The 142092-nt window shown below is 32.6% G+C and overlaps 15 protein-coding genes, 1 non-coding gene and 1 pseudogene across 26 annotated transcripts; 10 read left to right on the forward strand and 7 right to left on the reverse strand.

Moving 5' to 3' along the window:
* Positions 1–14861: 14861 nt before the first annotated feature.
* Positions 14862–21067, forward strand: LOC105170704 (MLO-like protein 6). The gene is made up of 15 exons (XM_011091585.3): positions 14862–15164; positions 15271–15328; positions 15457–15707; positions 15849–15965; positions 16069–16129; positions 16434–16522; positions 17838–17912; positions 18071–18165; positions 18405–18454; positions 18532–18572; positions 18686–18859; positions 18984–19019; positions 19692–19759; positions 19882–19942; positions 20306–21067. The coding sequence occupies exons 1-15, from the start codon at positions 15042–15044 to the stop codon at positions 20768–20770; spliced, it is 1764 nt and encodes a 587-aa protein (XP_011089887.1). The 5' UTR covers positions 14862–15041; the 3' UTR covers positions 20771–21067.
* Positions 21068–31920: 10853 nt separating this feature from the next.
* Positions 31921–34705, forward strand: LOC105170705 (zinc finger protein JACKDAW). 2 transcript variants are annotated; one of them, XM_011091586.3, is made up of 3 exons: positions 31921–32661; positions 32795–33194; positions 33374–34705. In XM_011091586.3, the coding sequence occupies exons 1-3, from the start codon at positions 32514–32516 to the stop codon at positions 34302–34304; spliced, it is 1479 nt and encodes a 492-aa protein (XP_011089888.1). In that variant the 5' UTR covers positions 31921–32513; the 3' UTR covers positions 34305–34705. The 2 variants fall into 2 exon arrangements, with proteins under 2 accessions (XP_011089888.1, XP_088740467.1); XM_088884341.1 differs by having other exon boundaries at positions 32549–32683.
* Positions 34706–39572: 4867 nt separating this feature from the next.
* On the reverse strand, positions 39573–44222 carry NF-YC10 (nuclear factor Y, subunit C10). Of its 2 annotated transcripts, XM_020696604.2 has the most exons (5): positions 43635–44222; positions 41990–42074; positions 41111–41139; positions 40065–40106; positions 39573–39946 (listed from the first exon to the last, which is right to left on the reverse strand). In XM_020696604.2, the coding sequence occupies exons 1-3, from the start codon at positions 44136–44138 to the stop codon at positions 41117–41119; spliced, it is 612 nt and encodes a 203-aa protein (XP_020552263.1). In that variant the 5' UTR covers positions 44139–44222; the 3' UTR covers positions 39573–39946; positions 40065–40106; positions 41111–41116. The 2 variants fall into 2 exon arrangements, with proteins under 2 accessions (XP_020552263.1, XP_011089889.1); XM_011091587.3 differs by lacking the exon at positions 41111–41139 and having other exon boundaries at positions 43635–44220.
* Positions 44223–44906: 684 nt separating this feature from the next.
* LOC105170707 (beta-galactosidase 8) lies at positions 44907–50832 on the forward strand. Of its 2 annotated transcripts, XM_011091589.3 has the most exons (19): positions 44907–45222; positions 45348–45443; positions 45589–45701; positions 45856–45922; positions 46011–46103; positions 46253–46396; positions 46534–46622; positions 46741–46846; positions 46937–47024; positions 47296–47414; positions 47515–47679; positions 48121–48323; positions 48397–48506; positions 49051–49160; positions 49246–49359; positions 49565–49666; positions 49770–49981; positions 50055–50391; positions 50476–50832. In XM_011091589.3, exons 1-19 carry the CDS (start codon positions 45043–45045, stop codon positions 50581–50583), a joined length of 2556 nt encoding a protein of 851 aa, XP_011089891.1. In that variant the 5' UTR covers positions 44907–45042; the 3' UTR covers positions 50584–50832. The 2 variants fall into 2 exon arrangements, with proteins under 2 accessions (XP_011089891.1, XP_011089892.1); XM_011091590.3 differs by lacking the exon at positions 50476–50832 and having other exon boundaries at positions 49770–49947; positions 50055–50251.
* A 1437-nt stretch (positions 50833–52269) lies between these two features.
* On the reverse strand, positions 52270–54476 carry LOC105170708 (uncharacterized). Its single transcript, XM_020696787.2, has 2 exons — positions 54102–54476; positions 52270–53991 (listed from the first exon to the last, which is right to left on the reverse strand). The coding sequence occupies exon 2, from the start codon at positions 53912–53914 to the stop codon at positions 52511–52513; it is 1404 nt and encodes a 467-aa protein (XP_020552446.1). The 5' UTR covers positions 53915–53991; positions 54102–54476; the 3' UTR covers positions 52270–52510.
* Positions 54477–61005: 6529 nt separating this feature from the next.
* LOC105170709 (RING/U-box superfamily protein) lies at positions 61006–66263 on the forward strand. Of its 4 annotated transcripts, none has more exons than XM_020697000.2 (8): positions 61006–61389; positions 63126–63623; positions 63884–64043; positions 64295–64592; positions 64778–64850; positions 64925–65015; positions 65328–65407; positions 65523–65719. In XM_020697000.2, the coding sequence occupies exons 1-8, from the start codon at positions 61300–61302 to the stop codon at positions 65607–65609; spliced, it is 1377 nt and encodes a 458-aa protein (XP_020552659.1). In that variant the 5' UTR covers positions 61006–61299; the 3' UTR covers positions 65610–65719. The 4 variants fall into 4 exon arrangements, with proteins under 4 accessions (XP_020552659.1, XP_011089894.1, XP_088740469.1 ...); XM_011091592.3 differs by lacking the exon at positions 65523–65719 and adding an exon at positions 65729–66263 and having other exon boundaries at positions 61007–61389; XM_088884343.1 differs by lacking the exons at positions 61006–61389; positions 65523–65719 and adding exons at positions 62124–62461; positions 65729–66263.
* Positions 66264–67425: 1162 nt separating this feature from the next.
* LOC105170710 (DHBP synthase RibB-like alpha/beta domain-containing protein) lies at positions 67426–70197 on the forward strand. Of its 2 annotated transcripts, none has more exons than XM_011091593.3 (5): positions 67426–67589; positions 67759–67999; positions 68474–68649; positions 68880–69171; positions 69847–70197. In XM_011091593.3, exons 1-5 carry the CDS (start codon positions 67508–67510, stop codon positions 69911–69913), a joined length of 858 nt encoding a protein of 285 aa, XP_011089895.1. In that variant the 5' UTR covers positions 67426–67507; the 3' UTR covers positions 69914–70197. The 2 variants fall into 2 exon arrangements, with proteins under 2 accessions (XP_011089895.1, XP_011089896.1); XM_011091594.3 differs by having other exon boundaries at positions 67435–67589; positions 67769–67999.
* Positions 70198–76631: 6434 nt separating this feature from the next.
* Positions 76632–83907, forward strand: HDS (4-hydroxy-3-methylbut-2-enyl diphosphate synthase). 4 transcript variants are annotated; one of them, XM_020696672.2, is made up of 20 exons: positions 76632–76787; positions 77441–77683; positions 78136–78293; positions 78997–79103; positions 79189–79289; positions 79390–79466; positions 80158–80277; positions 80372–80602; positions 80817–80933; positions 81027–81101; positions 81195–81272; positions 81455–81514; positions 81606–81668; positions 81776–81920; positions 82013–82151; positions 82303–82380; positions 82460–82619; positions 82708–82806; positions 82905–83009; positions 83534–83907. In XM_020696672.2, exons 2-20 carry the CDS (start codon positions 77470–77472, stop codon positions 83633–83635), a joined length of 2229 nt encoding a protein of 742 aa, XP_020552331.1. In that variant the 5' UTR covers positions 76632–76787; positions 77441–77469; the 3' UTR covers positions 83636–83907. The 4 variants fall into 4 exon arrangements, with proteins under 4 accessions (XP_020552331.1, XP_011089899.1, XP_011089900.1 ...); XM_011091597.3 differs by having other exon boundaries at positions 76636–76787; positions 77438–77683; XM_011091598.3 differs by lacking the exon at positions 76632–76787 and adding an exon at positions 76828–76988 and having other exon boundaries at positions 77438–77683.
* Positions 83908–84352: 445 nt separating this feature from the next.
* Positions 84353–86445, forward strand: LOC105170712 (B3 domain-containing protein REM20). The gene is given in 5 exon segments (XM_011091599.3): positions 84353–84618; positions 85125–85499; positions 85501–85672; positions 85766–85920; positions 86042–86445. Coding segments are annotated over 5 exon segments (1020 nt in total). The 5' UTR covers positions 84353–84558; the 3' UTR covers positions 86300–86445.
* Positions 86446–88319: 1874 nt separating this feature from the next.
* On the forward strand, positions 88320–90939 carry LOC105170713 (zinc finger, C3HC4 type family protein). The gene is made up of 3 exons (XM_011091600.3): positions 88320–88477; positions 88592–88693; positions 90545–90939. The coding sequence occupies exons 1-3, from the start codon at positions 88457–88459 to the stop codon at positions 90659–90661; spliced, it is 240 nt and encodes a 79-aa protein (XP_011089902.1). The 5' UTR covers positions 88320–88456; the 3' UTR covers positions 90662–90939.
* Positions 90940–91769: 830 nt separating this feature from the next.
* On the reverse strand, positions 91770–92553 carry LOC105170714 (uncharacterized). The gene has a single exon (XM_011091601.3). It carries the CDS (start codon positions 92409–92411, stop codon positions 92022–92024), a length of 390 nt encoding a protein of 129 aa, XP_011089903.1. The 5' UTR covers positions 92412–92553; the 3' UTR covers positions 91770–92021.
* A 4639-nt stretch (positions 92554–97192) lies between these two features.
* Positions 97193–99567, reverse strand: PIP2;4 (plasma membrane intrinsic protein 2;4). Its single transcript, XM_011091602.3, has 4 exons — positions 99172–99567; positions 98355–98650; positions 97740–97880; positions 97193–97562 (listed from the first exon to the last, which is right to left on the reverse strand). The coding sequence occupies exons 1-4, from the start codon at positions 99479–99481 to the stop codon at positions 97449–97451; spliced, it is 861 nt and encodes a 286-aa protein (XP_011089904.3). The 5' UTR covers positions 99482–99567; the 3' UTR covers positions 97193–97448.
* An 8106-nt stretch (positions 99568–107673) lies between these two features.
* Positions 107674–108456, reverse strand: LOC105170716 (Ribosomal protein L11 family protein). Its single transcript, XM_011091603.3, has one exon. It carries the CDS (start codon positions 108404–108406, stop codon positions 107906–107908), a length of 501 nt encoding a protein of 166 aa, XP_011089905.1. The 5' UTR covers positions 108407–108456; the 3' UTR covers positions 107674–107905.
* An 887-nt stretch (positions 108457–109343) lies between these two features.
* On the reverse strand, positions 109344–112354 carry LOC105170717 (Tetratricopeptide repeat (TPR)-like superfamily protein). Its single transcript, XM_011091605.3, has 2 exons — positions 112161–112354; positions 109344–111516 (listed from the first exon to the last, which is right to left on the reverse strand). Exon 2 carries the CDS (start codon positions 111371–111373, stop codon positions 109499–109501), a length of 1875 nt encoding a protein of 624 aa, XP_011089907.1. The 5' UTR covers positions 111374–111516; positions 112161–112354; the 3' UTR covers positions 109344–109498.
* Positions 112355–114719: 2365 nt separating this feature from the next.
* LOC105170718 (protein S40-4) lies at positions 114720–115671 on the forward strand. Its single transcript, XR_016067258.1, has one exon. It is a non-coding gene; the product is annotated as a protein S40-4 (transcript).
* Positions 115672–117113: 1442 nt separating this feature from the next.
* On the reverse strand, positions 117114–118030 carry LOC105170719 (protein S40-4 pseudogene; annotated as a pseudogene).
* An 8558-nt stretch (positions 118031–126588) lies between these two features.
* Positions 126589–130540, forward strand: DRB2 (dsRNA-binding protein 2). The gene is made up of 3 exons (XM_011091608.3): positions 126589–127256; positions 129145–129364; positions 129583–130540. Exons 1-3 carry the CDS (start codon positions 127011–127013, stop codon positions 130287–130289), a joined length of 1173 nt encoding a protein of 390 aa, XP_011089910.1. The 5' UTR covers positions 126589–127010; the 3' UTR covers positions 130290–130540.
* Positions 130541–142092: the final 11552 nt, after the last annotated feature.

Here is a 142092-nt window from a genome sequence, read left to right on the forward strand (position 1 = left end):
GACCTAAGTAAGAAGTCATCACTATTGAAAATTTTGTTTTAGAGTTATGGAGTGGGACTGCTGCTGACTTGGTAGAGGTCAGGATCTTTGGGGTTTTCTTACAAAGAACAGAGAGATGCCGACAAGTTGTGGATCGATTGGCCCCAACTTTCCATTAAATGTTACATCATTCATTTGTGTAGCTTAGTTTAGAAATTTTTTATTCAAATTAAATTAATCACATAATAAGCATGATATATTTGTCATGATTTTTTAATTCAATTATATACTAATTACAAAATAAATATATTAAATCATAAAATTAATATTAGTTTAATCAAATTCGATTTGAATTAAAATTAATTTTTCCTTAAGTTAACGCTCACAACGCCCAACAACAAGTCATTATAAAAAAAAAAGAATGAGCATTCATGTTGTATAAGTTTGTTAATTGTGAATCTTAAGACCATCAATATCAATAATATATAAACCGCGTTATAAGTGTTTATTGAATAAACTCGAACCAGATTGAACTAAAAATTTTAGTAAATCGTAAATTTGGTACATTAAAATGTTGTGTTGAATACTGAATTGAATTAATTGATTCAATTGGATAATTATCCAAATCTTTTTGAGTATTTCGGTTGGATGTAACTTTTTATTAAACGTCAAGTACAAAAAAATAATTATTACAATTTTATTGGATTTTTCTAATTTTTAATAAGTACAATAAAATAAAACATAAAGCTAATTAATATATATAAATATGTGTGTAAAATTTGAATATAATGATAAATTTTCAATATTTTTTATGGTTTGATAAGTTGATCCTACGAAATGAAACCCAATTGAATATCGAATTTTCAAATGAAAAAAAAAAACAGAAAAAATTGAAAGTGGAACAGAATGTTTTAATTTGATTTTGCTGTGTACTGAATTCAGATCAATTGATTATCGAACTGTAAACACCTCTACCGATGGTGATGAAACCACAAAATAAAAATATCTATTATTTATTTGAGGTATTTGTGAATTTATATGTTACATCAATGTCATTTCAAATATGGAAACAAATTACTACCAATGAGTACACATCCGAGCAAAAGATTTTACGCGCCTAGATGATTGATGAAAATCAGTGATAATTAATTGACCAAACTAATTAATATTTTCTAAAATATTTTATCTTTTTTACACTTACGCATTCAATACACAAGTAAAGTTTAAACAAAAAATTTAAAAAAAAAAAAAAAGTTTTGCATCTGAATCATTGGGTTGTCTCCTTTGAAAATTTTGAAACATTTCGTGTGGAGTGTGGACAAATGCGATTTTGACTTTTGAGGGATAGTATGACATGTTTGCAATCGTTTAAAATAAATGCTGATTAGCTTGTTGCTGAAAATAAGTTGAAAATGATGTATTTGTTTTACCATTTTTATTTTTAAATTATTTAGATTAAGGTTGTTTAAACAAAAAAATATAGGCAACCACCTATTAACTTTTATAATTTATTGATAAAATTATAAATATTAAGTTGTTTTTTTAAACACGCCAATCTTAAATTTTTTTCCATTTTTACCCCTAATTTACAGCTTATTTTTACTATAAAAAATAAAAGTACTTTCTTGCTAATTTACAACTTATTTTTATTATTAAAAATAAAAATTATTGCGAACAAGTACCGATATGAACGCTCTAAACTACGTCTGGGCCAGGTTATGGCAGCCTTCAAAGACCTCGACAGAAGACTTTGTTTACAGACGCTATGCAATATAAATGAAATAGTAGAAAAAGGATACTGCAGAGGGTAGAGGTAATTTGATATGTCATATGTGGTTATAAAATTGTTATTTTCTAGTTGTTGAATTATATTGTCTTTTGTAATTTTGATGTATTACTGATTGATTAATTACATTTTACGATGATTAATTGATTACTATCAAATAAATAATTTAGGCAAATGAGATCGAATTAAGTTACAAAATCAATATCTGAAATTATTGAACTTGAGGCCCCGTAACTAAGAAATTATTGTTAAAGCCACTTGTTGTAGCGGGCCGGGGATTCTATAATTTAAAATTTCGGAGATTCAAAATTTTCATTAGGTCAAAGAAGGGGCGATCAAAAGGTGTATTACTAACATTTTATTCCTGCGAAAGATAAGTGTTGAGATTGCCCAACAGAAGCTTGCCATTGCTACAGAACTTCAGTCAGCAGTGGAGGAAGTTGATGCTGAAGCCAATGATGAGGTCTTTGTCTTTGAAGCTGGATAGAAGACGCAACAAACAAAGTCGCATTCTAGAGTGATGTTGTTGTTTTTTTTTTTTTTTTTTCCTGTTTTTAAATTACTGACTCATTTATTCTTAATTTGATTGGTCCATGTCACACAATCCGTCCGATATTCTACATTCTCTCTGTGTTTCTTCCTTGTTCATCTTCAATTTCGTTTGCAAGTTTTAACAATAAGTCACAATTTCAAATCCCTTGAGAGAGTTGGGGAACCAACTATTACTTACACTATGGAAAAAAAAATATTTACAAAAAAATTAAATATAATTTTAATATTGTCACTAATTCAATATGTAGTGAAAAATAATTTTTATAGTCTCAATATTGATTATTATTAAATTTGTCATTACCCGACAAAAAAATGCCCAGAATTAGTGACAAGAAAGTGTAAAATGTTATCAGAAAATAAAACGAGCCACACACATACAATGACAATAAATTATTATTATCACTATTTTATATTGTCATTAGGAGTGGCAATATGGTAGAAAATTCATGGTTCCAACCCAATCCAACTAGTTTTGGGTTTAAAATTTTTTATTATGTGTTCAATATGATTTTGTTTAAATAAATTTAAATGAATTATAAAAAAATAATTTTAGTAATATAATAGTACAATAAAAGATATTAGTATACATTATAATTCAACATAAGATGTTACATAACAATTGAGACCTTGACCTTCCATGATCCTGTGACATAATTGGGATCTTCACCACTTGGGATATATTACAAACCCAAAATATTATATACGTTTCTGCTGCTTCATCTGGTGGCATATACATACATTTTCTACTATTCTACTTTTCAGCTATATGATTAGGACCTTTTGGATGGTAATAATTAAATTATAAAATTTAATTAATATGTATTAATTATTAATATCAAATATGTGTGATTAATCAATAATTATTATAGTACACCAACAAAAAATATTAAAATATTAGTGAAATTTGAACACATAATCTCTTAATTATGATGTCTCAACTTCGACTAAAATTATTTTAAGTCTTAAATTAGTCTTTTTTTCTTGGATAAATGTAAATTTTATTAACTAAAAACAATAGTAGTACAACACAATGTTCATGAGTTGGTTTCTCCCGTGATAGACCACGGGATATGCCATAATCTGTATAATGCACATGTGCTAATCGAGCAAGTAAGATTAATACTAAGAATCCTCTGCTTAACATCATTAATAATCAAGAAAGCCAAAGTTGTAGCTGTTCTTTCTTCATGCTCGAATCGCCTCAGATTCCTCTCCCTCCAAATATGGTAAACACAGGAAGCCAACAATGCTCTATAAGCAAGGTTGACAATGTGCTTCCCCCTTCATTTTCGTGCTGCCCAGTCGATGTCATTTGCCCAATCTCGGTTGGGCCATGAGAAACGAACCAATCTGCGAATGTCGAAAAAGCACCGTCTACTATATCGACATTAGAAGAAGAGGTGAGTATGAGTCTTCATTACCCCATCACACAAGACACAATCACCGAGATGAGAGAGACTAAGTCTATAAGTTAGAATTTAAGGTGAGTCCAATTAACAATACATAATTTCTTTATTTTTTCGATTCTCTAATTTTATGACCATTCAAGATAGTGAACCTAAATAATAGAAGATAAAAATTCTAATTCTAGGGTTTATATAGAGTAGTTGTTTACTCTTTACTATCCTTGTTGCCTGTGTGACAATTTTGAAAGGTTCTTATATAATTGTACAATTTTCAATAAGTGTCTCTAAACCCTCAAATTTAAATAAACTTGATATAGAGTACTTGATATTAACACAATTTCGTATCAATTATAAATGAAGAGCTTGTGATAGTTTGAAACTCCAAAGTCTCATTTTTAATGGATTTATTTTTAAAGGCAAAACGGTAGAATTAAAAAATTAGAGTAAATAATGTGTCGCACAATGGAATTTTGATCCTGTTTGTGTCAAAAATCTGTGGTTCGTAATAGGGTATTATTGAAAATTTTCAAAACAGTATATATGTACTTGGATTTTCATGTTTGGTACTGTTGATTCCACATGGATAGTATTGCAATTTAACATTAGATATAGGCACAAGGTATGTGCAGATTAATAATACTATCTTAGACTAAATTATTGTAAATTGATGATTCATTAGCTAGAAATTCAATGAGTGTTAGTTAGGACTAATAATTCACGTTTAGTATTCACATAAAGTAATCAACTCTATTGGTACAAAAATAAAAAATATATTTTTTTATTTCAGAAGCCCAAGACGAAAAAATGGGCCCTTTAGGTTCAAACTCTGTTGGCGATTCCAGAACAAGAAGTTAAGGTCTTCTCTTACCAACTAATAACATGACAGAATTCATAAATAAGGTTCAATCAGCACACCCAAACACTAGACAGCGAGGTTGCCACGACATCTTGATTCCCCAAGTCACAGGCCACATTGCCTTAAATGATGTTCAACTAACAGTTACTGTATCAATGGGACCGATTGGACAAAACGGCAAGAAACAACTTCCTTACAAAGTTTTATTTTTGCTCCTCTTGTCAATTTCTAAAACGAAATATATGTAAGTTATGTGATGGTTATGTTTTTAAAATGAAGGGTAACAACAACGTGGTTTGTACTTTTTTTTTTTTTTACAAAATCTAAATTATGGAATGAAGATTGCAATTTTTCTGTGATCAGAAAATCTTCTTGAAAATTCCTCTCAAAATTAAAAAACCTTTTACCAGATTTCCTTGTAAATTTAGGGATTAGTATCCCAATTCCAACATTCTGGGCCACAGTTTATTTCATTTGGGCTTGGTCACATTCTGCGCCACGTATTATTTCATTAAATCAACTTTATGCACAATATTACTTGTCACTAATAGCCATATGGTAACTCGACAAGAGGATATTGAGTTTTTTATTCTAAATTTTCTTGATTTTTCATTTCATTTAACATGTACACGACACATAGTTAATGATAATCTTATGGACATTTTTTTGTCATTATTAATAATTATATGGTAACAAGATAAGAATTATTGTCACTCAATGTATATATTTAATAACAATTTTAAAAAATTACAAACTTATATTTTATTCTTAATATTATATGTTAATATAGTGTAATTAAATGTTATATAATTACAAAACTATAGCTAGACGAAGAATATACTAGTTATTTTGGTTACAAGTAGTCAACTATAAGAACATTCTCCAATTTCTATGATGCAACAGATTTTGTAAGGGCTATAGCATATTCCAGCAGTAGTAAGCATTTATTTATAATTTTATAAACTCCAGACAATTCTGGTTATGACTAATGTTTTTTCATTTAATTTTTCCATGTGGACTGGAAATCTAGGGGAATATCTTTCTTAGGACAAAATCAAATGTACCCATCAAAACAAAGTTGTTTATGGTGCTAAGACACTTCCTCTGCTAACTGTTAATCGTAGTTGGGGACTTTTGTAGTGTCTTCATCTAGGAGTTTCGGACCAATAAGTTGGTCTTGTTAGTTTACTTAGTAAACGAGTTGGATCTAAGACCGATTTTTGTCCATCAATAATGATTCGTAACTTTAATTAAAATTACATTTGTTGGGAGAGATTTGTAACTTCAAACTCATGAATTACTCATGGATTTTTATTTGGTAATAATTCGTCATTTTTTTATTGTAAAAAAATTATTTATTAAATGTTTATTTGGAATTAAACCAATTTGTATTATTTATAAAAGCGTTTTAAATTTTTTAAAAATAAAATATGTCAAGAAATAACAACTTATTTAATTTTAATGGTATCATGTCTGTTTTAATCGTTTTATCAGTTAAAGAACTTGTTATACCAAACACCCTAACATCTCATAAGATGCGAAAACATCTTATCAGTCTTAACATCTTATTATATACAAACACTTTAAAAACTTATTTTAAAATAAGATCCGAAATCTTATAAACTTCTAAAACATTTTATAAAATATAGAAGCTTATAGCATATTTTAAAAAAACTTAGCCAAACAGCCACTTAATCTCTAGGCTCGTGTAAATTTCAAAGTAAGCATTGCTTCCTCTAGTAGACAACATATAGCACGCTTGGAATTCTTTTCATTGTTTCATGTAAATGTTGTCTTTATTAATATATTTTATTAAAATTTAATATCTGATTGTAATATAGCGATACAGTGAACTATATCTAACATATATACATATTGAACATGGTCGGAATTTTTTTCTTAAGTAGGGTGGTGATGAATTTCAAATTATATTTCATTTAAAAATGTAATCAGTTAAAAAAAATATTTTAATACATAATATCTCGATTGGATTTTGACGAGAAAAAATGTATAGAGGAATGGTATAAATGAGGGGTTTTCCAGCTTTTAAGGTGACATTAACTAGAGTAGACAAATGAGCTAATACTTCGCTATCAATCAATTTTGATGCTTGATTGGGTTTTCTTCAATTCTTTATTGATAGCGATAAATAAATTACAATAGCTCAATTTGATATATCGAGCAAAAATTTAATTTAATTAATATATTAATATAATTAATAATAATAATAAATAAATTATAATAACTTATAACAAATGAGATATATAATCATATGTATAATAGAATTTGAATTCGTAACTTCAAATTTATTTATAAATTTGAATTCGTAACTTCAAATTTATTTATAAAATATTAATTTTAATAACAACCACTATTTTAAAAAATCGTTGGTGGTCCGTAGGTACTCTCCGGTCAAGGCAGCAATACAGTGGAGGTCTCTTCAAATTGGACCAATGAATTAATGAAAAGGAACAGAAGAAAGTTCCACAAGCAATCAATTGCTTCAAAACAATGCAATATTGACATCAGACGATTTACCTGCAAAGAAAGGAGAAGCTAACATCTCTGCATGTTTCTTATTTTTGGATGGAGGGAAAGAGACCCGAAACATCCTCTCAATTTCAGGGAATTTTGTTGCCAAAACGAATTCCTGCAAAATAAAAAGTATCATATTATAATATAAGTTATATGATTAAAATTTTAAATTAATAGGCATTACCTGCAAGTCATATATAAATTTTTTAGCCAAATTGACCAAATAAGGATTAAAATTGTTAAATTTTAAAATTACATAATTAAATTGAGAAAATCAATTCGTAAAAGATAAAAAATATCACTTCGACTTTAATTGTATTTTTCCCTTATTAAAAGCTATGAACTCAATATTGTTAAAATAAGTGCGAAAGTTCTTGTAATTTATTTAAGGGTAAATTACAATAACCCCTGAGATTTGACATAATTAAGAATACTTTCTCGTTGTTTGAAAAATTATTAATACCCTCTTGATTTTAACGTTCGTCTAACAATTAGCCCTATCCGTTAGGTATTCATCCATTTTTTGTGGTGAACTAACCAAAATGTCCTTATGGATTAAGAATTTTAAATTTATTTTTTTTAATTTTTGTAAAAAATCTAAATGGATAATTTTTTTAATTTTTTAAAACTTTTTCTATCTATCCGGTTCAATTGTTTTTACAAACTTTAAATTAAAAAAAAATAGAAAACTACAGTAAGTTCAAAATTGACAATTTTATATTTTCATTTAACGAAAAATATTTGTGATTATACTAAATTTTAAAAAAAATCGTTATAATACCCTTTATTTAATATACCCATTTGGGAAGTAAAAGAGAAACAGAAAGAAAAAAATCTTGAATTTGATTCAGCATCTCCCACAAAAGTTGATCCGACCCTTTTTGAAAAATGTTCGTCAAGAACTAACAAAGGGGGATTCCACGCGCTTAAAAGACATCTTTAAGGAGCCCAGGTCCCAGACCCGGTTTTGTATCCAAAACCCAAATCCGCTTTCAAAACCCACTTAATTTTCATTTTGTAGAAAGCGCATTTCTTGTGTTTGATATGAGATTTGAGATATTAGAAAATACAAATAAATTGCCGAAAACTCTGATTTCACTTTTCTTTAATAGAAAAGCAGACTGTCGCGTTAAATGTAGACTTGAAAACCCACCTACAACAACACGCTTTATACCCAATCATCTTTGATAGTGTTGTATTATATGTTCTAGGAAGGCTGCTCATACAAGGTTGAGGCTAAGTTTTTATGAATAAGTTCGATATTATGAGTTTAATTTTTTCTAAATAGATAAATATTTATCTGATTTTTTGTGAATGTATTATAATTTATTTTTATAATTTTTTGTTATGATGTATGGTTCAATTTATTGATATATTAATATAATATATAATTATCAAAGAAATTTGATAAGGATGTATCACACCTATGGAAGAAAAGATAGAAATTACTCTTTTGGAACGACAATATGCCATAAAAGTCCCAAGATCCGTGTACTTTTAACGATTCGTCGACTCCAATGATCCGAGATCTGAACGTAGATCTCCCGACAACTCATGGTTTGAGATGGTGCCACTTGGACCAGGTACATATGGCCATATGGTCTTATAAATACACTCATTCCACCGAATCTATGGTAAGACACGTTTCATCGATTTCTATCGCATTTAATACTCTGATCACTTTATACCATCTTGACTTAAAGCTGACTATTGGAGGGTATTAACCCAACGAGCTTCTCTTCATTTCGGGACTATACATTTATTTGGTGACATACATTAAGCTCGAGTCACCAGACTTCAAGGGGATCGTCACTTTCGACCTGGATCATAATTAATCAAAAGACATGAGGTATATATATATATATATATATATATATATCATTAATTCTAGTTTGTGGAAGCTGAAGCTGTTGTATATTGAACCTTCGACATAGTAACAACAAATTAAAACCATAATCCTATTCAATTTCTTGCCCATAGTATTTGCAATAATGCAATTTGACATAGTCATTTACATTAATCAATAAGAAGCAGTGGCTGACGAGGAACAAGCCTCAATACAAGACCGTGGTTAATGTATGAACTCTAACAATACGATCCCTCATGACATGGAGCAAGCCTCAATACAAGACCTCAAGTGGGAAATATTCGAGCTCTCAAAACAGACACTTGTAAATTATTAAACGACTCGAAACACATGTAAGAAAAAAACCTTTGTGAAATTTAGGTACGAATGATGGAATTGTTAGGATATTAAAAGGAGGTGATGTGAGGCATGTCTCTAAAGCCACTTGCTTGACAATAAAAAGACCTCTGACTAATTATCCCTCTAAATTTCTTATGACTTGTGGCTGTCATTATATGATCTTATGTCAAGGCTAATTATTAGGATAAAAACTAAAAATAAAACTTTCATAATAAATATTAATTAATAACAATTCACAACAACTATTGGTTGTTATTTCAACAAGTAGAGGTCAAAAACATTAATTGTACTTCACATTAATCATGACAAATATTGTTAAAACTGCTTGGTAAAAAATTTAAGTTTCCATCTCAATTAATTTGATCCTCGTTGATTTAATCGTGTGCTCACAAAAACTCACCACTCTCTTATTCTCCATTTCGATCTTGTATATATACATACACACATTTTTTTTTTTTTTGGCACACGCATCTCTCACTAACCTATTTATCCAGATTTGAACTCAAAACCTGTAGTTAACGTAAGCCCAATTTACTGTGCTTACTCCTACGGGACATCCACATACATATTTACATTAAAAAAAAGTTGAGATTTTTCGCTACACTATAAATGATAATAATTTAAAAATTATGATAAATTAATACTATTAACCACGTTAAACAAAAAATGCGAAAACATAAATATTTACCACTGTTAATCAATATTTACTATATATGGTTTTAGCTACGGTTAATATTTAATTTTACTTGCGAAAACAACAGTTAATGTGGGTTTTATTAATTTGTATTAACCATAATTTTTTCTTTTTGATCGTAACGATCAGCTGTAGGGAAAACATATTTCTTCTAGTGTTATATATTATATTTATATACAATGACGTTTAACTTTCCCTGCCATATAGACGATCATCGAAGTTGTCTCAATCAGGCAAAGATTTGCAGGTGGATCGAATATGGAGTAATTCTAGAAATTTTCGTCGTTGTACAAAGTAGAACCAGCAACATGCAGTTACAAACACATGGTTAGCGTACGTACGATATTTCGTATTTTCATTGTGATGGTTGAAAAATTAACGTGACGACTGACGACCAACAAATAAGAAAAATTCAGTCATAATGTGACCTAAAAATCTTGATGAAGACAAGAACATGATTTTTTGTCAATACTAAAATCAATACACTTCAATGCGTTTCCATTTCAAAGGGAGGTAGTAACTGAAAAATGTTATTTCAGGAAGCTAATATTTGGTTACAAAAGTCTCTGGCTTTGGGAGGTTTTTCTAATTATCAACTTGTTAAATATTTTAACCATTGGGAAGCTTTATCTAATTAGATTCTTTTGTTAGTATTTAACTCGAGTATATAAATAATCGAATGTGAATATATGACTTTTTTTTATTAGGGAAAGAAGTAAAAATAATAATTTTCTGTTGTGGTTAATTGTTATAGCTAATTAAAGAAGAAAATCATGGTAAATATGGACAGTCTCCCACCCTACCACTATAAATAGGGACATTTTTCAAAAATTCAAAACACACACAGAATTGAAGAAACAATTGAAGACAAAAGCAAGAGAGCATTCGAGAATTCCTAAATCCTCTCAAGCAAAAATCAAGAGAAATTCACGATGTTCAAAGCAAACTCAAGGCGTTCGTTGCGGAAATAACTCAAAGTCAATATTTGATTCCTAAAGAAGTCGAAAGACCCACGAATTAACATTGTCAAAAATACAAATCCAGTTTAGTAGAAGATCAAAGAGTCAAATCTATCCATAAATATTCAAATTCAAGTCAAATATTCTCAAATTCTAACTTCAATTCGAGAACAAGTCAAAACGCTCATAGATTAACATTACTGAAGATCCAAACCGACATTGAAGGAGATCAAACTATCAAGTTCTACTTTTGAAGAGAAGAATTAGTGGGTTACTTTGAATTCAGATATTGTAAACCACTCATATTTCAATTAATAAATCTCATATGCATATTATTTCTTGTCTTGTAATCCATTGTTGCAGACATGAAATTTGTGTGAACACAAATCAATCACGATTCCGCAACGGCCATTAGTCGTTTCTGCAAGTGTGACATTATGAATACATCCATCCGTCGGTCTTGGATTTTGACAAATCTAATTCTAAATACAAAGGAGGTTTGGATTCTACATCCATCCGTCGAGTCCTCAATATTCATACTATAATTTTTATTACCAAAAAGAAAATATTTTTGCACTATAAATAATTATAATTTAAAAATAAAGATAAATTCAATATTATTGATCATGGATGAATAATTGATGTAAAAATTTAAGTTTTGATCACGATTCAATATTTGTCATAATTTAAACTATGATAAAAAATTTTGTTATAATTTTTAGTTAATTATAACTAATATTTTAGTCTCGTTAGTTGGCAAAAATAAAAGTTAATATCCATTGCAAAGCTATGATTAATTAATATTTACTATATTTTCTTAATTATGATAATTAATTATAATAAAAAAGATTATATATTTACATAATTTTGCGCCGCAGTCGTCCCTTAACAAAGCGGAAGCTTCTAAAGCTTTGAAGAACAAATTACTATCTACGACAAACTGGAATAATGGGAGAAAATATTTAAATATATAGTGAAATGAACGTCCCATGCACATTAATAGATGTGCAAAATGTAATCGATTTTCATGGTAGCAGACAATCTTGTTTTCCAATTTGGAGGCCGTGACAACAATAACTTTAACCCAATAATTATAGGCTGAATGGGAACATTAAGAAGTTTGATTATTGAAAAAATAAATACATCACAAATTAATAGCTTGCCACATTTTAAATGGATTAATTATTACGTATGATGTTCTCAAATTTTAGTAATTGAATGATGATTCAATCAAACTTAAATTAATTATTTTATCCTTAAAAAAAGTCAAAATTCAACCATATTTTACTAAAAAATGGTCATATATATGAACCAATATAAAACTAAAACTAAAGTATATGGATGGCAATGTTAAGAAACGAATGTGAAGAACTAAAATGGTTTTAGACGTAAATTTGAGGACCTATTATAATACATATATATATATATATATATATATAAGGAAAAATACAAGTAACTCTCTTGTGATATCGCAAATAAGTAAATTACCCCCTTATGAAAAAATAAATAGCGATTTACCTCCCTGTATATTTAAAAATACAACATTTTACCTCCCTATAATTTTTAAAATGAAACAATTTAGCTCTCTGTATAAGGAGGTAAATTATTTCATTTTGAAAGGTATAGGGAGATAAATTGCTATTTCTTTTCAATAAGGAGATAATGTGCTAATTTTCAATATCATAGAAGATAAAATTACTATTCACCGTGTGTGTATATATATATATTGGTTGGTATATATGCATGACATATATAGGAATGTCTGAAAGACACCTCAAACAAGGGCATGGGCAGTTTCTTTCTACTGGAGTACTGTATGCAAATCTAATTTTCTATCAGTCATATATAGTTAATACATAAAAATCATACACTATTGCTCAAAATCCAAATCAAAATGAATTAATTTCATGGAAATTCAAGAACTTATCACTTCAAATTACTACGCAGTTTCCATATATTAATTATTAATATATATAACTTAGCTAATCACTTATAGAGTTGAACTACTGAATATATAACATCATCAATTTAGCTAATTTTGATGAAAGGGGCACCAATTGAAGAACAAATATTGCTAAAATTGATTAGGGGTACATTAATAAAAGAACATTAGTCAATGATATGTGCAATGGATAATAATATGAACGCATAATTATCATATAATCAGCATCATAATTGGATAATGGAACAATATTCCCGTCAATAACAAGCAAAAGAAGAAATTTCAATACTTCAATAATTATATAATAAAATAGCCAGTCAAGAATATATACTTAAACAATATATATATATACATAATTGTGGAGGGAGTATCTTTTATTTTATTATATATGTACGTATATTTTATTCGTCTTCATTTTTTTAATGAAATTTATATACAAACTTGTCAACTTATATAGAAAAGATAATTATAAAAAAAAAAAGAGAGATAGAAATAGTTAGTCAATAATTACTTGGTCAATATTTCAGTACTCTCTCATGCCTTAAAATTGCGGTTAGGGATGTTTTGATTTGTGTGCCATACCTTAAACTTAGAATATTGGTTTAGAAATGAGCTGTCCTAAACCGGTAGGTCACATATATACAAATATGCTTTGTTTATTCAACAGAAAAAAAACATATAAATTCAGAGTCAATTTCTGACCCGTGGCGATGGTCCTAATTGGGGCATAGTCCTAGAAATCTACTACATGCGTATTTTCTCATTACCTGTCTGCATGGATATAGCTCGCAGAATTTAGGGTTTTAAATTAAAGATTAATAAAACATGATTGCTTCCGAAAAAAAATAGTTTTACTCTTTATATATATATATATATATCATATGTATATTAAAGTGCTGAGGTTGTTAATTATGGAGTTACAGTGTGAAATTCTTGAATCTGTGGATTGCTAAGTGATTAAAGTAAGTAGCGGTCGGCTCTAAAATAGACCCTCTTTATGATTAATCAAATAATTAATTAATAGTTATGAATTTGGTGAAAGTGGTAGCCCCCCTCCTATAATCCCATCTTTAATGATCATTTATTCAATTATATATGCATTTCCATATATGGATGGTTGAGATATTCATATCTAATACTTTAAATTTTTAATTGAGATGATTGTTTATCATCGTATTAGGATCATATATTTATAAAATAAAGGTTGAAACATATAGAATTAGCACGTGAAAGGAGCATGCTAAGATATTAACATTAAACGATTCTTTTGTCTAACAATTTAAACTTTTATATGACGTGGTTATTTAACTATGATCAGATCGTATTGCTGTCATTTGTTTTGTTTCCTTCTTTTGTTGTTCCCTCAATTGGGTGGGAATAATATGTTTATTTGTGCAAGTTGTATTTTTTCACGTGTAATTTTAAATTATATAATAAATTTATGAAAAAATGCATCGATATTATTAAATGAAATGATGAAAATAGAATTTAAGATTTTAAATTATGGAAACCCAATTCTATTAAATAGTAGAAAAATTAAATGGAGTAGTGTTGTTTTTGGAGATCATCAAACATACAACTCTACACATATTTATGGTGTAATATATAATTTATAAAATTGACAAATCTAACGGCTGGCGTCATTCCATGAAGACAGTGATACCACACTCGGGTTTGACTCGAGGGAGTAACCAACGGTAAACGATCAAATTTTTAACAATGTAAAAAATCAGACACCAAATAGTCAAAGAAATCGGTGTATTTTAGGAATTGTTTGATCAAGTCAATGAAATTCCCATATCCTTTTTTTATTTCTTTTTTAACGCGTCCAACGGTCAAAGTCTTCATATCCACTTTCCCCATTTTACCCCTATTTCTTTCATTTTCTTCCAAATTTCTCCCTGCCCGCTCTCTCTCTCTGTCTATATATATATATAGGACACTTATTTATAGCTTGTTCTGGTTCAAAACCTTAACTCACTGTTTTTTCAGCTTTCATCTGCTTCAAAATTCCGCAAGCAGCCGAAGGTTTTTGATACATCTTTGAAGAGTAACGAAGTGAGCTTATTCAGGGCAGGTGATCAGTGAAACTCTGGGAGTTGCAGAGGCGGCGGAGGACAGAGAAAATGGCCGGAGCCAGCGGAGGAAGGTCGCTGGAGCAAACGCCGACGTGGGCTGTCGCCGTCGTCTGTTTTGTTCTGGTGGCGATTTCTATCGTCATCGAGCACATCATCCATTTAATCGGAAAGGTAAGAACATCCCGAAAACCTGGAATTATTATTATTATTTTTTTACCAAAATCCCCTTTTTTTACAACTACTTTTTTTATTGTTGATTTTATTTTTGAATTTGCAGTGGTTAAAGTCGAAACACAAAAGAGCTCTATATGAAGCTCTTGAAAAGCTGAAATCAGGTATATATGTGTGTGTGTGTGTGTGTTTATGAAATTCATGATTCCAAGTGAAATAAATATTAATTACTAATTAATTTCTAACAATTCATATTTTCTTCTTTTTTGGAATTTCCGTGGGATTGATAAAGAGTTGATGCTGCTGGGATTCATATCCTTGCTGCTGACAGTAGGGCAGGGTCCAATCTCGGACATATGTATATCGAAAGCAGTCGGCGCCACGTGGCACCCATGCAGCAAGAAGCAAGAGGGAAAGAAGTATCCGGCGGAAGAGGATCTTGGAGAGGACAACCGCCGGAAACTTCTCATGGTGGAGGAGGATGGCGGCGGCAGCTTTCGGCGAATCTTGGCGGCTGGCGGAACTGACAAATGCGCAGCCAAGGCATGAATGATGATGACTATTCTTTAGTTGCCCTTTTAAGACTTTTGAGCTGGAAAAAAAAAGGAAAAACACATGCACATATACGTTTATATGCATGAAATAACGTGGGAATTAATTGATATGTACTTACAACATTCGCAGGGTAAAGTTCCGTTTGTGTCCTCGGACGGCATCCATCAGCTCCATATTTTCATCTTCGTGTTGGCTGTTTTTCATGTCCTATATTGTATTCTCACCATGGCCTTGGGAGGAGCTAAGGTACCCTTATAAATTATATATTTTTCTAAATTAATTACTGCATAATCCACACACAGTTTGGCCCTTGACAAGACTTGAATCTTGATTTGTTTCTGGGTTTTAGATGAGAAAATGGAAAGCGTGGGAAAAAGAAACAAGAACAGCTGAGTACCAATTTTCACACGGTACGTGCAATCAAATTTAATCAAGAATTAATGTTTCTAATCATATATATAATTATAGTGTGTGTGTGTGTGTGTGTATGCATTTTGTGCTATGTGTTGTACCCTTAATTACTATCTCATTTGAGGCATCTCTTCACAAGAAACTTGTTCAACTCCGTCCAGAAACAGACAATGACTCGCAAAACATTTTTCATGTAATAATTATATATAGATATATATATCATCGTGATACTTTAAATTTGTGTTCAAATACAAATAAAAAAAACATGATTTTACAGTTATTGTGGTAATGACAACATTGCAGATCCGGAGAGATTTAGGTTTGCGAGAGAAACATCGTTCGGGAGAAGGCACTTGAGCTTCTGGAGCAAAACGCCTCTTCTACTTTGGATTGTAAGTTTTCACACACATTTACATACATATGTGACTATGGATGCAAACAAATACGATGCTCATCGATAATTTTATGTTTAGTGTACAAATATTTTAGGGAGAAAAAAATATTAAGTATGAATACTTTAATGTGTATGTAATTGAGTTAGGGTATATATATATTTATACATGTGAACACAAAGAGTATTGATAGCATCACTGGAAACTATATAGCTTTCTAGAAAGTATTTACTATATTTAGAAATTACAGAGTTTAAATTGGAAAATCATCACTTCAAAGTCCAAAATAACATTTAATTGGCAACACACGTAAAATTGTCCCGGTCGTGGTCGATTTTCGACCACCTCTACCATAGAATTAATCCTTTACATTAGTTTTATTAGTTGAGGGTGACAATAAATTTATTTATTTATTTGTTGAATATACAATAATAGCGTAGAGGGTCGACTTTTTATTTTTAAGTTGGAAATAGAATAAAAATAAATAATATTAGTGTAATTTTCATCATGTCAAACATGATGACATTTCCATAATTAAATTAATAGTATTTTATTTATTTATATGTATTTTTATACATATGAGATTTCAATAATTAAGGATTGATCAAGTTGTAGGGTCCCATATAATTGTATTTTTCGTATGTGATCAAAATTCAAGGAATGAAGAACGATTTATCAAATGTATGATCGTCATCATCACCTGCCAATCAGGGACAAAATTAGAAGGCAATTGCCCTTTCATATTGGTTTGACTTTTTCAATTGCCAAATTGCTGACTTTTTCTCTTGAGACTGATCATTATCATATCTACAAACACTAATTAAGTTTTGTTGTCTTAACTAATCAATTCCTAGAATTCTGTAAATTATAGACAAGTATTTTGAACTAATCTTTTTTCCTAGTAAGTACTTTATACACTTAATTGCAATTTCCGTGTTGTATATATGGATGCGTAGTGTTTCTGGTCCGTAAAAAGTTGATTTGGCAATTTAGTTTATTAATTTATCAAGTTTCGCAGACTAAGGACTTCTTTTGCTGAAATTATGGGTGAATCCAGATTTTCAGTAAGAGAAGTCCTCAATCTACAAAATTGATAGTTTGATGAAAAATTGTCAAATCAATTTTTTACAAGACCACAATATGAAATTTTTATATATACAAAATGAAAAATATAAAACCTACTTGGAAAATTGTTGTTCAATCTCTCTTATTGCACATGGGATTCCCTTAATTCAATGTTTGGTGGCATGTAATTTCAGAATTTAATGTTGTTGTAACGTTTCTTTTCTCATTTCCTTGTTTGTCTTCCTTGCAGGTCTGTTTCTTTAGACAATTCGTGAGATCTGTTCCTAAAGTCGATTATTTGACTCTACGGCATGGATTTATTATGGTATATTGCTATTTATTTTATTTTTTTTTTAATTTTTTGAGCTTGAGTATATATATCATATCGTATATATATAGATCACTTCGGTATAATTAAATTTAATTTTGACAATATATATATTTGCATGTCAAATCATTAATTAATTATTGTGAATTAATCAGGCACACCTCGCGCCCCAAAGCCATGCGAGCTTTGATTTTCAGAAGTACATCAGAAGATCACTCGAAGAGGACTTCAAAGTGGTTGTTGGTATTAGGTTGGTCCTTCATTTTCATACTTATTTTTTAAAATATCTTGAAAAATTTATAAACTCAGCCAAATGCCCTCCCAGACATCTTATAAGACACGACAAATTTTATTTTATAGCATTGGAAAATCACTTATAAACTCACCTAAGCACCGTCGTAATCAAGTTTAGCCTAAAATTCAATATATTCGCTGTAAAATTAGTCCTCTATCCGTAACTAATCGTTTCTAATTTGTTGCGTTTTTCAGTCCACCAATTTGGTTTTTCGCCGTGTTGTTCCTGCTCTTCAATACTCACGGTGAGTTGCGTTGCTAAAACTATTAAAAATAAGATCATTTAATATTATTATCTTAACACATTCGTTTTTGTGGACAGGATGGTATTCCTATCTTTGGCTACCATTCGTCCCGTTGATTGTAAGTGGTCAATTCTCTGCCCCCATACCCATAATTAAGTTGACTTTTTTTTTTTTTTTTCAATAATAACAAATAATAGATGGGTAGAAATTGAAATTTGGAAATGTGGACAGATAATATTGCTGGTAGGGACGAAACTGCAAGTAATAATTACAAAAATGGGTCTGAGGATTCAAGAGCGAGGAGAGGTCGTTAAAGGCGTGCCGGTGGTTCAGCCCGGCGACGATCTTTTCTGGTTCAATCGTCCGCGACTCATTCTCTACCTCATTAATTTTGTGCTTTTCCAGGTACTATTATTTCTTTATTTTTCTCATCTTTTTAATCATTAAAAAATTATATAATTACTTTTCTCTTTTATTATGATTTTTTACTTTTTTTTCTTAATTTTTTCCTAAATTTTGATTTTTGCAGAATGCTTTTCAACTGGCCTTCTTTGCCTGGACTTGGGTAAGTTTCATGCATATATTAATTATTAGATATTTTATTAATGTTGTTACCGAGTATATATATATATATTGTGATAAGACATTTTATTTTTCTCGGAGTAATGAATTTTAAATTTTTAATATTGATAGTTATTTAGCATAAAGTTGTTACTGAAAATAATTAGTAACATTTGACAATTAATAATTATCATTATTGATTATTAATAGTGGCAACTTTATTTACAATTCTTATGTATTGCTAAAAATAATAATAGAAAGATAATATCTAAATGAACGTCATTTAATATATAATTTGCTTTATACCATAAATATTTAATAAATAAGTTTGACCATATAATATTCACATATTTTGAATAATATCTATATATTGACTAGTTGGATAAGGATCCACTCATGTTACATGTGAGAAATTATTTATTACTACCTCTGCAGAATAATATTATTTCATCTTATATATGAATGATTTTAATTTAATTATGCCAACCCCAATTAAGGATATTCAAAGGAGTTTTTCAGCATTCATATATATATATATATATATATAAAATATGTATGTGTTAATTATTTAATTATTAAATATTCTATGCACGGTAGCTATATCTATTTTCCTCATCTACTATTTTAATTTAATTCAGTCAACTTATACATTAAATTATTTTTGTATTTTAAACAGTACGAGTTCGGGTTGAAATCTTGCTTCCATGAACATGTGGAGGATATCGTGATCAGAATCACAATGGGGTGAGCCTCACTACATGCATCAAATTGTTGCTCTCTTAATTGTTAATTTTGACTAAAATTAATTATTGAAGAATTTTCAGTCGCTAACAATTATTGGCATAATTATTATTATTTATGAGCAGGGTTCTCATACAAATACTCTGCAGCTATGTCACTCTCCCTCTTTATGCCCTTGTCACTCAGGTACATATAATTTCACCAAAATTGTTTAAATTAATTCGCGGGCAATCTCAATTGCATGTTGGTCCTCATATTTTATATACTGATTTTGTGTTTTGTTCTTAGTCAAGATGTTTTTAAAGATTATAGGATGATAAATTTAATTTAAATAATATTTTTTTAAAATATTTGTATGAAGCTTATGACATGTGTTATTCATTATAATTTTGTAATTAATATAATAACAAATTAAAAGAGTTTGTTAGAATTTTAAAATATAAATTGATAACTCCTCACTCTCTAAATTAATAACATCTGCAAAACACTTTTTCAATATGTTACAAGTTTTTAAACATTTGCTCACAATCATCTATCCTGTTGTCACAGATGGGATCGACCATGAAACCAACCATATTCAACGAACGAGTGGCGACCGCCCTAAGAAACTGGCACCACACAGCCAAGAAGCACATCAAACAAAACAAGCATTCCGCCCCAACAACACCTATGTCCAGCCATCCGGCCACCCCATCCCACGGCATGTCGCCTATCCATCTCCTACGCCACTACAAGAGTGAAATGACCGATAGTCTCCAAACCTCTCCAAGAAAGTCCAACTACGACATGGACAATTGGGAGTCGGAGTCCCCCTCTCCCACCCGGTTCCATGGCCAGGGCGACGCCTTTCACCATAACCTCGAGCTAGGCTACATGGAGCACAGGGTGGAGCTTGGCCAGCACGAGCCGAGCTCCTCCCAAGTCGTGCCGATGCCACAACCACCACGTGACCAACACGAGATCAATATTGGTATGCCGAAGGACTTCTCGTTTGACAAGAGAGCCAGTATATAACTAAAATTTGAAATTTGTGTCCAGTTCTAACAAAGTGATGGTTGAAGGTGGAGAAATCGGTACATGTTCTTACCGATTTTCTTGAGAAAAATCTGCCGGAAAATTGAGGTGTAGGAGAGGTTTTTGTTTCGTTTTAATTTCTTCATCAAACTTCAATTATATATGTGCATGCCTGTGAAAAGGAATCGGTCAGTGTAATGACAAACTATGACTTTCCTATCATGGGAAGATGAATTGTAATATTGTGTATATATATATATACATCGATCAAATGAAGGAATTGGATTTTTCACGCAAGTAATATATATACTACAAGAAGTTTAATATTTCATCATAATTAATTATTATAGTTAAAAATAAATAATTGTAATAAATAGTTATTGATCTCGTTATGCAACGATTCGCAAGTGGTCACAAATGTTATGCCTAAAAACTATCGTGAAATAATTTTCATGGTGGATAATTTAAGTTTTTATATCGATTTTTTATTTAATCATGGATAATAATAATTATTTACCATAATTTTTATTTAACCATGGGAAATATATTTTTTATGTGAATAAAATTAATATTTTTTTATTTTTTGTTGTTACCAGTGTGTTATCAAATTGTCAGTAATCTCATACCAATCTATTATAAAAAAAAATCAATTCTAATATAAAAGAAAAAGAAAAATCCTCTATACTTATAAACGACAGTTAATGACACTGTTGTACCAATTTTTAAATATAATAATTATATTTTTCATTAGATAATTTTTTTATTTATATATTTTATTTTTATTTATAATATATTTTAAAATATAAAAAAATATTTATTATATATACGTAGGAACAACGTGTTGTGATAGCTAATTTATTCAAACTACCAGTTGTGGCACGTCATTCCTACATGCATATAATAAGTAATCTTTTACACTTTAAAGTAAACTACAAATAAAATAAATATATAAGTCAGTACATTACATTAATAAAAAGAATGAAAGAAAAAAAAATAATTTATAAATTAATGTAAACTTTTGAAAAGTTGAATACATTAGTTATTTTATTATGAAGAGGCATTTTTTTACTTCACAAAATATTAATGAGACGATATCATTAACCATCATTTGTAAATATAAAAAAAAAATTATATTAATATAGATATTGCATATGTATGTACATACCCAAAACACAAAAAAAAAAATTAATAAATAAAAAAATAAAAAAAAATCACTACTTTCTCCTTATCATGCATGAGAGACGGTCAGATCATGTTGGGGCTTGAGATCATTCTCGGACCTTTGCAAGCCGACTGCAAATGGGCCTTCCACCATACGGGTTGGTCAGTCCAGGACCGGCCCGTCAATATCGCTGCTCTTAGGCCATCATGGAACAACAATATGACATTATGACACGAGCCGCGTTCAAAATATATAGTAAGTGTAATATATTTATTATGTGATTAATCAATTTTTTTAAATTATATATTAATTATATGATAAATTTATTATATTTATTATATAATTATTTTAAATTTATTTCAAACTCGATTTGAACTATAAGTTGAAGAAATGAGATCAATAGCCCAATTTAAATTTCTGACTTATTGCTATTGAGTAATAGAAGAAAACATGCTATAATTCTCCAAACACTTTTTTGAAGAAAAAATTAAAAGATTCAAGTATTGCAAATTGAAACTTAGATATATAGCTCAAATTATAAAGTATATTATTAACCTTGAAAATTTAAGCTAAGTATCTAATAATTTAATTTATTTTTCAACTCTACCTCCATACTGACTTTTATTTTTATTTTTATTTCAAACTTGGTTGAAAAAATAGATGATTTTTTTAACTGAAAGCGATGAAATATTAATATTTTTTAATAAGTTAATTATAATTATTAATATCAAATTTCTATCTAACTACTATAGATGATTATAATAATATATAAATTATTAATTAAATGAACTACTATTATTAAAATAAAACAAGGCGTATTATTAAATTGAATGAAATTGGGAAGAAGCAAAAGATTTTCTCCCGACATGAGAGTGGTAGCTGCCATAAAAGTAAGTTGAAATTATTGAAGCACATACCAAGAATAGTATAACAGCAGCAATCCCCACAGCCTTAGGGATAATGCAGTTTTATTTGCAACTACAAGACAAACTTAGGGAATCAAACCCACACAGTCTTCTCTTCTCTGGCCCCTTTCTATTTTTAATAGTTGTAAACTTCATTTTGGTCCCCCAACTATTTTTAATGTCATTAAGCCCCCTTATATCATGAAAACATACCCTTTTAGCTCCTCCAACTAAACTAATCATATCCTTAAGGGCTAATTACATTAAACCAGTTTAAAAATATAATATATTTTTTTTTTCAAGAAAGTTTAAAAGTTTCACTTACACTCTCTGAAAATTCTTCCTTTACACTTTACGTTTTTCTGTTAAGATTTGGCAAAAATACTAACGCTAACAAAAAATTATATATATTTTTTTAATTTTATCCCTCATTTAATATTTTTATATATATTTGGAGTGATGTTAACATCATTACAGTAATTTCCTTATAAGTATAAAATTATTACATGAGAATATTAAATGAGGGGTAAAAAGAAAAAATTATGTAAGTGTTTTTTTTTTTCCCTAACTTCAGCATTTTTCATTCAAATCCTAACAAAAGGGGGTCAGGTTTAAATAGTGAATTTTTAAAGGGCGTGTAAGTGTAATTTTAAAACTTCTTTGAGGGAAAGTGTAATTTCGCATTCTCATATGGGACCTAAGGATAATTAACTCTATTCTTAGAATATTGTAATTATCTAACAGCAGTGACATATTCGATGTGTGCGCTTAAATGTACTGCATGTATAATTTAACATATTTATGTACTTTATGTGATAATTTTTTTCATTATTAAAATATTCTTTTGGTTAATTTATAAAAAGACATGGTTGAAGAAGTTTGAATGTTGAAGGGGGAGAGAACGAAGAGACGGAACTAAATGTTAAAAGAAAAGATGACAAAAAAGTAGCACACTCGGTCGATATAGCAGAAGAAAAAAAAGATGGCAAAAACTCCAGATTCTGGCACGGTCCCGGTCCAATTCAAATTCAGTACGTATAGACTCATCATTTATCTAATATTTTCTAAATATATGGTTCACGTGAAATTGTAAAACTAAAAAAATTTATAAATATTCGCCTTCTTGTCTCTTGTATAATTTTTGCTATCTTAATATTTCTACGACCTCAAGCATTTCTTCTATACTACTTGTTTATTTTAGGAATAAAAAAATTATAATCAAAGTCTTCCCGTCGTAGTTTTCTGATTTTCTGTCTTGTAGGTCCATTATTGAGAAGAGTTTAGGCATATTTAATCCATTTGGGAAGAACATTCTTTACTGTGGTGTAAATACAATATCAAACAAATTTACATGCATCACACACCTGTTTTAAGTCCTTCATGCTTAAATATTATGGGTTATTAAATATCTGTTTTAATAATGTACCGGACCATTTTGTAAAATTTGTTAGAGAAGAGAATATTTTGCATTTTATAAATTTTTTTCTAATTACTGCATGAATAGGCACAAGTAACTTAATTTGATTTTAAAGTGTTTTCAGATATTATCGTAATTTGTAGCTATTAATTATTTAACAAAGATCTATATTGATTGAGAAACACATTAATATATTAAACAAAAACTAAGCAGAAATTAAATGCAATTATATAATTTTTCAAATTTCCCTAAATACATAGAAATAGAAGAGGTAAAGCTATTGTATTTTCTTAGCTAGACGGGGCAGAATGTATATTTTTTATAATATAGAGAGGCAAAATATAAGAAAGATATATTTGAATGGGGCAAAACTGAAATTCAACATTTTTAATTAGCAAAATCGTTGCTGCCTGTTTGCCGCCCCGCCCTCCTTGTCCATTGCTGCCCCTTGTTTACTGCTGCCCATTTCAGATTGAATGATTGTCCCCTCATTTATACATATACTTTTTATTTTTCTCATAAAGAATTTGTGCGGCTTCATTCTCTGGATACGGCAATAATCTTCAAAGTATAAATCATTCACAAAATTATTTATGGAGAAAATTGAACTCAACTCCAAGTGCCTCATATCATATGCCCTTCAAATTATAAATTACTAACGTAGTACAATATTTTTCTGTATATATAATAAATAATATTTTATATTTTAAAATAATAATAATAAAACTAATTTAAGCATAGACAATTAATAAATTAGTGCAATAATGTTATAGCGTCGTTTTACAGCTATAAAGGAAACTAAATGGACAATATCTGTTTGGGAGTCACTGGGTCTCTCAGTTACCCAATATATAGGGTAAATTATCATTGTTTTTTTAAAAAAAAATATAGAAAAATAAATAATATTTTATTTATTACAAGAACTTATGTGAAAATTTCGAACATCACGAAAGATAATTTTAATTTATCCTATATGTGTATATATATATATATGTATGCCGACACCTAACCACTATATATATAGAGAGAGAGAGAGCATAATAGTGACTTATGAGAAAAGGGTTTTACAAGTAAAATCAGTTTGTGAGTGGTAGGAGAAGAGAGGAATCAATTAATGGAGATGGCTATTTTGGGAGGGGTAGTGGGGAAGATGAGCAGGCAATTCTACGCTTTGTTTTGTTTAGGTGTGCTTCTCATATCTGTTGCCATAGCTCAACGCTACTCCTCCGTCTGTGCTGACGACCAGGAACTACTCCCCGGTGACGGCCGACGTGAGCCCGCCAACCGCCGCCTCCGGTCCCTGCCTGGCTCTCCTCTTCACCGCCGCCCCCTCCACAGTCATTAGAGGCTTGATTTGGTCATGACCAGGGCGGAGCAACGCCGCTCCTGAACACATCAGCTACCCCTTGATTGATTAATCAACGTAACTGCTCTTTAGATTTCCCTTGTTTTTTTCCCTGCAAATTGTTGCAGCTAATCAATTAATCTGTTGTTTATCTGTCCCAATTTCTCTGAGTTATGATGATAATAAATAAAATATATCTGTCAGCATAGCAGAATGATTGCACTTTAATCCGTGTCCCAAAATTATTGTCCACTTATAATGTATAGTATGATGATGTGCAAATAAGTGTGAAATTATCAAATTATTTTATTCTTGCATAGTGTTTTCTTTTTATAATCTTACTATGATTGCTAAATGTTAAAATAGTAATATTTGTTATAATTACAATTGTATTGATATTATGTTAATTAATTTGTGAAGAAATATTAAGAGTATATTATTATACTTTAATAGTTAAATTAATTTTATAAATCACTAGCAGCACCCTCGTGATGAGAAATCTATAAGGTCTAAAATACGAAAAAAAATATAGTTTTAGTCGTGTATGTTTGGATAAGTGGCGACCACCATCCTCTAAGCAACACTTTGATAGTTTTTTCAATAATTTAGTCTCGTGACTTTAGAATTTTTATAATTTCAGTTTTTTTTAATTAATTGGACTAAAAAATTGCATATGACTTGTGTTTTACCCAATTATATTGACTATATATGCTGCCAAAAAGAGAACAAAATTGCTAGAATTTCAAATTTACATGACTAAATAACTTGAACTTAAATCCACATATTGTCGATTTTTATTTAAATATTTGAAGAGTTAATAAAATATTGTTGTCAAGATATTAAATTTTCCACATATTGTTTGTGGACTTTTATTTAAAACAAATACAGGAAAATTCAAATAAGTTTATATAATAACCTTTGTGTACGAGTTTTATAAGTACTGCTGTATTAGTTTATTTGAAACATTTTATAAGTTTTATATTTATTATAAGATGTTTTAAGGGTTTAAAAATATTAAATCTTATCTCAAAATTAAGTTCTTAAAGTGTTTGAATAAATAAGATATTGAAACTTATAAAATATTAGATTTTTTAGCATAATAAGCTCTTCATTTTATAATAATCAACAACCAAGCCATCACATTATTAGGATTCAAATTCATATAAATAATTTTTTATTTTTTGCTTTGAGGAAAAAAAGTAAATTATATGAAAATTAAAATTAAAATTGTGAGAGTGTTAGCTTTGTCTCTTGGAAGTTAGAATTAAAAAACCTCAGAGAAGATCTTATAAAAAAAGATGTGCACTTACTCTTCTTTAAAGAACTTAGAAAATTATTTTGGAAAAAATCATATATACAAACTATTAAGAAAATTTATTAAATAATTTTGTTAAAGTTATATTTTTAAATATTTTAAAAAATTTATATCTTATAAAATATTTTAAAAACTCTATCAACTCGGAGTGTGTGCGCTAAAACTAGTTTAGTGTAAATGAGTAGGCAAGAGGGCTGTATACGTTCCATAAGTGGGCTAACGATGTATTGGGCTATCGATTCTCAAATTTTCTGTCTTAAAATCAGCAGCCCCATAAATTGAATTGTCCCTCCGCACACTACTCATGAATTTCGAAAGAAACTCGGTTGAATGCATTACAAACAGTCAAAACATTCAACAAAGTACTAACAATGCTAAAAACAAACTGCACAACTTAACTCAACTAAACCAATTTACCCCCTTCATTGCATAAGAAAGGTCCTAGTATCCTCAATGAACCGTCTAGCCTGCAAATTTATGTCCTGGGCGGATTTCTACCCTAGAATAGCCTTTGATTTCGTGCCCGCCAAATCGTCCAGCAGATAGTGAGAAAGAGATCCCGATCCCACCGTCCCACCTTTCGGTGGACCTCTCGGAACCAGCCTTCCGTGCTAGCAAGGACACAGTCAACAGACTTCCAAGGCAGCCCGAAAATGGCCCGAACCAGTCGTGTGAGGCTGCAGAAGAAGAGAACATTCACCACATCCTCCGTCGTCGCGCCACAGCACCCGTAGCCATCAACTAACCTAATTCCACGACGCCTTAATTGCACAGTGGTCGGCAGCGCTTCGTGCACACTCCTCCACGTAAACAATACTGCCTTTGGCGGGGCTTTGGAGCTCCAAATGAAACCTCAACGTTGATCACAGTCCAAGCATTCTGCGTCCCCCGTATCGCGCGAAGTTTTATTATAACTTAATTTCAATCTATAATTTATTTATATAAATTTAAATTCTTTAATAATTATCAATTAAATTCTAGGAACGTCACAAAATTGAGGTTTTTTTAATATTATTCTCATGGGTTCTTTTTATAGGGCTAATTGAATTTCTAGCTTACCTAAATACTTTTAAAAATATTTTTTCCATCCTTAAATATATTTTCAAAATTTGAACACGCAACAAATTCATAATATATTCCTACGTCCAAAGGCCAATCTTCCTGAACAAGGGGGCCCCATGAAAAGCATAAGATTCCCCCCCCTCCTCCCAACTTTTAGAGGGACGTGAGTGTCTCGTGGGCTAGAGCGACATCTCGGGGAAGAGGTACAATCATCTCTTGTCTTGCATACCTCCAGTTGGATTCTTCAAACAGCTAAATATTTTAGATCGAATATAAGTGATTGATTTTTATCAATAATCTGCAAAATGCATATTGAATCTCTCAGTTGAAAAACCTACAAAATAAGTCGATGTTAAAATTATATTGAAAAAGTTTTCATTTCAGTGATTAAGTCAGGTGGAATGTAAAAGATAAATATAAAGGCCGTAAATGGTTAAGGAGTAAAAGTTATATCTGGTTTATGAAGGGTGATATTTTATATGTGCCGTCCAACTGTACGATTTCACGTGAACAACATATACCAAAATAATTGAATGACCGTGGTGAATCCATACATATTAGGGATTTGAAGGCACCATGACCGGCTCATAAAAAAATCTAATTTTATAAAATAGATCCAACATTTGTCACCAGAAGAAGATTGGATACGACCTTTGTAAGATTATTCCTGCATCACAAACATATGTATCCTACTTTTATATCTATATTCAGAACTCTTAGGGTACAGAAAATCAATTTATGAAATATTGGCATCATATTAGTTGTCATTATTAATAATTACTGACATATTTATATCGAAAAGATGAGTTTTATATGCCCACAAAATATAAGTATTTTCACTAAGTTGTCACTAATTATCATTATACATGTTACTAATTATTTATAATAATTTTATAATCATTGTTTTATCATTAATTACCACCAATAATTCTTATATAATCGTTGTCGCTATTAAAATTATAAAAATAATTGTAGTTAGAAAAAATCTCCCACTTAATACATATAATTAATGATAATTAGGTATGTTTAATTTGAAATGAAAGTAAAAATAACAAAATAATGTACGTCCAGAGTTTTACAACAGCATTTTTCATTAGATATCTTTATATAATGTTTCGTTTTCGGTAAATTAACATCTTTGTACTTACGTTAGTTATTACCATTGACTTTTTTTTTTCTTATAAAAAATTATAATTGTATTATCAGATGATACACGGTCATATTTCTCAATAACAATCAATTTATAAGGAACAATTTGACGGTAGGTGAAATTATATTTTTAGTCTTATATGATAGATAGTTCAACATTTTTAATTATTTGCTTTATGAAATTTTAAAATGATTCAAAAATTAAGATAACTCGACATATATATTTAGTCTTACGAGATTTTCAAAAGGATCTCAAAATTGAGAACTCGACACATTTAGTCCAGTAAATTCCGTAAAACAGAGGGCCAAATGTGTTGAATTTTCTCAATTTGAAAATATTTTGAAAATTTCGTAAAGTAAGTACTAAATGCATCGAGTTTTTTCAATTTTGGACTATTTTGAAAAACTCATAAAATAGAGGATCGACTATAAGTCTTGAACCCCAATCCTATGGAACTAAAAGTGTAATTTTAGTGTAGCTAGACAAGTCTAATGATTCTTATACTATAGACAACATTAAGTACTAAAAGGGAGAAAGCCAACCCCCTCTTGCTCAACTCATAATTAGACTCATACCAGAAAGAAAAAAAGACTTTCAAATGACTTTATATTTTTCTCTCTTATTTTTTCGTTTCTATTTAAGTGGACATATTGGCGGTCTAGCTTAATTAATAAAATTGAGATCTTATGACTCTAAAATTATGTGCTCGAATCTCATCAATATATGGAATATTTCTATTTTAATAACAAGTGTAGTTTTATATTTGTGTGTGTGGGGGGGGGGGGGGGGGAGAAATGGTCCAAAAACAATAATGAGATAATTATTTTTGAGTGTATATATAGGAGGGTGGCTGTAAAGCCTATCCACTTTTCTTTCTCTAACCTTTTTGTGATCTTATGTTTGATTCTATCTTTTACTATAACTTTTACTTTTTTACATTTGTGTACTCAAATGTCTTTCTTTGAGTCATCTTTTATGGGTAAAATATTCAGTTCATAATTATAAACTATCAGGTAATTAAAATGATATTTGAATTTGAGCAATTAAGTCTTATAATCTTATAAAAATTTTATAAAATTAAGTAGCCATGAAACATTGAAAAAATTAATACATTGATGAATTAGTAAGTGGACATACACATAAACGAGATTTGTCTTGTAACTGAAATTGACCAAAAGTAGAAGCTTGGAGTTTCAAAGTAGTCTACCATTTTAGTAAGTTAAATTTGTCCCATCATTTTACTTTGAGTCAAAATTTTCGAATTTTGCTAGTTATATATATTTTTCTAATTTTTTTATAACTATATTTGAGCAGTTCCCAGATTTAAAAATATTTAGGCTTCATTGTAACTTTCATCCTACATATACTGAGGATTTGAGGGAGCTTTATAGGTTGGTGTAAAGTTGATTTGATAATTTAGTCAATTACTTATCAATTAACGTGAATTGGAAACTCTTTTTGCTAGAATTTTCAAAACTCTGTCGCATTTTTTCACATGCATATCACGTGAGGACATAAAATTGGAAATTCTAAAATTTTGATGAAAAAAAGACCTCATCAATCCATCAAAATTGACAACTTTGGTGGACTATATATATATATATATATATATATATAATCAAATCAATTTTTTACGAAATCAAAACTGCCACACCTCTACATATATATAACAAAAGTTGCAATTAAGCCAAATTTTTTATACTATTAAAAAAAATGGTGTTATCATTGAAACTTAATCATAATAAATATAAGATATTCAGAATGTACAACCAAAAAAACATATTTTTATCTTGAACTTAATTTATAAATGGAAAAAGTGCAATTTTAGTCCTATAATTTATAGGGTGGCATTTTTAATCCTGCAGGAATTAATTTTTTATATTTTGTCATATAACTTTAAAATTTTGGTAATTTTAGTTATCATTCGACAAATTTATCCAAAAATTACATGTAACCTACACATGACCAAATTAAAATGCAAATTTAATCCTGTAACTTAAGAAGATCTAGTTGTCATTTTTAATTTGTCTTGCACGAATTAATTTATATAAGGCTAAAATTACAACTTAATTGGGTTATGTGCAAATCATATGAAACTAAATATTGTCAAAATTTTAAAGTTACAAGACTAAATTAAAAAAAATAATCCGCATAGGACCAATAATGCCACCCCCATAACTTACAGGAATAAAATTATATTTTTTTCCTTTATAAATTTCCATGGACTTGATTATTCAACTATAATATTCTATTTGCACTAGAAGAAATATGATTTTTCGTATTCTATAATTTTTCTGAACTACATGGGACTTATTTATTAGACGAAAGAAAATATCAAGGGTGCTAGATGTCATTTTCAAACCATAGGGGATCTACGTATAATTATGTCAAACCTCATGGGAATGGATTGTAATTGTCCCTACAATTAATTACTATATCTATACTAATATAAAAGAGAAACGCCCCCCACACTCATAAATGACAATTAATGATATTGCCGCACTAATTTTTTGTAAAGTCAAAATTTTTCTTCAATTGATAATTAATTTATTCTATTTTTTTAAAATTTTATATTAATTGATAATTAGTTTTTATTTAATTATTTATTTCTTTTTCCTTTATATAATTGTATTAAGTTTGTTTGACCTTAGTTAATATTATTAATTTACTACAATATTAAGTTGTGGTCATTTACCGTGCATGAAAAAGTCAATGTTTTTATAATGTTGACAGCTGCTTGTACTATGTCGACACATTCTCCACAAATACTTAATTCCTCGAGAAAATCATTAATTCATCCTACAATCTCAATTCCCTCTTACAAATGAGACTGAATTATTCTGGTGGTAAGCGAAGAATGTTAAAGTTGGAGTATAAGGTGCAGGCTGATGAGTCTATAGCTGAGAGATTTTCAGAGTATAGGACTCAGCAGCCGTACGTGTGAGAGATAAGGAGAGAGAAAGAGAAGAGAGAGAAACATTAACTCTCCCCCACTGAGCTGCTACCTGCGGCTGCTAGCTAGGAGGTTTCATCGTATATGGAGTTCTTTTCTTTTTGTTTATCGGCAAATTAAAGAAAAAAAACATGCAAGGAAAGAAAAATCTCAGCGAAACAAACTCCACTGACGTACCCCAGTTAGGTTCTTTGTAGTACTTCTCCTTTTTTTTTTTTTAAAAAAAAAAAATTTGAGGGAAAAGAAACCACTCTACAACTCTTCATCAGGGCATTATCTATTTTCAGCAAATTCCTTGTTTTTTTCTGCCTGAATACCACCTAACTGCATCAGCTTTTGAGCTTTTAATCTCCTCTTCTACTCTCTTGATTCTTGGTTTCTCCTTACTGTTTATGGTTCAAGTTTCCGGAGATTTTTAGCTTAGCCCGACAAAGATGATGTCTGCAGGTGATGGGCTTCCCTCAGTTCATCCTGCTGCTTCCATGAGAGGCTTCGTTCAAGCTCCCAACCCCAACCCTAGTACTAATCCAAACCCTAATTCAAATCCATCCAAGAGGAAAAGGAATCTTCCAGGAACACCAGGCAAGCACACATACACATACATGTATATATGTGTCAGGTGGCTTTGTGTGTGTGTGTTTTGTAGCTATCTTGTATCTTCTTTTGAGATGGAAGCATAAAGGAGATTGATTTTGTTAATTCTGTGTGCATGCAGATCCAGATGCAGAAGTGATAGCGCTATCTCCAAAGTCCCTGATGGCAACAAACAGGTTCGTCTGTGAAATCTGCAACAAGGGTTTTCAGAGGGACCAGAACCTGCAGCTACACAGGAGAGGCCACAATCTTCCATGGAAGCTCAAGCAAAGAACCAACAAAGAAGTAGTGAGGAAGAAAGTCTATATTTGCCCTGAAAAAACATGTGTTCATCATGACCCTTCAAGGGCACTCGGGGATTTGACAGGAATCAAGAAACATTACAGCAGAAAACATGGCGAGAAGAAATGGAAGTGTGAGAAATGCTCCAAGAAGTACGCTGTCCAGTCTGATTGGAAAGCTCATAGTAAAATCTGTGGGACTAGAGAATACAAGTGCGACTGCGGAACTATCTTCTCCAGGTCCTACATACACTTCTCCCTCTCATTTTGTATAATACTTAATTATTAAAGAATTAATATTCATATATATCAAGAATTGAATGAGACTGGAGTATGATATAATTAACAAATAACTGATTAAGAGTAGTATTTTTGGTGGAACTGAGTTTTGTTAATTTGTGTTAATTTTTATCAAACAGAAAGGATAGCTTTATCACACATAGAGCCTTCTGTGATGCATTAGCCCAAGAAAATGCAGGATTAACTACTCCATTTCCATCTGCAAATTTGAACGTGAGAAGTCATGATGAATTGATGAGTGGGGGGCCAAACAATCTTCAAAATGCTGGAAGCTCCCGTTTTTCTGGGGTGTTTAGGACAGAAATTAGGGGATTCGAATCAGAAAATCAGCTCAATCTTGATTTGCAGAAATCCAGGCTCCCAATGTGGCTAGACCATGCAAATTCTCATCATCTCAACCCCATTGGAAATCCAAGTTGCAGTTCCAATGCTAGTTTCTTGGTATCATCAACTCCAGCCAGCTGCTTGCCTGCAGAACTGGTTCAAATGGCTTCTTCACAGACTCAGTGGTTGAGTAGAGGACAACAGGAATCACTTGCAGGTGGGAACAACATTAATGCTTCATCGTCATCTGCATGGCCTGGATCAGTACCAAGAGAGGAAGAAGAAAACAAAGGAAATTTGTCTGAAGCCATAAGTTCACTTTATTACAGTAACAACCAGAGTCAGCATGCAACCAACCCCCCACCAGCTCCCATGTCTGCTACTGCATTACTACAGAAAGCAGCTCAAATAGGGTCAACCAGGAGCACCAGTTCTGCAATCTTTGCCACTGGTTTTGGGCTCATGAGCTCTCCTCTTCCCAGTCTCGGCAGCTTCAGCTCTTTCAACCAAACCAGAAACGAAATTCATCGGAATCTTGGGAAAGGAGAGAACGACAATAATTTAAGTGGATTCATGGCTTCCAAATCTGAAGCTGAAAACAGTCTCACCAGGGATTTTCTTGGAATGGGAGAAAACGAAAACGAAAACGAAAACCAAAGCCGGCGTTTCTTGCAAGAAAATTTTGATCAGTTTGCTTCCATGGGCCATTACAGCAGAAATCACTGAGCTATCCAAGTGGTAAAATTTAGAGTTACAGGGGGGACATTAAAAGGGAGGTTAATTAAGGTTAAATTACAAGACAAAAAGCTTCCATAAGAGTACTGGACAGCTGCTGCAAGAGTCGGAAACAGAAGAGATCTTGTGAACTGTCAGAGGGGGTGGAGTGGGGGGAGCTGAGGGTCCACTGCACGTCCGAAGACATGACAAAAAGTGAGAAGGGAATCACAAGGCAGAAATTGGGGTTACTGCATGTAGAAAGTTTTGGTGCATTAATTGTTGTTTCTAGGGTTTTTTTATATCTGGACCACAAAACTTTGTGAGCCTGTGAATAATGTGCTCATTCAGGGTAGTGGTGTAATACTGTTGTGCATCTCCATTTCCGTTTAAGGGATTATTCCTTCCGCAGACCTCCTTTATTTACATTTACCGCTCTTCAACTATAGCTATAAATTTGAATATACAAGTGACTTGCACCTTATATGTACATTACAAAAAGAGCCCGTATTAGCGACGGAAGTTACGAGGACATTGCCAACAGTATGATGTTTTTTTTTTTTTTTTGTTTGGACAGAATTAGCGATGACTTACTGAGTGAAGAGTATCCGCCTCTAAAAGCAATGTCGGAAAACAATCCCGATGCTAGAAGACGTCCGTCGGAAAGTTTTTAATGGAATTCAGATGGTTCCATCTAAGTTGTCCGAATGTCCGTCAAGGGAATGGAAAATCAAATGTTGGTTTTCCGATGGAAAATTCGTAACAAAAAAAGGTCGCCATTACTTTTTAACGTGGTTTTCCAATGGCACAATCGTCGGAAAATGCATCAAAAAATTTGAGATAGTGTTCCGTGGGTAACGTCGTCTGAGACATTCTCTAAAGGTGAGATTCATTTTGAAACTACATGTGTCGCAAAGTCCATTTCTAAAATAATTTATTAATTATTTAGACATGACAACGGTATAGGTTTGCAGCAGATTTGCCAAAACTTGAGATCTATCCACCAAAGAAAATCCAGAACCCGAGACCAGATCCAAATTTAGAACCCATCGGGTTGGACCCTGTAGTCCCAGTTAATATTTTCAAAATATTAAAAAATATATATTTTTTAAAAATAGTACTACCAAAGCTTTATGCATATAAGATAATAATACTATTAAAAGGTTAATGTTTTTTTAATAAATTTATATTTGCATATTTCAGACATTAAAATATTAAAAATTATATAATATGTGTTACTTATATAAATATTAACTTTTATAAACTATTTATATCATTATTTTAATTTATGAAAATATTAAGTTTATTTACTATATATATATAAGTATAAATAAATTACACATACTTTTTATATATGTATAAATATATATAAAATTTAAAAACATATTTGTGGGGTTGGTCTGGGATAGGTCAAGGTCCAGATCACTAAGATTTGGACCCGTCCAAAGACTTGTTTAAAGCTTCAAAACCTGCTCCAATCGGGGTGAGTTCGGGCTTGGTTTTAGGACTGGTTCGGGTCCAGCCACTAAGACTCAAACCCATCTTAAGACCTATTTAAAGCTTTAAAATCTACCCCATTCGAGATAGGTCCGAACCCCAGTTCGAGTTGGACAGATTTTACAATCGCTGTTACTTACGGGTGGTTTACCATCCATGTTACTTATTGGTGGTTTATCATCTTTATTACTTATCAGTGGTTCACCATTACAAAATTTGTCCCAAATAAATTCATGTATTTAAAATAAATTTGTTCTTATTTTTATTTTTTAATATTTTATTAAAAATATTTTTGAAAAGAAAATTAATTAATTAATAAACCTAAAAAATGTTGTAGATTTTACAAATCTGAATAATCTAAAAAAATTGCAATAAAATCCTAATCTAATGGCCCGCAGTATTGCTCGTTGATGGGCGGGTATTGCGTCGGTCCATCGACTAGGCTGATGACTGGAGGCGTCGGCTGCACGTCAAGGAAGAAATCGGAGAAACTGTGTATTGAACCTGTAAGAATAGGGAATGACATATACCAGGACAATCAATTATACTGAGCATAGTAATTTTAAGCTTGTAATTTTTAAATTCTATGCAATTGGCTAAATTGTATTTACTGGCATGTATGTTTAGGATTGTCATTTTACGACTCGTAGTTCCATAATTTATTGACACTTTTGGTCTTATTGGTTATGATATTCTTATTTTTGATTCCCCAACTTCTAAAAAGTAATACTTTTGGTCTCATGACACCTTTCTATTAAAATATATTAATGAAAAATGCCATATGCTTAGCTCGTGACTGTTAGGGCTTTTACATTTTTAGTCCGATTGGTTATGAGAATCTCACTTTTAATCCCATAACTTTAAAAAAGTAAGAATAACGTGAACAATGAGACCAAAAGTAAAGCCTTTCGTTACATAACAACAAATGCTATTTTTCCCTAAGACTAGCAATAAACTAATCCGTAATTTAGTAATTTTGTACAATTTTAGGACCCAAGCCACCAAATTTCTATAACTCGCCGGAGGTTATTGACGTAGACGAAATTAGAGCTTTTTAAATTTGGATTTTGCTGACCAAGCATCCAATCAAAATTGTTTGGAACAAAACTAATATATAAATAATGTTCACATTCTGATTTTATGAAAAAGAGACCAAAATATTGTTCACAAACTTATGCCGATTTTTGTTTACTCAAAACATATAACTTATTATTTTATATATACTTTAGGCATTCATTTATCTATTAATACAATTTATATAAGCATTTTTATTTTAAATAATTTTGCATACACATAAGGTGTACAACAATTTTCTATTAGTTTGATAAACTACAACGACCTTATCTGTATATCGTCCCAATTTTGGAGGAAATTTGTAATGATAATTTTTATTAACAAAAAGCCTTTAATCTAAGAGGCGTCAAGGTTTTACATATCAATCAATAAACGTCAGTTGGATGAAAAATGTCAAAAACCTTAAGAAAACGCATGGGGAAAAACCTATCCAACGTTGATGGGTTTGGACCAAGAAACGGAAGCATATGATCCGCTTAATGTTTCATATACCTTAATTTCCCCATTATGATTCCATATACTTATAATCATATGGTAACAAATCTGACTGTCTTTTGAGTTCAAAACGTAATCAGTTACATCTCCGTTTCATCAAATAATATACTAAGATTTTCCACAAATTTTTTGTTCAATTTTGTAATTGATTAAATAAATAAAAATGAAGTTTTGTTCAAAAACTAAACTTTATTGGAACTATCGTCTATATCTAATATTTATCCTTATCACATTTTGAATCTAATGAAATAATTTTAAATGCATATTTTTTTAAAATTATAAAATATCCATATTTTGTAGGAGACTTAAATTCAAGAGCCAAGACCTCTTATATAAAATCTTGAGAACTCGACTTTATTACAGAACATAAAAGATAAGTGGCATAGTAACAAGCAAAAAGTTGGAAAAATACTAATAATTAAGACTATGGTTTGATTTGATGAGAAGGGCCGAAAGTGGAAAGGAAAAAAGGGGAGGGAAAGTAAATTTTGTCGTATAGAGGAAAAGTGATACTTTAATTGAGTTTTTAAATTGTTTGGCATGATTCAAATCAAAGAAAATTTTTAATACTTTTCTTTCTTTGATACAATAAAAATAAAGGTAATTACATTGATCTTTTGAAATTTAATAGAATTATGAATACTTCGTCGATATTTAAAAAATTTGATAAAATTTTTGGGAAAAATGCAAGCAACCCCTTGTGATATCGCAAATGAGCAAATTATCTCCTTATGAAAAAATAAATAGCAATTTACATCCTTGTATTTTTAATTTAAAATGAACCAATTTACCTCCTTATTACCTCCCTGTATAAGGAGGTAAATTGATTCATTTTAAAAAGTACAGGGAGGTAAATTGTTATATTTTCATAGGTATCATCGAAAAGTAAATTGCTATTTACCCTAAAATTATATAATCTTTGAATAAAAATATGAAATTATCAATTTTTTTATTGTAGTTATTTTTAAAAAAATTAAAAATTGCAAAAAAAAAAAAACTGATGAGGTGGATGAAATTTTTTAAAAAATATATAAAAAAGTATTCACTTAGTTCATAAAAAAGTTAACAAAAATAGAGGTATAATTCTTAATCCACATCGACATTTTCATTAGTCAATCACAAAAAATGAATAAAAACCTAACGAAGATCAACCGATTGAGGTAACTGTTGGACAACCTTTAAAATTAAGGGATGTTTGATAATTTCCAAACAATGAGATTTATGTGTAATTATACCAAAAACTCAAGGGAGCCATTGTAATTTATCCTAAAAATAAATTCAAACTCAAAAAATTATTATTTTTCAATAATATCATCAATTAACTCTTTTATTTTTAACTTTTTAGACTAGGACCTTGAGTAAATTACTATCACACAATAGAATAAACTCGTGCATTAATTTAATTTATAGCTCTTTAGCATACTAAGGAAAGAAACAAAAAAAAAACATATTATTTATTGTTTTTGCTGGGGATATCAGCCTGAAGAAAAATAATATATAATATATATATACACCATCTTAAACGGAAGAAAGGTTATACGAAAAAGGGATGACAAATAGGATAAAATAAAGTTAGAGAGAAAGTATACTTATAAATAATATGATATATCAAAATCAGAATTATTATTTTCAATTTTCCTTTTTAGCCTGATACTTTCACTACACTTTCGATTTTCCTTTTTAGCCTGATACTTTCAGTCTGCGTCCTGTTTTACTTTCTCTCCATTTATTTGTTCAAACAAAATATATGAATTCCACGAGTAGTAAATCTATTTGAATCAAATGATTGATGACAAAGTAAATAGTGATGTCCAAAGCATAAGTCAACAATACAAAATTCAGATAAAAGATTTGATCATCATCAAGAGAGAAGCTTTATGAAAGAGAAATTCGAAATGCATCTCTTCAATTCAATAGTATCTTAGAATCTAAGCAAGCATTGGAACAATCAATGAGTTTCTTTTGATTCTCTGTTATGAAAATCATAAATGTACCTGAAACTTGTGAACTTCATGTAAACCAGCCCTGGAAACATCATTCGTTTGTTAGTCAGACGGCTATCTCTTTCTCCAGTGATCTTTCAGTCAGAACACCAGATTGAATCTGATCTTTACATAAGAAAATTGCATGTCCACAAGAGATACAGATATAAATCATAAACCCAAAGCTGCTGGCGGACCAAAACCCAACTTCAAAGCAGAGCACACAGTAAAGTACACTGGAAAATTTTTCTATTTTTGATGAATTTCAGTCTTCTACAAGTGAGCATTCCTGGGGATGTTTAAGACTAGAGATACAGGTAATTTCTCTTCAGGATGCTTGCTACTCTTCCTAGATTAGTACCCACAACAGAGCATGAAGCTCATAAAGAAAAATGAAACACTAATCAGAATATATCTTTTAGAATTCTGCAACAAACGGCCACCGGCAAATGCAGAATTACCCCCTAGAAAGACAACACTGAGTCAGTTCCTGCAAAACAATTGTTGGAGTGTACTCTCAACTCCTGAAAATAAATATGGGTCATTTCTCAGCCTCTGGGTTTTCTGCTAAAGCATCCTCAGCCTTCAGCTTCTCAGGAATAAAATCTACGTGCACGCAATGTCAACATAAGCAACACAAATTTGACAAATAATGGCCTGATAAAAAATGTTGAATTGAGATGTTCAAATTGAAAAAGGTTCTTGATAGGCAAAAGGAAACTACCTGAGAGGAAATCAAACCGCTTTCTCTTAGAGACTACTGATGCTGCATACAGAATTAAAAACCAAATCAACGGGACCTTTTGCTACAAGTAATATATCAACTTGAAGGTGTTATAACATTTAAAACACAGGCATCATACATTTCATATACAGATTCTGGTTAACTGCACTAAAAGTTTTTGGAAACTTTGTCGAAGAACTCCATGCACATGAATGATAGAATTCAGCCAAACAACCATAATCACCCACCAACTACATAATAGTTGTAAAATTCCCAACGTGGTACCTGATGCTTACCCACAAGTCAGAAACTCTACTTATGAAAGGTAGGCGTAAAATTGCATGTTTTAGTAGGTATTATAATATCAACAATTCATGATATAGATTCAAACACATGAATTCCATGCATTTCAGCACTTAACAAAACTTCTAACTGGTTTCTTCAAGACCTAGTGACCAGAAAGAGAATAAATAAATAAATAACTTGTAACTTGCGGAAATGTACAATGTACTTCATAAATTATCAGCAAGCAATAATTAGTTTTAGAAAATCCCATTCATTTCAGAACTTAATTACAGAAATATCATAGATTTAATCACTCAAATGGAGATTGTTTTGTAAATTTCAGCACATTTATTTGCATGTTAATGTAGTATTCAACAAATAACACTCCAGTTCAACAAAATTTTCAAACTATCTTCTGAACTAAAGAACAATATGACAGTACTAACTTATATGACAGTACTAACTTTCAACCACTACTTCTTAGAGCAATAATATGAGATACAAACACTTTCATCTGTTCAAACTTATCTAAGACTCTGATCAGTAATTGCTTTCAGCAAAAGAAACAAAAGCAAGTACAACACAAAATAAGAAGACAAGGAGGAGGAGGAGGAGAAGGAATGATCTGCACTTTAATTCTTGAAAAAGAAGAAAATGAAATGAGAAGATAATGAAGAAAAAAGACAAGGAATAGGGAAGCACAGAAAAGGAAGACAAAAGGAAAAGTAAGAAAGGAGACAATTCCAGAAATAGTGCTAGACCTGCCATTATTCAGACACGCACCTTGAGCCTGTACAAAAGACACAATGCAAGACCAAGGTGAGTGCCTTACTTAAGGCTGGCACCTGGCCAAGAAAAGGTGCCCTTGACAAAAGGCTCTATCGCCAATAATGACTATGATTAATTCCTTTTCATACTAAAGAATTCTAGCTATTTTCTAGTAAGACAATTAAGAAAGAGATACAACAGCAGATAAAGAGCACAATCTTTTGCCATGTTGTATAATACATAAAATAGCATCATTAAATTAGAGACACTTATAAAGTTTATGGAAAGCAAAGATTGGTCTGTAAATCTCGGAACTCCTAACATTTGCTTGCTAATGTTATGAAAAAAACCGTAAGTGCATGTGGGTGCGGGGCTGCCTTTGCAAATAGTTTGACTCCATATATTGCAAGAGAAATTGCAGAGAAATTTCTTATAAATTTGATTGTAGATGAATTTTATGAACGTCATGCTCCAGGGTTGAAATTTGAAAATGTTTATATCTAATTGCTACATCCTTTGCAGAAAAATAAAATATTTTTAGACAGTTTTATTTGGTGTATTTTAGCTATCCTTGTCTAAGAAAATAAAATAGAATTAACTTTACAACTGTGGCAAAAAGTTGTTCAAATTTTTTCGCCTACTATCCACCCCAGCCCACCCTCACCCTCGCCCTCCCAAACTTTCGATCCTGGGTTTATCTTCACAGCAGATAATATAAGAAAGGACAGAGCAAGCAGCAGAATTCAATGAACCTAGACTTATGTACTACTGCACGAACGGACACCTATAATAATTAGAAATATGTCTGGTCAATGGCATGCATTGCTTCAAAATTGATCCAATAAAGTAATAGAAAGGAGAAGATGCAGTACACAAATGGTTGTACGCAGTATAGTTTTTGCGATCAAGAAATGTGCAAGCATAAGCCTCCCTGCAGAACAGTTGAAGAAACTTCTCCTGGAACCAGCAAAAACAATTTTCCGAACAACATTAATCCAAACAGTTAAATATCAAATCCACAGTAACTTTGGGTTGTTATCACGCATTACAACTAGTTGAAAGGTTACATGTACCCAATCCAATTGTTAAAAATAAATCAATCAGGATCAAACAGCTATAATTTCATTGCACTTATAAGTCTCATGAAAAAGGTACAAAATTCATTCACATGGTATTACAAAATTCATTTATATGCTATTTATAATTGCCCCGCATGCAGAAACAGGTTAAGAACAAGATAAACAGAGAAAGAAAGGACTGAAGCAGTCCAACTGGAACGGAAAAAAAGAATCTAATACAGACAATTCAACATCATTCTGTATTCATTTCCAGGACGGAAGAAATTTACACTTTGAGACTATGATCCACCAGGACGGCTTGGAAAGAGACACATGGATAGAGTTACTGAATAAGGGGTCCTAGGCAATCTACATCTTGTGCGGTTTGGTGGGCCCTATCATAAAGTTGTCACTACCTCAAGGTTTGAAGTTCTAAGTGGTATCAGTGTAAAGGTATTCCAGCTTAGTTTCATCATCTATGCTACTATTTAATTTCCTAAATCCTCTATTAGAATGAAACAATAGCACATACTGAGGAATTTTAAATGTCAATGGACAGAAAAATATTAGGAGATTCTAGCAGCGTCAGTTTCTACTTGAATTCAATGCGCACATCTCTCTAAGCAACACATAAGTCGCTCCATCTCAACCATATTTGCCAACAACGAAAAGCATATATTGTCTTTGTCAACACATGTGAAAAGAACTCGAAATCACCTAAACGAAGTAGTTTTTTTTTTCTTTTCAGTGAGAACACTCTAGCACTGCTAAAATCATTTAACATGTATCTAAGATCAAAAGGACCAGATCATATCAAATGAAATTCTAAAGACTCTTTGTAGCATGACATTAGACACAACAAGGATAGTATCATTTATTTCCTCACCCCAACTTCTCACCACCTTGTCACATTTACACTGCCTGCACCAGTCAAACACCAAAGTGCATCAGAAACCTAGCGAAGCACTATACCTCCAACATTCAGCCAAGCAGCTTCACCGCATTCAAATTCTGGGTGCATTAACCTTGTATGGCAAACCAAGTACATCTCACGTGATTGGCAGCAACTATTTCCTTCACCTCATATCCAGACTACACATATTGGTTCTGGAGACAGAACACACTCTTCCACATCATCGTGCCCTCAGTAAAAACATCAAATTCAAGAAAGAACGAAAGGTTGGCAATCAATTCGTCTCACAATTAGCATTTCTTTTTTGTCATTAACCAAACATGTTATTCCAGCTTCTTTCACTACTATATGAGTCTGCTTCTTCAATTCAAATTCTTCAGCCTAAAATCACTAGAATATGAATAAAGCGAAAACCAGACACGCATTGCACGATTACATATGAATGTTGTACAATGCTCTAGATGAACATCATACCCGCACAAAAAACAGTAACATGCCCGCAGAGAAACCCTAATGCTCGAAATTAGGAGTGATATTAAGGCATACCGAAGCTCTATTGATGAGGAAAACGGCCTCCTGCGAAATTCGCAGATCCGAATTCTCGCTCTTGATAATTCGACTGACCCGATTCATCGGGAACCTATATAGCGCATTCTCCCTCTTCTCCTCTTCTTCTGCTGCTTTTCTACTTCTCCTTTTTCCCTTATTTTTAACATCCTTCCTTTTACCTTTCTTTTTAATGCTTTTGGGCTTCTTCTTTTCTTCCTTCTCATCTTCATCACTCGGGCTTCTTTCGCTTACGTCGTCCTCCTCCGCCTCTTCGCTGGATCCAACAACTTCGTCATTTTGAGATTCTGTGCTCGATGACGGCACGACGAGGACTTCTGTCTCCTCACTGGAAGCATCATCATTGGCTGTTTTCCTGATCTTGTTTCTGCTTTTGTTTTGGGTGGTGAAATTTCTGCTTTTGTTTTTACTCTTGCTTTTGATATGGATTTTGGAGTTGTTCTTCTTCCTGGTTCTCTCTGCTGGCACTTGCTTCTTCGCCATTGTTGTCAAGAATCGTTGCAGAATTCTACCTGACTATTTATTTATACAGAATGGATCAATGCTCGCTGCCTAGCACTATTTTCCCGGGCCATGAGATTTGGGCTAATTTATATTCACACTTTATTGGGCTGCTTCCACTTCGTTTATATATTTTAATGTAAAGAAAGGATTTATTCAGTGTTCGTTAGCTTAGTCCTTGGGAGTTATTTTTCGTGCATTACTAATTAAGCTCTTACATAAAATTTTGGCTCACATTAAATTAATTAAAATCACAAATACTACTACTATTATTATTATTATCATTTGTTAGAAAAAAAATTAAATAATATTGACTTCGATCACCTTCACGAATCAAAACATACTTATAAAATTGTAGATCATAAATTACCCATCAATATATCAATAAAGAGAATTAGACCCACAATCATTTGTCCGAAAGTTAACATTTCTTACCAGTTGAACTAACAAGTATTCGGTTATAAATATTAGTCTACTTATGTATATTGTAATTAACTATATACAAACAAGAAGATAAATATAAATTGAGTGAGTGTCTAAATTTGCGGGAATCTAAGTAAAATATCTAAAAGTTGGGCTGAAATGAGATGAGCGAAAGGTACGTATCAAAGTTGATTGTGCGGCCACTGCCAAGTGCTACGATTGTCGTAACGGTGACAGTTGAGCTTAGTCCACGAAAACAAAAGGCCAACAATGTCACCCTCGCGCAGTACAGCTTAAGAGAAGGACGAAGATAATTGTCAGGTGAGTAAAGTGGTTTCCTTTCCTTACCCCTCCAACGTAGATATCTCTCTCTTCTTTAGTCTCAGACAGAGAGAGTGTTTTCTCTCTCAAGACAGGCGCAACAGATAGGAGAATAAGTTGATTACTTTACAGGTAGCCTGTGATGAGAGGCGGAGGAGCAGTGGCGGCGACGATGGTGTTTCTTCAGTTCTTGTTTTGGGCCCTCATGTTGCCGTCTTGTTTTGGCGGCAACGTGACGTACGACCACCGGGGGCTGGTGATTGGCGGCAAGAGAAGAGTTCTGGTCTCGGGCTCCATGCATTACATGCGTAGCACCCCTCAAGTCAGTATATATGCACTTTCACACACACACACACACACACAACACGCAGTGATGTGGATATGGTTTATTGTTTCTAATCTAAATGTGTGTGTGTGTGTTTTCTATGTATATGGATGTGAATGCAGATGTGGCCAGATTTGATACAAAAATCGAAGGACGGAGGGCTTGATGTGATTCAAACTTTTGTTTTCTGGAATTTGCATGAACCAGTGCGTGGCCAGGTGAAATTCTTCAAGTTTTTAGCTTTTTTCTCTTTTGGACTACTTTACACATACAATATTGCTAAGGAGCTAAGAATGAGCAGAGGAAAATTAGAGAAAAGATAGTTAAAAGTTGAAAAATGCTGATGGGCTGAGAATTTTGCAGTACGATTTTGAAGGGAGAAAAGATTTGGTGAAGTTTGTGAAATTGGCTGGGGAGGCTGGCCTCTTTGTTCATCTTCGAATAGGCCCTTATGCTTGTGCTGAGTGGAATTACGGGTAAACATGATTTTTTGAGAGAATTTCGTGGAAGTAGAGCATGGACATTGTCTCCCCCCCCCCCCATCCCTCTCTCTTTTCTTGCAATCAATAAAAAATAATATGATCAGATATTTTATTGCTAATACGAGTGTTTACTCAATTTTTTGAACAGCGGATTTCCTCTGTGGTTGCATTTTATACCCGGAATTGTTTTTCGAACTGATAATGAGCCTTTCAAGGTTACTCCTCTTGCTACTTTCACTACTTTTTGCTTTATTCTAGTCATCGTTGTTATAGATTTGACCGGACGAGATCTTACTGTTCTAGGCTGAAATGAGGCGGTTTACGGCCAAGATTGTAAACATGATGAAGCAAGAAAACCTATATGCATCCCAAGGTGGACCCATTATTTTATCTCAGGTAATATCTGCTTAAGACTGATCATCATTGTAGCAGCAAACTAACATTCTTGATAAGGTGTTCTGAATCAGCTCAAAAGAGATTGTCAAGTGTAGCTCTATAGTTGTATAAATTATGACAGAACAATTTGTTGCCCTGTTTCATTCTAGATTGAAAATGAGTATGGGAATATTGATTCTGCGTATGGTGAAAGTGCCAAAACTTACATAAGTTGGGCTGCGGCAATGGCTACATCATTGGATACAGGGGTGCCCTGGGTGATGTGCCAGCAAAGTGATGCTCCTAATCCTATTGTGAGTTTACTGTCCCAATCTTTTCAGTTTTAGGCAAAAATTTAAAGTGTTTCAGATGATTAGCCGACTTCAGGTGGAGGTATTGGTGATTCGATCAGAACCAATGTACTTATATTTTGTCTTTATGAATTATACAGATCAACACTTGCAACGGGTTTTATTGTGATCAATTTACCCCAAATTCTAATAACAAGCCAAAAATGTGGACAGAGAACTGGAGTGGATGGTAGGTGATCTACTTTCTTACTTCCAGTGATATGCTTATCTGGTTTAACTTTGGTTTGTGCATAGAATTTCTGATGCGAAACTGATTTGGCATTCTCTAACTGTTGGCGAAAAATCAGGTTCTCTTCGTTTGGTGATCCTGTGCCCTACAGACCTGTGGAAGACATTGCTTTCTCCACTGCACGCTTTTACCAGCTTGGTGGAATGTTTCTAAACTATTACATGGTACTTCCTACATCCAATGCCAGTCTTTTACAATATATGAAACTGGATCCTGAAGAACTTCTTATGTTAACTTCATGGCATTTTTAACAGTATCATGGTGGCACTAACTTTGGCCGCACTTCTGGTGGACCTTTCATTACAACAAGCTATGATTATGATGCTCCAATTGACGAGTACGGTATGCATTCCTCTGTTATTATGCATTCTTCCGCTACCATAGTTCTATTTTGTACCCAAAAACCAGTTAGCAGAGGTCATTGGTAATTGCCTAACCATACGTACGTCTTCTGCAGCCAAGAACATCGGACTAACAGATCTAAAACTGTATAGCGTTGAAAATGTTTCACAATGAATTAAGAAACCATGGGGAAACGTATTTTGTTATTTGAGTGATCCTTCCTAGTTTAGATTTTTATGGGATTAGACTTTCTCAGTCTGTTATGTTGTAGGCCTTCTGAGGCAACCAAAATGGGGTCACTTGAAGGATGTGCACAAGGCTATAAAGCTTTGTGAGGGGGCACTAGTGGCAACAGATCCAGAAACTACTTCTCTTGGTTCCAATTTGGAGGTATAATGACATCCCCATACCACTCCTCCCGTTCCGTCTGATCCGCAGAACAGTACAAAATATTCTAAGCATTGACTAATGATCCTTTTTTCTGATTCAGGCCACTGTTTATAAAACTGAATCAGGAGTATGTGCCGCTTTTCTTGCAAATGTTGACTCACAGTCTGAAGCAACTGTAAATTTCAACGGCAACTCCTATCACTTGCCTGCTTGGTCTGTCAGCATCTTACCCGACTGCAAGACTGTAGTACTCAACACTGCAAAAGTATGCCAATTATTGTTTTTGTTGCATTTCTCCTTTCCTTAGAAAATGCTGGCTTCCACTCTATTTTATGAAGAACCCACACCATTCTTGCTTTCGCCAACTTGGCAGGGTTTATCATGTTGACTTCACTGTCTTTACTTTTTAATCCTATCAGCATATATAATCACTTAATGATCAAAGCCTTTGGTTTATATAAGAAATTATGTATCATGTTAAGTCTTTACATAAATATTTGCAAAAAATTAAGCTAATACAAGTTCAGAAGCGAGTCAAGTTTTTTCTGATTAGTTGTCAAATTCTTATGGTATTAATCATATGTATTATCCAAGCAAGGTAAAAGAGAATCAGCTACTCAACTCAACTTCACGAGGCCTTACTGCTATGGAAGTCGATAAGAAATTCTAGCAGCAAGGGCTAATGCACCTTTCCTTCAACTGACAGATTAACTCTTTGGCCACCATCTCAGAATTTGTTCATCAATCTTCAATAGACGATAGTACTGCTACAGACACATTCCTCTCAGGGTGGAGTTGGATCCATGAACCTATAGGTATATCTACTGATAGTTCATTCATGAAACTCGGGTTGCTGGAACAAATAAACACCACTGCTGATCAAAGTGACTATCTGTGGTATTCTCTGAGGTATAAAAACTTAAAAGAATTGCGATAAATTTTTATGTAGACATCAGGTTTTAATATTTCTTGATGGTTTCAGCATAGAGACTAAAGGCGACGAGCCTTTCATGCAAGATGGATCTCAGACAGTTCTTCATGTGGATTCCCTTGGTCATGCACTATATGTTTTTCTCAACAAAGAACTTGCAGGTAGGTAAACAGATCTTGTTTTGAGGACCTTTGCCTTAGATATATATATCCCTAGTTTAAATTGAACCCACCTTATTAACTGGTTTCTCGCACCTGCATTTGGTCTTATAGCCTCTTGCTCTGTACATATGTACTTCTCTACTGTGACAGGCTTCTATTTAACATCTACTTGTCAATGAGATGTTCACTCGGTGTTACAATACGACATGTATGTGTGAATGCAATCATCATTAACTAAATAAATCAAGGTTTTGGCACAGAAATATAAGTGAGCAATGAGAATATTTTACTGTTCTATGATGCAGGATAAAGATGTTGGATTGCAGAACTCACAAGCGTACTAATCATATGAAGCTAATTAGTAGCTCTATATAGTGTTGCACTATATTCTATCTAGTTTGAGATACTGGTGCAACGTAAAATTTGAGTATTATTGTAGCTGGTTTTCCTTATCGTATGCACACATTTTACAGTCTTTCTTCCAATTTCCTAACAAAAAGCAATAAGAATATGTTGATTTGCCTCTGCTGTTCCCTGCTCACAGGAAGCGCAAAAGGAAGAAACAGTGAACCCAAAGTGTCCGTGGATGTTCCCATCAGCCTCATACATGGAAGAAACAAGATAGATCTCTTGAGTTTGACAGTGGGATTACAGGTATAGCTCAGACCTCTTTGAGCAAATTCTCATTGTAATTGTTCCTGGCAAAGTGTTGTCTAACACAGAAACTATGTCAATCCAGAACTATGGAGCATACTTCGATAAAAAGGGCGCAGGAGTTACTGGTCCTGTGCAGTTGAAAGGTTTACGGAACGGGTCTACAGTTGATCTATCTTCGCAGCAGTGGACGTATCAGGTCATTTCCTTATATTTCCTCTTTGCAAGAGTAAAATAGTTTCTTGAAATGATATATATACTGAATTATGCATCCATAGGCTACTAGTTCTGTTTCAGATCAGCTAATGAATATCAGATGACTTATATCCTTCAAACAAAAAATTCCATGTTCACCAAACATCTGACATGCCATTTCATCAAAATTTTTGGCTCTGCAAAATCAGATTGGTTTGAGAGGAGAAGAGTTAGCCCTGTCCAGTGGAACTTCCTCTCTTTGGGTATCACAGCCTACTTTGCCTAAGGATCAGCCGTTGGTGTGGTACAAGGTAAAAGTCAACACGTCATTTCGGTTGTTATTTACTCTGTGACTTGAAAAATTCTATCCTAAAATTTTCATGCTAAATGGTAAAAGCAACATCTTTGATCTAGACAACTTTCGATGCCCCCACTGGAATCAGCCCCGTCGCATTAGACTTTTCAGGAATGGGCAAAGGTCAGGCATGGATAAACGGACAAAGCATTGGCCGTTACTGGCCCAAATATACTGCTCCGGATAGCGGTTGCACCGACTCTTGCAATTACAGAGGATCTTTCAGCCCAAGCAAATGTATGAAGAACTGTGGACAACCAACTCAGAAATTGTAATCAATGTTACTTGAAGTTCTTACCTGTATGTTATTTTCATTTACGAGTACTTATCAGTATATTTTGTAGCTATCATGTTCCCCGTTCGTGGCTGCAAGCAAGTGAAAACGTCCTAGTGTTATTTGAAGAAATGGGAGGTGATCCTGAACAGATATCTTTAGCAACGAGAGAAACAGGGAGTATATGCTCTCAGATTTTAGAGACTCACCCAATGGAAGTTGATATGTGGACTACAGATCAAAAATCAAGATCACGAACCGGACCTACTCTGTCGCTCAATTGTCCTTTTCCAAATCAGGTCATGTCTGAGATCAAATTTGCCAGCTTTGGAACTCCTCATGGGACATGTGGAAGCTTTAGCCATGGTCGATGCAGCAGCGAAAAGGCTCTTTCTATTGTGCAGAAGGTTATTGTTCTTTCTGATTCTGTTGACATGATAGTTTGACTGCTAAGATATTGCTTCCTTGCTCACTATGCATCATCTCTGCAGACTTGCATAGGATCAAGAAGTTGCAGAATTGGAGTCTCGGTTGATACATTTGGTGATCCATGCAGAGGAATGATTAAAAGTTTAGCTGTTGAAGCTTCCTGTTCATAGATGATTAGATCATGGGACAGAAACAATTAGCCGTTCATCTCTAAGTGAGTTCGACCCACGTACCAAAACTGGTCATAAAATATTTACAAAAGTCGGTATATATTCACTTGTGTACACTATTAAAATAGGTCCTTAGTAGCTAAAACAAGCCAATCAGCACCAGAGTTTGTATTGGCATACTCAAATGAAGTATCCAAGAAAACAGTGTACTGGGCATTTCCAGGTGAAAGTTTCTTCATCCCTTATTAATGATTTCTGATTCTACAACTTAATTTAGAGAGCAACAGCTGACTGAACATAGAAGAAATATAAACTTGTTAATCAACCATCACGCTAAAATGAATATTCAGACCACAGAAACACAGCCATGATCTTTCGAATATGCAAACTTTGCATGAGGCTGAATAGATAGACGGTATTTGGCACCATTTGTCCCCACTCATCACAGGCATCGACACTCCTCTCTTGACTCTACTTACATATTCTGGCCTGTAAGTCGTCCCCAGAACTGCATCTCTTCAGAAGGTAACCGATATCCAATAGGCATCCTCTTATGCCCGGCTCCACCAGCCTAGATACCGTGACTCTAACCGTGTTAATATCGCTCTATCACCTTCTCTTTCTACACCGGCCGTCCAGTCCGCCTATCCATCTATGGGAACATTAATAGATTCACAGTCCCTCTTCACTGTAAAGCATCCAAAGGTTCTCTTGGCTGCTAGGTAATGATCAAAATTCTACGCATTCTCTATAATCTGAGGTTTCTTGTGATTACAGACAAATGCATGCATGCTGCATAATATTAGCAAGATATGTGATTTGTCTAAATGTTCCAAATTCCCTGTGTCACAAGTCACAACCTTCTCTATCAACTTTCTTATGTTTCAAGATTGGATTTTAACAAGAAAATAAATAATAATAACAACAACAACAACAACAATAATAATAATAAAGAAATAAAGCACAAATTTACTATCATCTGAAACTAGAAAAATAGTTTCCTTTGGCCTTGTTGAAATGTTGGATCTTAGTGAGTCTCAAATATTAAATGCAAAGTTACATCATTTAAAGGATGAGTTAATTTTCCTTGGTTTGATATTAATGGTTAATACAACATGTTACCTTCAAATTTGACATAATTATAAATATTTTACTATTTGGAAAATAACCAACGTCCCTGATTTTAACGAATATTCTAACAATTAGTCTGATGAGTTAGTCTATATTATGTTATATTTATTTTTTGTAGTAAACTAATTAAAATGCTCTAATGAACTATGAATTATTATTTTATTGATTTTTAAAATATTCCTAAATTGTTTTATGGATCAAATGGGTAATTTTTCAAAAAAAATTCACCCACCTTGTTAATCTTTTTATATTTTTTTAGAAAATAGAAAAAATACAGCAAGAACAATGTCGACAATTTCAGACTCAGGTTGTCTTCTTATTCTTCAAGTTAAAGTGTTTGTCGATAGGAGAGTCTAATGAACTCAACATATCTGATATTATTACAAAACCAAAGAAATAATATTAAATCCTTATTTTAATTTAATAGAGAACATATACCACGAGAGTCGCAGTTCAATTATTCTCCATATTATCATTCTATGAGCCATAATTTGATTGGTCGAAACACTTCAACTTAACATGAGGTACTATTCTATATGTTAATGAAAACAAATATTAAAATAAAATTTAATTAAGCATAGGTTAACTGTTATAACAGCATAACTTCCCTCCACAACCCAGAAGAGCAAACTACACATCCATAATAACATACATATGATAAAAACTCATTACACAGTTCAGACATAGAGGAGAGTGGTAGATTATGTGCTCAATTCACCACTTCTCATTTTATTCTCCAACACAACATAAGTAAACCACATACTAATCAAGAAACCAACTTGGCTCGATGCAGTTCTCAATCTCCATTCCACCGGTGGACATACACGCCGCTCCTTCTGAGACTTTTGAAGACGTTCATGCAGTTCCAGCACATGTTTGTTTTGCAGTCTGCAGCATCCGAGCAGCGGAGGAAGAGTTCGTCCACATGGCATATTGATCCAGTTTTAAACAGTTCGGCAAGAATGTTTAGCTCCACCAACTTTGCGTTCATCATAAGGATAACAAAATCTTCACCAGATACAGTTTCATTGAACCAACTAACAAATTCGAATCCTTCGTCATCCATTGGTGCTGTGAAATGCTCATTGGAGCTGATTTCTGGACCAGCAGTATCTCCAGCAAGATCTGGATGATAGACAAAGTTGATACCAGGATCCGTCACATAGGATGAGAGGACTGAGGTTTTATGATCAATAACAAACACACTGAATGCTGCTCGGTGGTTGGCACAATAGAGCTTCGACATTTTTGCAACGCTTGTCTTTGCAAATTCCCCTGCACCGATGTTGATATAAACCAATTTGTTTCTTGAGGAAATATTCATGAACTTAGGGAGATAAGAAAGTTCCGGCTCAAACCACCCCGACGATTTTTCTGTGAGAGGCTCAATGTACTTCATGAATGGCTTATTCTTTGCAATTGATGGGCAATTAGCCGGAAGTTGAAAATGCTCAAAGGAAGCGAAAGTTTCAAGTCTCTTCTTAAATATAACAAGAGAGAAAGATCCAACACCGCATAAATGAATAACGTCAGAGCTCTTCAAGAATGATGCAACAGGAGTGGCTGACTTAACCAAGCCGTCCGAGTAAAACCTACAGGTTCCCACGAGCATAACACCGGTCCCACCTGGACGAAGCACACGCTCAATTTCCAGCACCAGGAGAGCTGGAACTGAGACCCTATCAAGATCTTCTGAGAACACAAAATCAAAATGATTATCCTCAAAGTTAAGCTCATACACGAACCTCCTCTTGAGAAGGGAGAAATATGGGTGCTTGTCAACACCAAACGGATCAAGCAATCCCAAATTGCGCAATGCTAAAACAGCGGAGGAAGATCCCTCCCCGACATACAGCGCTCTTGCATTCGAATGCAACAAGTTCTTGGCCATCAACTCTTTAAACACAGCTTTAGTCAAGTTCTCACTTTCCTTGCACGCCATGTCAGAAGCTCCGAAAAACGGAAACGGGAAACTCGGGGCCGAATTCAAGAAACTAGTGAGATTTAGATCCGGGTTCGAGTCCAAATTCAAAGGGCATTGATCAATGTTGGACATAATTGGCCCGATTACTTGAACCTCACGGCCCATTTGCATCAAAGAAAGAACAATCACAGCCAGTACAAGCATAACTGCCCTCAACACCACACGCCTCATCAGTGGCCCACGAAGCAGTTGCCATTTCAAGAACTTCAAGTCCATTTTTCTGAGAACTTTAAGTTAATTCTCTCCTTCCAACCCAATTTCCCCGATCTTTCAAGTAATTCAAAGAAGCAGATCTATGACAGAGCAGTGATGAACTCAAAATCTATTGAAGTTCAGATTGTGGTAAAATTCAAGAGAAAAACCAATCAAAGCAAGGAAAAACACAGCTTAGCGAGTGCAAAACCTGGAGGAGGTGTGATTCCCACCCACCAGTAATCCCATTGACATTTGGAATCCTAACCAGACCCTTCTTGGAACCCTTCTCGCCGCCGGAGCAAACCACTTGTAACCCATTCTTGATCTCAAACCAACCCTCAATTCATCATTGAGCTCAAAGTTTACATGGTTGGTATAGAAGCTCAACTACTCAACTTCTACTCGTAATGTGTTTTCAGATTCTTGATTTGGAATTTGATAATGGAGCAGAGTGCAGGAGTGAAGTTGGATATTATGTGTAGATCTGAAAAAGGGTGGTGGGAAGTGGGTAAAGTCAGAAGTGAGCAAGCCTGCATTTATGTGTGTATGTGTGTGTGTGTTTTCAATTCTTTTTTATCACTTTTTCTAACTATAACATAGCTTGCGTTATGGCGATGAAAAGGCTCATAAGGGTGTTGGTTGGCGGGTAGGCACGTGTCAAGTTGAGTTTTGGGCCGGATCGTATTTGATCCAACTGACCCGTTAATTTTGGAGGGCCAGTCCGTTCCAGTATCCTTCTAACAATCACCCAGCCTAGACCATCTATCCAATAGGCTTTGGGTTGTACTAAAAATAATTAAAAACACTTGTTGAAGAATAGTGAGAAAATCTTGCAACGGACCTGTCTTGTTTGTTGTGGGTCTCGTCCCCATTTCATCAGGACTGTGTGGCAACGGCGATGACGACAGCATTAATTTGCAGTTTTCATCCGACATAATATTTTTGTCCCAATATTTGATGCAAATTTGCAACAAAAACTGGTTCTAGTAAATCTGTGACATCCTGTTTGGTGTTTCTTGTCCATTTACAATGAAACACCAAATTCATGCCAAATTTATTAACGAAATCTGTAACGAACGCTTTGTCACAAACTTCCGTAATTTTGAGACTGAATCTGCAATAAATGTGAATAATGGGGTTATGCCGCAAATCTGTCGAAATTTCGTCGCAAATTGCAAGAATCAGTATCCATGGCAAACTTCACGTTTATTGGTAGTGATAAACATGAATTCATCTCCAAATTTTAATTATGTTCATAGTTATTCATTGTACTGGTGGTAGCCAAAATTTGTACATGCTTATTGCTCGACCAGTCGATAGATGTGTAAGGACCAGCCTGGATAAGTATGGCATTACATTTTATCTTTTTCACAAAAACACTAATAAACACAAAATTCTCCTTGAAAATTAATAAAATATATTTGTCCATGACCCTTTAAAAGAAAAATTCACTATATCCTACATCAAAAGTGGCAATGCCCTTTTTTTCAGAAACATTCTTTGCGTACTAATATTTTATGTGAAGATCTATTGTGCGTTACGTGAATAGTTCTTAATGAGTATGTCACAGCAAGCACTTTTATTTATTCTTTTTTATTTTAATCACGAATGTCCTCATTTCATATTGAGAATGAAAGCAATGTTGTTTTGAATGAGAATGAAAGAGTTAAATTCTTTTAAAAAGTATGATTCTAAAATTTCAAACACAACTCATTAATACACAAGAATTCGTCTTAAAATTCAACTCACTCACTATTAGAGCAACCAGTAGTGGGTAAAAGAATTCAATTATTGATGTAAAAAAAAATAAAAAAAAGAACCAGTGTGCCTAACTCACTTGCAAATTAAGTGAAGAGGTTAAAAAGAGGCCAGAGACAGAGAGGGACACTGCCAGGTTGAGTATGCCCTGTACTAATCCCTACCTACTTAATTTAAAACTTTTGCCCTTAACCTAATCTTGCTTTTTACCTAATATTGCATGTTATTACATCTTGAAGCAGTCTTCTTGGACTCTTTACTTTCTTCCAAGAATCACATTTTATAAACACATACATATATATATATATGTGTGTGTTTTAAATGTGGGTTTTACTGATATATACGTTCTTGGGAACCGTGATCAAAATCTTGAAGAGTTGAACTCTAAAATGCGCTCCTCTCCAATTGTTTATGTGACTGGTTTAGATTTTTTATTTCGAATTTTATTGTAAATTTTATTTTATTTAAGAAATACACATCACCTATATAAGAATGATGTAATCTATTTTATTTAAGTAAAAGTATAAATAGAATATGTGTATTAAATGAATCGGAATATGTTTTGAAATTAGAAATATCTTATTTGTTTATTACAGTAAAAACTCTATAACATATCAAAATGTGGAGCCTAATCGCAACTCTACTCATCCATGTGGAGCCTAATTCACAAAAAAAATTATTTGGGATAAAATTATAATTTTGCAATGCTTTATAAATGTCATAGTATAAGCGACCTTTTATTGTAATTCATTAAACACAATTTTAGTTGAAATCGATTTTGAGCAATCATTAACTTAAACAAAAAAAAAAATTGATTTTGAAACTCATATTAATTTTTCAAGTCAAGTTTGAACTTTGAGTAAAAGTGCACTATATTAGAAGAAATTTAATATTTAATTATAGTTAATTATCATGATTAAAAATAAATAGACGTAGTAAATAGTCACTAATCATTGCCACGTAATGCTTGTTGATCGTAATTTTTAAGAACATATGTCATGGCTAAAAGTCATGACAAAAGTATTTGCTATAACTCATAACCATGATAAAATAGTGTTTATGGTAGATAAAATAATTAGTTTTTACATCGATTTTTATTTAATCGTAGTTAATAATAATTACCTACCACCGTTTTAGTCCATAACTAATAAAATTATAATTAATAATATTTTTTTTTATTACAAAGACATTCAAATCTTGAAAAAAAAAATAAATAGAAATTGTGGAATATCAAGCTAAGCATGAATGTATGCTTACTCAGCTTAATTGAAACCCTAATTTTAGGAGTTGCGATTTTCTATTCCAAGTTAGTAACCCTAATGGTTACATTGAAAGCGCCTTTAATATTTCTTCCATTGTATTTACCGCTTTCGGAAAATCAAAATGCATGACGCATTGTAGCATCCTTTAATCGTCATCATATATTCGGATTCTGTATGTGTCATCCTATAATATTTCAAAACGTTTTTTTTTTAAGTAAAAGTGACAATTATATAATTATGTTAATATATATTTTAATAAATGGAATAATATATTAATTCAATTAATACATCATATAAGAAAAAGTTGTAAAATAAATTATAATAAATTCATATATAATATAAAATATCCACAAATTCAATGTATTTTAAATTCATGATCTAAAATTTATTTATAAAATTAGACTTCATCATTAGACTAAAACATCATTGACATAATATTTTAGTACTCAAGTAATGAATTACATCATACCAATCTCACAAATAAGTACTTTGTCAAATGTACAAATTATTCATTAAATTGATTTGTGAGTAATGTTGCTAATGAGTTTGTATGCATGACATGGCCGTGACATGTAATAGGTCAAAGTAATTACTAAGCTGAATGCGCTAGAGATGGCAACGTCAGATTAATTGGGTTATGTTTTTCTAGATTTTAGACTCACCCACTATTAGTTGGACCATAGAACTTTTGATTCGGGTCATACCCGACTCGCAAAATCAAATCAAGTAATTAATTCATCAATATATTTAAAAAATTAAAAGTATTATTTATAAATATCTAATAAGGTATATTATTATGTTAAAAATATAATTTTTTTATAAATTAATATAGATATATATATATATATATATAAGATTTAATCAAGATGAAATGTTTCTTTCATAGAAACACGTTGAGACTCAGGCGCCCCATTTGCTAGCAATTACATGACCTATTTGTTCACAAAGAATTATATATAGTAAGTGATAGTAATGTTATGAAACAAAAGAGAGACCAAAAAGGGTGGAAATTTGAAAGAGAGTTGGGGTGAGCAAGAGATGCTTCCACAAACTGGAAAGTGGAGTTGGAAGACATGACTTTGATGAAATGTGGGTGTGTGTGTGTGGTAAGCATCTCAAAGGAGAAAAGATAAAGTAGTGGTCCAAATCAAAAATCTTGCATGATCATCACCAGACATCAAACATATATATTGTTGTCTGGAATACAGAGTTTGGTTAGAAAATATATATATATATATATATATATATATGATATTGTGGGCTTTCGAACCACTTTGTCTTTATGGAGTTGGAATATTAATTTTTATTGAAACAACTCACAAAAACCCTCCTCCATCTCAAAAACCCTTTTCAGAATCTTGTCTCTCCCTTTTATCTATGCTATGATTATTTGCAAATCAAAAATTGTGTGTGTGTGTGAGAGAGAGAGAGAGAGAGTTCAATTTCTTTAAATTTTGTGATTATTCAGACATATAACTATACTTACTTTTAGTCAAAGAACACGAGTTTGTAAATAATTAGATTTTAGGAAGAGATGGTATTATATATATAGGGCTTAATGTAATTTATCCTTCTGTGCTATTAAGAATAAATAAATTATTTCTCTATGAAAAATAAAATAGCAATTTATCCCTTATATTTTAAAAAATGAAGCAATTTGCCTCATATATATATATATATATATATATATATTCAAAATTTTATGTGTAAAAAAGAAAAAAGAAGAAATCAAGGTAAGTGGGGCTTTTGTATATTTCTCGTAAGTTTAGAATTTCATAATTCAATGAAATATTAACGAGGGTAACATATGAAACTTATATTCTTTTGGCGTGAATATTTATATTTATAAAATACAGATATCAATTTTTATTATGATTGATAGTTGAAGTACACTCGACTCCTACCCATAATCAAATTTATAATTAGTAGTCTTGTCCATGATTTCAAAGCAACGTGGCGTATGTTTCTTCCTATTGATGACACTAATGTAGTAATCATACTGCATAATTAGTAAAATGATGAGAACCATAGTACAAATCATAATAATAATGTGATTTGATATCATGATAATTATCATCTTTTTCCCCACCATTATCCCCCGAACTTGTAATTAATTAAAAGAATCTTCATCCATTCTGCCCACTTTGCTTTCTACTTTCCTCTAAAGATGTATGATGAAATGCTTGAGAGGGAATTGGCAGTTACCCCCCTCAACTCAACTTCTCTTCAGCTCAATCAAGCCATCAAAATTAAAGCTTTACAATATCAATTATGAATTACTTAAGATGACGTCACAATGATGCTAGGTTTAGAAGATAGACGTAACGAGTGTTTGGCGGGATTTATTTTAAAAATCTTATAACTTTATATATTTTTTAAAATATTTTTAAAATTTATAAAAATATTAAATTTTATTTCAAAAATAAGTTTTTGAAGTGTTTAATAATGACAATTCTGTATTGATTAATTTAATGGGAGTTTGTTAAAATCTTACTATTTAATTTGAACTGCTTATTTATTCAAAAGCGTCTATAAATTTTTGATATTTTATTTTTAAATTTTATAAGCCTTTTTTTTTTCAAAAAAAATTACTTTATAACATCTTATAAGCTCTGATGACATAATTAGTATTAAGTTTGAGAATCGTGTGGATAAAATAAATTGAGTTTGGTCAGAGTCAGAACCGGAGTTTAACTTATTCCGAATTCCATAAAGTGAATTAGGTTTAGGTATCATTTGGACGTAAACCTAACAACAGAATGCTTTAAAATTTATTAGAAAATACAATACTAATTTAGATTGAAATTTTAAAACTAAGTTATAAGAAAAACTTTCTTCAATTTATCAAAATAATCCAATGATGACATTATTATTTATATTTGTTCGTTTTGAATTTTTTTTATAAAAAAAAAAAAAACTTAATGTGCAGTGAGAATATCGTAATTAAAAAGTGATGCGATCGATACAATTCATTTTTCCCGAATGCTTTTTAAAATTAAAATCTGAAAATATCAAATCCTATAACTAAAATTGCTTAATTTAAAAGTTGAAATTTCTTTTGTTTATAGAATAAGCATATTTTATTCTTGATTTGATGTTTGTGGTAGGCATAAGAAGGTATGATATTTACTTTGCTAACATTTAATAAACTAATTAAAGATTAAAAAAATAAACGCTCAAATGGGCCAACTGTTGACCAAAGTCAACCATAGTAGAAAAAAGTGTTTTGACACATCAGAACTCTTGGACCGATCCACCTTTTGGTCTAGAAATTCAGATGAGATTTTTTATTTCAAATTTTATTATATTTTGTATTTTATTTAAAATATACATCTATATATATCAAGATTATATTATTTATTTTATTTAAATATTTATATATATAATACATAAATAAAATATAAGATTCGATAATATTTGAAATGAAAAATGTTCAATTCGTATTTGTACTGAGGTTTTTAAATACCAATGATATCCTTAAATATTTATGCTTAATAGAATTACTAATCTATTTAATTTTTTCTTATCACCAAAATGCTATCCTATTTATCTTCTAATTTCATTCATGTTCACTTGATCCAATTTTAGTCGTATATTAATTTTTGTTTTAAAATATGTTTCGTATCTATTTGATTATACGCGTATAAATATTGCATCTTACGGTGGTCAGTATTTCATGGTTTATTAAAGAACCAAATTGTGAAATACTAGTAATATTTTTAAATATTTGTATTAATATAATTACTATTTAATTTAAATGGTTCATATAATTTTTTAACGGCTAATATTCAATTATATTTATTATCTATTTTCATTCATGTTCGTTTGATCCATTTTAATTATATATTAATTTTTAATTTAAAAATTTGTATCATATCTATTGGATTTAAAGCGAGCAAATACTATGCTTGACGGTGGCTAATATTTCATACTTCTTAGTTATATTAATATATTTATTGAACTGATAAATTGTTCAATTACTTAATTTATTGAAATAGTAATGTAATCATATAATGATTGCTTCTACCTAAAAAAATTTAAATAAAAAATAAAAAAATATATTTGTATATATATACGTATGTATGTATGCACACACATGAAGTGCCCATCACGTACCCGCCCACCCCGCCACTTTGGGAAAGGAATGGAACAGGTAGCTTACTTCGTTGCTAGCTTTCTTACATTTGCATGCCATTAATGTGAGATGTCGTACCAACCACTGCTCTCTCTCAGAGGTTACATCTTTTCATCTCACCCTTCTCGAGAAAACCCAGCTTTTCTTCTCCATAGATCACCCCCTGCCACAAGAAAGTGTGAAGTCTGACAATACAGCATAGTGATCGACGGAAAGTAGCATTTTCTAGTTAGTTTTTGAGTGATTGGGTGATGAGTGCCGAAGAGGAGAACAGGGCTATTGATGAGCTTCGTGATGGAAGTTCTGCAGCAGAAGCACGAGTCGTTGTCCCAATTCAGAAGGTAAAGCCTGTTTTTCTTCTTCTTTGCTTCTTCCCTCTATCAGTTCTTTGATCGAGAGATGATGTAAGAGAAGGAAAGATGAGTTTTTTAGCTACTTCAAGCTGGATTTCATGTCGTGTTGGCTGTCTTGATCATAAGTTGAGGTTGTTGATGTATATGTTTGCGGGTCGTGTTTCCGTGGACTGTAATTTGCTTTTAATTTCAGCAATTGAATTGAAAGTACATAGTTTGCCTTTACTACTTTAGTTTGTCTCTGTACTCCTTTCCTTTTTCTTCTTTCTCTGTTTGTAAAATCTAAGCGCCTACGATCAATTGAATGTAGCACCATTGTTTTGAGTGCATGATTCAGCTGTAGCTGCCTCTACGATTATTAAGACTGAAATTTGATGCTAAATTGTTGATCAAAGAGTTATTTTCATGTTGTCTTCCGATGTTGATCAAAGAGTTATTTTCATGTTGTCTTGTGATGTTGATCAAAGATTAATGTTGTCTTTCTGATGTTGAATTTGTAAGCTCAATTAAGTTCTCTAGCTTTTAATTTGGGGACCTCTGGCCCAAGCATTCAGCTTTTATCTTTATCTTTTGGCTGTGGGCACATCCAACTTTATTCGAAGAGAATCATATGGTGGGACTGCCATCAATAGGCTTGTATGGGTTTGGGTCGAAAGCATATAGTTCACTCGTCTACTGGTAGGATTTGTTTTAGTCTCTGTTCTTTAAACACCAAAGTTCATATATTTGAAACAGACCGAGAATGTGGGTGTTAGAAGAACAAACCTAAGTTCATGGTATGTTTTGAATATATGAACTTTAAAGAACAAACTGGGCTTGTAAAGCTTATGGTCCTGTCTAGTTTCTAGCATCATAAAGGAGAAAGAATTCTTCCAGGAGGACCGATTGGAGAATCAGTTTATGTGCCAGAATAATAGGACATGTCTTCCCGTGCTGATAATTGATATTTGTCGCTAATTCAAACATTCAGTCACTTGGGAACTTGGTGAACCTTGATTGCTTGGAGCATTATTTACTTGGATTTCTAGGCATCAGATATGACAAATCTAACAGTCAAGACGTAGAGCTCTATTTTCATGGATTATTTGATTTCTTGGGAGTTCATTATATATATGTTTTCTCACATGCTTGTGGATATCTACTCCATGTTGTGTGGAGTCGAGTTGTGATGGTTAATATGGATTGACCTGATAAATGTTTTCCTCAGACCTAATCTCTATTTATGCTACTTAAGATTAACTATTTCCATCCTGAGTTTGTTTTTATTTCAAGTACTATGTCTACAAATGAAAAGTTGCTTACATTGTAAAACCAGTATCTAAACTGTACCTGAAACTCTCTTATATCTGTTACATATGATACTCTATTGAGTTTAGAAGCTTCTTATATGCTTGTTTTTGTTTCACATGATACAGACTTGATCAATAGTTCTCTCTTTTATATTATCTCGACAGTTGTTTAAGTTTTCAGCAGTATTGATCAAGCCATCTGCAGATAAAACTGTGAGTTTCAAGTGATGTTGGTACTTAGATCCACTTTCAATGCTCACTGTGAATTATTAGTTCGTCTGACCAATTGAGAGAAACCTCTCTCTTTCTGCTTTCTGAATCTTCATTTTCTGTAACCAAGTTATTTTGTATTAATTTGTGAAGTCATTTGGTGCCAATTTGATTTAGTGATGGCAACTTTAGAATAAGTAATCAAATTTCTGGTCCTCTTTTCAGCTCGAAAAATCCTCTGGGATGGCTGCAGAAACACCAAACAGCAAACATTGGAGAAAATCAAACCTTTTCCTGGAGATACCCACCAGAACATTGGAGGTATCTCGTCAAGAATTTGTTCAAATAAAGATGCCCCCAACACCAACTCCCACCCCCAAAAGGGTGAACTTTCTTGTAACACCCAGTCCTTCTGATTCAAGATTGAATGGATCTCCCCTACCCTCATCAACCAGAGGAAAATCATCCATCAGGAATATCCTGCCAAAGTTAAACTTCAAGCACCGTGCTTCTAGTTCAGATGTAGAGAAGGCTGGCAGTATTGACTCATCTTCTTTAACAACAGTTACGCAAGATAAGCCATCAATGTCACGGTCGTGGTCTTTCTCAAAAATTTTTACACCTCGGATGAAGAGGACATCATCCTTGCCAGTAACCCCAGTTGCACATTCAAATCCAGACTCTGCTCATGGTGGAAGTATAAACTGCCATCTGACACTTGATGTAAGCTCTAAAAAATTGATTTTCATCAATTCAAATATTCCTAGTCATTTGGAAAAAAGCTTTATTGCTTTGAAGCATTACAAATTATATTGTAGAGTGTTTTTTCTAGTGACTTGACTAGTAAGTAAACAGATGCCGACCATATAAACCTCTTTGTATCATTTATAATTTGGGTTGTTGGTTCAATTAGCTAGTACTTTCTGATGGAGTGAAAATAGAAATTCACCTAACAGTTTCTGTTGGTGCTATATTTCTCCTAGACAAAAGGAGCTCGACGTATATCCAGGTCGCTTTCTGTCCCAGTCATCAACAAAGAAAAAAACATACGGAAAATGGATTCCTTCTATCGTGTTATTCCATCCACTCCAAGAGTGAAGAATGGAGACGCTGAAGTGTCAAAGGCTACAACAGGAGATGATGGTAATTGAAACTTAAATAAGTTGATTAGTATTTACCTGCTTTTGCTTTTGCATAGCTTGGGTTGCAGACATTTACAGGTTTTGTTATGGTTCGTTTGACGGTAATGCGTTGATGAAGAAATATACTGTAGTTATGGTATCATTTCAACTCAAAATAGGAAAATGTGGAATTTGTATTTGTAGCATATCTGTAGTTGTGATATGTTATTATTTACTTTATACTGTATGTCCTGAAGTTGCCTGGATTAGCAGAAAATGATGAAGCCAATGGTGAAGATATACCTGAAGAGGAAGCTGTTTGTCGAATATGCTTGGTTGAACTATGTGAAGGCGGAGAGACCCTCAAGATGGAATGTAGCTGCAAAGGTGAACTTGCTCTGGCTCATCAGGAATGTGCCATAAAATGGTTTGCCATTAAAGGTAACAAGACATGTGACATTTGCAAGCAAGAGGTTGAAAATCTACCTGTCACACTTCTGCGTATCCAAAGTTCTATAAATCGCAACACAAGTGGAAGTAATTTTGGACAGATGGAGATCAATGGATACAGGCAAGTTCACATCAGAAATGGAGTTATAATCATAAATTACATCCTGAAATCTCCATTAACTCTTCCCGTGATTTATTTCCTATATCTGAGTTATGAGAAAGATTTTTCATGGATTCTTCCAAGTTGTGGGATGAATTGAATCTTTTATCCTCTTTTATCCTGAAGCTTTGATTCCTTCAATACAGGGTCTGGCAGGAAGTGCCGATTCTTGTCATTGTCAGTATGCTGGCTTACTTTTGTTTTCTTGAGCAGCTTTTGGTAAGATTAGTTGCCATTTATTTAATTTGAGATCTACCAGATGATTCTCAACTCATATTCTAGCTTCTGTGCAGGTTGGGAAAATGGGTAGCAGTGCAATTGCCATATCACTTCCATTTTCTTGTGTGCTAGGCCTCCTTGCATCTATGACCTCTTCAACAATGGGTATGTTGTAATGTTAGTTCCACAAACATCATTAATATAGCCATTCTTTCAAAAAGTGCTACGGATTACCCTTATATATTCCCTGTTATAATACTCAATTGGAAATAAATTCAACTGATATTTGGAACGATTATATATCCTCAGACAAATGTTATCTTGGAACACATCGATTCTTTATTTTAATTAAATTTAGGATGCTTTGTTTAACTAGTGATTGTGGCCTGAAAAGACAAAAGGTTGCTATTTGTCTCTTTTTTGCACACCGTCTTGTGATAATCTCTAACAAAGGCTAATACCGATTTCATTTTTCAGTGAAGAGAAGATTTGTTTGGGTGTATGCATCAGTTCAGTTCGCCCTCGTGGTTCTTTTTGCTCATATCTTTTACAACTTGGTAAGGAATTCTTTTCATGTCTCTTATTTTCTCTCCTTAACTTGAGAGAAAACAGACTTCACTAGTCCAAGGGTCTTTCAAATTTAATAAAGATAGATTGTGTTGAGCAACGCAGTTGGACTTGGCGTTTGCTCCTCACTTTGTCCGATCTCACTGTCCACGTATAGAGTACATGGAAATCCCAAAACTTGCACCCCTTTAAGTTCAAAACTTACTCTTCCATATGAGCTAAAACATCGAACTCATCCTCCAAAACTAAGAATTCAACCCTCCTAAGGTACTATGTTGGTTACTGAATATAACAATGAGAGCGTTTCTTAGGTTCATGTGCAACCAGTTCTGTCAATCCTTATTTCTACGTTTGCGGGGTTTGGTGTGGCGATGAGTGGGAGTTCTGTTGTTGTGGAGGTACTGAGATGGAGAAGACGGAGGGAGGCTCTCAGAAATCAGAACGAGATAAGTAACCAGATAATGCTGAATCCCAGTCGACGCCCTCCACCAAGTCAAGTAGCAACACTATCATCATACAGCAGCCCTCGACATCATAGGAGTGAAGTCGGAAATCCAGAAACTTTTAGTGGAAGCTGAGTAGAAGCAAGTTGCCAATTGCAACCTGCAAACTTAAAATAGATGGTTTTGTATCTGTTTGAAGAAATAGCAGATCATTACAGCATATTTGCTTGTTGAGTTATGTTATACTAGATGAAACAAGAATTTGAGGAGAATCTAGATTACAAGTTGTCAAAAAGGTTAAGGTTTTTATGTATGTTGAAGAACTACATGTGTAAAGAGAAAATTTCATCATGCGGTTGTTCAATTGTCTCTTCTAGTACATTGATTTGGTGCATGGTTTCAAGCGTTCTTGCCAGCTTTCCTATATACAGTTCAAGGAGCTTTTCTTTCTTTGGTTTGTGTGTGTGTGTGATGTATGGTCGACTGTGAAATCAAATGGAAATTTTACGCATCTATAGATTTAAAAATGACAGTTTGAGGGCCCAAAGATTATTAAAGTAATTTATATATATATAAAGATTCGGTTTGTTCTAATTAACTAACGTGTGTCACACACTAAAACGGGTGTTCATAATTAAATAAAGATTTAAAAATTAAATTTTATTTTTTAAATTGTATACTAATTAAGAAATTAAAAATATTAAAAAAATAATATAAGGAAGTTATGAGAAGTTAAAGCCAGTGAAGTTGGGAAGAGTAGACAACCATTTATCAAATTAGGAAGAAAATTTTAAAAAGATGATGAAATAATGTTAAAAATAGAAACTTAATCCAACAAAAAAGCAAATAAAAAATATGAGATATTCTCCCTTAATAATAAAATATAGATTATGTTCTTTTCATAATTCATTTGGTTTTATTTATTTAGGCCAATGTTTATAAATAATCCACTTTAATATTTAATTGACAATATTTGGTCACAAGACAATTATTTTGCATGAGATTAAAAAGTACTTGCAGATATGGTCCCATGCACGGATTATGTGCGACCAAATTGTGAAGCTCTGTAACCACCTCTATAACATTCTCTTCAATCCTATAGACAAAACAATATTAATTTTATAAAGTACAGTTTTAAAAATACAATATCCATTACGGGACATTTGCAATTTTAACTTCAACGGGGTGGGGGGATGGGGGTTTGTGGTTGGCCGAAATCAATCCCTAATTTTACCTTAAAATAGAGGCAGTTTGATTAAGCTCTTATAAGTTTTTCAAAATATTTTATAAGGTATTTGAAAGTTTATCAAATAAAATATTTGATTTTCTTTTAGATAAAAAAAGTTGCTTATAACTTCTTTTCTTTAAAAAAAAAAAAAACGAGTTGACAACTTATTTTTAAATTTTAGCAAATTCCTTCTTAGTGGATGATATCAACAAAATTTTAGGGCTTCAGAAAGCATTATGTGATATATTTGAAACTTTGAGGACCAAATTGAGATTTTCTGCAACATTTTTTCTTTCTTTCCTGTTTCTTTTTTCTGTGTGTGTGTTTTCGTCTAACTCGAAAACAATAATATATCTTCCGAAGAAATAGGGTTTCCGCACAATGAGTGTAAGATAAGTGGCAGCAGAGGCAGAAGTCTGATGAAAACAATCATTCCGACAAAACTCACCCAGCCGCAAACTCTGCCCCTTCTTTTCACATCCCTCTTTCAGCAATCCACAGGTGCTCTTCCTATCTATACGTGCACTCTACTGAGCTGGTGGTTTTGTTGAACTAATAGGATACCTGTCCTTTGTTTCTTTTAACCTCCAAGATCAAATTTTATTTGCCTCTCTTAGATATGCGTTGCATGTGTTTGATTAAGTGCTCCTGTGAATCTCTTTACTTGAAGGGGTGCGTAGGCTGCAGTCTGTGAACGCATTCCGAACTAGGAGGGATATTGGTGGTGTGTGTGCGAGGAGGATGGCTTGGAGTTCGGAGAAATATAATGGGACCACTGTGGAGAATCCTAAATTGGGATTGGTGCGGCCAGCGACGAATGAGTACGCTGAAGAGGCGATTGAAGCCGTGAGGGCTGGGCAAGTGATAGCTGTGCCCACTGATACGCTCTATGGCTTTGCTTGTGACGCTTGGTATGTCGTTATCATTGAATTCTTTCTTTGGTTTTTTGAGTGTTACCGTTTTTATGCCATCAATTGTGTGATATTGAACATTCAAGTGCCTTGGTAGGTTTAAGCATTTTTTTTTATTTAAGCTTGAAGAGGAATGAATTTGGGAACTTTTCGCATTATTTATGTGCCGGAAAATCACTGCACGAAGTTGATTAATAAGCCAACATTTATGTTATTCCCTCATTACTTTTTTCACATTTTGTTTCTTATTTATACCAGTAGTTTGATGCACATGGAAGCATACTTGGTTTATTTCTTTCAAAAGTTTGACAGCTAGGCATGATATCAAAAGATAATCTCTGCTCCGACATGTGATTGCAAAATAGAAAGACAACAGGGCATGTTTTTGATCGCTTGTTATGATGAAATTTCAGCTATGTTATAGTTCTAGTTGTGGTGGCTCAAGGTTTTTCTTTGATTGCTAACCTGGTGCAGCTCAATAGAAGCAGTTCATCGGATATATGAGATCAAAGGCCGTAAATATACTAGTCCTCTTGCAATTTGTGTTGCGGATGTTCAAGATATACAACGTTTTGCTACTACTGACAATTTGCCTCATGGGTTGCTTGATTCTCTTCTCCCAGGACCAGTAACGGTGGTTCTAAAAAGAGGTCAGTTAAGCACATTACAGTATGTTTTCCTAATAACTATGGGGGAAGATTTTCACTAAATCTTTTAGGTCACTGAACCTCCTTTGTTATGATCTTTTTTCACTTTTCTTGATGCCCTTTCCACCTTATCACCTGCCTCCAGTTATTGAGGTGAAGTGCAAACAAAATTTATTCAATATCTTTTTTTTCTGGATACAATGTATTCTGAGCTTTGTTGTTAATGTGTTCAGGGGAGACAAGTATCCTTGAGAAGTCCTTAAATCCTGGATTGGATAGCATAGGTGTACGAGTGCCTGACTGTAATTTCATTAGAGTAATTGCCCGTGGTTCCAGAAGTGCCCTGGCCCTCACTAGTGCGAACCTTAGTGGGCAGCCTAGTAGTGTAGATATCAAAGATTTTGAGAACCTCTGGGAGCACTGTGCATACATCTACAATGGTGGTGTACTTCCATCAGGGCGAGCAGGATCAACGGTTGTGGATCTCACTAAGCTAGGACAGTACAAGATTCTAAGGCCTGGGAGGTAACCATCAAAAGTTCTTGTGCTCTTTCTGCCTCTATGTTTCTAGAGTTTTTAGATGAATAAATAAATTAAAAAGTTTGGTGGAATATGTTAAGCATTTGCTAGGAATTGTAGTTCATACACCTTCAAAATTTGTCCAAACAGACGCTTAGAGCTCTCAAAATATTTTAACTTTTCCCCATATCTTAGGCAAACACTTAGCATGGGAACACTAGAAAAGAGTGAAAGATATATATATATATATACGTATATATTTTGAAACTTCCGCTTTTCTTTTTCTTTATTGCTGAATCTTTAGTTGTGAATTGAGAGAATGACCAAATTGTTGAAAACTACGGCATATTTCTTTCTGACAATGCTGGACCTTGTTTCTTTTATGGCTGGACAAAAGACTGTTCTGGACCTTTGTTTGCCTTCAATTAGTTGCTGCTTCATGAAGCAGAACATGAGTTTGAGACTATGGTTGGAGTATAGATGCACTCTTAATATTTATGGGACAACTACCAGCCTTACTGATAATTGAGAAAACCAACTCATTTTCTAAGTATTTGCCCTGAGTGATCTCATGACCAAAAAAAGATGACATGCATACTTAATATTGCTTTGCTGAAGATCTAGCCTGTATACCATATGAAGTTGCCATGCAGTTATTCAGCATGTCTTTTGTATTTGCAGTGCCAAAGACGAGACAGTGGCAATTCTTGAGAGATATGCTCTAGTAGAAGATAGCAGCGCCTCTTGACAAGATTTCTGTTCCACTAAATGTTTCTCTCAGCTTATCAAGTTCTTCTGCAACATGTACAGGCTGCACCATAGACAGTTTATGTTCTGCATCCTGCTGAACAAACATACTAATTTATTCGTGAGAAACTGTTTCTTTTCAACTGAAAAATCCGCTCTATTTTACCCCTGCGCCTCCACGAGGAAACGCAAAGATTATGAGAGGGAGGGAGGGCGGGCTTTTCCGTTGTATTCTTCACCCAAAAATTGGTGGTATGTGAATTTAAAGCATACTATTTCATGTTATTTTGCAGCTTGATGCGAGATATATTTGTCAGTCCTAATAAACTCGGTTATATCTATGATTTTTACAGAAATTAGAAAATATTACATGCATTTTACATGTGTTGAGAGAAGCGTGTATCCCTAGGACGGACTTAATATTCAACCATTATAGCATTTAACTAAATGTTAGAAAAAAGTATCCTCCTACTCTTATATACGACTATGGAGCATTTGAACTATTTTCTAAGTTTTGGTGAAATTTGATCTTATTCAATTTTTAGGTGTTGGATTCAGAGAACAAAGATTATCAAGAAATATAACTATTTAAGAAATTATTTACGAAAAGTGCATCGAAGTCGCAAAATAAATTTATTATAAAAATTGAATATTTACATACAGGTTAAATATGTTGGTATTTTTTTCAAAATTTAAAATTTCTTGTTCAAAAGTTCGTTTGTATGTTCAAAAAGTACATTTTAAATAATCAGAATTGATTAGTTTTAGTTGATAGTTCTCTAAGATTAGTGTGAAGCAAATTGTAACTTTATTATCTTTTGTAATATATTTATATCCCTCACTTTCAAATTCTTACTTTAAAATAATTGATTGTTTTAATCGAAAGTATACTTCTATTTTTTGTTTAGTTTGTATGATTAAGCATGATTGGTTTGTGAATTAGGGTTAGGCCTTATTCTTTGTTTGGTTCACATTATTAAAGTATGCCATAAATTTTGGGCCTAAAATCTAATCCCTTAAAATGATGGACTAGAAATTCATTTTCATAACCAAAAGAAATGACACAGACTATAAACCTTTGTTTGGTTTCATTTTTCTGGGGATCTTCGAGACGGCAGAAACACATTCAATATCCGTCTGATTTTTTTCACATTTATCTGTGTGAATTTTTAGTTTTGTACTTTCTATTTATAATATATATAAATACATATATATATAATATAATATAAAGAAGATATAATTTGATAATGAACAGTGATTTTTGTCTTAAAAAAACACAACATTAAACATACAAGACCTATATATGCATATATATAACTATCAATATATATAAAAGAGACATGATTTACAATAATTTGACAATGAACAATAGTATTTGTCTTCCAAAATACAACATCAAGCATACAATATTTATTTTAAATTAAATCATCTCTAAAAATAAATCCAAACGTTCGCAAAACAAAACACCCAAAAAATGAATTTAAACACTATGAAAAATTTTTAGAACCAAAAGAAAATTAAATTATCTTGTTAAAATTGTAAATATAAGTTCAGAATTTTTCATTTTTTCTTATAGAATTTTATCATGTCCATCATTTTATTTATTTATTTTTAAACATTAATAATAAGTTTGAAAATTTTGAGAAAAATTACAAAATTGGACCTGTATACGTAGGAGGGTAACAAAATTAGTCCTATAAGTATTGAACTGACAATTTTGGTCCTGTAAGTTTTAATTTAGTAGCAAGTTTTGTCCTTTCGGCCAAAAATTAGCTAGACAAATTGGGATTTAAGGTTCCGACTACCAACTAGTCTCAACTTAAATACATGGCGTCTTACATTGCTACTGACGTGGCGTGGGGCATGGATGTGGCGGGGAGCTGAGTCCATGGAGGAAGATGATGACAAGGAGTTGAAAGAGGGAGGAGTTGATGATAAACAAAGGATATCCAAATGCTCAAAAAAATGAAGAAAATTGAAATGATCGTCGGCCGAGCTTTCCAATTAGGGGGGGGGGGGGGTGCTGGAGGTGAGAGGACACTAGACAATAGAGAATTGAAGGTGAAAAGTTTAAAAATAGATGATGCAAAAATAGTATTGGTGAGACCTAACCAAAAAGTTGATAAAAAAAGATGAGAGATGGTGCATTAGGATTGTTGGAGGATAGCGAAACTTTTGGAAGAGGTTCGGTGTCATGGGTCTAACAGTAGCCAGCAAATCGACGGAGAAAGCAATTACATCTTTCTCACTTGATTTATACATTTTTTCCCTCTCCCACTCTACATTAGCATTCATGTAGGATGCTGATTGTGTAAGTAAATTCCAATTGGTAGTCGAAATCCTAAACCCCAATTTGTTCGGTTAAAATCGTACAATTTTTGTCGGAAGGACTACATTATCACTAGATTAAAATTTATAGGACTAAAATTACCAATCTAATGCTTACAAAACTAATTTTGCCACCCCTATAGATATAGGACCAATTTGCAATTTTACCAAAATTTTATATAAAAATGTGTACAATGTCTATGCAGATTCTTGAAAGTAGTAGCACCCTATTTGATCCGTAGCTTGTGGATCTGCATCATACTTAAATTAAATCCATTTGTAGTATAATAATAGCTTTGAGTAAATTACAAGTTTCTCCTCACAACATAGATAAAAATATAAATATAAATAAATAAACAACAAGTGTCATACCAAATACCCAAACTTAGGATTTATTTGGTAAAATATATGCAAATATTTTGAAAAGTTTTTTTACTGTCTTTTTGAATAGTGAAAGAATGAAACAACAAAGTCAGGATTTCTAATTGTGTCGTGACCGTAATTGCAATAACACATAACATAGAGAGAAATTATAGCTCCTACCTTATTTGATCACCGTAAATTAATTCCACAATAAATAACTATTGTACTTTTTTTTTTTTATTTCATTATCGTCCAATCGTAATAACTACGATATATCCATTATTTGGTTCGAGCAATTATTATTTATTTGGTTTATTTACTATATTTTTTTTTTGAAGTTTTTGGACTAAATATAATGTGTTGATGTATCAATAATGCATTAAACTTTTTAGATAATTTTATTTTGGGGATATCAATAATGCACTAAACTTGGGATAATTTAATTTGAAGGGAGAAGGTAACATGTGTTGGGGGTGGGGGTGGGGGTGGGGGCACATGTTCCTCGAGGACAATAAACAAAATATTCAACTTTGGCTGCTTTCGCTCTAACGTGTGTTCTGCAACCACAAATGAGCTCCACATTTTTGTTATTATTATTATTCCCATCTACTCACAATCTCCCATGAAAACTTACTACTATTCTCTCTTTAATTTCATTATAGCTGAGGTTAATTACCGATAAATAAATTCAAGTTCTATCATATATATATATATATATATATATGTATTTGTCTCGTTGTTAGTCAAATTGATGTATAACTCAGTATATCAAGATAAATTATTGCAATTTATTTATCATCATTAATCAAAATCTTTTATAATTGTGTATCCAAATTTTAAAAAAGTTATTTAAGGTCAAATTTATTCATAAAATGTTCATGTGATTTGAATCGAGTTAGGGCCAGATTGGTACGAACAGATTAAAATAGTCGTGGGTCTTGTACCATTTTTGATATTATTAAGAAGTTTAGGAACATTTATGTTATTTAAAGGTACCATTATGTAGTCCCACATAAAATTTATAGGATGTACAATAACGACAATTTCAAACAAATTAGCTTTTTGTTCACAATTTTTTAAACACTTACGGTACGTTCTAATCATAATAATAGTAAAAAATTACATTCTGCCGTGGATGATCATACCCACAAAAGATCTAAATCGATGGGGCGGATTGTTTTTTCAGACTTGTTAGGCTGCGAAAATCAAGTAATTCATCATGCAATTTTCAAATAAAGTTTTTTTTTTAATTTTTTTTTTCTCGAGATCAAAGTCCAAATTCCACGTTCAAATCAAAGACTAAAAACTTAAATGAGTAGAAAATTGGGAAATGAGAGGCGCCGTCGGCCAAAGGTGCAACATTTGAAACGTATGAGGACTAATTTAATATAAGTTATAACTGCGCGCGAGACCCGCATGTTGCTTACTATAATCCCTTCTCTCTGCTTTCTATCTTTTCAATAATTTTATTACCAACAATTAAATTATTATTTCTTTTTATTACAATCACATATCATTTTGATTTTATCTATAATGTTTACTATATACTACTTTAATAACCGTCGAGCTTCAATATTTCAAAATTTTAAAAACTCCCATTTGAAATAATTCGAGAATCTTCACTAAGTTCGTTCAGATTCAATTTAACTTGTGTTACAAAGAAATCGAAGAGCCCACGGATTCTTTTGGTACAAATAGTAACATCTAATAGGGCTAATAATGGAGTTCTTTTTTTCTTTTTATGAGTTGATTCTCATTAGATTCCATCCTAACTTTTTACTAAATGCATGAAATAAAAAAGAAAAATAGAATGGGTAATCCATTTAGAGAATGGTGGTTGGACTGTGATGTGTGATGTTTACTAAACCTTGACCTACCAAATATTAATATTAATATTAATATTAAATAAAATATATGAGCTGGCTAACTTGTTGCTGTCTTGGAAATTAGAGAAACAGCTTTCCAAAATAGTTAAAGGGGTGTTTGCAACACATTTTTTTTTTTTGTGGTAAAAAAAGAAATTGTAAGATAAACATTAATAAAAATTGAAATATTCGAAAATATAAATAAAAAGTGAAAAATAATTAAACTTGAAGTATTTTATAATTTTTACAGAAAATCACGAAAGTTGGTAAGAAAATATGTATGAGATCGATTTACGTAGTTTAAAAATAAAAGTCAAAAATCAAAACTATTAGTTTCACCCTAAACTAAAGAACATTTATTTTAAATCTTTGAAAATGTATCTTTTTTTCTTTCTTTTTCTTTTTTTTGTGTTGCAGTAAGTCTAACGAACATAAATATAATGTTTTTTTTTTCAGAACACATTTATCTAAGAAAAAAAAGGTGGTTGTTTGCACGTCTTTAATATTTGAGGAGGACGAAAAAGTATTTTTTTAGTGAATTATTAGGCTATATTTGAATTGACAAATTTAAAATGATAGATTTTGAATCCCCATTATAATATATTTTTTTTTAAAAAATCTTTTAGTTCTAATTTTAAGTATATTTTGTTAATAATCGATAAATTTCAAATTCTTGTAGTATAAAGTTATGTGGAGTCCAAATTTTCAAATCATTCTCTCACATTAAAATCTAGCAATCCAAACACAGTGTTAATTAATTTAATTAAAGGATCTGCATAGCATACAAAAAAAAAAAAAAAAATTCTTTTCATTTGGTAGAAACTTATCTAAATTGAAATTCCTCTATTGAATTAAACTAATTAACATAGTCATCATATTAAAAGATTGTGGGTTCGAATCCGATAAATATAAAATATATATTTATTTTTATAATAGTTTTTTATTTATTTTTAAATATATTCATTGACTTGAAATTATTTAAATATTAATTAATTTTTTAATTTAAATATATTGAATGATGTAATAAAATACATTTAATCAACCAAAAAAAGAGATTGATAAAAATAAATATTTTTTTTAAAATAATGAATGAAGAGAATACTTAATAAAATGATTGAATTTTTTTATCGTATTTACAACTCTGTCAATAATTAATTAAAAATATAAAAATATATGTCAAAGGAAGTAATAATAATAATTATACGATAGGAGACAATTAAGGGCACTTATATTAAATTTAACCCCAAATATTTTACTACACTAAGTCTAAGAAATATAATTATTTTATGTAATTTAATAATCTTTTATTAATAATAATAAATAAATTATAATAACTTATTTCATATAATGAGGAATACTTATATTGTATTAATATATCAATAGGATTAATAATAATAAATAAATTATAATAACTCAGAAAATATAAATTGAAAGTGGAAAACAATTAACAAATCAGCACACGGCCCTCGTGCGGCTGAGAGTTTGCAGTCAGCTTCCGGCGGGACTAACGGAATATCCCAACCAGCGTTAACTATTTCTCCTGATTCTGTTTTGCGGTTGAGTCCTTATACTCTTACAAATTTCTACAATTCTCCACATTCAAAATTGATGATACACTTGAACCTCCTTGCCATGACTTCCTCAATTTTTTATTTGCGTCTTGATGTAGTCATTTATTTCTGTCTTATTTATTACAAGAGTCTTCGTTTTGTTTGACCAATCAAGTTGTCAATATATTTAAATGATTATTTATGTAAAATTCTTTCAAATTTAGCATTTATATAGTAGATATGGAAAATAAATTTTATATCTATTCCTAATCATCAATAAATTCAAATGATTATTTATATAACGTTCTTTGAAATTCGGCAAATATAATAGAAATAAAAAATAAAAATTTATGTCCGTTGTCAATTGCTGTAATTTCTAAATTCATTTTAACTAAGATATCACAAATTTATCTATCATCGATCTTCATTTAATGTGAAATGATAGTACACATTTACAGTGGATTTCATTGCAATCTTATGTATATTGACATTAATTACAAAATTTTGATGATAAAAAGGAAAAAAAGAACACCAAAAAAGATTATTATAAAGATAAAACAAAAAAATGGAAAGTCAAAGTGAATAAAACCTAAGTGAAGGGGCACAAATATAATAAACTATAAACATTGTTTTTACTGCAGAATTGTGGGTTGAAAGTCTTTGTAAGCATTTGTATGGCTACTAATATAGGAGAAGCAGAGATGCTCAGGCGTTGAATTTTTATCTGTGCATCACTCCGGGAGTAGCTCTCACCAAACCTATATTTCTTGTAAGTATAAAATTCTCAATTCGGCTTCATTTGTTTTTCTGAATTTTTGTTCCAAACAGACCGTCTCAGGTTCCAATTCCATCCGCCACCACTTCTCCCCTTCCCTTTCTTCTCAGTTTCTGTTGTTGGAAATTCTGTTGAAAGTTTCATCTCCGTTGCACCCTTCTTCTATTAATTTTCTTTCTGGGCTTATAGCTCTGAGTAAGTTGCTAGCTTCGTTGGTTAAGCCTGTTTTTTCTAGCGATTCAAGCAATTCATGAATGTGTAAATCTTTGTATCACTTTTTTGTTGGCTTTTTAACTTCATTTTTTGAGGGAGTTTCATTGAAGATGATTCTTGATTTGTTTATCGAGCGCCAGTTTGAGTTCTATTTTGGTGTTTGACTTTTTGCTTCTCCTCCTCCTCCTCCCCCCCCCCCTCTGGTTTTGTTTTGGGTTCTTTTGCCATGGGGCGATGCGATCAATTTGAATGTAACCCGATTGATAGTTTTTCAAGAGGGCATCAATTTTTGCATTGTTTAGTTTGACCATTTCGTTTATCTGGTTTCTTGCATCCGAACTGGGTGGTTTTATGTTGCATTAACTCCGTGTTTATGCTAAAATTATTCCTGTGTGGATAACTATTTCTTATTGTTTTCCCCCTGAATTTAGCAGGGTGAAGTTGAACCTTGGTGGTGTTGAAAATGGCAACTGGAGCTGTTCCGGCTTCATTTACAGGTCTCAAAAGCAGGGATCATCAGGGCATCAGCTTTGCCAAAAGTTCTGATTTTGTTAGAGTTTCTGACTTGCAAAGGGTTAAATTTCGAAGAACAAAGATTGCTGTGATCAGGAATTCTACCAACCCTGGTTCAGACACTGTTGAACTTGAGCCTGCATCCGATGGAAGCCCGCTATTAGGTATATTTTGTCTTATTTGCTATGCTGTTCTGCTGCTATTGAGAGGTTCTTGTGATTTGTATAGCCATAACCTACATGTTCGTTTTTAGTGAGGATTGGTCTTGGGTAGTTGTTTGATGTTCTTTGTTCAAATTGATCCGTCTCAGAGAGTTGTTTCATGGCAGAATAAATAAAGAGAAACGAGGCTTATGTGGTTGGTTTTTACTTATTTTCGGTGAAGGAGCTAGAAGGATAAAATGGATGTTCCAGTTTTGCGCATTCTTGTAGAAATTTTGCATGCTTGAGCTAAAAGTGGTTAGGTGATGGAAATTTAATATATCAAATTTCTTGAAGCTGTTGCTGTTCTTCCTGAATCTTGTCTCACAAAGATGAAGATGGATACTTTATTAGAACCTTCCCATTATTTTCCTTACTCATGTTAAATGTTTGATTCTTCAAAATTTTGAATGCAGTTCCTAGACAGAAATACTGTGAATCCATACACAAAACTATCAGGAGAAAAACCAGCACAGTGATGGTCGGCAATGTTGCTCTTGGTAGTGAGCATCCCATCAGAATTCAAACAATGACCACAACAGATACGAAGGATGTAGCTGCTACGGTTGAACAGGTTCTAATATTGTCTTAAACTTCTTATGTGGAGATTGAGATGTTCTACTTTTAAGTTTTGATGTTACTAGTTCATTCCATACAAAGTTGACTTGGTAATTGCTGGAGGAATCTGTTGGAAGATAATTTCATGGTGGTTGTATCTTCCGAATATTCTCCATATTAGGTGTGCCACAGATGATCATGGAGTAGTCCGACCATCATCTTGATGGAAATGGTCGGATTGGAGTTCGGTGTCGGAGTGATGGGTTGGCAAATGAAGAATTGAGGATCCTCTTTCTAAAATATTTTATCGGGGTTAATCTCTAGAAGAACCATGCACTGCATGTTTACCATGGACATCTTTAAACAATCAAAGCTAACTCTTCAATCTATCATCCTTGGCAGTTGACAAAATTTGTTGAACTGCTAAGATTCCGAGAATTTGCACTTTTTCTTAATCCCAGGAATTTGTCATTTTTGGAGCGAAAGAAAGGACTGTAACTGGGAGTGAGTACTGCCAGAACTTTAGCAATAAATACATAACTTTGTTTCACCAGAGAGGAGCTTCCCAACTATTGTTTAGATATGTTAAATGAGTATCATCTTGTTAGGCTTCCAGCTTTATCAAAAATAAATATATCACTAATGTCCTTGTAGAATTAGGATGTTTGTTTGAGTATTACTTTTATATATGTATCATAAAGTAATTGTTGTATTTGCAGGTGATGAGAATAGCAGACCAAGGAGCAGATATTGTCAGAATAACTGTACAAGGAAAGAAAGAAGCAGATGCATGCTTCGAAATTAAAAATTCTCTTGTTCAGAAGAAGTATGTGTTTTAGTTGATCCACTTGAAAATTTGTGATCTATATTAACTTTAAGCATATTCACTCATTAATTCATTAATTATGCAGCTATAATATCCCGCTGGTTGCCGACATTCATTTCGCCCCAGCAGTTGCACTGCGAGTAGCTGAATGCTTTGACAAAATTCGTGTTAACCCAGGAAATTTTGGTATCTAATTCACGACCATACTCTTCCCTGGTTTCTTTCCTTTCTCTTTGCAGGAAAAAGATGGTTCAGAGGTTTAATTTACTCAAACGAATGATTTCAGCTGACAGGAGAGCTCAGTTTGAGACACTGGAGTACACAGAAGAAGATTATCAAAAAGAACTTGAGCATATTGAGAAGGTCAGCGCCAGACATAGTTGCTTTGCTATTTCAACTTGACAAGACCAGCTATGAGCTTGAAACCGGTGTAGATATATTCTCATCAAATTGAATAAGAATTCCAATTCATTGATTTTTATTCTAATTTTTCCTGTAGTGATGTCATGACTATAGTACTTGCATGTTGTGGGTACAAGAGAAGATCCTCCTCAGGAGACTAAAAGCCCTACATAAATGATAATTCAAATTTATTATAACTTCTTCCTGTAATCTGTTTTTGTTTATATTTCACGCCAGTTTTTCGTGACATTATATACCATATGACTTGGTCTCTGAAATGAGCCAAAAATTTAACATGGTGAAACTTTTGCATATATAATATTTGTACACTTAAAGCTAAAGGTATGGACTTTGCATCTTTTGTTATATTTTTCTCGTCTGCATGACAATGGAGTGATAAAGTATACTTGAATTAGCATCTTGAATTCTGTATGCCAAATGTCATTTCATTACTTAAATTAAGGACTGATAGTATATGTGATTGTTCTCTTAAGATTGCTTTAGTCATAAACCCCTGGCAAACCCCTGAAGGCAAAGACTAGGCGTGCACTTTTTTCTATGATAACATGGTTTTGGTGCAATTTGATTTGTTCAGTAAAAATGGGGCGGTAAGTCTTTTAGGCGTTTCTTATGTTTATGTTTGTACTTTCAGGTTTTCACTCCACTGGTTGAAAAATGCAAAAAGTATGGGAGAGCAATGCGCATTGGGACAAACCATGGTAGCCTTTCAGATCGCATTATGAGCTATTATGGGGATTCACCCAGGGGAATGGTAAGTAGCTACTTCAATACTTGACGCAGAGCTCTGTACGCGTTGGTACAGTTATTCCTTCCTATTTACGGCTTCAAAGTTGACAATGTAACAGGTTGAATCTGCATTTGAGTATGCAAGGATTTGTCGGAAGCTGGACTTCCATAATTTTGTATTTTCAATGAAAGCAAGCAATCCCGTGGTCATGGTCCAGGCATACCGCCTTCTTGTAGCTGAAATGAATGTTCTAGGATGGGATTACCCATTACACTTGGGAGTAACTGAAGCTGGTGAGGGTGAAGATGGACGCATGAAATCTGCGATAGGTATTGGGACACTTCTTATGGTATGTCCTTCAGTCCCTATTAAATGTATTTAATGGGATTTTGATACAGTTATCCTCCACTAATAATCTTAGTTCTAATATCTCACTAAAAATTAGTCATTTGAGGACATTACATGTAGTATATATCTCAATCAAGAATTTCTCAGCCCTTCTAAGATACTTGTAAAGCTTTATTTTGCACCTGTGGGGCTCAAGATATATGTTACTCTTGCAGGATGGTCTGGGGGATACCATTCGTGTTTCACTAACTGAACCTCCAGAAGAGGAGATTGATCCCTGTCGAAGATTGGCAAACCTTGGTATGAGAGCGGCTGAGCTTCAGAAAGGAGTGGTATGGTCTGCAACATAAATAGCTACTATTTTGCTTAACTTGCACTCTTCACTTGGCAAAAATTAAGGGTTTCTTATTATTGACAATGACCAGGCACCATTTGAAGAAAAGAACAGACGCTATTTTGATTTCCAGCGTAGAAGTGGTCAATTGCCATTTCAAAAGGAGGTCAGACAATGATTTCTTAATGCTGACTGTTTTATCCATCTAATATATTTTCAGAGCCTCAGAACTAATTATTGTGACTTGTTCCTGATACAGGGTGATGAAGTTGACTATCGAGGTGTACTTCATCGTGATGGCTCAGTTTTGATGTCAGTTTCTCTGGATCAGTTGAAGGTCTACTGCTATGCTTTTAGATACTTCTATGATTATATCATATGTTGAATAAGAAGCATAGTAGATTGTCTTCTGTTCCTTTCTTTAGACTATCATTTTTCTTTCTTTCTCTATTTCTTGATTTCCTTAAACAATTTTTTTGTATGATTTAAGCTCTGACAATTCAATATTTGGTTCCATAGGCACCCGAACTTCTATACAAGTCTCTAGCAGCAAAACTTATCGTTGGAATGCCATTTAAGGTATACCTAAGGGTCTTTCAATATATGAAAAGTTTCTCTTGATTTCTCTGTTGGAAACCTTTTTGTTGAAGAAAGTTCGATACCGATGCAGGATCTGGCAACTGTTGACTCGATCTTGTTGAGAGAGCTTCCACCAGAAGATGATAAAGATGCCGTAAGCCTACTTTCATTTGCCCTTTATATTTCTATGTTTTGCTACAAATTTCTCTTGTATTCCCTTGTCGTAAGAATAACTTGATCATGTTTCATGTCTATCACCAGCGGCTAGCTCTCAAACGTTTGATAGACATTAGTATGGGAGTTATAACTCCTTTGTCTGAGCAGTTGACAAAGCCATTACCCAATGCCCTGGTTATGGTAACTCTCAAAGAATTGTCTACTGGTGCTCACAAGCTTCTCCCTGAAGGTGGGCAGATTGTCCTAATACTAGAAATATTATTAATCCACCAAATTACCGAAATGGTCTTTGTGGATGCTGACCCGGTGATCCCCATTCAGGTACACGTTTGGTAGTCTCTGTACATGGTGATGAACCTGAAGATGAGCTAGAAATTTTGAAGAGTACTGATGCGACAATGATTCTTCATGACCTACCATATACAGAAGAGAAAACTAGCAGAGTTCATGCTGCAAGGAGGTGCATGAATCTCCATTTCAAAATCTAAAATTTCTTTAGTAGAAAGCTTTTGAATTATTGTCTGCATGGCTGCGCTGGATTTCCATATGCATTAGACATTGTTGTCACTTTTTATCCTGCTATCTTCAGTTAAGGGTCTTGGTTGTTGCAGGCTTTTTGAGTATCTTGCAGAGAACTCCTTGAACTTTCCAGTAATTCATCATATACAATTCCCTAAAGACACTCACAGGTACATCAAAACTAACATCTGTTTGCTCAGTTGAGATTAAGTACTCTTAATGACATTCTTCTTTTTTGTGCATCGACAGGGACGATTTAGTCATTGGTGCCGGGACCAATGCAGGAGCCCTTCTGGTAGATGGACTTGGAGACGGTATCCTACTGGAAGCCCCTGATCAGGACTTTGAGTTCCTCAGAAATACGTCTTTCAATTTGCTACAAGGCTGCAGAATGAGGAATACAAAGACCGTAAGTATAGATGTTTCAGGAAGAAGCATTTCACATTAATCTAATCTTAGACTACTCATGTATTTCGGTCCTTGTGGAATGATCTCAGGAATATGTATCATGCCCATCGTGTGGAAGAACTTTATTTGATCTCCAAGAGATCAGCGCACAAATAAGAGAAAAGACGTCTCATCTGCCTGGTGTTTCGGTAATTAACTGTCTCCAAGCTCAGTGATTGGCTAAAAGTGCTTTATGCTGGAAGAAAGTTAAATGCATAACCTGTTCATGTCTTGTTTTTCTGTGCAGATTGCCATCATGGGTTGCATCGTGAATGGCCCTGGAGAAATGGCTGATGCAGATTTTGGTTACGTTGGTGGTGCTCCTGGAAAGATCGACCTTTATGTTGGCAAGGTACCTTTATATTTTTCTTCTTTCCTTGTAAATTGCTCTGCAATCAATTTGAAGATTTTAGAGTTTGGGGCCAAAAACTGGACACAGAAAATATACGCAAGGATGGCCTTAGACTGCCTGAATGGATGTTAAATAGGTAACTATGTTGAACAAGACAAGCAGCAAAATAACATTGCCGTTGAACATATACTGCGCTCAAGTAACTTATATCACTTGGTTCCGTATAGATTCCGAGAATTTTTCATGAATTGCTCTGTATATAGCCCAATGCCACTTGTTCTTAGTTCTTCGTTGTCTCACGAGGGAGGGCCTGTGGATATTGATTGGTCAATTGAACTTGTGTAGTGGTGACAAAAGCCTTTTTATACACGAAACAAATGATGATTATAAGAAATACAACGAGAAATTACATAACGCAGAATTGTAAATGTTGAACTGTGTTAACCCCTGAACAATATTTGCTAGTTCATGGTTCCTGTGTTGCGTCCTAACGGTATGGGATTGACACCTTTTCTTGGTTTCAGACGGTGGTGAAAAGAGCCATCGACATGGAACATGCAACGGAGGCATTGATCCAGCTGATCAAAGACCACGGCCGATGGGTGGATCCACCTGCAGAAGAGTAAGAACAAGTGGAAAAAGGAAAAGGGAAAGAAAAGTTAGGAAAATGCACTATTGTTGTATTTCTTGAGAAGATTTCTGGAGTGAAAACAACACAGTTAAATACAAGGAAACTGCATCATGCAAATCTGCAGTGTGCCCAATGTGTTTAGTTTCATTTTTCATGTATAATTAGCATTGTAGTTATACTGGAGTAGTTTCTAAAAGAATTCCCAGTTGAATTTATAAAGATTACAAACTCGGAAATTGCACTGAAATAATATTTTGATATTGAAAATGACTTGCAAATATATTATCTTAATCTACAACTATTTCAGCAACAATTTACATTGTTTATAGATGATATATGTATGTATTCATTTGCATGTTCGGCCTTTGGTACTTTTATTTGAAACACTTTTGTAATATATATTTGGTCGCAGTGCAAAAATTATATATATATATATATATAATAGAACCATTAAATTGATTTTGCATTTGCTTTTGAAAGAAATATTACATTAATTATGGGCTGATAAATATTGAAGAATACGCTGTTGACATAAATAGAATATAAGTGTATATATATTTTCAAATAGTGTATATATATGTTGTTTTGCAAAATGCTGTATATATATAATAGTTTGCTCTGAATAGAGTTACACATTTAAAAAAAGACAAGAAGTCTTACTATTATATGCGAATACGCAAGAACAAATACAACCTTTTTTTTTCTTTTTTTCCTAAAATTTCATTTTTGGTGATCGGAAACATAAAAAGAAATGAAATGAAAATGAAGGAAGGGAGGGGAAGGCAAAAATGGAAAAATAAAGAGGTAGACGGCAGGTTCTACATATAGTATACCACCTTTTTTGTGCACGCTCATAGTGATAGCCATTAAACATGACCACAATCCCCCTCCTCAGAAATAAGTAGTAGGTAGAGAGAGATGGATAGTGGGACTGGGTGCTACTCCTTCTTCAAGATCATTTTAACTTGTCAAGAAATGGTAATTAGATCCAATCCATCTCTCCTGTTTTTTCTTTTCTGAATATTTTAATTATGATCTGTTTGGTGGTTGTTCTTCAACAAGTTTCTGTGTCTCTGAAAACCAGATTGCATGAGACAAATGTCGTCGTCTTCCATTACCATTTTTTCTTTTCTTCGGGTTGCGTTTGTGTAACTAAGAGGATGTTTGAGAGCTTCAACATTTTTGGTAGATTTTTTAGATAATTAACTTGCTTTATAAGATCCTAAAAATTATTTTTAAAACTTTAATCATTTTTAACTATATTTATTAAAAAATTACCATTTCTCATCTTATTCTATCCAAAAATTTTAAGAATTTAAATATTTGAATAAATTCTGAAAATATTTTATAATGAGATATATGAGTTTATAATACGTACTTTATGTATGTAATTGCTCCACTACACTACTGATGAAATCATGATTAAGCAAGAAATGGAAGTAACTAATAAATGTTTTGACCCTTTTTCTAATTGTTTTGATTAGCAAATTCCTCCAGCGTTTGTTCCGAAAATACAAAGAGCTTTAGCGCAGGGATTCGTCCTGAGAGATCGGTATGGAAACTTATGGGAGATGGGGGTGGCTACAAGTAGTGGAGATAAGTGGTATTTTAGGAAGGAGGATTGGCCACAATTTTGTGAAGAGAATTCATTGGAGATGGGGGACTTTGTGGTCTTCAACTATAAGGGTAACAACTTGTTCGATTTCCTACTCTTTGGAAACGATGCTTGTGAAAAGAAAGGTGTAGGAGCTCTCAAGTTTAGAGTTAAAGAGGAGGAGGTGGACGACAACCAAGAACATGATGAACACGACGATGAATATGTGCAAGAGGAGGAGAGTGGAGAACATGATGATGACGATGATGATTATGTGGAAGAGGAGGAGAGCGGAGAACATGATGATGACGATGATGATTATGTGGAAGAGGAGGAGGAAGATGAGCGAGTTACAAGTATTTCCAAGAAAGTTAAAAGCAAACTCCAAGTCAAAATCTTGTTGTGCACTGGAGAAGAACACGAGCGAAGACCGTACATGTATTCTTGATTTCCTTTCCCTTTTCAATGTTCTTAAAAACATTAATTATGGTTTATGTTGTCTCCTTTGCTGATGGGATGTGGTTTATTCAGTTGGTACTGAAAGTATGCCTAGTAAAAGAAGATACGAAAAGAAGAACATTCCAGATTCTTACGGTGCTGACATCTTCGAATCAGGGCTGGCTCTGCGGCCCAGAAATCCATTTTTTGTGTCGAGATCAAGATTGTCGAGACGGAAGAATGAGTTGGTACGCCCTACTTACTTGTCTGAAGTTTCTTCGACAATGTCGTCCTATTTTGCACTGTTGAAAATACTGATCTATCTGAAAAGTTTGGTTGATGATTAATTATTATATATGATGATGGCAGTACATCCCGAAAGATGTAATCACAGACTATGATCTGAAGATCCCAGAGAAGTTGTTGGTGGTGGATGAACAAGGAAGGAAATGGGAAACCAAGATGAAGCAGTGGAAGGATGGACGGTTGTGGTGCACCAGAGGCTGGAGAAGCCTTTGCAATGTGAACTGTATTGGTAAGGACGACACTTGCATTTGCGAATTCGTGCAGGATCAAATAGGCTGTAAGAACGTCCTCCATATACTCGTCCATGTTTTAGACAAATGAACGTTTTGATCTTTAATCTCGTGTGTGTTTGACATAATTGTTGTCCGTATTTTGATTGTTAATTTGTTCGGCGATGTGAATTTCTGTGAACTAAGAACACGATGCATCTGCCTCCAATTCTACCACAATTTTATTTTCTTAAAGCATATATATGATTCATAAAATAATATTTGGTGTGTGCAAGAGATAGTACGAGAATAATAATGAGGACAGCTGCTAACTCCAATCATTCATCGCACTCCCAACAATAACGCTTTTGGAATTATACATATAGTCTCTGGACCACAACGTGCTACTTTGTCCGTGGCCTATTCTTGTCTCGTGAACCCCTTATTTCATGATTTGCATTTAACTTTTGTCATTTTGTGTTTTTTTTCTCATTCTTTTATATATAGATTCAATGAATTTTTGACAAAGACATTCGTTCTAGCACTTTTAGGTTACAATTAAAAAAAAAGGATTTAAATATATTAGATCATTTTCTCAATGTTTTAAGCATAATATATCATTATTACACGTTTATCACATCCAAACACGACTGAAATCACAAGATTCAATTATTTTGAACAAACTTTTGTTTCATAAAATTTACAAATGAACCCAAGCTCAAATTCATAAACTCATACAAGTAATTTCAATTCTTGTCAAATTAGTCTGCGATCCAAACCCCTGTTGACTAATATCAAAACAAGAACTGCATTTATTTTTTTGGAAAATATTTTATAAAAGATTCGTATCTTACATTTAAGCTTTCAAGAATTACATTAATAGTATCACATAACTTTATTGAAGTATAGATGAATATGAATGGTGCAAGCAATTATTATCAAGAACAAAATGTAAGAATTGAAGTGTGATATTAAATAATATACAACAAATGTGAAGCCAACAGATTCTCATTGATAAGCAGTAAAGAATCAAACAAATCACTCCAACCAACCGATTTTCTAAGAATAGATCTAAGCGAAAATTATGAGCAATAATGGAAGATCTGTGTGTAGTATGTGTAGTGAGTGCGAGATTATATGGGTGAAGAAACGCCTACAGAATCTCCCTCCTGGCGTCGTACCCGAACTGCGCGCGCTGGATGTTCTGCTGCCGCTTCTTGTACACAAACGCGCCGGCGCCTACTATGCACGCTCCGGCGATGACTCCAACAGCCACGCCAGCCTTCTGTCCCGCGCTCATTCCACTGGAGGATTCCTCCAGTGTCTCTAAATCACCCGCATTGGGCTCATTCTCGTGGCTGATGTCTCCCGCGGACGCAGGCGCCGGAGAGGGAGATTTTTTGTGGGCGGGGTTGTCATCCTGTGGAGATGGAGCGGGAGAAGGTGAGTTTGAAGCGAGATCTGGCGGCGGGGGGGCTGGAGGGGAGGAGAAGGAAGGGGCGGGGGCAGGGGAAGGTGCGGATGAGGGGGAGATTCCGGCGGCGGGTGGTTTGGGAGCAAGAGAAGGGGGTGATAGGGGGGAATCAGCAGAGAGAGCGGGGTATGCGAGGAGGAGGAATGCGAAGAAGAGGGGGATTTGGGAAACAGAAGGCATTGGTGAGAGGTGTGGAAGTGAAGGAAATAGAGTTGACTTGATGGGAAAAAGAGAATGGAGATCTGGAGGAGATTATGGTTTCTTGGTTTTCTTGAGAATGTGAAGAAGAATCGGGTGGGGAAAGATTGTGAGAGATGTAGGGGAATGTGAAAAGGCAGTTGAAAACGAGATATGAGAGTGGAGGAGGTGGAGTAATGGGAATGGTGTGAGCGGAGTGGGCTTTTGTTTTTGCTTGCTCATTACATTACAATCCAAGGGAGTTTTGTTTCCATATGCTTCCAATTTTTATTTCTTTTTACTATTAGTTTATATTAAGGGAGTGCATCTCTAAATTTTAAAGTGTTAAATCATCCAAATTATTTAAAACTTCCAACATCAACTTTAAATGTGTAAATTTTGAAGAAGTAATTTAAAAATTGACGAATCTAAAATACATAGCCCATCTGTCAAATACGCCCCTCGGCCCAAAAGCCCATCATTCCATATATCCATTTTCCTTCTGAAAAATAATTATTCTCATCCAATTCCAAGCGCTTCCTCTCTTTTATCAAATCCAACGCACAACACGCAATCTTTTTTTCCTCTCCCTCGATACTTTGGGAATTCGGAGTAATCATGATCAGCGTTCTAACTCAGGTTCCTTCTTTTTCTATGTATTTTCAAAATTATTCCCTTAATTTGTGCTTTATTTTCTATATATTAATTTATGTACGTTCCGTATTATATGTATGTGTATATGTATATGTGCAGGAGCGTCTGTTGGGCGCGGCACTCGGCACCGTGTTGACTGGAGTGGTGATTTTTGAGCAGCGTAAGAGCATCTATAACTCCATTTCTCCGGCTGAACCTCAGGTAATTTTCGATTCTTGATTATTTCCCACTGGATTCCGATTCCGGGTTTATTCGATCATATTTTAGATTAATTTGATGATATTTTAGATTAATTTCTTCGATGTTGGCTACTCATAAGCTGATTATCACCGTAAAAGATGCTATTTTTTTTTAATGGGTTTTCCTCTTTTTTACATGGTTTTGTTGGATATTCTTGATAAATGAATTGGGCCTTTGGAGGAGCTGGTAGAATGTAATTAGCTCTTTCCAATTTTTTTTTGTGGACGAAATTTCATGTTGTGAGGGTTTTATCCGCAGTTATCGTTCTAATATTGCATTATACATTTAAATACTATGTCCCTATGTGCTCATATACACACAAAAACAAACAAACAGAAAGATCAATATGGATATAGATGTATAATAGAGGTACCACATTAACTCTTGCTTGAATAACCTTTTCTCTCCATGTTTTTGTTAGTATTTGTGCAAACAGTTGTAGCTACATTCTAAAGCAGCTTTATCAATATGTCTTCATGTAATTGATGGTTACAGAACAGTATCCTCTATAAGAAAGTAAATAGAGACTAGAGAAGCTGAATTGCAGGCAATTACATTTTGAACAACTGAAGTTTTCTTGTAAGAACCTGCAGCACCATTGCTCCTTGGGGCATCAAGAGGTTGAGGCTTACTCATTCTGTTGATTATGTGAGAGTTATAGTACTGTATTTTAGCTTCAGTCCCAACACATAATCAACTCTTCATTCTACATATGCTATACGATGCCTCAATCCTCCTATTGTTTTTAGTCGAAAAGGAGATAAAGTTTCTTATGATTCTTGTTTCTTCCAATCTCTTCTATGAGGAAATTACCTCAGATTGGTAGGTTTACAAGTTTAGACGTTTAGGAATATACAAATTAATTGTGGTGAAAACATACATAATATGAGAAACTAAATGAGGATAGTTTAATCACAAGTGAAATGGCATTGTTGAGATCTGGTGCTGATCATGTTAAGATGTTCATGTAACATCATCTAAGGGTGTTTACGACTTAAATTGATGAAGAGGAAATTTATGTGTTGCAACTACAGCTGGGATATATTGCAGAACAGAGTGGCTCAAGTACACAACTGACTGGATATGAGCATTCTCTGGTCACCCAATAAAAAAAAAATGAAAAGAAATTGCAAAAGGAAGTGGGGATTAGATATGAGATAAGCGCTTTATGCACACTGCAATACTTATTTTGTTTATCAACTAGTCTCTAGAATTAAGAAAATTCTGTCGCATTTGTATTTAGTTTTATTTTCCTCTTCAGACGTCTGCATGATATACTTGACAGAGTGAAACAAACAAGAGAGAACTCCAAACACCTATTTGAACAGAATACTGAATAACATCATATGTGCATATTCATCATACAATGAGGCGACTCATTATAGGCATGCAACTGTATACTTCTGTTACTTTTAGCTTACATATATGATACATTTTGAGTCATAAAGCCATGGGAAAGTAGGTTAATGAAGACTGTACCAGTGAATCCTGATAGTGATGGTTAGAGTACCATGCTAGGGTAACATCTTGAAGAATGAGGGAGAATGGCTAGTTGCTAGTGAGCATTTTTGTATTATGAAACTGAACGAGTAAGAGTAACAAGTACCAAACGGTACAAGATGAGTAGCAAGTTGATGGACATAACATGTAGAATAGTTATTGGACTCTATTTCTTTCAATTTATGTTGAATCTTGGCAAATAGAAATCAAGCATGCTTTAGTTGACGTTCTTATGCATCTGTCTCAATCTACACATAAGAGTGATTTATCATTTTAATATAACTAGAAACTTCTGTTTGAACCTTGTTGCAGCCAAGAGAGCCTATTTTTGGAAGAAAGTCTCGCCTAGAATTGGCACATTTATGGAATAAATCTGTGGATAAGACGTTTGGACCTCTCATTCAGTTTTTGAGCTCACGCGGATGGTAGGGATGTTCCAAGGATATTGCCACTGTATGAAGGTTGTCTTTGTTTTGGGAGATTCTGCAGCAACCATTTCTTGTTTCAAGAGAGAGATCTTAATGGAGAACTATACACTGAAAGTTTGGTGAAATAACTATTGTGTTTTCTTCTTCACAATGAGAAGCTAGTGTATAATTTAGCCATATTTTAGTGTCATCTATCTCCTGTTGTCAAACTATTTCTTACTTCTTCTATCTTTCTGAATATCTATTTACAGAGTGGAAGAGTATTGTTTGCAATTTGCATATGGTATATCATGCAGCAGACGACGTGTTTTCCAATATAAGAGTCTTCATATTGATTGAACATATATTTCCTAATATTCCATTTATGCAGAACTTTCAATTCTGCAATGCCAACTGCCATGTATTTCATGGATCTCTGGGCCATTTGTAGAGCTTCATGCTTTCCTCTGCATTCAGATTGCTAACATCTTTTGCTTATTTAAAGTGAGTATACTTGACTCCAAGTCTTATTAATCTTGTTCTACAATTGCACGAGTCTCTGATATGATACTGTTGGTTACATACACCAAAATTAGTCTGTCTCCCTCCATATCTCTCCACAAGTTAATGTTCCAATTACTCTCCTGCTTCGTTTTCATATGTTGCCTATAGTATAGCTTAATGTTTTACTTTGTTTATTGTTCCCAGCACTAAAATTTTCTCAAAAATTTTGAGTAATCCTGATTGTAGAACAATATTAGGTACATGGCCCTTGGTTGTTTTTACCATTCATGACTAGCTGTCTTGATTATTTAATCTAAGTAATAATTGATGCTTGTTGCATTGTGATTATAGGTCTATCCTGGATGTACTTTACTGTTTTTGTTCTGTACATTACACTTAATCATGTGTGTGAGTTTGAGTTTGCTTTTTCTTGAAACGAAGGCATTTCTTTTGTCGAAAGTCCTCAATACTATATTATCAATGCTCTGTTTTCTAGTGAAAGTATTTTATATTTCACTTTGGTGTTACACATTGGTATCATATTAATATGTATATCTCTATACATCTTATTTTTAAATTACACTTTAATGTAATTGTATTTTTTTAATTTTCAAAGAGGACACGTGTTAAGCATATATGATCTGATAATTATGTGTAATATCAAAGTGTAATAGAAGATTCCACTACTATTTTTCGATCCCAATGTTGGATGAATGACCCCAAAACCTCCTTACTAAATATGCACGACTGAGCTGTGGTGAACACCATACAAGCCAAATGAATACAGAAAATAGGGACTGATATATAACAGAAGACAGAGAAAATGGTACAGGCGGGCGAGAAATGCTCGGACCACATCCTCGTGCAACTTCTATACATCAAACTTTGGCTTGCTGCTCGGGGTTGGCAGCTCTTTCAAGGTTGGCTCGCCGCTTGATGCTCACATAGTAAACTCCCATCCCCACAAGGCAGACAAAAAGGAAACTCAAAGAAATCCCAGCAATTCCGCCAGCTCCCAGCCCTCTGCTTCTGGTGGGGGCACTCTGCTGGGCTGGAGTAGACTTCACAGTGGCGGCTAGAGGCATTGTCGAACAGCTTGATGAAACACACGGGTTGGCAGCGCTTGGTTGGAGCGCGTTGGGGTGGAAGAATGAGTACGCATCTGGGGAGATTGCCATTGGGCTCTGGTTGGCCAGACCATGAGCTCGATCTTCGGCTCTGGTGATGGAGAGGAAGGAAAGAAAGGCAAAGATCAGCAGAGGAGCCATTGTGTGTGTGTGTGGTGTGTGGAGCAGTTGTGGTTTTGTGGGGTGAGTGCTTGTGTTTTTGGAGTTGGAGCTGTGCTTTTATAGGTTGTAACGTAATGGAGGAGTTGTTGCTTGTAATTGAATCTGGTTGCTTGTTGGCTGTAAAAGAAAGAAGTTAATGATGTTCACATTTTCTATGCTGTTCCTTCCTTACAGATATATAACATTTCTGAGAAAAATTTGATGCCCCCCTTCACTAATATGCAAATTAATTTGACATTTCAAGGGAAAAAAAACATATGTAATAATTTCGAAATAAAAAGAGTATTAACCCAACTCATTTGAATTTTCCCTACTTTTTGGAAAAGAAAAATCCATTGAAATTTTATATCACACTTTCTATAGCAAGTTATGTGATTTCTTTTAAATATTAACCTAAAAAGTATCGATATTTTAGGCTTTATTTTATTTGGAGGTCTGAGTAAATATAAAATGGAAAATAAAGAGATGCATAGAGAGGGAGCAAAGGTTAAAATGATGAGATGGTGCGGGAGTGAGAATGAATGATATGCATTGATTTGAGTTGAGTGCCTCCACCCCCCTCCCCCCCTACGTACACAAATTAGACATCATCACCCATGCTCATTCTACCATAATTCCTAAATTATACGGTTAATTGACCTAATCCCCAGCCCTAATTATTATTATTATTGTTATTACAATAGTATAAACAAGTAAAACATTCATGTTTTCATCAATCCAAATTCATTTGACGTAATAATAAGAGCCCAAATTAGTTTTAGCTTTGCAGGCATGTCTCACTCCCATCCATACACAAGAATTTGCGCAACTTTCTACGCATTTACGTAACTCAAAAGTACATATTTTATGCTTGTTAGGTGATCTTCAACCCCACCCCACAATAAAAAATAAAAAATGAAGGATCTAAATTTTTTAATTTTTCATTTCGAGAGTGCACGTAAATAATTTTTGTTAAATTAAGAAAAAATATAAAAAAAATTAATTTAATTTTAATGCTTGGTGAATCTTTTGAAATAGAGTTATCTTATGATGAAGAAAATCAAACTACGGAGTATATGTACAATAAACTGGAATATAATTAAGAATATAGCATCATATAAATAATGTTGAAAATCAACCTTATGATATCTCTATTTTTTTATATTTTTGTTCTCAATAATTTGTATCTTAATAAGCATATCTAATATATATGTGATAGAAGTAATACTTTTTCTTAAAAATATTTTAGATATGTTTTCCAAAATATTGAATATGTGTATATATATATATTAAAAGTACCCTAAATAGTATATGATATTAGAATATACGACATTGATATAACTTCTTTAAAAGCATCTAATGCATCCTAAAGTGCCAAGAAGTTTGATAAATACAAATAATGCTCCACGAATACTAATTAATGTGGGTATCACATAGTAGAGTGCTCTTTCCAAATGTTTGAATATGCATAGGTTCCTCCTAACCATAGACTTACAAGGCAAGGTCTTGGTTATAGCGCTTCGATACTTAAGTTAGAAGGATCGTAAAAGAAAAATGCTTAATATTGTAAGAAATAGTAGGATAATAAAAATTATACTGGGTATTGAAGGCTAATATTTATAAGTTTTTCTAGCTGTACGATTTCACATGGGCTGGAGGCATTGAATCAGTATAGCTCGTCACCTTCTTGATTGATCTAAACTAATCAAAAGTCATAATTAACATTTATGATAATCTAATAATAAAATTATGGGGAAAAAGAAAAAGTAGGAAAATAATGTGAGAAAATACATGAATACAAAGTCATAATTATGTTGATGTTCTTGCTTTCTCATATTTTATGATAAAATAAAAAAAGTAATTTTCCCGTAGCTTAAAGGATCAGCAAAGGGTGCAATAATAATAAGAAAGGGGTGGGTTGCAGGCAAGCACCATTTCCCAAAGCAAACTCTCCTCTCTGTCTTTGTCTCTGTCTCTCACCCCTTCTCCACATTATTACAAAGTTGCAAGAAGCGCATGCTGTCCCAGAAATCACTCCCAATTCTTTTACTGTGTGTTTTGTGTGTGTTTTATATTTAAACAGCTGCAGAAGACACACACACACACACACACACAGAGAGAGAGAGAGGTCATTATAATTGATTTCACAAGTTTTGCAGAATGCATCAATATTTTTGGTAGGAGCGGAGAGCTATCTCTTCCGGGATCACATGAAGCAGAGCTTGTGTGCCTCTTCACATGCACTACAAGATACTATTAATGACAAAATAACAAGCGATTTTAATTGATATATCGTCACTAAAATTACATATTAAGTTCCTATAATTTTAATATAGGATAAATTACTCCTCTCTTTTAAATAATGATTAAAATTATATAATATTAAATTTAAATACATAATTAAATATTTGTAGAATAATAATAATAATATTTATATATTTTCAAGCAATTAATGATTCTTCTTTGTCTTTGCAATTTTGTAGGAATTTTTAGGCATGTTTTGTTTTTTCTTTTGTCTTTAGTTTAATAGAAAGAGCATAATAGACATTAATTAGTCTAACTAGTTATGCAGACATAATCAGATGATGAGGTAGTAATTAAAGATTAATTTATATCCAACCATAATGTGACCCAATCTCATCATTATAAATGCTTCATATATCTGAATTAATAAGGACATTCAAGTTACTAAACACGACCCTACAGTAATTGCCTATATTTAGGTTGGATAGGCTCAAAGATAATGTAACTGGACTTAACTCATATTCAAATTAACAAATGTAGGAATGACAATAGGACGAATTCGATTGGACTTGAGGTCCTCTTAGACCCGTCCCTCAATCCATCTCGACCCGACTTCTATTTTAGTTGGACTTGGAACCCACCCTTCAAATCTAACCTACACATGCCCTCACTCGGGACTCAATAAATTTAATCTGTAAAATCTAATTAAATTATTCCGAGGTACAGTACAATTTTTTGTCAATATAAGTAATATTCAGGATTGCAGCATCTATTGAAAAAGAGAATTGGCAGATGCCAAGAACGAAACCAATAAATTAAACAAGAGTACAAGTCAGTTAATTCTTTTGTCATAATAATTTGGTTGGTATATGTATGTAATATAATAAGCATGTTGATAATGTTAGAAAACATATTATAATACGTTTTCTTAAAGGAATAACTTAAAGAGCATATCAAGTGACAACCTTACATAAATAATTATTACAGGGACAAGATAAGGTAGATTAGTAGTGGCTCATCACCCTTTAAAAATGACTGGGGACGGTGGAGATCCTTCTGATTAAGTGTTTTGACTTGTTGGAAAGTCTCACTACCACCCTTTCACGTTTAAATTAATTTTGATGTGACAGGAAAATACGTATAAAAGTGAAAGCATTTACGCCCCCACTCACCTAACATATTCCATCTGGTTAATTTAATTTACCTGAGTACCATTGATTTAAATGACATCTAACTGAGCTTCAAATCACCTTTTCAAGAATCGCCAACTATTTAAAGAGAAAAATAGCTCAGAATATGACATATTCTTTGACAAAACAGTCGATTACGCCTATTTTAATTAGCAAAATTTAAGCATCATGATTATGAAGTTATGAGTTGAAATTCCAATTTTATAATAATAGTTATTAGTGCAATTGATAATTATATGGGTTAATTACACATAAACCCTATCTAAAAATGACAAATTATACTTTTTTCAAAATAAAGTTGCACTTACATCCCTCTAAAAATTCTCTATGTATGCCTGATCTCCTTCATTAGGGTTTGGATTGCAAATGTTGGCATTACAAAATAAAATATATAAATTTTTATTTTATCCCTTATTTTACATTCCCATGTATATTTTCGTATTTTTATGGAGGGATAAATGTAATATTTATAAATGGAGTAAGATTAACATTATTACATTTCCGTTATATATAAGTACAAAATTATTATATAAAAATATTAAATAATAGGGTAAAATTTTATGTAATTATTTTTGCTAATGTGAGTATTTTTTTCTTTCTAAATCCTAACAAACAAGAATTACGTACGTGTAAATAGTGAATTCTCGGAGGAATATAAGTATAATTTTTTAACTTTTTTTGAGGAAAACGTAATTTTGTAGTTTTATATTCTCAAATCCAAACTGATTATAAGACAAATTTTGCTGTACTCATTATAAGATCAAATTGATTTTTTTTTAATCAATCACGTGACAGTACAAAGTAAATTAGTTTGAGTTTAGTTAAATTTTATTCAAGTAAGAATTTTCTTCAATAATAACGTAAAAAGACTTGGAATATATACTAAAGGGTATAGCTTACAATATTTTTTTTAAAATTTGATATAATTATAAATACTTCGTCATTGTATAAGAAATTATAAACACCTCTATAATTTTAACATTCCTCTAACAGCAAATCTATTCCATTAGTCTACATTTGGTTTCCATCTAATTTTTTGTAGTGAATTGATCAAAATATCCTTTTGAATTATAAATTATAATTTTATATATATATTTTAAAAAAAATTAAGTATTTTTATGACTAATATTCCCTATAGAATTTTTTTTTTATATTTAAAATTTTTTAGCAAAAGTAAAGTAGCTAGTAGTATCTATCTCACCGTCAAAGATTATATAATTATTTTTCATTTGAGAAGGGTATTTATAATATTTAAAATAATAAGGAATATTCATAATTATAATAAATTTTGAAAAGAAAGCTGTAATTTACAATATACTAAATTAGGAAGTTGAAAATAAGACAACATTATACCATAAAACACAAATCCTTAAATCATGAGAAGATCGATGAATACATACAAGCACTTGCTGCAACAAAACAAAGAAAAGCAACTTCGATACATGGAAATTAAACAAGCACAGAAAAAAAAAAAAAAAAAAAAGAAAGGATCGATTCCACGGGAATATATCTACAGTTTGATGGTGATCATGCAATGGCCCTCTTCGCCATCAATTTTCAGGCAAACGCATCCATAAAATCATCTCATCCGTTGATTGCTCAATTAGGCGTTGCTCCTGAAAGATCCAAGAGCCTTGATGGCTGCAGCCCTTAGAATGTATTGGTGGTAGAATGCAGCAATGGCAGCTCCAATGAATGGTCCCACCCAGAAAATCCACTACAATTTGATAAATCCAAACTTTGGGTTAATTTAATTTAATCTATATATAGATATATGTGTGTGTCCATCATTATTAATTTTCAATAAAGAACTTTTTTTTTATTCTAGTATTTTTATAGATTATTATGCAAAAATTAATAGCTATATCGACCGATATGTTTGTAATATACGTACGTGGTCATCCCAAGCCTTATCGTCGTTGTAGATGACGGCGGCACCAAAGCTCCTAGCAGGGTTGATGCCGGTGCCGGTGATGGGGATGGTGGCTAGGTGGACCATGAACACCGCGAAGCCGATCGGAAGGGGAGCCAACACCTTCATGTATTAGCATCACCACATAATTATTGATTAAATACTAGGAGTTGAAATATGTTGAATGCGTGTGCATGCTATAAATTTTTATTATATTTATTAGTAAATAAAAGAAAAGAAAAATAAAATGAATATAAATAAAAGATTATTGATAAAAGTCAATTGATTCGAAAGGGATTTTAAGGGAGAAATTTAATAATTATTCAGTTTGTAGGATAACATAAAATAATGAAATACATAACCATCCTAACATGCAAATAACATATGACAAAACACTTTAGCTTACCTACTCTTAGTTTAATAATATTAAAAAATCTTCCACAATCACACTAAAAAAAGGTCAATGATACCTAAACCTCACACTTAATTTTTCATGCTTCTCTAATTCTTGTTAATTTTATTAATGATGAAAGTTATGTATAAAATTTCGAAATAATTCATAATAGATTTGTAAGGGAGGAAGGATTAGGTGCTTACGGGGACATGGGAGTCTCTGGCGTTTCTCTTGGGATCAGTGGCTGAGAAAACAGTGTAGACCAAAACAAAGGTGCCGATGATCTCAGCGCCCAAACCCACGCCCTTGTTGTAGCCGGCGGCGAGCTCGTTGGCTCCGCCGCCGTACCTGTTGTAGTACGACTTCTGGAATGCTTTCACCAAACCCACACCGCAGATTGCACCCAAGCACTGTGCTACCATGTACACCAATGCTCTTATCAGTGACACTTTTCTTGCCAAGAATAGCCCAAATGTCACCGCCGGGTTAATGTGCCCTCCTGCAACAATTAATTAACAATATTTATTAATAATATATATATCTCCCTCAAATATATTAGCTAGTGATATATAAAATATTAAATATATAGTGATATTACATAATTGCTAATCTTCCGTATTCGATGAGGATTTTTTGGTGTTTATTACGAAAATATTTTTTTCAGTAATTTTTATGTTGATAATTATGTATACAAGTTCTTAATAACAGTAATTAGTGGTAAAAAAAATTTGGCATAAAATTATCAGTATAAATAATTAGTGATGAATGTATAGTGAAAATATATTTACAATAATTCACTACTATATGTATGCGTTACTGATTGTCTGCATGTAGTAATAATGTTATGTATAATTTTTTTATGTAATGATTATGTTGTAATAAGATAAAAATTATTACTAATAAATATATATTTTTAGAATTATTATCTAATATTTTGTGGTTAATTTTAGAGTGGAAACTAATAAAGCAGGCAAAAAAGGGTGAGAATTAAGCCTTTTACATGCATGTGAACTCACTCACCAGAGATACCGGCGGTGCAGTAAACAAGGATGAAAATCATGCCGCCGAAGGCCCAAGCAATACCGAGAATGCCGACTCCGCCGCACTCATCGCCGCCGTGGGCGGTGTCGCTCTGGCTCTTGTATCCGATAACCGTTAACACGGTGATATACAAGAAAAGAAGTGTGGCGATGAACTCCGCAATCGCCGCTCTGTAGAAGGACCATTTGGTGAGCTCGTCGACGTCGACCAGCGGCGCCGGCGGAGGGTCGTGGTAGTCCTTGGCGGAGTACTCGGCCGCCGGTTCCGCACTCTCAACGTCCTTTCCCATGGATATGTATGCTCGCTCTGTGTGTGTGAGTGTGTCTGTGAGCTGGGAGATTGTGTGTAGTGTGTGTGATGGCGGAGAGAGTGGAGGGCGTGTTTGGTATTTATGGGGGGCGGAAGAGTGCATGGGTTAATTAAGAAAATTAATCATAAAGTTTAAATTAATTTCATTGGCCGCCCCTAACAAAACAAAAATAAAATTAATTATTAATTAATGTGAGATTAGAGAAATGATTAACCAAAATTTGTAGCCGACCATTACAGATTAGTGGCGAATTTCTTCGCTTGCATGGCCCCGCACCTTCGTCACCAACGCCGCTCTATTGCTGTCCCCTCACATACATAATTAATTATTAGACTTAATAATAAATAAATTAGTAAATATTAATTAATTATAATTGTACGACTATTATGTATTTTTGTTTTTGCTAGTGAAGTCTGGTTATTAGTCATATCTAATAACTATCACAAATATTAATTAATTGTAGTTAAAATTTAAATTTTTGAATTTGTTTAATCATAATAAATAGTGTTAATTTGTCATAATGATTTTAAATTATAATCATTTATAATATAAAAAAGAATTATTTTTTTTCTTGGGTAGTGCAGGGATATTTGGCTGAATAAATTTTAGATATATTTCTAAGACCTTTAATTTTAGAAGTGCTTTTTTAGTTTACAGGATACCTTATCATATTTTAAAGAATGATTTATTGATTTTGGAGGTGAAAAATGTTTAATATTAATATTAATTTAGATCTTGTAATTAAATAATAACAAAAACAAAAGGAACTCAACTAATACTCCTTAGAAAAAAAAATTGAAATATTTTTAATTGTATTAGGAAATTAAAGAATCCACTAATTACTAATTCTAGATTATTAAATTAGGTTCTAAAAATAAATTTATTTCATCTTTTTTTTAAATAATTTTCTCAATAATTTATAGGCCCACAAGATATAAAACATTAAATTGTAGAAAGAAATTAACAAATTCTTTTTTGCCCACATTACCATGCATGAATTAATCCACCCATTATCTCAATTAATAAAAAGTACCATATGAGCACTTTCATCACTTCACTAATTAAAAAGATAATTATCATCAATAATTTGCTTTCCCGGGGAATTATATATTAATTGAAATACTAAATGCAATAAAGCCTCGTGTGAAATTAAAATACTAATGGGTAAAAAAAAAAACCCTTCTGAATTAAAATATATATATATATATATGATGTGCTTTCGTAAATATTTGTTAAAAAAAAAATAAAATAAAACAATGCAATCCCCTAATGCAGGAGGCTATAAACTTCTTTAAACGTTTTTTAGGTCATGTTTCCTTTTTTTTTTTTTATCACGAAATTTTTTATTTATTAATATTTTATATGGGATTAAAAGGCAATGAATCAATTAATTGAATTATATGCTTGAAATAATATTTTATTTTTTAATTCTTATTTTTTTTATAATTTTATCACGGGCGTTTTCGTTCCACATTGAAAATGAAATTCTAATGTATGGGATGAGAGTGAAAGATTAAATTCCTCCCAATAAGTGTAACTTCAAGATTTTAAATATGTTTATTGACAAGAATCCGTCTCAAAATCCATTTCTGGGACCAATGAGTAATAATAACCCATAATCGGACAATTGATGAGTTAAGTCTCCACATGACTTTATTGTTATTAAGTGGTGTCATTTGTTGTTAATATTATCTTTGAGACAATTCACTAATCATTATTATGATAATATACTTAATTAATCACGCATACAAACAGAGTTGTTACTAATTAGTTAGTTTAATTATTTTTAATATATGGGTAGTGTGTGTTGTCATGTTGTAGTGTAGTGTAGTGGACAGCTTAATTCTTCGCCAGATGAATTTATCTGTATTACACCTATAAAGTTGTTCAATTATTTGTAATTAAACTTGTGGTGCTGCTTTTGTGTACATTTTTCTATGGTATGGAACAGCTTTCAAGTTATGAGAGTTGAAGGTATTAATTTGAATAATATTAATTAATTAAGGTTGAATAATTTGCATAATTACTTGTGCATTAGTGGTTCAAAATCCCTTTTGTTTAAACAATGAGGAAAATTTACATTGATAGCTATGTTTTGTCAATAATATTATTTTAGTATCTGAATAAATTAAAATAATTTAATTAGTACTATACGAGTTTTATCGTTAATGTTATTTTGGTAACTAATTAATATTTTTTTATGTTTCTTATTTTCTTGTTATGTAGCGATCGTTTTTACCTTCAGATATCAAGATAAAAAAATAATAAATATACTAAAAAAATCTTGCATAAATTTTATTTAATTGGCTCTACTTTTGTTATTTTGAGTATTATTTTCATATTTGGTTATCAAGATTATAATATTTTATTATATTTTTATTTCTCAACATTTATAAGAAACTCATTATTTAATAATATCCAACTCCGCCCAAGAAATAAATTTAAAATAATAATAATTTTATTCTAATGTAATTAAATATATATAGGACATATAAATATTTATTTATGGTTAAAATTATTTTTTTTGCATTTAATCGAGATATTAACATTCGACTGCAAGAACTGAATAGATTCAAGAATTTTAAATTTTTTATGATAAATTTTCAAAAAAATTAAAAATTAATTGAGTTTATCTGAGGTTGCAAACTGAATTTTTTTAAAAGAAAAATGTAAACAACATAATATTTTGGGACGAATAAGAAAGAGGTGGGCTTACGTAGGCCCACCGACCAGGTAGGCGGAGCCGACCACCCAATGGTGAAAGCCCATCTGTCATGACTCATCATTCCTATCCACTCACACCCCACCACGTTTCCACACATCATTTGGTTTTGCTTTCTCCTCCACATATTATTATTTTATTACCACTTTCCATCATACCCTTTATTTTCCAACAGTAGGATTTTGGGGTTACATCACGTCAACCCCTTTTTCCCGTTCACGTCGTTTTCCGAGATTGAACTCCTATCTATGGCTATTACTGCACCACGTGTCCCATCCCAGACAAAATTAAATATTTTAATATTAGTGTTATTAGAGATACAAATTAGAATTTTATTATTTGATTTCTTAATCTTGACCACATTTTATTTTTAAATAAATTAAAATCGACATCTCTTAATATTATCTCTAGTTGTATAGATACTCGTGCATTTTTTTATAAAATTACTAATAATTTTTACAATGGGGTTCAATGTAATTTATCCTCGATTAGGAGTTGCATTTTTAATTATAATTATAGTATCACGCATTATTTTTGTAATTTTATAAAAAAAATAAAATATTTTTGTAATTAAATATAATCTCAATAGGTGCCGATCTAGAGTGCAGTTATGGGCTCTCACCTCGTGAAAACTTAAATACATTAGTCCTTTTTTTTATTTAACCAAAAAATATACTTCCATAGTATTTATGGATAAATTATTTTGATGTACTAACCGTACATCATTCATACATGAGAAATTTTTGTTTGCTACACGCACAAATGTATATATAAGTAGGGGTTGGTTCAGTTACTGATCAAATTAAATTAAAATTAAAAAATTTGTAGGTATCAAAATTGAATAGAAATACTCAATTTGACATTCGATTTTGATATGTAAAAAATTTTTGGAAACACTACAAATGATCGATTAATTACCAAAATTGAAGCGATTAATTTGAAATTGGAAAACCAGCGTAGAGGTGCATGCAGTAATTAACGTTGTGTGTATCTTATAAGCTCTAAGATTAAAATGCACTGAAACTTGTTTAATTTTACTTTTGTGGTCGTTAAACTGAACCGGCAAATCTAAGCATTTTTCTTAGGGTAAATTACAACAATAGTACTTCCTTTGTAAAATTAATAAGTGTACCTCTAGCTCTTCTGTAAAACTACATCTAAAATTGTCTGTAGTTGTAATTTACATCGACACCATATTAAAATTAGCAAAAAATTACATTGACAAGGTTGTGCTTGTAATAATTTTACAAATAACAAAAATACTTGTATAGTAAATCTAATTTTAGAAAGTATTGAGATAATTTAATCAATCAATTAGTTTTAGTCTACACATTTTGTGACTTGTATTTCAATCCGGGGACTCAATTGTCTCTTAGTACTAATTTTGACTGTATAGCTTTAATTATTGTATTTTATTTTTCTTGGAAAAGTGCATTATATAATCCCCTTTAATGACACAAACCAATTAATACTCTCCATTTGAAGAATTACTTTACGAGGGGTCATATATATGTAAACTCTTGCTACGTTGTAATGCATTTTCCCTTCCTTTGTGTCATATATTTTCTCAACTCATTCAGGTTTGATTGAATTGAACTAATTACATGATATTATACTTGCAGTGTGAGTGACTCCATTTTTTAACTAGGTATAACATATAGAAGCGGATTTTTGTGTTATCTGAAATTTGAGTTCTGGTAATATTGCACAATTTTGAGTCATTGTTTAAGTAATCCACTTTAGTGGACTAATATATTTTGTGAATGATTAAGGGAGTATGTGTAAGCGCTTAAAATAATGTACCAACTTCTCATAAAAAATAAACTGAAAAATATTTTTGATTTATAGTTCATGCTTCTGAACTGCTTTGATTAAATTTGTTCAAGTCAAAAGCTATATATAAATAGCTCCATCGATCCCAACTTTTACATAAATTTGTAAATATCCAACTGTTTACTCTATTGCAACTTTTTTTTTCAATTCCTCTAATTTTCGTTTAAACATTTTTAATAATTTATTTCTATCACAAAAATAGAAACTATTGCAAATATTTTTTGATGCTATTGCCAACAGAGATTAAAAAAAGACAACAGTGGTGATCACAGTATGTAATTAGGATAATGCATGTTTCAGTATTGGTGTATTAATGTAATCCATAATGTATGATATGATTATTGCATCAACTCTATTTTATTGAAAAAAGTTATATAGAGATTATTACATTACTTGTGATATATACAACATTAGTATTAAGTTTCAGCAACTTGGGCCGCATAAAATGCTGGCAACAAATCATCAAGAAAAATCTCATCTCGATCACCAAACAGCTGCATTAGTAGTGCGTAGCTAGTACTGATTACTAGATGAAACCTGGAAAATTCGTGGGTTGTTGCTGTCGTCGTCTAACCACTAATTTGTGGGAGAAGCCGACCTGAAAACGAGAAAGGATGTGGAGGAACCAATACTTGAGGTTGAAAATAAGGATGAAGTAGTTGTCGTCCCAATCATGGTCTTCCGGTGATCTCTCTTCTCTGATGGTCTCAAGCGTGGGACAATGAGAGGGTTTAGCTGGGAACAGCACAGGCAACGGCGCCACCTCCACGCACTGCTCCGCTCCTCGCACCATCCTCTTCCTCGTTTGCATCAGATGGATCAAGAAATATGGAATAATATTGTGTTTGGAGTTGAGACGATATTGTATGTAGATGAATGAGGGTTTAAATAGGGAAAGGAGGAGGGAAAATATCTGGGACAGAGGAGAATTATTGATGGATATAATGAGAAATGGTGGGAAGAAGCACCACGTGTGTGTGTGGATTTGGACAAGATGGGGTTGGGGGTGTGATGATGTGTTAGGGAATCAGAGGAGTATTCGGGATACTATGTATTGGAATGATGAGTGGTATATTCTTCTTCCCATAGTTTTGGGGCAACCACAGTCTGCTAATTAATCTTGTTGCTGTCACTCTCATTAACATTAATTCTAGAATTATATAACCCCTCACTTCTTTACTATCTTCTTCACCATTACCAACCCAAATAATATTCAAAAAAAAAAAAAAATTGAGATTGAGTGTCAAATTGGCATAGCAAGGGTACAGTTTGATAAAATGGATTTGTTGGAGTTCTTACCCCAAAGTAATATTGGCTGTGTTTCATTCTAAATGGTATTACACTAATCACGTGATACATTATTTTATTTAGATGATGATGCACTAATTACAGGCAACTATAATTCACTTACTATCTGGGATTCCTCGAAGCCGATCGATCTAGGTTAAGAATATTAATTTTCATAGTTGAACCGGCAGAGGGGCAATAAGAAGGGAGGTGGTTGGAATTTGCAACGTTGATGCCTTCTTGAGAAAGTTGCAAGTGAGAGCTAAGAGATGTGCACTTACAGATAGAATTGACAGAAAGGGGGCGACAAGGATAAGTCTTCGGAAGAACTTGGAACAAGCAAAGCTCCAAGCAAAAGCTGTAATAACGGCAAATCATCCGCATTGGAACAATATTCGGCCCACTAGTGCATCAGATCACAAGTAGAAACCAAGAACCTGGTTGGAACAAAGGCGAGGCAACTCACCACGCATTCCGTTCAGTAACGTAGTGGTTACTTTTTGGAGCATAGACGGAGTCTGCTGATATAACTAATTCTTGTGATACCATTAAACCATATCCAAGCACCACGAGACGGTGGTTTACATAGATAAAACACAGCCGCACTGTCATGTCAAGCAATAGAGCACATGCACGGATCAACCATCGAATTAAGATGAATAACACGACAGAACCACCTTTAGCCCCGTTTGTTTTGATGTATTAGCTTCAATAAGAAATATAATATAACTTAATATAGTATTTATTTAGAGGTACGGGACCGAGTATTAGACTATGTGCCTTGTACTAATCGTTGTTCCACTTAAATACTCATTCCACTTTAGAGATGGGATGAGTTATCTTAATGACCACAACCAAACAAGCAAGCATGTGATTTCTCAATTTTGCCCGCAATATTTCTGTTTCTAATAAATCTCAAAGAGTTCAATAGTAATCTCTCTACTCAACCCATGTGTATCGCTCAAAATAAACAAATGACTAAATTATATCCTGATGCCATGCATCTAAGCAAACAACTTATAATTAATTCAGAGCTTTTTTATCATTAATTTAATTAAAAATAATCCTATCACCATTTTTGCACCAGTAACTCATTTAACGGAAAAGGGGGAGAATAAGAAAGCGTTTGAGCTAATCAATGTACATAAAATTTCATAACCCATTTGTTTTTGTTAAAAAAAATCCTAATGGACACCTTCTAGCTGACAGCTCTACTGGACATCTGTAAGCCGCTAGAGTCTCCGCAAGTTCGAAATGCATATAAACACCTGAAGGGTTTATGTAAAGGCAGCCTAAACTACTCTAAAGGTGCTTAAATGGACCTGTAATGCTTTCTTTTGGTGCTTACAAGCACCACAAAAAACTTTCATGTTCTAAACATGTATATCATTCTTTTAAAGCGAAAAATCTTAAATATACTGGTTAAGGAAAAACAAGATACGAATTTAGAATTGACAGCAAACAGCACCAGTCAATTTCTTAATTAGCGACTAAATACACAATTAGGGAATTGTTTCTTAATCTACCGTATTTGACATTTATTTCGTATGTTTGCTACACTTAGTTATTGTGACATATTTCGGAATCATTTTACACACACACACACACATATATATATATATATATATATTACAAGAAGTAGAAGTAGAAGTATCAGTATATACAAATTTCTCTTAACTAATATCTTACCTTCCACGACATACTCTGCTGCAGTTGTTTCTTACCAGCATTAGACAATTTTTATAATTATTCAGGGCAACACTCAGAAAATTACATTAAGAAACAAAAAAGGCTATCACATAGAATCCTACCATGAATGAAACAAACAAGACAGAGTGACTACCTTCTAAGCCCAAATTGAAATTCAAAATATTAGCATTATTCACAACTAAAATCTAGTTCAGGCTTTTCAGCTATTTAAGCATCAAGAAAAGCACATTCGCAATTGGTATACATTGAGAATAAGATTAATCAATTCAAATTGAAAACTAAGAAGTCTAGCAATAAACTAAAATCAGTAACATGGCCCCTTAATATTTTCCAAGCAAATCATCAACTAAACGAGACAGCAAGCTAGTACATGATGCAATATCAAAATATTTCCAATAAAAATCCTAATCGCCAAGCATCATCATTTCAATCACCAATTCATGGCCCAAAGACCCTAGAGATACCCACAAAAGAAACAAAAAAGAATAGTAAATAAAACCACAAATGTAAAGTCTTTCCCAAAGCCAATTTTAGTGCCAAGTACAAAAGTTTATAACTTAAATAATCAATTAAAATATATGCATATTCACGAAACACAAGCCACATCTGCAAAAAACCATACCGCAAGAAACAAAATAACATTTGGTCCAAAAAAGATCATAACAATCTTCAAACTACATTGTAATATAAAAGTACTAATACCATTAATAGCATATTTCATCGTGATGTTTCCACCTCACATAAAAAAAATGCTCAAAACAGTTCCCTCCTCAAAAACCAGTTGTAAATAAAAGACGATAAATAACAAAAACTATATGAAATTGGGAATTACAAACTCAACCTCCTCCCGCTCAATCTTGGGGAATTTCCACATCGCCATCGGAGATCTCCTGCTGCAAATCCTTGGGATCCTTTCCATCGACAGTGCATCCAACAGAAACGCAAGTGCCTAGAATCTCCTTGACAGTGCCAGCCAAATCCTTGGCCATGGAACGAGGCCTCATCACCTTGGCGATCTCAATGACATCGTCGAGGGAGATATTTCCGTTATGCTTGATGTTCTTGGTCTTCTTGCGGTCACGCTCGGGCTCCTTCAGCGCCTTAATAACTAACGCCGCAGCGGAGGGGACGACAGTTACTTTGGCCTGGCGATTTTGGACCGTCAGCTTGACGGTAACGCGGAGGCCCTTCCAATCCTTAGCGGTTTCCTTGGCAATGTCTTCACCAATTTTTTTAGGTGACAGTCCGAGAGGACCGATTTTCGGGGCCAGGGAGCTGGCCGCTCCGACTTCTCCGCCGGTGACGCGGACGAAGACGTCGACGACCTGTGTAGGATCGAACTTCGGCGGCATTGCTGGTGGTGGCTAGGGTTTTGAGAGTACGAAAGAATGAAAAGGAACAAAAATAGAAGCAAATTTGAGAAATATAAGCTAGGGTTTTGGTGGAGAGGCCCATTTTGGGATTTGGGCCTTTCACTATTGGGCTAATAACATTATGATACCAGAGTTTGTAGGTTGGGTTTAAGTCTTTTAAATTGTCGATACTATTTATTTATTATTAAGGGGAGACTCCTACAATAAGTATTGTAGCATGGACTAAAATGCTCTTTATTTTATTATTTTTCATTGAATTATCATCTCTTTTATTTTAATTATATTAGTCTAATATATTTTAATTAATTAAAAATAATTATAATAATTAAATATATATATTATTCATACATATTCAAAATTAATTTATGTTATCGATTTTGATCAGTTATATTATATTTTTTTATTTATTTAATTAAATAAATACAATAAAAATTTAAAGTATGTATTGAGTTTGCTTCGACTGTCAGTTAAATGTTAAGAGTTTTAAAATAATTAATTTTGATTTGACAAAGTATTTATGTACTAAAATGGCCTCAAATATATTTATATTTTTCACAACATAATCTTCTCTTTAGTCATTAAATTTGTCAATATTTCTCCACGCATGCACATTTACAAATTTAATATTTTAGTAGTTTAGATAAATTATTCATTCTTTTTTGTTCTATTAAATTAAATAAATATGAATAAAGCTTTAAGAGTACACACCGAGCGTGAGGCCGTTACTAATCTAAAGTGAAATGCATTTCCACAAAGTGGATTTGAAATCAAATAGACCATAATGATTTGAGTTATGTAGACCATGACTAAGCACTAATGGAGTCAAAATCAAATTGACCACAACCTAACTAATTGAAAAAATTCAATACAAAATAAAAAAAATAAAGAAAATGCTGAAGTAAGTACAGTTCGAAGATACAGGGAATCCACTATCCGGTATAAGCATTTCATGTTCATAATTATAGTTTAAGTCATAAAAACATATACAAACAAAGTAGAAGCTACAAATGTACAGTTCATGTTGATTCTTAACAAGCAGGCTTGTTAAGCAACAGAAGCTAGGGGCGACGGTCACCAGTAATCACCACAAGAACACAAACCATCAACGCAATGGTGAAACCGGTTGCGGTCTCTCATAACTATTTTTCTTCGCGTAATTCTGGAGATCAGCTTAATAACAGCATGACAATCTGTACACACCCGGAGGTTTTTAACAATCTTGATTGTAGTCCCTGGTTTTGTGCTGATCAGCCCAAATGCAAGGGCCAGCCTTTCACTGTGAACCTCAAGTGTTCGCTTCTTGTCAACCTCTCCAATGTTATGTAAAACTGCCTCCGTCTGTGAAATGTACCCGTGATCGTCAAGCCACCCGTTCATCTTCTCTAGCATCTCATAGATTTCTTTTCTTTTTGGATGCTTCATATCACCTGCGAGAAATTCGTGCACTTCGTTATTCACTTCAACTGAGCTACAGCCAGGCTCCTTCTGCACCCCACTCTGTTTCATCATAGCCCTCATTCTTGCCACCCCATCCCAGTTTCCTGTGGCAGCATATATATTAGAAAGAAGAACATAAGTTCCTGAATTTGCAAGACCACGTCCGACTAAGAATTCCACAATCTTCTCTCCCAATGAGACGTTCTTGTGAAGTGTACACGCACCAAGCAATGTTCCCCATAAAACAGGGTCTGCATCAATGGCTCTGCTCTTAACAAGCTCATATGCTTCTTCGAGTTGTCCAGCTCGACCAAGAAGATTCACTATGCATCCATAATGCTCAACTTTCGGCCGAATGCCATATTCATCTTTCATTGCGTTGAAAAGGGCCCAGCCTTCAGAGACCAATCCGCCATGTGCACAAGCACTCAAAACAGCGATGAATGTTACGTCTGTAGGACGGACACCTAGCCAAGACATTTCCTCAAACAACTTTAAAGCATCTTGGGTAAGTCCATGAATAGCATATCCTCCAATCATAGCATTGTACACAACAACGTCCTTGTCCTCGATCCCATCAAACACCATTCTAGCATTCTCTAAACTTCCACATTTGCTGTACATATCAATCAGAGCTGTGCCCACTTGAGTGTTTATTGAATTCACGCTATACCGAAGGTAAGAATGGATCCATTGGCCTGATTCTAATGCTCCCACCTGACCACATGCAGAAAGAACTGCCAGCATTGTTGCTTCATCAGGCTTCACCCTCGTCTTCAACATTTGCCTAAAGAGAATCAAAGCCTCATTTGGCCTTCCATGTTGAGCATACCCGTCAATGATCACGTTCCAACTCACGACATCCCTCTTTTCCATTCCATCAAACAAAATTCTTGCCTCATCAATATTGCCATTCTTTGCATACCCAGTAATCATTGTTGTCAAGGAAACCAAATTCCTCTCAAGCATTGTGTCAAAAAGCCTTCGAGCTAAAACTATATATCCACCTCTTGCATAAACATCAACAAGTGCAGTTCTAACATAAGTATCTGATTCAAACCCAAACTTATGAGCATGGCAATGGAGGGCTTTACCAACTTCCAATGTGCAAGCTTTCAGGATAGAAGATAATGTAAATGCATTAGGTTCCACATTTTCAATTAGCATTCGCACATAAAAAAGAAGAGCTTGCTCATGGAGACCATTTATTGCATGGCCATGGATTAAGGCAGTGTAAAAGAAAACATTAGGACTCTGAGTACGATTAAAGAGTGTCACAGAATCTTCAACATGTCCTAGTGAAGAATATGAGCGCTGGATCTTGAAATTCAAGACTGGATGGCTTTCCAAGCCATGACGGATAAGGGATGCATGGATTTGCCTGAGATGCTTGATGGTTTTGCTTTTATCTATAAGCAATGCAAGTTTATCAGGTTGTGGTCGCTGGTTCTCTGTGGTGTTTGCAGTGAACTGAGTTGGCAGTGCCACAACAGGAGAAAATGAGGACATAACTTCATATACCAATTCAGAAGTTATGATCCTAATAAGGCTAAATAATAGAAAATCATCTGGCACATGATTCAATGCTTAAGATGCTCTGGAGAACCAAATTGTATCATCATCCAGTATGCAAGTAATGTTTGGTTTAATACCTATAAGCACCAGGAATGAAACAGAAGTTAGAAATTGAAAATCCATATAGAAATTAAAACATAAAAGGTCATATAAAATAACTGCAACTCTAAAGACTTAATAGAGTATTAGGATAATAGATAAAGTCATGTAACTAGAATATAAATATACAAATCTCAAGTTACTAAGCAATAAAATAGAAGCTCCTAATTACCCATTCAATTCATAATATGTAGCAACACTGACGGAAGTACAGACAACAGAGTGCAGCATTCTACCTCTCTCTCTCTCTCACACACACACACACACACTGCAGCATCCAATAGGCTCAACCATATTGAAATGTTCAGTATTGTTCTATGTGTATATTCCTTTGGTGTCTAAGGTTCGTATGCCCCCCCTCCGTGTACCTATTCCATGTTTGCAATGCCAATCTTCTCACCAAACAGAAACAATATTCGACCAAACTCGAAATAAACTCGCCGTTTCCAATTCAATCATTAAATCGACCAAAACGCAAGCGATAAAGGTAAAAGTCGAACTAAATAAAGTCTAAATAACAATCTTAATCTTCAATAAAAAAAAAAAAAACAAAATCAAATTGAACAAAGTCGGGGTACGATTTCAGAACTCAAATTGTTGAAGAAGGAATTGGTTACAGTACCTGAGATATGTCGGTCGAAATCTCACAGAAAAGTGGAGAATCCTATGTCTGTGCTTGTAGAAATTTGCAGTAGACAAACAGGGTTTATATGTACGAGTGTGTGTGTAGTTTTTAATTTTCAACTCTTATAAGAATGAAAGAGAAAGAGAAAGAGAGAGAGAGAGAGAGAGAGAGAGGTGGATTGTGGTTTATATGTAATGCTCGCATTTGCTGTCGTCTGGCTTCAGGTTTTCATATTAAGAGTTTTTTTCTAACAATTTTACATTTTAAGTTTAATAAAAAAAATTTAATTGGAAAAAATATCTTTTAATTATAATCAAATAATCTATAATTAGTGAATTAAATAGTTTGAATTTTATTATATTTTACAGACTCAAAGTTAAGTAATAAACGAGTACAAAAAATACACACAAAAAAATTCATTAAAAAATTTTATTAATTTAGTAATAAAATTAAGTTATTAACTAAGGTAAAGCACACTTTGCCCCTCTGAGCTATGGTTGAGTAACTAAATAATTTTTTGAATATATTTTCTTTTAAAAATATTTATATTTCTAAAAATATTTAATTTTTGGTTAAGCATATATATTTGTCTATCTCTTTTAAACAGCATATATGAATTACTGGTTATATTATACCTTTTTATTTATTAACAGTTCCTCAAACAGTTATAAAATGTGAATTGCTTTTTGCAACAAATCAACTAACTTAAACTTTAAACTCGACATGATTGGTGATAAATAAATGATGTTCATATTAACACAGTTTGTCAACTAACTTTAAATTTTATGGAATTGAACCTAAAATAAATAGTAGGCAAATTTCATTTTTCATCCTGCAACTATAGAGTTGTTCTACTTTGATCTTTTATCTTTTTAAAAACATATTTAATCTTGTAATTTTTATACTTTTGACACATTTACTTTTATAATTATATGGACATCTAATTTAGTCTTGTATATATGTGTTCTGGTAAAACACATTTGGTCCTGTATGTTTTTCAAATGTGATACTTTTAGTCCTTTAGTGTCAGTGACAATATTTTTTATTGGATAAAAAATGTGTGCGTTCACGCAATATTTACTTAATGTTTTTCAACACAACCAGATGAATTAATTCCTCAAATAAAAACACATCAAATAATTTCCTGAAATCTTCAATCTTAAACCAACGATTTCATAATCTTTTCGAATCAAACATTTAAAGAATTCTCAAATATTTTGAAAAGCTTACCGATTAGCAAGGAGAGAAATAGGAGATATTTGGGTGAATTAGGGTTTGAGAGTACAAGAGGAAATCTGGAATTTTGGGTATGGAATTTTGAGAATATGTGTTTTTTTCTTGTAGAAAATAAAGTTTTTATTTCCATCAGTTTGCGTGTAAGGTTCACTAAGTTTTTTCGACCATTGTTTTTCCTTTCCTGCCAAAAAAAGGACCAAAAGTAGGGTTAATTATTTTTTTGTTACCAAAAAAATAAAAAAATTATATTAATATAATTTTTTAAATACTATAATATTATTATTACGAGTCGCACTTTTTAACAGCAACTCGATTAAAAAAATTTGTTTTTAAAAAAAGCCAAGTCGCGATTCAAAATCGCAACTTGGTGTCGTGATTTGTAATATCACGACTTAGTATATTTTTATTTTTTTTAATTTTGTTTAATTATTTTTTTTATAAATTAATTATATATAATTAATTAACCCACCAAAGTATCATCTTTGAAAAATAAGAGTAAATGTGTTTTATTGAAATACAATCAGGACTAAAATTGATGATTAATAATAATAAGAGTAAATGTGTCAAAAACATAAAACCTGACCAAATGTATGTTTTAAACAAGATGAAGGACCAAAAGTGTAATATCCCTATATTTAAAGGATGAATAGTCAAATTTCATCATATTTAATAGAGATAATTATACTCTCATCTCCTAAACTTTATGTGGTTTAAAAAATTATATCTAGCATCCCTGATATTTGCTTTTGTCTAATAAATTAGTTAATCAAAATTCATCGAATTTTGTTGATATTACAAAAAAATAAAAAAAACTATATTTACTCCGATTAACTTATTGCAGGTTAAAATAAATCTTTTTATAATCAAATTATCTTTATACATCTTCACGCGTTAAAGCATATGAAGAGGTTTATCTTCATTGTTATACGAATAGTTTAGTTCCAAAAAAAAAAATTTGACCTTCAATAAGTTAGAAATAAGTTAATTGAGAATATATATAAATTTCTATTCAGTTATTCTGTTAATATCAACAAATTTGATAAAACAAATGAAGTAACTAATTTATTAGTCAGAAACAAATTGAAAAATTATTAAATATAATTTTTTAAATTATAAAAAATTTATATGTAATTATACTAAACCTTATGCAAGAACAGTTTAATTATGTCTAAATAATATTGTTGTATGAGTTGTACTTGTCAATAGTTTTACAGCAGGGTAATTAGTTAGTCCATGAGCGAAGTGGATAAAGTAAAAGTTGCGTGGCATCTTAGACGCTTTTTGCGGGGGACAGAAAACGTACATATCCTGTGTTTGATCAAATCGCGCTTGCAGAGAGAGAAAGGGGGAGATGACAGTTGAGACGACTGATGAGAGAGAGAGCGCGTTATCCATTCCGTCCCTTTATAAAAGCAGTTGAAAACCCCCTGCTTTTGAAGTATCATATTAACAAATCAGATTCCCATTTCATACAAACTCTATTTCATAATTCATACAAAGCAATTGACTGGGCTGCAAATCAAATCCTCAAAAATCAGCATCGGTTGATCGTATACACATGCATATGGCGGCACCGAGAAGCTACTTGGGCAGATCAAACTACAGATTCCTTTCGATCGACCATGGCCTCAGCAACGATTCGATTATCTTCGAGCTCGACGAGTCTGAGGTCTGGAACTCGGGGGCGCTCTCGCCGTCGCCGGAGATTCGGAAGTCGAGTTGTAGAATACACAGGAAACGGTCGGCGGCTGCGAGGGCGGCGTCCCTGCCGGTAAACGTGCCGGATTGGCCGAAGATATTGAAGGAGGAGTACAGGGAGAACAGGAGCAGGGAGGGCGATGATTACGAGGAGGAAGCAGAGGAAAATGAGAATCGGATTCCACCGCACGAGTTTTTGGCGAGGACTAGGATGGCGTCGTTGTCGGTGCAGGATGGGAGAGGGAGGACCCTCAAGGGGAGAGATCTGAGAAGGGTTAGAAATGCAATTTGGCAAAGAATTGGGTTTCAGGATTGATTGATTCATTCTCACTTTTTTTTTTGTTTTAATTTAATGAAAAGTGAGATTTTTCTTTTTCATTTTCCCACTCTCTCTTTTTTTCCCCTCGAAGATGTTGTAGCTTTAATTTTTTTTTTCCTTTTCAATTTGACTTTTCTCATTTTGAGAAGTGCTTTATTGACTATGTCTGATTGTGAAGAGAGGACGTTTGTAACTTTGGTAGGCATTCAATTCAAATTTTGATAGGACAAAATTGAAAAGTATGTGTTAGGTTTACCGAATTTTCTTTATTCATTTTTTGCTTTTCCAAAAAAATAATAATAATAATAAATAAATTACAGTAACATCCCCTAGTGTTAGGCTTAATTATACAAACACCACTGTTCATTACAAAATTGCAATTTACAAGTACACTTCTTAAAGTGGTAGTGACAATTACATACAATACTATTTAGGGCAGAATTTTACAAATTAAGCTTAATCACGAACGTATTAACGCAATAAAAAAATTGACAAAGTATGATTAACCAAAAATTCAACATTTTTAGGAAAAAAATAATATATATATATATATATATGTGGGTGTTTTTTTTATATAGTTTCCAAAGAAAATATATTTAAGAAACGAATACGTGATTATTTATTTTTATTGAAATATTTACATTCATTAAATAATTAATAACTTAAGTTTAAAATTATATTAATGTTGTATAGTTTCATTTAATATTTTTATACTGAATTTACGCGAGAAAGCTGCTGAGTGGACTGGACTTCTAGAAGCAGCAGTGGGGTCAGCAGATTAAAATGACAAGGTCAGATTCACTTGCGATCTTATTTGGGAATTGGTTTTGTTACTTGACTTAGTACGCCCACCAATTGAGAACCTCTGAATACCAATATAATCAAGGAATAATTATATACTGAGTTTTCGAAATTTGTTGTAATTATATTTATTTATTTTTTTATTTTAAAAAGTGCATCTAATACTGTTAAAATTTATTTTTATCTAACAAATAGTTCTTTCATTAGCCAAAATTCATTAAATTTATTGATACCAACAAAAAAATTGAATGAAAATCAATATTTACCCTCTATTGATTTATTATTTTGGCTAATTGCACATCAAACAGTCATTTTTATTAAAATACTTTTATAATTGTGAAGATATATATGCCCACATACAATAATGTTAAGATGTATAAGGATGATTTGATTATAAAAAATTCATTTAACCTGCAGTAAATCAGTAATAAGTCAAACTACAGGGGATCTTACATGTAATCACACTAAACCTAATGAGAGAGGCGTGTAATTATCCCTATAAACAAAATAAATCTTAACTACGGTGCACGACAATTATTAATTAGTTGTTATTTCCATGAGCGATGTCAAAACATTAACGATAACTAAAAATCATGTAAAATATTTCATCATAGTTAAAACCATCATGATAACTGCTGATTAAGCATGCTTACAACTTATGTTTCTTCATTGATTTTGTTTAGGTGTAGCATGTTGCTAGTATTGATTTTAAGAAATAACTAGACTCATTTAATTCGCCAATAATATTTTGTTATAAGTTATATGTGCTAAATTAGTCTTCTTTTTTTAGGTTTAAAAAGAGAAAAATTCAAATAAAAATCAAAACGCATCATATTCAATCTATAATGAATTTAAATATGCGGAATCAAGTACAAATAAATACATAAAAAATAAAATAATCAAACACAGAATAAATAATGTAAATTCAGTAAACTGATACATCTTTTAAATTCCCTCACCTCAAAATTAGAATTGAATCTAAATTCTCTCCTCACAATCAATCACTCATTGTAAAACAAAGGGCTTCTCAAAATGAGAAAAGCAAGAACAAATTATAGCTACAGTATCTTTAAAAGGAAAAAAAAAAAGAAAAAAGAAAGAGAGAGAGAGAGAGAAGCGGAAAATAAAAAACAAAATCAATCTTGAAACCCAATTCTTTGCCAAATTGCATTTCGTACCCTTCTCAGTTCTCTCCCGTTGAGGTTCCTCCCTCTCCCTTGGTGCACCGAGGAGGCGGCGATCCTCGCCCTCGCCAGAAACTCGTGCGGCGGAACTCGATTCCCATGTTCCTCGGCTTCCTCGTCGTAATCATCGCCATCGAGGTCCCTCCGCCGACTCTCCCTGTACTCTTCCTTCAATATCTTCGACCAATCCGGCACGTTTACCGGCAGCGACGCCGCCGACCGTTTTCTGTATACTCTAGAACTCGACTTCCGTAACTCGGGCGACGGAGAGAGAGCCCCCGAGTTCCAGACGTCGGACTCTTCCAGCTCGAAGATAATCGAATCGTTGGAGAGGCCATGGTCAATGGGAAGGAATCTGTAGTTTGATCTGCCCAAGTAGCTTCTGGGTGCCGCCATATGCATGTATACACGATCTGTCAACTATGCAGCCCACCAGTTTTGTATTCCTTGGAAATTATCTGTTCTGTTAATGATGAAGATAGATGATAACGAGAGGGGTTCTTATATGAACTGCTTTAATAAAGGGTCCGAACGTCAGAACTGCTTTGATCTCTCTCTCTCTCTTGAATCTCCTCAACTGCCATCTCCCTCTCTCTCTCTCCAAATACGATTTAATCATAGGGACAGTTGTACGATTCCCTTCCCCGCAAAAATCGTGAAAGATTCCACGCAACTTCTACTTTTATCCATTTCCTCATGGATTCGTTAACTAATTGTTGTGCCTTAAATTGTCGACAAGTACAAGTGGTTGTCACCAATTCATTTGGCAAAGATTGAAACCCATCATTTCATAAATTATGAGTTCAAATCTATTCAATTGACCAAGTACAAGTGACCACCCCTAACTCACTTGGTGAAACTGAAATTCATAATCTTAGATGTCATGGTTCGAACCCCATCAAGTGCGTGGGATATTATTTATTTTATATCAAGAGTTGGTCTACTGCATAATAGAAATTGTTGTTTACTGTAATAATTTATTTAGCATGATATAATTATAGTAATAGTCTTTGTTAGATATTGATATTGACATAAATGATTGTATTTGTAATCAATTTATTTTAAATAATAATAATTCTTCGCTTTTACCTCAAAGAAAAAAAAGTACAAATGATCGCCTGTCTCTCTTCAACTCCACATTGCATACCACCTATTATATATACTGCCTAACCAAACATACTTGTTGACGTTTGTGTAGTTTAAATAAAAAAAAATTTACAATTTATCCCCCAGTGGCCTATGAAATATATTTTTTTTTTAAAAAAAAGAATAGCAAAAAACTTTTTTATATTTTTTAAAATAGAGACAAAAATTTATTGACACCTAAGTTGTCTTACACGCGTCCTTTATGCAATTTCTCATGATTTTCTAGCTATCAAATTAATTTTAAACCTTAATTTATCGACTGTTCAATTTTGTTTGCCATAGGTCTACGGTTGAAATTTTATTTGATTGAAATCAACAGTTCTTCAACTATCTATATTTAGTATAATCAAAGGTTGAAATTTAAATCAAAATGAATGGTTAGATTTCACCAAATTTGAATTGAAGGTCTAGATTTGACACCATAATTAATGATTTAGATTTTATAATTTTTACTATTATTTTTTAAAGAGAAAATTATCGAAAATAAATGGCTAAACTCCGTTTTAACCATGTATTTCCCCCAAATAGCTAAAAAAAAAAATTGTGTCTAAAAATTGACAAACCCTTCCTATTTTTTAAAAACAAATTCCTCTTTTATCAGAAACTAACGAAAAATAGAGAACATTTGTTTGAAGTGCGATTTGGCATGACTTTTAGTGTTGTTTTGATCTTTTTTTAGTCTGTAATCGACTAAAATACCCTTGTAATTACTGTGTATAAATGACCATGATCAAATTCAATTTTTCTAATCTTATTTTTGTTTTTATGAATGAACCATGATCAAATATATTTATTTAAATATCTAAATACTAAAACATATGTAAATTTTTTAAAAAAATTATAATTTAATATTATTTTTCAATTAATGGAGAGGGGTACTTGAACTCCATTTAAAAAATTACTTTAGGGGTTAAACCTTAATAAATGATATATATAGACTAAGGTTGAATACATTTTACAAACTTTAAAACTATACATGAGGCCTGTTTTGGTCTCTAAACTAATTAAATATAACACTTACCCACTAATTAATTGTTCGGACAAAATTACTTTCATGCCATATATATTTATATAATTTATAATATACTTTTAGTATTTTTCATCTTAAATCATTATGGAATAATTTCTTTACTAAAATAAATAGTTTTAATTATTAATATAGAAAAGTAATTAATAACTCAACATTTTTTAATTCTGTGTGTTGATTTCAAGAGATATTCTAAAAGTTAATGAAAGTGTGCGCCTCGCAACCGTCTCTCTTGCTGGGATGCTGAGACTCACTATCCCAACAACAATCAGGATATCGATATATTAAAATAAAATTTTATATTATTTTTAATTCCCTCATGACATATATATTTATATGATTAATAACATTTCGCCTTTTTCTTATCGTAACTAAAATTTAAAAAAAAAATGGTTATAACATTGACTGCGTAGAATTTCTTTTAGTTGGAAACTACTTTAGATCCCATCACCCCACCCCCCATCGGGTATATATAGTGGAAGTTTTAAAGTAGTGTGACAAGAATCAAAATACTGATCAAGAAAATACATATATAGTTTGAAGATCGAATACCTAGGAGATGTCTTGCATGTCGTCTTCAGCTCTTAACATGATGGGCAACATGAACGCTGTCGTCCAAGAAGAATATCCTGCATTGTCAATCATGAACTGCTTGCCCGTCGGCTACCGCTTTCAGCCCACCGATACTGAACTCATCCTTCATTACTTGAAGAGGAAAGTGAACAATCAACCGCTGCCCTGCACCCTCATTCATACTGTTGATGTGTATGAGTTCAGACCAGAAGATCTATGTGGTACGTACCTACATAAATAATTAAAACTTGTAAACTGTTGGATCAATGATATTTTCGTTTCTTGATCCTTTTTGTAATGTATCTCATTCATATGTACATGTAGTGAAATTAAATAATTATACAAGATAAATACGTGGTTTCTTGATATCAAGATTATGAACAAGTTTATGCAAAACAATCACTTTTGTTAATTCTTGGTATATCAAAATAGTACGTTCGTACGTACTATGTAATTTGTTGTTTCTTGAATTGATCTTAAAACACAGAATTCTTAATTTGTTTGATGTGGATCTGATGGGACAGATATGTTGGGAGAAAATGAACGGTACTTGTTTTGTCCTCGAAAGAGAAGGAGCAGCAGCGGCACGAGAGCAAATAGGACGACTCCATATGGCTATTGGAAGGCCACTATCGGTGACAGGGCCATAAGACACAATGGTAAAGAAGTTGCATATCGAAAGACACTGGTGTATTACATGAATGGCGAATCTTCCAACACTACTTCCCGGAAGACCGATTGGATTATGCACGAATATAGGCTGAAAAATCATTCCGATGCACCAGACAGGGTTTGTATTCTTTTTCTTTTTCTTCAATTTGTGTGCATGCAAAATATGTTGGTTCGAGGATGAAATTAAATAAGAATTTACGTAGGATTTGATTACCTTTAGCTTAATTAATATATTAATGTTATTGTTATATACTTGTGCAGTTGTGGGATGATATTGTCCTCTGCAGAATCCACAACCATAAAAGCAAGAAATACAGATCGAACCATGAAGATGGAGCAACAAACGAAAGTGACCAGTGGAACCAACCAAATCCAATTCAAGCAATAGAGGACGAGGACGTGGACGTGAACCATCAGCAGCAGCAGCAGACATTGTCAGCTTCTTTTGAAGACAGTTGTCATTCGACAAAGCAAGGTTGCTCTGATCAGTGCAAGTCGTCCTCTAACGATTTGTTCGATGGTTTTAATGAGCTCATGGATAAAGGCATGGAATTCTTGGATGAGGTGATGAGCATGGATTTTTTAATATCACAAAAAGTGTATGTTTACATTGGACAAAAGGACTGTATATTTTCAATTGAAATCGGGGTTCTACAATCTACATGTCGCGCTTTTCTTTCCTTCAACTAATACTTACATAAACCAGTGTGTGTATTTGATTTTTGTAAATGTTTAATTTTCTAAATGCGATCTACCTCTTTAATCTTTGTGATATATTACATTTGATGGGGTGCTAAAATTCAATATCAAGTGAAAAGCAGTCATTTTAAAAAATAAAAATAAAAAAAATGTTAATATTTCCAGAGAAACCAACTTACTATATATTATTACAATATTTAGTATATAATAAATTCATATTTTTAAAATAATTTAAAAAATTAAAGTAAACAAAAAAAATAATATGCTATCATTAAAATTAGATTAAATATATATATTCATATGACTCAAACTCACAGCTTTCGAAAAAAGCAACTATTTTAATTCATGAAATTCAACGTAATTGTAAAATAAAGTAGTAGAAATAAAGGGGGAAATCCAAACAAAAATGCTGAATCCCAATCATAAAATGAAGCCCAAACTCAACCGTTGCTAAAGCCCAAGATATTAGCCCATCTCCCCTCAAATTTTATAAGAAATTTGTTAATTACGCTTAGACCCTCTCTGAAAATATCAAATCTAACACCTCAAAGAAAATTTAAAATTCCTCTATAAAAAGTTGAATGAGGGGTAAAAATAAAAAATTTATGTCATTTTTTTTATTGAGGTCAGTATTTTTCGTTCAATTGTTAATAGAAGAAGTGTAGTTATAAACACACGGGGTACAAGTATAATTTTTTTAAAAAATATATATAATTTGATATTTTTAAATGAAATGACCTTAAAAAATAATTTAATATGAATGATTACTAGTCCTCGTAACTTATGAGTAAAATGTATTTAGTGTTGTAATTATAGCAAGTGGTAAAAAAATCACTTATTTGTCAAAGCATTAAGAAGCCAAAGCAATTTTTCTCTTTTGAAGTAAAAAAAGAATAACAATATCGGTTATATTTAATTAATCATTTAATACACCTAATATACATCATACCATGAATTTAATTAATTCACATTATCAATACCAAATACGGTTATATTTTAAAATCTCAACCGCACATAATTTTTTGTCCAAAGTCATAATTACGTGAAATAAACTGGAGTTCAAATAGGATTCCCTTTCAACTTTATCACTTGTGTCCTTTTCTCATATTCCTAGGTGAAATTGGACACACACATGACTTGAATTTTTCAAAAAATTAAAAAATAAAAACTCCTATTTAAAAATATATTTTCCCCCATAGTAATCATCATTATTTTATGGGAGAAAGAGAAAGTAAATATTATATGGAATTGGATTTATCAAAAATTTATGTTATGAAATATTTCAAATGTTATAAAATATTTATAAACTCTTTAAAAAAAAATAAGTAAACAGATTGGATAATTTTTTATTTAATTAAATCACCTATAAGAACTGCAATTACTAATATTTTATAAATTATACATAAAAGCTTCATTATCAAAATAATACTTTACATCTTATAAATTATATAAAATTAAGTATGATTTTTTTTTTAAAAAAAAAAAATCTCAAACAATTTGTGTTAAAATACCATAAACAATTGTTTTGTTACAACTTGATTTAATATTTAGAGGGGCAATTTAGGGAAATCGAAAGTCAAAGTTGATTAAATGCGGAGACCATTAAAGCTGTTCCCCACTAACATTTATATGGTGTAAATTTGACTACTGGGACGATGCATTTACATTCCTACCCCTCCCAGAAAAATAAAATTAAACAAGGTATGAACGAAATCACCCAGCTTTATTTATTTATTTATTTTTTAAATGTGTAAATGGAAAACCAACCTCGAAGATCAAAGATTCTGTGATCTATCTATACATATACATACACATACACTGCTCATCATCATCACTCCACCACTACTACTACCAAAAACTAAAAAACATCAAAATAAAAGAAAAAGCTCTCATAAATTTGGATTTTTTATGTCTTGAAAAAGACCCCCATCTTTCATCAATATCTTATTGGAATAATTACATCATACTTTTTCTTTTCGTATTTGGTATAATTATACATATTTTTTTGTAATTTAAAATATTACATCTGGTACTCCTGATATTTTATAATATAATTGCAATTTAAGAAACTTAAAAAATGTTAATTGCAATTTTATAATAATATAATTAAAATTAAAATATATATATATTTAATCATTTTTAAAAATAAGTTAAGAACTCTTTAAAATTTCTAAAATAGCATATAAATTTTTAATATCTTTTTTTTTAAAAAAAAATTATAAGCTCTTTTTATAACAATCATTTAAATATCTTATAACATATTAATAATTTCCAAAATATCCCTACATATTACCTAAGTGGCTCCTAAAATTGAGCAATCCTAAAAGATCACATCATCTGAGATGCATAATACCTAATAACATAGACTCTACGCATTTTTGGGTTCATTTTATGAATATTTTTAAAGATATTATTTAATTTGAATTCCCCATATAACTTTTTTTATGAATCTCAAGATGTATGTTTTCACAGCATCATCATCATGCATCAATAGGATTTATAATGCATAATCATGATGTCCCAAACCAACCTTGAATTTACTAATATACCCCTTGTCCTAAGTTTTCTTTTAATTTTTTTATACATACGCGTTCATCACTGCTCATGCACACTGTTTTACTGAATTTTGACTCATGACCATTGATTTGTCCCTTAAGGAATCCCTTGGCTTGAGTTTGTAGGTTTGTTTATTCCCACTAAAACCACTATTCTGTAAGTCGATTCAGTTTAACTATTCATCAGGAGACGAATAAATGAGCGGAGAGAGCAGATGAGCAAAAGTCAGTTGTGATGGCAACAATGGCAATCTGCAAAGTCATAATTGAGAGCGTTGACTTGTAATCAATCGTGGGGCTTAGATTCGTCCACCCCATCCTTTTATTTATTAATTTTACCCTAAAGTTTTAATGTACATGCAAAGTAATACATCATTTTATTTAATTACTTATGTTATAATAAATTTTAATTTGAAATTTGAATTGATTTTCAAAATTAATATAAATTAATATTTACAATAAAAAATTATAAAAACCCATTCCTTTGGCGAGAACATAATCTGATACAGAATTTAATTGGTGTAGGGCGGCATTTTTACCCCCATCATATTATATACAAGAATAATTATGAGGGCATGCAATTATTTGATTTTAATCATTTATTAAAAATACTAAATTATTTGTAGCAAACAATGACCTATATAAATGTGATGGTTTTGACTTCTGGAAACAAACCAAGAAGATTCAAAGTTGAAACATTTATATTCAATTTTATTTTATTTTTTATCCCACGCACACCTAAGGTCAAACTTAATGTTTTTATTCCGAAATTCATCTTGATAAGTGGGATACAATGTGGAGCAATGATCCATGGGTATGGAGAGATGTGGCTATGGTACGACATGGATATCGCGATACCAAAATTTTTAAAAAATTAAAATATGATATGGTACTGATATAAAAATATATAATATATTTTTTTTTATTTCTATTATCAAACTCTTATGAAATTATAATATACAATATAAAAAATGTCTTGATATATAAAATATAAAATAAGTATATATATATGTATGACATCTAAATTCTTAACCAAAATACATGGTTTTAAAAATATACATAATCAATTTATTTTAAAAAGTATGCAGTAAAAATTTTATAATCATCCAAATTAGTTAAATCATCATGACCGTCTCTTGATTTTTTAGTAATTTCATCTTAAAATTTTTAGTTTGGGAGAAGTCAAAAACTGTTTAAAATTACATTTAAAAAAAAAATCGAAATGTATCCAAAACGTGTAATAGGTGTGTCCAACACCATATTATTTTTTTATTTTATTTTTGAATATGCTGATGTCTTGTCTGACGAGGTGTGTTTGAGTCGTATCTGTGCTCGATATTGCACCAAATAATTTTTTGAAATTTTATAAATGTAAAATAATGCTCAGCGATTATATAATAAATTATAATAGAAATAGCTTGAATGGATAATAAGTTGAAACATAAGTGTAATGTGATTAAAAGTTACAAACTATAACTTGTATAGAAATGTCGCTTTAATGAAATTTAACCCTCGTACTGATTATTACAAAACGATCAAAACAATATCAAATTTGTGTTTGCCCTCCTACCACGGATCAATCTGCCAATCATTCCGCTCAACAGCCACAATATATATATATATATATATTCTTTTCTAGATTATATTGTTACGACATTCATGTATATAATAATTCGAATAATTATATTTACACCCACTTATTTATGACATGTTTACTTCTTTTGTATAATTTTAGAAACTAATTTATAACATGCAAAAAGTATGAATAGTATGTGTATTGATGATGGTGATATTTTCGGGAGTTTAATAGTGATGTGGTCGAGGTTTTTTTTATAACGGATAAAATTACTCATTTACCCTTACAAATTAATATTTTTTATTAATGCACATCAAATAGGGATAATTTATATAATATAGTATTGATGTTTTTTAGTAGATATGCTTGCAATTATTAAAAAAAATGAATAATTTATATAAATAAACGGTAAGTCAAGAAATATAAATGTAATTATTTTAAAATAATTTTTGTGGGTGTTTATAATATTTTGTACTTGGGAAAGAGTAAATTGGGTGGACCTACCAGTTTTCAAATGAACGTGACTTGGCCATTCTCGCTACACTGAATTATTTTGTCAATAAATTAAATATTGAAAAAGATGATTTAATTTTTATAATTTTGTCAATAAATTAAATAAGTCAGTAGGCGCTGCTTATGAATTTTTGATCTACTTCATTTAATTTAAACAGATACAAAAATAAGAATTGAAATTAAAAAAATATTATATTCAATAAATAAAGCAATAGTAAAAACGAAATTATGAGCTTTAAAGATTGATTATTTTGGGAATTTGGTTTCATAATAATGTAAGTGGAAGCACTCAAAAATTCAGATTTACAGCATTCATCATAATAAAAATAAAAAATAAATAAATAGGAGTGATGGTTGAGACAAAAAGGAAAAAGAAAGAGACAGGGAAAAATACAATTGAAAATTGAGAAAATCAAAGAGATGAGAGTGCAGAGAATCTCATTCACTTCCATGCACACACCCCCACCCACCTTAACCTTATGTATGTAGAGTTGACTCTCTCCCCATCCCCCCACCTCTACCTACACACATATACATACACTTCTTTATATATTGTTTGTATGTATTAACCCCAAACCCAGAAACTTTGCTCACTATTACTATTACTACCCCACCCCCCCCACCCCTACCCTTCTTCCCTGCTCTCACAAAACTCCAACACCCAAACCCGATTCTGCAACAAACAATCCCTCTCCCTCACCTCAAACTGCAAACGGAAAACCTCATTTCAAACCCCTACCCGATCCCCATCTCCATTTCCCTTTTAGAGAAATAAAAATCTGAGACGCATTTGTATTGTACCTCTAAACAGAGAGAGATAGAGTGAGAAAGAGAAGGAGAGAAGAGAGATGTACAAGAACCAGCTTCAGGAGCTGGCGCAGCGGAGCTGCTTCAACCTTCCATCCTACACCTGTATAAGGGAGGGCCCAGACCACGCGCCGCGCTTCAAGGCGATCGTTAACTTCAACGGCGAGAGCTTCGAGAGCCCCCAGTACTGCTCCACTCTCCGCCAGGCCGAGCACTCCGCCGCCGAGGCCGCCCTCATCTCCCTCTCCTCCCGCGGCCCCTCCCATTCCCTCGCCGCCCGCATCCTAGTACGTTATTTGTTCCCACTCATTCCCCTCCCCGCTCCCACTCCATCGCCGCCGCGGCTCTGTCTCCTTATTTTTCCGATTTATATCTCCATTCATCCATTTCCTTTTTCTGATTTAAAAGTACAAATAGTAGCAATATTTTCGAAAAAACTGATCACAGAAACCAAACTTGCGGAGGAGGGCATTTATCGTGTCCTCTCATTTCTCTCTTGGCCCTCTTAAATGGATAAGATGCTAACTTGCGCCGTCTCTGTACGCGTAAGCTAGTGACTATAGCGTTAGCCTGCGCCGCCGGGTTTACGAGTTAAACCCACCGGTTGTGGAATGGTATTCTTCTCCCTGATCAACGACCGAGCTGGTGTGATTGAAATGACGAGAATGCCCTCCAGAATAGTTTAGTGATAAAATTAGTTCAGGCAGAATAAACAAAGGGGAAAAAAGTAAAAGAAAAGGAAGTTTCAAGGAGAGAGGGATGATGATGGAGTTGTGGGTGGTGGAAGGGACCATAATTAATGCAGAAACCATCAATCTTGTCTTTATCTTTCATCAACAGCTGGTTCTTGTTCTTCCTCTACTGTTCACTCATCAATTCCATTAATTGGAGGGCATTCTTGTCATTTCACTCCCCCCCTTCTTGGAGCTCCAATGTCAATACCCTTTTTCATTGTTGGGCTTAAGAAGCTCAATGTTGCTTGCTAGTATTTTTAAAAGTGCAAGAGGGCTTGTGTTGAAATAATAATAGGCAAAGAAAAAGAAAGGACAATCCGATACCATGAATTTTAGAAAAATGACGAAACGATTCTAGAGGCAGTTAGCTTATTTTTTAAAAAAATTTAAAAGTTCAGGGGTCGTATTGCTATTTACTTATTTTGTGTAGGTGGGGTTTTGTGCTAATTTGTGTTTTTGAGGGAGTAAAATGCAATTAACCCTTAATGACTTTGAGGAAATGTATGGTAACGGACCTGTCAATGTACAATATGAGAGAAGCAAGTATAAGTCATTTTAAAATTGGATTTCTTTATTAGTTAGTTAAACTGAAGTGATGCATGATGAAGAACCTTCTCTGTGATTGTGATTCTTTACTAATACATAAATATATTATTTAAGAAGGTTGGATTAAGTATGAAAACTTTGAAAATCCGTGGCATGGGTACCTAATATTTCATAAAATAACAATTGGGTTCATTTCAAATTAGACTTCTTGGAAGTAGGGTGCATGTGGGGGGAAATGTTTGGGGTTTAAATTTATTTAATTCTAGTTAGTATGATTCTTGAGGCTATGATGAAGATGGATAAATTGAAATTGTTGACTTTGTTATTTTTCATTAAATGCATGCATGCGAGCCAGATTGGAATATAGATTTAAATCTTTAAAAGATTTAGGTGACGGTTTCGTATTTTTCTAATTTTTTTTGTGTTGGATGCATGATTTGTCTTATGAACTTGGAGCAACGGGTGCTATTGCTATAGTCTTGTCGTCCTCAATTTAATGTGCTTATCCATTAGCAAGCTGCACCTTGCATGTGCCTGTCCACTTCCATGTACTGACTACTATATACTTGGAACCGAAGTCGCTGTTCTATTTATTATCTTGAACTCCAGAACTTGATCTCATCTGATTGATGTCGGTGGTTATTGAAAAAAAACGAGATAAGGAACCCAAAAGTTGGATCAAAATGCGATTTTATAGCACTTTTGTTGTGTACCATAACCTTTCACAACTTAAGAAACTAGTACTAATTTCTGAATAACGACCTTTTTCATACTGAAGGTTTTAGCTAATCAGGTTTTACGAACGTTTATGTGTGTTTTTATTTGTGTATCAATTTTGTCAAACCGTGCTGAATTCTTTTTTCTTATTTTTTTGTTTTTTCTGTTTGTCGGATAGGATGAGACGGGGGTTTACAAAAATCTGTTGCAGGAGATTGCACAAAGAGTTGGATCTCCTTTGCCTCAATACACGACTTTCAGGTCTGGTTTAGGTCACCTTCCTGTTTTTACAGGAACTGTGGAATTGGCGGGAATCACATTTACGGGAGAACCTGCAAAGAACAAAAAGCAAGCCGAGAAGAACGCTGCCCTGGCTGCTTGGTTGTTGTTAAAACAATGTTAGTAACTTTTCTCGACTCTCTGCAGCAGAGTAGTTTGCATGTTACATTATGTATTTTTCCAGAACCAATATTATGTCTTCTCTCAGCTTACATAGATATGCTGATGAAAATCCTGATATAGATTGATAGCTCTGTTCTACAGCTGGTGTTTTTGTTTTGTGTCGATTTGGAGAATGTTTGTAGACTCACTAATGATTCATGTTTTGTTTGGTCAGTGGCACAGCAAGATGCAAACTCTTCATCAGAACATGAAAATAACGATGAGCAGGAACAGATCAGAATAGCAAGGGCATTGCAGAACTACCGTATGAAGGAAAAGTCGAAAACGCAAAACTTCAACCGCGTATCCTTACCATTTCAGACAAAGTTCCCCCTTCCAACCCCTCGTCCCCCTAGCCCACAGCGCCCAGCAATGTCCACATCCAAAATCCTTCCCTTATTCTGCCAGAAAACTGCTTCTCGAAACAGGTCCCCATCTTTGATAAATGATAACCACACTACGCTGCCGCAGCCTTTGCCATCGACCAGACCAGCGTCACCAGAATTTCGGGCTACACATAGGTTTCCTGCCGTCGGGGCTGCTCCTTATGTCCCGATGAGTCATTGTAGGAAACCTTACCAAGGGAATGCTCCACCCGTTACAATAAGAACATCAGTGCCGGTTTTCTCTGCACCACCACTTCCATCACCTACTACACGGCCCGCACAAGCGATGCCACCCCGACCAGTACAAGTAGCCCCACCTGTATGCATCAGGCAGGCAGTTCCTGTTTTTGCTGCTCCACCTGCCCCAAAAGAAGATCAGCCATCTGTCTCTGCCTCTTCTGCACCATCAAAGAAGTTGTCGGCTGAGGCGGAGGAAACTGCAACCGAGGCCGATGAATCTACTGTTGTCAAATGCCTGGAACAACTTGAGATGTGATAATACTCCCTGAAATACCTACTTTTACTAGTCGAATGCATGCCTTCTTGCTCTTGGTTTTCTTTTCTTGTTTTAGATGTAGTATTTTGGTTTGTTGGACGGAAGGTTGGTGGCGGCGGCATGGCGGCCACGGCGTAAGGAGAGGAGTTAATGCAGGTGAGGTGTCTGAGCAGTATCAAATTGTTTAGTAATTGAGGAAACCTTGCTTTCAAGAATGTTATATAGAGTTCATAACAGTTACTAGAGCCTTATTTTGGTGGGGGCTTACTTCTCTTTTTCTTTTTCAGGTATAAACATCATCTTGGTAGCACCCTATCTGTCTACTAACGAAACTAATGTAAATTTTACTTCCAACCAAGTTTGGTAAAAAATGAAATATTTATATTAGTAAATATAACATATATTTTTTGTAATTGATACACTCTTAAAAAAAAATAAAAATGACTTACATATCCCACCAAATTTCATCTGAACTAAAAAAATTGAAAAAAAAAAAAAAGAGCAAATTGCACGGCATTCCTTAATATTAGGTTTAATTGTATAAAAACTATGACCTTAGCAAAATTATACCCCTTGAGACTGATTGTAAGTACAAATATATTCTCTATTCGAAGATAAGATTTTATGGGTGTAGCCCTTAAGATAGATTACAACGACATCTTCTCAAAGGATGTACCTAAAATTGTTTAAAGAATAGGAACTGTTTGTATAACTAAATCTTATTTTAAAAAGTGTCAACACCTAAAATTTTTTAAAGAATAAGAAATGTTTGTATAACTAAATCTTATTTTAAAAAGTGTCAACTGTCATCTATCCTAAAAATTTTGTAAAAACTGAAAACTGATAAAAATGGCCTCCTGTCTCAGAATCCATGTTATCTTTCTCTTATGGTGATGTTCACTGACCTTATATTGGTAGCTATTTAACTGTTATTCCAGTGTAATAAGAGATAATTATGGACTTTTGTTGTAATAAAACTTAGATCAGCTTTGGATATGTTTAATTAATTAATAGTAAATATTATATTTGTCATATGTGATTAATAATTTTATTTAAATTTGTAATACAGAAATAGTTTGGAATAATGTTATATCTGTACTGGATACTTTGATATAATATGATATTTTTGAACATTTATAAAAAAATGTATCCGATTCTTTAAAAGGTGTTTTTGAACAGGAATTCATTTTGATTTGATATATGAACAAATCAGAGTCCAAACTAATAATTTAAAGGGATAATCCACTTTACTCCCCTCAATTATTTTTCAAGTTATAATATTTATCCCCAAATTAATAAATGTGATACTTATCCTTGTTGAGTTGGTTGCTTGCACAAAATGCTCTACGTGCCATATATAATAATTATATAGTTTTTAGTATTTTGCTCATTATGACATCATCAGAGGAGGCGTTCTCGTTAGAAAGTCGCAGTGATCAGGGCTGTGTGACTGTTTGTAGGAAATGTAGAGTTTTGTAAACTTGTATGATTAAGTATTAGGACTTGTACATGTTCAATGTCGAAAGGTTAAGAAAATTGATTTGATAAAAGGAGAGCCCAGGATTGAGGGTCTGAAGGAATATTAATTAATAAATCCTAAACATGAAATTAAATTTTTTTTTTTTTTTTTGTCTAATGATGTGAATAGACAATGATGCTCTAAAATTTCACCTGAAAACACCTTAAATCATTTTTTTCGATAATAGTACTTATGACTATCTCGATAAAATAAAAGATGCATATTTACAAACAGTTCAAAAATAAAATTATCACTCAATTACATAACATTTTCTATTACACACATCAACACAGAGCAAAAATTTAAAATCGATCGTAATAGAATATATTGATATATGTAAAATACAGATATCACACATTTATATATAATAATAATAATAATAAGACAAAATATTTAACATAATTATGCAACTCAAGATTTAGTTGAGCAAAGAGTGAACACCCCAACCACCGAGCTCTAAATTTTATTAATGCGTGGGTTGAATTTCTTATTTTAAAATTAAAGTTTTCATTTAGTATGGATGTGTTATGTATTACAAAATGAATTAAAATAAATAATAATATTTTTATATATAGAATGTGTATATATTAAATAAAATATAATAAATATCGGATTCATATATGGATTGAAACTTTAGGGTAAAAAGAAGAGGAGGAAAATTGGGGGAAAAGTGGTGGTTAATATGATGTGAGAATATTATGTTATCAAATGTGCTAAACAAGCAAAGGTAGGGAGAGACAGAGAGAGAGAAGTGGTGGGCCAAAGTCTCCACTCCCAACCCACCAAAGCAAAGTCTACTCACTCAAGCAAACAAATATTCTGGTGGGCCCAGACCCAGAGAGACAGACAGACATGCATGTAAGGGGGCCCACTTTGGAATTGAAAAGGCAAAAGAGAGGGGGGATGGGAACTGGGAACCCTTCCCCCATCACCGCCACATCAATCCCAAAAGAGAAAACAAAAACACAAGACAGAGATATAGAGACAGAGTGGAGTAATATGTTAATGTTATTTGTTTGAAAATTTTCATTAAAAATGGTGGTAGGGTATTAATATTATTGAGTTTGAGCTCATCATGCACTTCAATCTTGTCTCTTTCTTGCCTCAATCTTTCTTCCTCAAACCTACAATTTTGATGACTTTACGTTCATCCACTTATAATACTTAATTTAGTCAAGATTGAGTTTAATTACTAAATGGATTGGTGGGATTATTAATAAAATTTTATTTTTATGTTGATGAAGCACCAATCGACATAGTCATTGACCTAAATTTAGGTTGCAAGTGAGGTGGCGATCTGAGCTGGATGGGGTCCAATGTCCATGTTGAACGGTCAATGGAGATGGAGTTCACTCTTGATCCTCAAATAGGAAGATGGGTTAGCCTGCAATACAACTCATTAGGCTTGTTGAGGTGACTCTAAACTAAAATTCCCCAACGCATAGGTTAAAGTTTGCGTAAGGTATGGAGTTGCAAATAAAATTCCAGTTTAATTATGCATAACTTGCTAAATGGGGTCAGTTGGTATTTATAGAAAAAGTCAATTGTCAGGGACTATATGAAGGTTGTATGTCCTCTTGATAGTCCTAAAGTGGTATAGACATCAACAACTATTATTTTGAGTTTTTAGGTCGATCTGTTGGGATCGTGTACGATCCGACCTAATTAAAAAATATATAAATTCTCATCATGTCTTGTTATTCTCTTATTCTTGAAGCGCAAAATCGTTAAATTAAGGATTTTAAAATTAGTGTCCTCTAATTTATGAGTGTTGTGACGCAAACTCACCAAAAACTTGAAGAAAACATTCGATCTTAATGGAAATTATTCAACACCTCAAAATTATAAAATAGGTTTCACTTTCATAGTTAAAAAAAAAAAAAATCAAGAAGTTAACAAAAGATAAGAAAATAACTTTTAAATTATGTTAGATACAAAATAAAAAAATAAATTATTCCCAACACTATAGACAAATACAATTTGAAAATTACGGTAAAACCACCGTCAAAAGAATAAATATAAAAATTTAATTCTTATTATTGTTAATTAGTATTTGACATTGTCTTAATTATTGTTAAAGTATTTGTCATAGTTCTTAACTATGACCAAAATATTGGTCGTGATTTTTAAATATGACTAATATTTTAGTCTCGCCACTTAAACAGCAACCAATAGTTGTTGTACAATTGTGATAAATTATTAATTTGTTGTTCACCCTACTTTTTTAATTTTAGTACGAGATTTGGTCATGATCAAAAAGTCATATTTCTTTGAATACCTTATTGATTCGATCTAGATCCTCATCAACTTAGAGCTAATCTAGTAATGATTTCACTATGACATGGTAATAATTTGAAGGGCAAAAGACAATTTTCGTCCCACAACTATAGGCCATTTTCGTTTTAGTCCCGTAAGTATCTAGGGTTTCAATTTGATCCCGTAAAACTGAAAAATTCGCAATTTCAGTCCAAATTTCGCCGGAAAATTTTGTGGGTCGCCGGAAAAGGTCACATGCGATGCATGTGACTTTTAAAATTGGGGGCTCGATCCTGATTGGCTGGAGAAGCTGATGTGGCGCATATGTGGAAATTAAAAAAAAAAAAAAAAAAAGACTGATGTGGATTAAAAATCGCCCGCCAGTCGCCGCCACCTTCTCTCTTCAATTCCGCCGCCGTTACTTGGAATTTCTGGCCACCACATATACCATTCGATTCCCCACATCAAGGAGAACAAAACCCCTCAACCAATTTTGAGATCCCACCACGACAGCGACTGGGCTTTGAAATTGACCGCCGCGGACAATTACTGTCGATTCGCCGGCGACAAGACGACCCACGATCGCGGATTGGTACCATTGGATTCGTCTCCTCACTGCGGTTTTAATGGGACTAGTCTCATCCATTTTCATCAACTAGGTGCAAAGATCCATCGTTTTGAAAATTTCGATCGTCGTCCGCCGCGACTGCACCTTCCGCCGGCGTATTCTCCTTCGTCCGAACGAACCACCTGCTCGGAATACCATCATTGAACGCCTCTCGTTCTGGCGAATCTTTTGAGACCAGTCCCATCGATTTTGGTCACCTCTGTGCAAAGATTTGACGAAAGCCATCCTCCGCCTTTGCCGACGGTCGCGAGCTCGATTTTCGTCGTTTTTTTTTTTTTAATTTCCACGTATGCGCCACATATGCGCCACATCAGCTTCTCCAGCCAATCAAGATCGAGCCCCCAATTTTAAAAGTCACATGCATCGCATGTGACTTTTTCCGACGACCCACAAAATTTTCCGGCGAAATTTGGACTGAAATTGCAAATTTTTCAGTTTTACGGGACCAAATTGAAACCCTAGATACTTACGGGACTAAAACGAAAATGGCCTATAGCTGTGGGACGAAAATTGTCTTTTGCCCTAATTTGAAATATGGATCTATGTGAGTATCTCAAGCTAGACAAGTAATGATTGGCCTGGATGCAGAATGTTAGGCTTGCTGGGGTGGCCTCCACTAAGACCCTCTTATGCTTAAATAAGTATTGAGGTCGAGATTATAAAAGTCGTAGAGTGGATTTGATATTAATAAAATAGTATACCTTGTGAAGTATACCAATTAGTATTTATAGAGGGTTAATTCTATTAAATTATACGGCGCCACATGTCACCTGAATAGCCATCAGATGAGCTTAAAACCAACGGTTGACAATCTAGATCGTTGGTCAGGTCAGGTGTTAAAAAAAAAACACAAACCTTTAAAGTGCTTAGGGTTTTATCATTAATGTTGGAACCACATCCACTGCTTTAGCTCAAGGAAAATACATCTCATGCAGTGGTTCTTGTTTGCGTATCTGCGACTGGTCAACTATTAGTTTCCGCTGCAAGTGTTTAAGAATGAAAACGAATAGGAGCTGTGATCTTAGCACTTAAATCATAGTAAGTTGTTCTCAAATAAACTCTTAGCCTTGAGGTTTGGATTGCAGCATATCTAATAGTCAACGAAAAGATAACAATTTTCAAGTCTAAAAGTATTTTATTCCTATCCGTTTCATCCAAGCCAATTGAATTAGTAACCGAAGCTAGAAAGGGAATAAAAATCCTAGCCGGTGTTCGAGAATCTCTAAGGCATATCCAAAACTGCCAAACAATCAAAGTATCATCGCATTCTTCACACGAATCAACTTGAACCATATTCAACATGTACTTATCCCAATAATGTAGCAGGTCTATTTAAATATCTGATCATTAGAAGATTAATAATCCACGTCATAACGGACAACTTAATCATTCAATAAATATGAAAACCCCAAAAATAGTAGACATATTATTTTACTGTATTTATATATTCGAGTGGTACCATATACCAAATAAACAATGGACTTTAACATATAAATCTAACTCGTAATTTAAATTTCTAATCAACCACGATGATAATCATACATAAATACCACATATATTTGTATAGCAACAATCAAGAATTACTTTTATTAAAAAGGAAAAAAAAAAACAAAAAAAGTTTGAGAAAGTGTTTTTGGTTATTTACCCACAAACAGAAGCTAGCGGAAGGAATTAACTTTGTGTCGACAATGATGCATACAAAATCATACCCTCCAACTACTTTTGATGGGGAGCATGAAATTAGGTTTGTCGATTGGCAGAAACAAGAAAAGTCAAACTCTGTTTTACTTTCATTGTTCAAGTATAGCACTCACTGCCATGTGTCGCCACCTCATTGGCACATCTCGCGTGGGAGAGACTGGTGAAATCTTTTTTCTTCTGACATTAATTACAGTTGAATACGAAATTTTTATGATATCGAATCCTAACAAAAGTGAGATTTTTCAATTTCAACGACAGCTCGTAGCTTTTCTTGCCTACTAATAATGTTGTAGTAAAGTAAAATTAACCACATTTAAATTTATGATTTAATGCAAAAAGGCTATGATTGAGGACTAAAAGGTGAAATACAAAAGTTGTCCAAGAATGATCATGTTACTAAGATTTTTTTTTTTTTCCATCTTTGATGGGGGCTAGGGCAGGAGATCATTTTCTTTTCTTTTAAAAAAAATAAACTATATTTTTATGATTGAGTTCACCAACCTTGTTTATTTATTTATTTTTTTATATAATGATAATGAAAATGGGTTTGTGACTGAAATTGAATTGTCGGTACACCTTAGTCCTTAATTTTTATCGAGGGAATAGCTTAAAATCAACAAAATATTTATAGCTCAAGACCTGAAAATGGTAAGATTTGTTGTATAGTTAGTACCAAGACTTGAAAATGGATTGAGAGGTTAACTACTATTAGAATTGGTCAGTCTCACATCTTACCTCAAATTTTTTATAATGGACGTAAATAATACTCATCAGATTTCAATAGCACCATAAAATATTAAAAGACGAGATAAATATTTTAAATTTTTTTGGGAACTAATTTGTAAAACAGACATTAGCACTCTGGTGCATTTAAATTAGTAATTCTTTTGATTGAGATTAAAGCAAGAATATATTAAGAATATGTGAAATCAGTAGGCTGAATAAAAGAATGGATAAAAAACAAACCGGTGCTGCTAAAAAACGAAGAGAATAGAAAGGTTGTGAGATGAGTTGACTAATTTGAATAATTCAAGTGATTACCTTCTTTGACTTGCCTGGACTCCTATTCATATCCACGAATTTTAGGAAAAGTCTAATTTCATCGGATTGTATGATCAAATTGTACGCCACATCAATCAAACCTCATAAATTAAAAATAATATTGTTATTTCTAGATATTTTATAAGATATTAATATGTTAGAAAAAATATAAATTATTTTCTAATTATATGAATTAAGTAAAAATCAAATTAATTAAAAATATTATCCCGGGGTGGGCCTTAGACAAAATTTGAGACCTGTCAAGAATTCTGCCAAGTTGATAAAAATCAAAATTCATCTTCAAACGGAAATTCAACAAAATGAAGCAGGTATTATATATCTCACATCTATTATGCTTGTTACTTCAATTCAGATATATCATGTGGACGTCAATGAATTGGATCATAAAGCCTACCGCATCACATAACTCACCTTCTTTTACAATTAAAATTATGGAGTCAGGAACTTAGGGAATAAATTATTTCTATTCCTAATAATAATAATAATAAAATAAAACAATGATTGCTCCTCTAAAGTCGTTGTTTAGATTATTGTTAATCCCATCTGAAAACGCTTTTTCGTCATTGCTTCTGATGCAATACCATACAAAAGATAAGTAATGTCGTTATGCATTAAATTATTCATAAAGTAGAAAATAATCATTTCTTTATCGTATTAATTAATAATAATAATTAAACCACCCTAATTACATAATTAATTTAGCTGTTTTGTGGTTGGACAATTTTTAATTGTGAACTAATCACATAAATTAAGTGTTAATTTATTTGTAATTAATTTGGCCTACGTAGTAAATATTTATTTTTTAGTAATTAATGATTGATTCTTAGTTTCAAATTATGAGATTGAGATTAAAAAAAATTATATATACCGAATGTAAAACTATCAAACAATGATCATATAAATTCACACTATTGAGATTAATACGATAACTGTTGAATTTATGAGGTTGTAATAGAATTTGTTTTTTATATGAGACTGCAAAAATAACAAACAATACAAATCTAAGTCATATCAGCATAATTCGACTATTATGTATATAAAAAAAATCACGTTATTTGTTATATTTTCTTGAAAGAACACTTTGGTACCTAAGGGTATATATTCGATCAATGTTCTTGTGCGAGATGTTATTCTCTTTGATTTTATATGAACTTTACGATTTTATTTTGAAAATGCGTCTTACTAGAAATATGAGGTTTTGAAATTTATAATGCACTAAAGTTTCTTGTTTGCAATCAATGTAGAACATTTGTCTATATCATCAGCTCCTCAGATGAAGGATTTGGGATGAGCAATGGCCTCATTCTTACATATGGTGACAAATGATGTACCTTGCAATTGGATTGGTACCCCATTTTGTAAAGTATTCTTAATTCTGATTTTGTATGAGTTTCATGATATATATTTTTTTTAAAAAAAAACATCTTATTAGAAAATAAAAATTTTGAATCTTATAAGCCACTTAAACTGTTGTCAAAGCTTGCTAACATCTTCAATATTAAAATAAAATATTTAAAATGAAAAATCCATTGATTCGGATCTGATGTGATGAGAATACGTTTGATGCCCCCAAAAATAAAAAATGTTGTTCTTGGGAGATGGCTCGTGGGAAGCACGTGAGGGCCTCTTTTTACGCATGCCAAATGCATGTGAAGAAAATGCATTACCATGAAATAATCCATTTTCATTTAAGATATTTGAGGATATGTGTGTCGTGTTGGTTCGTACAAAATAAAGCATGCACCAGCGTTGCACATTATCAAATCCCTACCACCGAAGGCTACTTTGCGCCCATGGCCATGGTCTGTGCCGGAAAGCTATTTTGATTTGTTTAAGCTCCACTAACATGCGCACTTGCCTTTTCCTTTTTGATTTGTTTGGTCCGGAATTTAGGAACCGGCTCCACCCTAGCATTTCTTATTCTTTCCAGTGGGTCCCCCCTCCTCTTTTTATTTATTTTTAATTAATAATATTTTTCTTTTTAGATATTCCTTCTAAAAGATTTTTTTTGTAAATAAGATAACATATATATTTTTTTTATTTATGTTATTATTTAATGATTTAAAGTTTATTAGTATCGTATCACTTTATTATATTATAAAAATAAAATTGTATTTTTAAAATAAAATTATTTCTCCCATTTAATTGAATTCGACGATATCACTTAAATTTTATTTTATCGATATTTGTTCAAAATGAGTTATTATCGTATAGTGGATGAAAGAGTCGTTTTCGAAAAAAAGGAGGGGAGGACGGGGTTTGTTTTAAATAATAGAGGATTTTATTTTAGGATTATTGCAAAAAGGAAAAATAAAGTAATATTTGCAAAAGAGGAAATAAGATTTGTTTTAGGGTACAAGGGTCCAATAAATTATATATTATACAATTATTCACTTCAAAATAGGTTTGATGGAACACTCTAGCGCTTCAAGAATTCGTCCTATTTTCATCATTTTTCAATTATGGTAAGATGCCATCATTTTCTTTTTTGTTTATATAATTAATAATCCACCAATATACTAATATATAATTAATAATTAATATATTTCTTAATAAATTCTAAATTATAAATAACAACAAAATAATAAATATAAAAAGAATTACATATTTATCGAAATAAATGCTCACCCCATCAAATGAAAAAAAATTCATAAATTGTGACCTTAATCATTAAACTAAAACCTCATCGATCATTAACCATGGGCCTATATAGTTAGTCATTTCTCGATTCAAGATAGAGATTAATCTTATTTATTTTAAATATTTATTGTTCATTTGCCAAGAAAATTTGATTTTGTCAGTGAAGTTATTATTCTACTTTAAGAGTAATTATTGATTAATCATAAATATTTGATATTAATGCTTAATACATATTAATTGTAATCCGGACACGGGAGTATCTTTTGAGTTTGAACCCAAGCTTAAAAATAGTGTTCAAAATTTAGTTTGTGAAATTTAAGGAATTAAAATCAAATGAATTTTTTATCAAAACGCAAGTGAATATCAAAGTGCCTGTTTGGTGTGCAGATGAGTTGATCAAACTTGCATCTGGAGTGCAAATATAACTTTTGTGCAGTTTTGCCCCATTTTAAATAACCATTTTTGGAATTAAATTTTATCAAAATTATATATTAGTAAAAATTATAATTTGTAACTTTTAATCCAACTGCATATTTTTCAGTAAATTACCCATTTTGATGTGAAACATAGTAATTAATTCATATAAATAAGTCTCAAGTCGTTAGGTTCCAATAAAATGTGTCTCAACAGATTCTGTTTAACTTTTGTGAATCTGTCAAGGTTCAAGTTTTCTGGACCCATCCCAAATCTGAACCCGAACACAAATATTATTTAAAATAATGGATGATATTTGTATTTGAATGGTTAATAATATATTTTGCTTATCTGTCATACACTATGAAATAAATACTTAAGCATATGATAATTAGATTTTAAAAAAACAACCACAAAAACTAAGATGACATAATCGATGGGGAATTATTTGTTCACATGCAAGGTGCGTAGGAGTCTTGTTGTTTTGATTTGATGATGAGGGAGAGGACAATGGTGGGCTTGGGCATTAAATGACTTTACCACGAAAAGCAAAATATACTTTCAATTAGTTAAGAAGCAAACAAAGGTTGAGAGGTAATAGACATTGAAATTGAGCAAAACATTAACCAATAATGTAATGATTGTGTTAGGAGTACACCAACAATTTAGCCTGTCCTAATTATGTCATTTTTTTTTTGTAAAAAAGTAAGACCAATTACACCACAATATTTGACATTCTTAAACATGATTTAGACTTGACATTGACAAAAGAAATAAATTTGTTGTGGAGGTTTGAAAAGCATCCTACCAATCAAAATCTTGCCCTAAATTCCCTCCACGTTTTATCAAAATTACAAAAACTACCATCTACTTTTCCTTAATTAACTAAAAACTAATGACATGGGTATCTTATAAATTTTTATTAAAATAAAGGGTATCACCCAAAGTCCGTTAAATATTTCCTTTTAACCCCTTTAAGTGTCAGTTTTAAAATTTAGATACAATTTGTATTTGAATAAATTGTTGTCTGTTGGTTGAATTCTAAAATGCCTTTGATGGGTTTGATTCGAGGGAAACTTTCACATCTATTAATTTGCAAGTTCAAACTATATTAATTTGTCTGTCAGCAGATGATTTTTATCACTCATGATGTAGAATCTATCGCCCTATTCATAATAGACGTACGGAGACCACTGATGACATATCATTAGAAACTTTAGTTCAAATTGTATTTGATGAATTCGGAAACAAATCATATAACAAGTATAATACATGTGTCGTGTAATCGATGTGCAGTTTAAAAATAATAATTGATTATACAACAATTGCTTGCATGTAATAACATTTACGGTATAATTAATCAATTAATCGCAATAATTGTTGATTATTAGCCATTAAATAATCTTTCGAGTTCTTCATTAACATTAAGAATGAGTTCATTTATGAAATATAACTATAATCTGCATTTAAATATCTCAAAAGTCATAATCAATAAACTAAACTTTTTTATAATATGATTTTCAGCCAAAACATTTAAGATAAAAATCAATGCATGGTATAACTAAAGTGCATTTAGTAGAATT

Source organism: Sesamum indicum, linkage group LG9 (genome assembly GCF_026168435.1).
Source record: "Sesamum indicum cultivar Baizhima isolate 11 linkage group LG9, ASM2616843v1, whole genome shotgun sequence".
Taxonomy (NCBI): Eukaryota; Viridiplantae; Streptophyta; class Magnoliopsida; order Lamiales; family Pedaliaceae; genus Sesamum; species Sesamum indicum.

What these genes read in the sequence shown, in the direction of transcription:
- LOC105170704 (XM_011091585.3), top strand. Translation starts at nt 15,042, where the DNA reads ATGGCCGGAGCCAGCGGAGGAAGGTCGCTGGAGCAAACGCCGACGTGG. An exon ending in TGAGTACCAATTTTCACACG is followed by an intron (nt 16,130 to 16,433) that starts GTACGTGCAATC and finishes ACAACATTGCAG; the next exon opens with ATCCGGAGAGATTTAGGTTT. An exon ending in TTAATTTTGTGCTTTTCCAG is followed by an intron (nt 18,860 to 18,983) that starts GTACTATTATTT and finishes TGATTTTTGCAG; the next exon opens with AATGCTTTTCAACTGGCCTT.
- LOC105170716 (XM_011091603.3), bottom strand. Translation starts at nt 108,406, where the DNA reads ATGCCGCCGAAGTTCGATCCTACACAGGTCGTCGACGTCTTCGTCCGC.
- LOC105170710 (XM_011091593.3), top strand. Translation starts at nt 67,508, where the DNA reads ATGAAAACAATCATTCCGACAAAACTCACCCAGCCGCAAACTCTGCCC. An exon ending in CCTCTTTCAGCAATCCACAG is followed by an intron (nt 67,590 to 67,758) that starts GTGCTCTTCCTA and finishes CTTTACTTGAAG; the next exon opens with GGGTGCGTAGGCTGCAGTCT. An exon ending in GGCTTTGCTTGTGACGCTTG is followed by an intron (nt 68,000 to 68,473) that starts GTATGTCGTTAT and finishes AACCTGGTGCAG; the next exon opens with CTCAATAGAAGCAGTTCATC.
- LOC105170707 (XM_011091589.3), top strand. Translation starts at nt 45,043, where the DNA reads ATGAGAGGCGGAGGAGCAGTGGCGGCGACGATGGTGTTTCTTCAGTTC. An exon ending in TAGTACTCAACACTGCAAAA is followed by an intron (nt 47,680 to 48,120) that starts GTATGCCAATTA and finishes TTCAACTGACAG; the next exon opens with ATTAACTCTTTGGCCACCAT. An exon ending in CTCTTTCTATTGTGCAGAAG is followed by an intron (nt 50,392 to 50,475) that starts GTTATTGTTCTT and finishes TCATCTCTGCAG; the next exon opens with ACTTGCATAGGATCAAGAAG.
- LOC105170705 (XM_011091586.3), top strand. Translation starts at nt 32,514, where the DNA reads ATGATGTCTGCAGGTGATGGGCTTCCCTCAGTTCATCCTGCTGCTTCC. An exon ending in GAATCTTCCAGGAACACCAG is followed by an intron (nt 32,662 to 32,794) that starts GCAAGCACACAT and finishes GTGTGCATGCAG; the next exon opens with ATCCAGATGCAGAAGTGATA. An exon ending in TGCGGAACTATCTTCTCCAG is followed by an intron (nt 33,195 to 33,373) that starts GTCCTACATACA and finishes TTTATCAAACAG; the next exon opens with AAAGGATAGCTTTATCACAC.
- LOC105170713 (XM_011091600.3), top strand. Translation starts at nt 88,457, where the DNA reads ATGATCAGCGTTCTAACTCAG. An exon ending in TGATCAGCGTTCTAACTCAG is followed by an intron (nt 88,478 to 88,591) that starts GTTCCTTCTTTT and finishes GTATATGTGCAG; the next exon opens with GAGCGTCTGTTGGGCGCGGC. An exon ending in TTTCTCCGGCTGAACCTCAG is followed by an intron (nt 88,694 to 90,544) that starts GTAATTTTCGAT and finishes ACCTTGTTGCAG; the next exon opens with CCAAGAGAGCCTATTTTTGG.
- HDS (XM_020696672.2), top strand. Translation starts at nt 77,470, where the DNA reads ATGGCAACTGGAGCTGTTCCGGCTTCATTTACAGGTCTCAAAAGCAGG. An exon ending in TCGTTGGAATGCCATTTAAG is followed by an intron (nt 81,515 to 81,605) that starts GTATACCTAAGG and finishes ATACCGATGCAG; the next exon opens with GATCTGGCAACTGTTGACTC. An exon ending in GAATGAGGAATACAAAGACC is followed by an intron (nt 82,620 to 82,707) that starts GTAAGTATAGAT and finishes GAATGATCTCAG; the next exon opens with GAATATGTATCATGCCCATC.
- LOC105170709 (XM_011091592.3), top strand. Translation starts at nt 61,300, where the DNA reads ATGAGTGCCGAAGAGGAGAACAGGGCTATTGATGAGCTTCGTGATGGA. An exon ending in ACTGCCATCTGACACTTGAT is followed by an intron (nt 63,624 to 63,883) that starts GTAAGCTCTAAA and finishes TATTTCTCCTAG; the next exon opens with ACAAAAGGAGCTCGACGTAT. An exon ending in TATGACCTCTTCAACAATGG is followed by an intron (nt 65,016 to 65,327) that starts GTATGTTGTAAT and finishes TTCATTTTTCAG; the next exon opens with TGAAGAGAAGATTTGTTTGG.
- LOC105170708 (XM_020696787.2), bottom strand. Translation starts at nt 53,914, where the DNA reads ATGGACTTGAAGTTCTTGAAATGGCAACTGCTTCGTGGGCCACTGATG.
- LOC105170714 (XM_011091601.3), bottom strand. Translation starts at nt 92,411, where the DNA reads ATGGCTCCTCTGCTGATCTTTGCCTTTCTTTCCTTCCTCTCCATCACC.
- NF-YC10 (XM_011091587.3), bottom strand. Translation starts at nt 44,138, where the DNA reads ATGGCGAAGAAGCAAGTGCCAGCAGAGAGAACCAGGAAGAAGAACAAC. An exon ending in TCCTCATCAATAGAGCTTCG is followed by an intron (nt 42,075 to 43,634) that starts GTATGCCTTAAT and finishes TGCTGGTTCCAG; the next exon opens with GAGAAGTTTCTTCAACTGTT. An exon ending in TACTGCGTACAACCATTTGT is followed by an intron (nt 40,107 to 41,989) that starts GTACTGCATCTT and finishes TTCTGTATGCAG; the next exon opens with CATCAGTAGTCTCTAAGAGA.
- DRB2 (XM_011091608.3), top strand. Translation starts at nt 127,011, where the DNA reads ATGTACAAGAACCAGCTTCAGGAGCTGGCGCAGCGGAGCTGCTTCAAC. An exon ending in CCCTCGCCGCCCGCATCCTA is followed by an intron (nt 127,257 to 129,144) that starts GTACGTTATTTG and finishes TTTGTCGGATAG; the next exon opens with GATGAGACGGGGGTTTACAA. An exon ending in TTGGTTGTTGTTAAAACAAT is followed by an intron (nt 129,365 to 129,582) that starts GTTAGTAACTTT and finishes TTGTTTGGTCAG; the next exon opens with TGGCACAGCAAGATGCAAAC.
- LOC105170717 (XM_011091605.3), bottom strand. Translation starts at nt 111,373, where the DNA reads ATGTCCTCATTTTCTCCTGTTGTGGCACTGCCAACTCAGTTCACTGCA.